This window comes from Panulirus ornatus, chromosome 68, assembly GCF_036320965.1.
Source record: "Panulirus ornatus isolate Po-2019 chromosome 68, ASM3632096v1, whole genome shotgun sequence".
In the NCBI taxonomy this organism is placed as follows: Eukaryota; Metazoa; Arthropoda; class Malacostraca; order Decapoda; family Palinuridae; genus Panulirus; species Panulirus ornatus.
This window is the reverse complement of record NC_092291.1, coordinates 26,581,432-26,711,122: the sequence shown is the minus strand read 5'-3', so window position 1 is coordinate 26,711,122 and position 129,691 is coordinate 26,581,432. Positions and strand designations below refer to the sequence as shown.

The following is a 129,691-nucleotide window of genomic DNA, read 5'->3' as shown; positions in this document are numbered from 1 at the left end:
CACACACGGAAATATACATACCTATACATCTTAATTTACACATATATATACACACACAGACACATACATATATACCCATGCACACAATTCACACTGTCTGCCTTTATTCATTCCATCGCCACCTCGCCACACATGGAAGACCATCCCCCTCCCCACTCATGTGTGCGAGGTTGCACTAGGAAAAGACAACAAAGGCCCCATTCATTCACACTCAGTCTCTAGTTGTCATGCAATAATGCCCGAAACCACAGCTCCCTTTCCACATCCAGGCCCCACACAACTCTCCATGGTTTACCCCAGACGCTTCACATGCCCTGATTCAATCCACTGACAGCACGTCAACCCCGGTATACCACATCGATCCAATTCCCTCTATTCCTTGCCCACCTTTCACCCTCCTGCATGTTCAGGCCCCGATCACACAAAATCTTTTTCACTCCATCTTTCCACCTCCAATTTGGTCTCCCACTTCTCCTCGTTCCCTCCACCTCCGACACATATATCCTCTTGGTCAATCTTTTCTCACTCATTCTGTCCATGTGCCCAAACCATTTCAAAACACCCTCCTCTGCTCTCTCAACCACGCTCTTTTTATTTCCACACATCTCTCTTACCCTTACATTACTTACTGGATCAAACCACCTCACACCACACATTGTCCTCAAATATCTCATTTCCAGAACATCTACCCTCCTGCGCACAACTCTATCCATAGCCCACGCCTCGCAACCATACAACATACCCAGTTTTGCTTTCCGAGATAATGTTCTCGACTTCCACACATTCTTCAAGGCTCCCAGGATTTTCGCCCCCTCCCCCACCCTATGATTCACTTCCGCTTCCATGGTTCCATCCGCTGCCAGATCCACTCCCAGATATCTAAAACACTTTACATCCTCCAGTTTTTCTCCATTCAAACTCACCTCCCAATTGACTTGACCCTCAACCCTACTATACCTAATAACCTTGCTCTTATTCACATTTACTCTTAACTTTCTTCTTTCACACACTTTTTCAAACTCAGTCGCCAGCTTCTGCAGTTTCTCACATGAATCAGCCACCAGCGCTGTATCATCAGCGAACAACTGACTCACTTCCCAAGCTCTCTCATCCCCAACAGACTGCATACTTGCCTCTCTTTCCAAAAGTCTTGCATTCACTTCCCTAACAACCCATCCATAAACATATTAAACAACACATCACACAACACACACCCCTGCCGCAAACCTACATTCACTGAGAACCAATCACTTTCCTCTCTTCCTACACGTACACATGCCTTACATCCTCGATAAAAACTTTTCACTGCTTCTAACAACTTGCCTCCCACACCATATATTCTTAATACCTTCCACAGAGCATCTCTATCAACTCTATTATATGCCTTCTCCAGATCCATAAATGCTACATACAAATCCATTTGCTTTTCTAAGTATTTCTCACATACATTCCTCAAAGCAAACACCTGATCCACACATCCTCTACCACTTCTGAGACCACACTGCTCTTCCCCAATCTGATGCTCTGTACATGCCTTCACCCTCTCAATCAATACCCTCTCATATAATTTACCAGAATACTCAACAAACTTATACATCTGTAATTTGAGCACTCACTCTTATCCCCTTTGCCTTTGTACAATAGCACTATGCACGCATTCCGCCAATCCTCAGGCACCTCACCATGAGTCATACATACATTAAATAACCTTACCAACCAGTCAACAATACAGTCACTCCCTTTTTTAATAGATTCCACTGCAATACCATCCAAACCTGCTGCCTTGCCGGCTTTCATCTTCCGCAAAGCTTTTACTACCTCTTCTCTGTTTACCAAATCATTTTCCCTAACCCTCTCACTTTGCACACCACCTCGACCAAAAGACCGTATATCTGCCACTCTATTATCAGAGACATTCAAAAAACCTTCAAAATACTCACTCCATCTCCTTCTCACATCACCACTACTTGTTATCTCCTCCCCATTAGCGCCCTTCACTGAAGTTCCCATTTGCTCCCTTGTCTTACGCACTTTATTTACCTCCTTCCAGAACATCTTTTTATTCTCCCTAAAATTTAATTATCCTCTCTCACCCCAACTCTCATTTGCCCTCTTTTTCACCTCTTGCACCTTTCTCTTGACTTCCTGTCTCTTTCTTTTATACATCTCCCACTCAATTGCATGTTTTCCCTGCAAAAATCGTCCAAATGCCTCTCTCTTCTCTTTCACTGATACTCTCACTTCTTCATCCCACCACTCACTACCTTTTCTAATCAACCCACCTCCCACGCTTCTCATGCCACAAACATCTTTTGCGCAATCCATCACTGATTCCCTAAATACATTCCATTCCTCCCCCACTCTCCTTGCTTCCATTGTTTTCACCTTTTTCCATTGGCCAATTCGATCTGTCCCGTCCAAGCCCAAGGACACGGTAAACATGTCAGTCCTAAGAGCGTGTTTGAGTAAAGAGTGGAAGGTTAATTAGTGAGTGTGGTATTATTTGAAATTAAGAAAGACACCAATGACATTGCTCGTATGACATGGCTCATATTTTGGAAATTGAGGCAGTGTGTCGTTATATCACGAGCATATGATTCTGCGTGATTATTCTTTAACGAAAACATTAAATTTGATGAAAAATAGTTTCGGAACAATTTAGACGCATCCGATGAGATAGAAAGTGATATATTTCTGACAAGAAAAGTTATTATTTCTGTGATAATACTCATACTGGGTTGGTGGACATTAATTCTGAATGTAACAGCCACTTTTGTACGGGTCATTGTTGAACAAGTTAGTGGAAATATTAATTTACCATTACTGATATAGGGCCTTTTGTAATAATTACATATAAAACTCAACAATTAGTGATTTGTTAAAAATTGGTAAGATATTGCTATATATATGTTAGTGATAAATTGTTTTAGTACAATACAATTTTCAAAAAAATATATATAGAACCGGAATATATTGTGATCACTTGGAAAATTTGTAAATCGAATGATTTTTCAGGGAGTCTTGTGAGGTCGTGACTAATGGTTTCCACGGCCCTACTTCTACCAACTGGCGGATGGGAAGTTACTTAATTTCCATTTATCGGTTTGTTTGGCCATAATTTTTCAGCTGATTATGTCATATCGAGTGCTATATAGTTATGTCGATGCTCTTTGTCCACGATGTTGCAACTAATTATAATTATGGGTGGTATGCTATGTGCCGTTTGACCATGTTTTACTGATTATAAGTGTTATGTTGAAAGATTATTGGCTATGATGTTTCCTTTAATTATAAGTGATATATCGAGTGTTATTTGGCCATGATGTTTCAAGTGATTGTAGGTGATATATCGAGTGTTATTTGGCCATGATGTTTCAAGTGATTGTAGGTGATATATCGAGTGTTATTTGGCCATGATGTTTCAAATGATTGTAGGTGATATATCGAGTGTTATATGGCCATGATGTTTCAAATGATTGTAGGTGATATATCGAGTGTTATTTGGCCATGATGTTTCAAGTAATAATAAGCTACATGCCAAACGATTTTTGGCGATCATGTCTGGACTGCCCATTGGGTTTATGTTTGAACCTTGTGTGACGATCATTTTTCAGCTGATAACACAGGTCATATAAGAACAAAATATTGGGGGAGACTGCACAAGGCAAGTTGGCCCATGCGAGGTTTCTCCTATGTACATTCAGCCATTACGAGTTTTCGTAGTGAAATAAACTGACATGAGACAACGCGGCGTAATCTCACAACACATACATGTTAGTACGTTTGGGTAATGTTAAGATGCTCATGCTAAAGGCTGGGCAAATTTCTTTGTGTCGTATTCATGACACAGTTTAGAAACTGATTAGAATCCCACAAATGATAAGGATTTACTACTGCTTAATTAGTGACTGTAACCTAACCTATTTGTAACTTTCCATGCAGTCACATTTATTCCTTGTCTTTGTATCCGCCGATTTTTTTTTTCCTGTAGATATGTTGATATGCTTCAGTTTCATTATTCTCCTTAGTTGATGCATAGAAATGTACCATCAGTATATATTGCTTTAGTGCATCATAACTGTCAACTAGCCTAGCACAGTTCAGTTCATCATAACACTGAACCGGTCTAGCAACAATCTACGACTAGAAAATAAAAAATCTTTAGGGAAGTGTATAACCTTGCCCTATACTGTATACTGTGCATTAGGAACCATCTTATATTGTCAGTATCACTGTCAGCCAGAAAAACCACTTGTTATGGGCTCTGCATCGCTCAGTATATGCCAGATGATATACACTTATGTTGAATGTAGTAATCTTTGTGAGTGAGTGCTGGAGAGGAAAATGATTACCAAGATCACTAAAACGGGTATTTGATTCATAAATATGATTAATAAGAAAGGCAGAAATGGTAATAAACATTTATAAAATCTGGGACTTAGACAAATAGAAATAAAAGGGATATGAATTATTCAGTGCCATATTATGACTTGAAAATCTTTAAACTGGTAATATTTGGTAGCCTCTTTAGAAAAAAGATTATTTTTCTCTTGACTTTTATTTGCTACTTTCGTCATTAAGGTAGAAATATAGATATAACAAATCTAAAAGATAAAAAAAATCTCTCTTGACTGCTGTCGCTGTCAACCACCATTATTAATACAGGTGACCGTGGCTCCGGGTAAATACAGCTTAGCACTGTGGCAGCCTTAGCAAAGTGGCTTGCTTTGGTCCACCGGTAACATCGTCTGCAGTCTTTGCTTTCTTTTTCTTTTGGTGACATCTATGAGATAATGACATTGTTCTGATTCGTCAACCCACACACATACACACACACATATATATATATATATATATATATATATATATATATATATATATATATATATATATATATATATATATATATATATATATATGTATATATATATTGTGTGAGGAAGTACCAGGAGAGACTGAGTTCAGAATGGAAAAAGGTGAGAACAAAGGAGGTAAGGGGAGTGAGGGAGGAATGGGATGTATTTAGGGAAGCAGTGATGGCTTGCGCAAAGGATGCTTGTGGCATGAGAAGCGTGGGAGGTGGGTTGATTAGAAAGGGTAGTGAGTGGTGGGATGAAGAAGTAAGGTTATTAGTGAAAGAGAAGAGAGAGGCATTTGGACGATTTTTGCAAGGAAAAAATGCAAATGAGTGGGAGATGTATAAAAGAAAGAGGCAGGAGGTCAAGAGAAAGGTGCAAGAGGTGAAAAAGAGAGCAAATTAGAGTTGGGGTGAGAGAGTATCATTAAATTTTAGGGAGAATAAAAAATGTTTTGGAAGGAGGTAGAGTGCATAAGACAAGGGAGCAAATGGGAACTTCAGTGAAGGGGGCTAATGGGGAGGTGATAAAGTAGTGGTGATGTGAGAAGGAGATGGAGTGAGTATTTTGAAGGTTTGTTGAATGTGTTTGATGATAGAATGGCAGATATAGGGTGTTTTGGTCGAGGTAGTGTGCAAAGTGAGAGGGTTAGGGAAAATTATTTGGTAAACAGAGAAGAGGTAGTAAAAGCTTTGCGGAAGATGAAAGCCAGCAAGGCAGCAGGTTTGGATGGTATTGCAGTGGAATTTATTAAAAAAGAGGGTGACTGTATTGTTGACTGGTTGGTAAGGTTATTTAATGTATGTATGACTCATGGTGAGGGGCGTGAGGATTGGCGGAATACATGCATAGTGCCATTGTACAAAGGCAAAGGGGATAAGAGTCAGTGCTCAAATTACAGAGGTATAAGTTTGTTGAGTATTCCTGGGAAATTATATGGGAGGGTATTGATTGAGAGGGTGAAGGCATGTACAGAGCATCAGATTGGGGAAGAGCAGTGTGGTTTCAGACGTGGTAGAGGATGTGTGGCTCAGGTGTTTGCTTTGAGGAATGTATGTGAGAAATACTTAGAAAAGCAAATGGATTTGTATGTAGCATTTATGGATCTGGAGAAGGCATATGATAGAGTTGATAGAGATGCTCTGTGGAAGATATTAAGAATATATAGTGTGGGAGGCAAGTTGTTAGAAGCAGTGAAAAGTTTTTATCGAGGATATAAGGCATGTGTACGTGTAGGAAGAGAGGAAAGTGATTGGTTCTCAGTGAATGTAGGTTTGCGGTAGGGGTGTGTGATGTCTCCATGGTTGTTTAATTTGTTTATGGATGGGGTTGTTAGGGAGGTGAATGCAAGAGTTTTGGAAAGAGAGGCAAGTATGAAGTCTGTTGTGGATGAGAGAGCTTGGGAAGTGAGTCAGTTGTTGTTCGCTGATGATACAGCGCTGGTGGGTGATTCATGTGAGAAACTGCAGAAGCTGGTGACTGAGTTTGGTAAAGTGTGTGAAAGAAGAAAGTTAAGAGTAAATGTGAATAAGAGCAAGGTTATTAGGTACAGTAGGGTTGAGGGTCAAGTCAATTGGGAGGTAAGTTTGAATGGAGAAAAACTGGAGGAAGTAAAGTGTTTTAGATATCTGGGAGTGGATCTGGCAGCGGATGGAACCATGGAAGCAGAAGTGAATCATAGGGTAGGGAAGGGGGCGAAAATTCTGGGAGCCTTGAAGAATGTTTGAAAGTCGAGAACATTATCTCGGAAAGCAAAACTGGGTATGTTTGAAGGAATAGTGGTTCCAACAATGATGTATGGTTGCGAGGCGTGGGCTATGGATAGAGTTGTGCGGAGGAGGGTGGATGTACTGGAAATGAGATGTTTGAGGACAATATGTGGTGTGAGGTGGTTTGATCGAGTAAGTAATGTAAGGGTAAGAGTGATGTGTGGAAATAAAAAGAGTGTGGTTGAGAGAGCAGAAGAGGGTGTTTTGAAATGGTTTGGTCACATGGAGAGAATAAATGAGGAAAGATTGACCAAGAGGATATACGTTTCAGAGGTGGAGGGAACGAGGAGAAGTGGGAGACCAAATTGGAGGTGGAAAGATGGAGTGAAAAAGATTTTGAGTGATCGGGGCCTAAACATGCAGGAGGGTGAAAGGCGTGCAAGGAATAGTGAATTGGAACGATGTGGTATACCGGGGTCGAAGTGCTGTCAATGGATTGAACCAGGGCATGTGAAGCGTCTGGGGTAAACGATGGAAAGTTATGTGGGGCCTGGATGTGGGAAAGGAGCTGTGGTTTCGGTTCATTATTACATGACAGCTAGAGACTGAGTGTGAACGAATTGGGCCTTTGTTGTCTTTTCCTAGCGTTACCTCGCACACATGAGGGGGGAGGGGGTTGTTATTCCATGTGTGGCGGGGTGGCGATGGGAATAAATAAAGGCAGACAGTATGAATTGTGTACATGTGTATATATGTATATGTCTGTGTGTGTATATATATATGTACATTGAGATGTATAGATATGTATATTTGCGTTTGTGGACGTGTATGTATATACATGTGTATGTGGGTATGTTGGGCCATTCTTTCGTCTGTTTCCTTGCGCTACCTCGCTAACGCGGGAGACAGCGACAAAGCAAAATAAATAAAAGAAATATATATTTTCTTTCAAGTAGATGCATAGTTTCCTACATTTGTTTTCTAATGTTGGGTTTCACCTTTGTGATCATCAATGAGGCTATGGTAATTATTTTCACTTTTTGCTGTATTTTCCTGAATGTTCGAACCAGTTTACACATTCGAAACCACTTCCCTATTTGTCTCTTTCGCCAATGTTACAATTTGTCCTTTTATTTTTCTTGCACTTACAACCTCCCTCCAGAACACTTTCTTATCCTCCCTGAAGTTTGTTGATATTGGTTCACTTCAAACCTACACAGATCCCTTTTCTCAAGCCCTAATACATAATGCATTTGATAGATTTGTCACTTTTGCTTTTCATCCTATAAGGCCAAATTTCATCAAGGATTTTTTTTCTTCCCATAACAACCATACTTCAGCGAGCGGTCATGAAATGCGTCAGAATCATTTTCTTTAGCATGGCCCATACAAAGCGTGTTTGAATTGTTATCATTTTTGGTTGACCCTTATGATCAGAGGTCACTATTTCACACCCTTCCCCTAATACTTGGTCGTATTCTATCCAATATTTATGAAATCTGGCACCGAGAGCTCTCTTCACATATAACATGTAATGTTCATGACAAGCTTGAGGTCTGAACATAAATTCTTCTTTCATTTTGAGTTAACCAAGATAAAAAATGTCTGTCATTAGCACATTCTCTCTCAAACATTGTTGATAACATTCAACACAAGAATACTTTTCGAGATGCCCCATACAATCAGGTTTAAGTTACTTTATATGCAGAGGCATTATGCATACGCTCATGGATGTTGGCCTCTCTAGTCCAAGTAATTTTCTGTATGTAATGTATGTCGGTGTGAACACCACTGGGTGCAGGGTAAGCTGTATAGTTCCACCAGTGCTAGCAGTCCCCCTTGTCTGGTCAGGAGGAAGTGCAGAAACATAAGGTTCACTATAACACTGTCTCGTATCTTAGGAGTTGTCGGTGATCTGTGAGAGTTCAGATTCGACGGTGATTAAAGTGTTGCAATAAACTATTCGCATTGTGTCGAGAGTGGACACAACCAGCCATTTAGCCTCATGGGCACATAATCCGAATATGTCACTATGACAGCAGACTTGTTAAACCCCGGGGTACCAGCTGCCAGCGATTTCATTCCGGAACCTATTTCCTGGAGAGGTCGACCTTCTGTGAGATTGGATAAGCCTGATAGAGAATTGGAGTGATCACTAGTTGGACTGACGACTTAGATTTCACTTATGAGGATGAGTAGGATCAGGGGGGACATACAGTCTATCTCAGTTACGGTTTAATATAATGTGAGTGGTAACAAGACCATGCTGATGGGTTCGCTGGAGGTGCGGCATCACACTCTTATTAGGACGGGTTACAATCATCAAAAACCAAGTAGCCAGGTAAGAGGTAGAACTTAAACACACGCTACAGCAAGTTTCCTCAGACAACACAGGTTCACTGGAGAGACGGTATCACAGTCGCGAGGATCCCATATACGGTGGAAATATGAAACATGTTTTTGCTGATAAACCACATGATGTACGTTGGAGTCTTTTCACAATTATTATGAACTACCATTTTTTTATGTATATTTTCACATACTTATTTATGTTTTCTTTATTGTAATACTAGCACATCCTACAACACTAGATAGAGCTGCTCTCCGACCCTTTTAAAGATTCCTTCCTGGTTCAGTGCCCCGTGAAACAGTGGGAAGTAAAACAAAGAAAACGTGTCATAAGTCAGGTGAAGCTACTTTATTTCACAATCTTCATATTCAAAATACCAGCGATTTGCACAAAGCAGAATAAGCAATTAGAATAGTATAGATAAGCAGATGAAAGCTGTATGTACATAGGAGCAGAACTTACCGGATAACTTAAGAAACAAATCAATAATAACATAGGAGATTACACCAAGTAAAACACTACAGAATTCATTATCATTACCTAGAAACAAAAAATCGTAGAACATTGAAAATCTCTCAAACGGGAAACCTTATGATTTTGTTGATACAAACAGTTTATTTCAATGATATTATCACTACTAATAAATTATCTCCCGTTCATACTGTCTTTACCCTCCGGGCCCTCGTCTGCTATCTCCTGTGGAGGGCCAGAGATTGCATCACGCCTTCGTCAAATACTCACTCGAATGCGGACACTAACCAACTGGCCATTGACCTTTGGACTCGTTATACTTAGACTCTACCACAACGTCGGGGGACGGCGGATTGACATTATTTGGGGGTAAAATCACATTCTCCTACTCCATTTTCCTCTTGAGACCTCTCATATTGTCGGTACAACCATCATGGTCTTAAATAACATTTTTGTAGCTAGGAATTTCTAATTTGTCAAGAAATTGGATGAATCATTTGGCTATCCTATCAGCGTGTCACGAGGCAGGAAACCTTTTCGTAATACAAAATTGTCATATATATTAGGTTACGAGTGCAGTGAGAAGTTGTTTGGCTATGAGACAGGCTGGACACAAGTGTAATATAAGTGAATGTTATTAAGTTAAATGTCAATCACGTTTCTCCTTTCATTCTGCGTGGATAAAGTCCGTAGCCTGTGGCTTCAGAGGCTAACACGACGTCAGGAGGCACAAACAAAACGACAGATAAAGGATTATCAATAAACGCGATTTTGATTCTTCAAATCATTGGAAGGGTAAAGTCCTCTGCGTCCTTCTGCCGTCATGGAAATTGTTTCCTGTAATATCATGTATGACAGAGTAGACAGCGAACATGTCTAATGGTCAGTAAGCTCAGATTGTTGAAATGAATGGTGAACCTTAGTAATGCGCTCTGGGATAGTGGTTTCCACCTCCTGGGATCGGTAACATCTTCCTTAACCCCAGGACTGCCTCTCCAAGGGCTCCTGCACCTTCATGGCAGCGCTACAATCAGTAGCAGGGAAAGGATGGATTCCTCTGGAGTGAGAAATTCTCCGAAAATGACTTTTCATAGGTAGCGTGACCATAGTATATAGTCTGGTATGTATAAGTTGACCGTAAAGTGGGAGATGAGAAAGTCGTCCACGTTGACAAAATTCCTCTTTCCCTGTGACCACTGCCCTGGGTGGTGACATCTGAGGGTAAAAACGAAAGATAACAGATGCAATCGACACAGTTTCTTGGAACTCGAGAACTGAAGGATTAGATACTTTTAACAGGATTACAAAGCAAATACTTGAACTCATGGATACCCTTAGGTGTCTCTGCAGATGATATATGTAGTTTATCCGTCAGAGAATAATCCAGGAGGATCAAGTAGTATTAGTTCACGTATCCTTAGGAGGGTCGGGAGGCGTTTGCTAAGTTCGGCACGCTACCCGGACCGCTTGCAGGGTATCTGGGAGTAGGACAGATGGAAGCCACGGTTCATATAGTCGGTCACCAGACTAAACTCATCCGCATCGGTCACCATCCGAACCGTGAAGGGCTTGGAGTAGCCTGTGGGGGAGGATGGTAAATTATAGTTTATTTCCAAACCTTGTCTGAAAAGGTTTTGATTAAAGTCATCACTGATTATGCTGCAGAAGGCGTTACAAGCTCAGAGAAGGCGAGTACTGTCTGTTACCACTAGGCGTTGGAGGTGCACTTACTGATGACGGTACCCCACTTCCTGGCGGTGCCAAGTTTGGTGCCACAGAAACGCTCGTAAGTATCGGAGTCGTGTTCATTCTCGGCGCCGGGGATCCACAGGTAGTCGGACATGCAGCCAGCGTCAGCCACCTGCAGCCAGCCATGGTGACACAGTCAGAAGTGATCAGGCTTCAACTGGTTTATCTCCTGTGCTTAATTAGTCATACGTACATTCACGTAACATACCCTCCAGCCCAGCCTGGTCTTTCCTGCCCAGCCCACATAACCCTCTCTTTCACATCCGCTCTTTCTCTTCCCTCCCAACCTTCTCACTTTCCCTCCTATCCCCCACCCGCACTTCTACCTTTTCCTCTCATCCCTCGTCATCTCTCGTAATCTTCATCGTCCTTTCAGTCCCTCATGTTTCTTCGAAAGATCCACTTTCCTCTATAAATCTTTATTATTCCTTCCATCCCTTACCTTCCCTCCCATCTCCTCCCCTCTCTTTCAGTTATTACCTCCTCATGCTTCGCCTTCCATTCATCCCTGATCTTCCTCCTTAACCTTAACCTTGTACACCTTTAGCCGTCATTACACCCTTTCCATCACGCCTTACCCTTCCATTATCCTCACTCACTCCCACTTCCGCCTTGGCCTGGACTGCTCACCTCGGGCAGGGTCAAGTGGCTACCCCCGTAGCTGGTAGTGTTGGTGAGGGAGAAGCCATCTGGGCCCACCTGCTGGTACTGGATGCCGCAGAACCCAGACTCCGGCTCCACGCAGATGCTGTAGTCCAGGTTGTTCAAGTGACCTGATGAAGGCAGGTCGTCGGGTCAGCCGTCAGTGAAGCACAGACGCATGAGAGCTTTTGTCTTAGGAAGTATCTCCCAGAAAAGATAGCCTTGAATGGCTCTACTATGAGGTATCTTTAGCTACTTTCAGCGGGATGTTATGAAAGAATAGTCATAGATTTTCAAGCAGAACTTCGGATAGAAATGTGACAAGGGTGGTAGTGACGAGGACCCACCTGTGTAACCCACGCGAACGTCGCAGTCAGACACATGCTGGATGGTGGTGAAGTCGCACCAGCGGTCCTCCGAGTAGCAGCTCACACCGTCGAAGTTGAAGCTCTTGAACTCTCCCGTGAGACCCTGGTAGTACTGGAGGCAGCCCACGGGTGCTGGCCAGGACGGACAATAAGGGAGAAATGAGGAGCGGATTAGGAAGACCTGTTACATCACAGGTGTTGGTGAGGTGAGACGCTGCTGCACTAGAGTTGAAGGGTGGGGTGGGGTGGGGGGGGGGGGGGGGGGGTCCTGCTGGCAGGTGAGGTATTGTGAGGAGGGTGCCAGGTGGGGCGAGGGACAGTGAGGGGCTGCTATAGGGTAAGTAAAGGCCATCGCAGGAAAGCGGTTGGTCGGGAGGGTTGTAGCATTTCTACATTCGGGTTCAGGTACAGCAGTAGATACTCTTATATATGTTATATAAACGATTCACATCCTTAAGGACTTATTATTCATCACGTATGATGTGACACATTCACAGTCACCTATACGTACGTTTCCAGAAGTAAATGACCGAATTGAATTGACCAACAGGGATCACCCCTGGCAGGAGTTTCCCTATGGCTTGGCTAACTTTCGTGTGACCCAGCTTTTGGAGTGACCCACCTCGAGGGACCAGGATCAAGAGGGGTTCATCTTGGGAAAAGTTATTCTTTAAGATTCTACATAGAGACGGTTTACCAACGGGATCTCCCAGAAGTGACGTAGCCCAAGGGATGACTTAACCCCTCGTAACAACGGACATTTCACCCTTACGGATGCTTTATCCTTTAGGTCTACCGACCTTTAGAAATGACAGCTTCACTAAGTACTCACCTTTGGGGACGCGGGAGTTGGGACAGTGGCAGGGGATCTGGGTGACGCGGATGCTCCACGCTCGCCGTGTGGGGAAGTTGACTATTTCAGCATCTCTGGAAGTACGGTACATACACATGAGTTGGTCCCTGGATGTGTCCTGCTGGTATATGACTTTTTTCTTCGTATGACTGTATTCTGTAGATATAAGTTCTTAGAAATACGATCGTTTCTATACTAAATCAGTGACATTATATCTATATGGAAAAAAAATCCCCGTTGATTTATGTAGGTCTTTGCAAAGCTGTTGAGGCTGTTCTGTTGCCTTCTTGTTGAACATTTGAAGAACTCTTATATCGCGCTCCAGTACTCGCAAGTACGTTGTGACAAATCTTGACAGACGTAGAGAAGAATGTAAGGGAACAAGATTTAAAGTCATTGGTCTGCCTCATCATTCAGGAACCGTATAATTTAGACAGAAACCGTTTTACATCAAGTCAGTTCTGGTGGTGTGCGTGATGATAATGACCATCGGACAGCTAGTCAGTAATACGGATGGTAGTAAGGGAAGTGTGGCTGCTTCCTGATGGGAGACCTCAGAGCTATGGTAACCAGGGGAAGACTCTGACGAAGGCGGTGGTACACCCAGACAATCCTCAGGGTTATGTTAACCAGGGATGACTCTGACGAAGACGGTGGTACACCCAGACAATCCTCAGGGTTATGTTGATTATGGACGACCCTGACAAAGGCGGTGGTACACCCACACAATGTCTACTTCAAAAATCATCGCATGTGATTCCCTTCTACCAACTCAGAGAGACGCTGACTGTGATTTTTCGGATTCTGACGAAACCCCGGATATTGAAGTCGCCTCCTAGCTTCTAACTCTGACCCTGTATTATAAGAATGATACTTGTGGATGACGGTAGAGTTACTAAGTATATATCCCAGCCTGAGTCAGGATTCCATTTTAGCGACTAACCCTTAAAGATGGATGAACAACTGGGTTGACTGTGGACCGATTGCCACAACCAGGATTCTCACCTACGCGATCGACCCCAGGGCGTCCCGTGAATGCGTCACGGTCAGGAACGTTAACTGCTTTATAACGGAGGTTGACATCAGTTTCGGTAGGTTTATTTACATCAGCAGAGCAAGAACATACAACTTCTTATTTTGTCTGGCCAAAGCGAAGGTGTGAGGATGTTCGTGTGAGCGGCAGCTGTTGTGAAGAGCGCCTGGTGGCCAGGGCTGCGTTAGGGTGAAACGATTTCAGAGAAGATTCACAACATGATGACCAGTCAGAACCAGTTCGTTTTCAACGAAAAAGGGGCGAGTCTGCAGATGAGTCTTGTACCGTGGTACATGACCATACGCGAATGGCGTATGCAAAATTAACGTACATTCATACCGACATTTTGATACCGATGTTTCTATCGGCGTAAAAATCATTTTTTTTTTTTTGTTTAATTGAGGTTGATTGGTTGACATTCTGGCTTTAGACCCATCAACTTCCCGGGTTATTAAGGCCGTCATCGCCAAGCTGCTACCCCCACCTACCGAAAAGACTCTAACGTTCAGGTGTTAAGAATAATTCTGAGACAACAGACGCTCTCACAACGTGTGTGGGTTATACTAAAGTATCTTCCGTAAACATGATGATCCTGGTTAACTGAAGACTTGACCACACCTGTTCTCACCATATCACCTCATCCTCTACTGTGGATTTCATCAGCTGTTTGGTTGAACGCATTAAGGACTTACTTTTCCATTGTCAACTTCTAGAGCAGTACAGACGTATTTTGTATTTTCCACAGATTCAGTGATTAGTACCTCACATTATTACACACCATCCATCACAACAGGGCATACCACCCATCACAACAAGACATACCCCCCATCACAACAGGACATACCATCCATCACAACAGGACATACCAACCATCACAACAGGACATACCACCCATCACAACAGGACATACCACCCATCACAACAGGACATACCACCCATCACAACAAGACATACCCCCCATCACAACAGGACATACCATCCATCACAACAGGACATACCAACCATCACAACAGGACATACCACCCATCACAACAGGACATACAATCCATCACAACAGGACATACCACCCATCACAACAGGACATACCACCCATCACAACAAGACATACCCCCATCACAACAGGACATACCATCCATCACAACAGGACATACCAACCATCACAACAGGACATACCACCCATCACAACAGGACATACCACCCATCACAACAAGACATACCACCCATCACAACAGGACATACCATCCATCACAACAGGACATACCACCCATCACAACAGGACATACCACCCATCACAACAGGACATACCACCCATCACAACAGGACATACCACCCATCACAACAGGACATACCACCACCACAACAGGACATACCCCCCATCACAACAGGACATACCACCCATCACGACAGGACATACCATCCATCACAACAGGACATACCACCCATCACAACAGGACATACCACCCATCACAACAGGACATACCACCCATCACGACAGGACATACTCCCCATCACAACAGGACATAGCCCCCATCACAACAGGGCATACCACCCATCACAACAGGACATACCCCCATCACAACAGGACATACCCCCCATCACAACAGGGCATACCACCCATCACAACAGGACATACCCCATCACATCAGGACATACCCCCCACCACAACAGGACATACCATCCATCACAAAAGGACATACCCCCATCACAACAGGGCATACCACCCATCACAACAGGACATACCCCCACCACAACAGGACATACCACCCATCACAACAGGACATACTACCCATCACAACAGGGCATACCACCCATCACAACAAGACATACCCCCCATCACAACAGGACATACCATCCATCACAACAGGATATACCACCCATCACAACAGGACATACCACCCATCACATCAGGACATACCACCCATCATAAGAGGACATACCACCCATCACAACAGGACATACCCCCATCACAACAGGACATACCCCCATCACAACAGGACATACCACCCATCACGACAGGACATACCATCCATCACAACAGGACATACCCCCATCACAACAGGACATACCCCCATCACAACAGGACATACCACCCATCACATCAGGACATACTCCCCATCACAACAGGACATAACCCCCATCACAACAGGGCATACTCCCATCACAACAGGACATACCCCATCACAACAGGACATACCCCCCATCACAACAGGACATACCATCCATCACAACAGGACATACCCCCATCACAACAGGACATACCACCCATCACAACAGGACATACCACCCATCACATCAGGACATACTCCCCATCACAACAGGACATACCCCCATCACAACAGGGCATACCACCCATCACAACAGGACATACCCCCATCACAACAGGACATACCCCCATCACAACAGGACATACCATCCATCACAACAGGACATACCACCCATCACGACAGGACATACCATCCATCACGACAGGACATACTCCCCATCACAACAGGACATAGCCCCCATCACAACAGGGCATACCACCCATCACAACAGGAACATACCCCCATCACAACAGGACATACCCCCCATCACAACAGGGCATACCACCCATCACAACAGGACATACCCCATCACATCAGGACATACCCCCCACCACAACAGGACATACCATCCATCACAACAGGACATACCCCCATCACAACAGGGCATACCACCCATCACAACAGGACATACCCCCACCACAACAGGACATACCACCCATCACAACAGGACATACTACCCATCACAACAGGGCATACCACCCATCACAACAAGACATACCCCCCATCACAACAGGACATACCATCCATCACAACAGGACATACCACCCATCACAACAGGACATACCACCCATCACAACAGGACATACCACCCATCATAACAGGACATACCACCCATCACAACAGGACATACCCCCACCACAACAGGACATACCCCCCATCACAACAGGACATACCACCCATCACGACAGGACATACCATCCATCACAACAGGACATACCACCCATCACAACAGGACATACCACCCATCACAACAAGACATACCACCCATCACATCAGGACATACTCCCCATCACAACAGGACATAACCCCCATCACAACAGGGCATACCACCCATCACAACAGGACATACCCCCATCACAACAGGACATACCCCCATCACAACAGGACATACCATCCATCACAACAGGACATACCCCCCATCACAACAGGACATACCACCCATCACAACAGGACATACCACCCATCACAACAGGACATACCACCCATCACAACAGGACATACCACCCATCACAACAGGACATACCACCCATCACAACAGGACATACCCCCATCACAACAGGACATACCCCCCATCACAACAGGACATACCACCCATCACAACAGGACATACCACCCATCACAACAGGACATACCACCCATCACAACAGGACATACCACCCATCACAACAGGACATACCACCCATCACAACAGGACATAACCACCATCACAACAGGACATACCACCCATCACAACAGGACATACCCCCATCACAACAGGACATACCCCCATCACAACAGGACATACCACCCATCACAACAGGACATACCACCCATCACAACAGGACATACCACCCATCACAACAGGACATACCACCCATCACAACAGGACATACCACCCATCACAACAGGACATACCACCCATCACAACAGGACATACCCCCATCACAACAGGACATACCACCCATCACAACAGGACATACCCCCATCACAACAGGACATACCCCCATCACAACAGGACATACCCCCATCACAACAGGACATACCACCCATCACAACAGGACATACCACCATCACAACAGGACATACCACCCATCACAACAGGACATACCCCCATCACAACAGGACATACACCCATCACAACAGGACATACCACCCATCACAACAGGACATACCCCCATCACAACAGGACATACCCCCATCACAACAGGACATACCACCCATCACAACAGGACATACCCCCATCACAACAGGACATACCACCCATCACAACAGGACATACCACCATCACAACAGGACATACCACCCATCACAACAGGACATACCACCCATCACAACAGGACATACCCCCATCACAACAGGACATACCACCCATCACAACAGGACATACCACCCATCACAACAGGACATACCACCCATCACAACAGGACATACCACCCATCACAACAGGACATACCACCCATCACAACAGGACATACCACCCATCACAACAGGACATACCCCCATCACAACAGGACATACCCCCATCACAACAGGGCATACCACCCATCACAACAGGACATACCCCCATCACAACAGGACATACCCCCATCACAACAGGACATACCACCCATCACAACAGGACATACCCCCCATCACAACAGGACATACCACCCATCACAACAGGACATACCACCCATCACATCAGGACATACTCCCCATCACAACAGGACATACCCCCATCACAACAGGGCATACCACCCATCACAACAGGACATACCCCCATCACAACAGGACATACCCCCCATCACAACAGGACATACCACCATCACAACAGGACATACCACCCATCACAACAGGACATACCACCCATCACAACAGGACATACCACCCATCACAACAGGACATACCACCCATCACAACAGGACATACCACCCATCACAACAGGACATACCCCCATCACAACAGGACATACCACCCATCACAACAGGACATACCACCCATCACAACAGGACATACCACCCATCACAACAGGACATACCACCCATCACAACAGGACATACCACCCATCACAACAGGACATACCACCCATCACAACAGGACATACCACCCATCACAACAGGACATACCACCCATCACAACAGGACATACCACCCATCACAACAGGACATACCACCCATCACAACAGGACATACCCCCACCACAACAGGACATACCACCATCACAACAGGACATACCACCCATCACAACAGGACATACCACCCATCACAACAGGACATACCACCCATCACAACAGGACATACCCCCATCACAACAGGACATACCACCCATCACAACAGGACATACCACCCATCACAACAGGACATACCCCCATCACAACAGGACATACCACCCATCACAACAGGACATACCACCCATCACAACAGGACATACCCCCATCACAACAGGACATACCACCCATCACAACAGGACATACCACCCATCACAACAGGACATACCCCCACCACAACAGGACATACCACCCATCACAACAGGACATACCACCCATCACAACAGGACATACCACCCATCACAACAGGACATACCACCCATCACAACAGGACATACCACCCATCACAACAGGACATACCACCCATCACAACAGGGACATACCACCCATCACAACAGGACATACCCCCATCACAACAGGACATACCCCCATCACAACAGGACATACCACCCATCACAACAGGACATACCACCCATCACAACAGGACATACCACCCATCACAACAGGACATACCACCCATCACAACAGGACATACCACCCATCACATCAGGACATACCTCCCATCACAACAGGACATACCCCCATCACAACAGGGACATACCACCCATCACAACAGGACATACCACCCATCACAACAGGACATACCCCCATCACAACAGGCCATACCATCCATCACAACAGGACATACCCCCATCACAACAGGACATACCCCCATCACAACAGGACATACCACCCATCACAACAGGACATACCACCCATCACAACAGGACATACTCCCCATCACAACAGGACATAACCCCCATCACAACAGGGCATACCACCCATCACAACAGGACATACCACCCATCACAACAGGACATACCCCCCATCACAACAGGACATACCATCCATCACAACAGGACATACCACCCATCACAACAGGACATACCACCCATCACAACAGGACATACCACCCATCACAACAGGACATACCACCCATCACAACAGGACATACCACCCATCACATCAGGACATACTCCCCATCACAACAGGACATACCCCCATCACAACAGGGCATACCACCCATCACAACAGGACATACCCCCATCACAACAGGACATACCCCCATCACAACAGGGCATACCACCCATCACAACAGGACATACCACCCATCACAACAGGACATACCACCCATCATAACAGGACATACCACCCATCACAACAGGACATACCACCCATCACAACAGGACATACCCCCATCACAACAGGACATACCACCCATCACAACAGGACATACCACCCATCACAACAGGACATACCACCCATCACAACAGGACATACCACCCATCACAACAGGACATACCACCCATCACAACAGGACATACCACCCATCACAACAGGACATACACCCCATCACAACAGGACATACCACCCATCACAACAGGACATACCACCCATCACAACAGGACATACCCCCACCACAACAGGACATACCACCATCACAACAGGACATACCACCCATCACAACAGGACATACCACCCATCACAACAGGACATACCACCCATCACAACAGGACATACCACCCATCACAACAGGACATACCACCCATCACAACAGGACATACCACCCATCACAACAGGACATACCCCCCATCACAACAGGACATACCACCCATCACAACAGGACATACCCCCATCACAACAGGACATACCACCCATCACAACAGGACATACCACCCATCACAACAGGACATACCCCCATCACAACAGGACATACCACCCATCACAACAGGACATACCACCCATCACAACAGGACATACCACCCATCACAACAGGACATACCACCCATCACAACAGGACATACCACCATCACAACAGGACATACCCCCATCACAACAGGACATACCACCCATCACAACAGGACATACCACCCATCACAACAGGACATACCCCCCATCACAACAGGACATACCACCCATCACAACAGGACATACCCCCATCACAACAGGACATACCACCCATCACAACAGGACATACCACCCATCACAACAGGACATACCACCCATCACAACAGGACATACCCCCATCACAACAGGACATACCACCCATCACAACAGGACATACCCCCATCACAACAGGACATACCCCCATCACAACAGGACATACCACCCATCACAACAGGACATACCACCATCACAACAGGACATACCTCCATCACAACAGGACATACCACCCATCACAACAGGACATACCACCATCACAACAGGACATACCACCCATCACAACAGGACATACTCCCCATCACAACAGGACTTACCCCCATCACAACAGGACATACCACCCATCACAACAGGACATACCCCCATCACAACAGACATACACCCATCACAACAGGACATACCACCCATCACAACAGGACATACCCCATCACAACAGGACATACCACCCATCACATCAGGACATACCCCATCACAACAGGACATACTCCCCATCACAACAGGGCCATACCACCCATCACAACAGGGCATACCACCCATCACAACAGGACATACCACCACCACAACAGGACATACCACCCATCACAACAGGACATACCACCCATCACAACAGGACATACCACCCATCACACAGGACATACCACCATCACAACAGGACATACCACCCATCACAACAGGACATACCACCCATCACAACAGGACATACCACCCATCACAACAGGACATACTCCCCATCACAACAGGACATAACCCCCATCACAACAGGGCATACCACCCATCACAACAGGACATACCCCCATCACAACAGGACATACCCCCATCACAACAGGACATACCACCCATCACAACAGGACATACCCCCATCACAACAGGACATACCACCCATCACAACAGGACATACCACCCATCACATCAGGACATACTCCCCATCACAACAGGACATAACCCCCATCACAACAGGGCATACCACCCATCACAACAGGACATACCCCCATCACAACAGGACATACCCCCCATCACAACAGGACATACCATCCATCACAACAGGACATACCACCCATCACGACAGGACATACCATCCATCACAACAGGACATACCACCCATCACAACAGGACATACCACCCATCACAACAGGACATACCACCCATCACAACAGGACATACCACCCATCACAACAGGACATAGCCCCCATCACAACAGGGCATACCACCCATCACAACAGGACATACCCCATCACAACAGGACATACCCCCCATCACAACAGGGCATACCACCCATCACAACAGGACATACCCCATCACATCAGGACATACCCCCCACCACAACAGGACATACCATCCATCACAACAGGACATACCCCCATCACAACAGGGCATACCACCCATCACAACAGGACATACCCCCATCACAACAGGACATACCACCCATCACAACAGGACATACTACCCATCACAACAGGGCATACCACCCATCACAACAAGACATACCCCCATCACAACAGGACATACCATCCATCACAACAGGACATACCACCCATCACAACAGGACATACCACCCATCACAACAGGACATACCACCCATCACAACAGGACATACCACCCATCACAACAGGACATACCCCCACCACAACAGGACATACCCCCATCACAACAGGACATACCACCCATCACGACAGGACATACCACCATCACAACAGGACATACCACCCATCACAACAGGACATACCACCCATCACAACAAGACATACCCCCCAACACAACAGGACATAACCAGGCACCATCACAACAGGACATACCACCCATCACAACAGGACATACCTCCCATCACAACAGGACATACCCCCATCACAACAGGGCATACCACCCATCACAACAGGACATACCCCCACCACAACAGGACATACCACCCATCACAACAGGACATACCTACCATCACAACAGGGCATACCAACCATCACAACATGACATACCCCCATCACAACAGGACATACCATCCATCACAACAGGACATACCCCCATCACAACAGGACATACCACCCATCACAACAGGACATACCACCCATCATCAACAGGGCATACCACCCATCACAACAGGGACATACCCCCCACCACAACAGGACATACCCCATCACAACAGGACATACCAACCTACACGACAGGACATACCATCCATCACAACAGGACATACCACCCATCACAACAGGGACATACCACCCATCACAACAAGATCATACCACCCATCACATCAGGACATACTCCCCATCACAACAGGACATACACCCATCACAACAGGACATACCACCATCACAACAGGACATACCCCCATCACAACAGGACATACCTCCCATCACAACAGGACATACCATCCATCACAACAGGACATACCCCCCATCACAACAGGACATACCACCCATCACAACAGGACATACCCCCATCACAACAGGGCATACCACCCATCACAACAGGACATACCCCCATCACAACAGGACATACCACCCATCACAACAGGACATACCACCCATCACAACAGGACATACCACCCATCACAACAGGACATACCATCCATCACAACAGGACATACCACCCATCACAACAGGACATACCACCCATCACAACAGGACATACCACCCATCATAACAGGACATACCACCCATCACAACAGGACATACCACCCATCACAACAGGACATAACCCCCATCACAACAGGACATACCCCCCATCACAACAGGACATACCACCCATCACAACAGGACATACCACCATCACAACAGGACATACCCCCCATCACAACAGGACATACCACCCATCACAACTAGGACAAACCCCCATCACAACAGGACATACCCTCCATCACAACAGGACATACCACCCATCACAACAGGACATACCACCCATCACGACAGGACATACCCCCATCAACAGACAGGAGCATACCACCCATCACGAACAGGGACATACCACCCATCACAACAGGACATACCACCCATCACATCTGGACAATACCTCCCATCACAACAGGACATAACCCCCCATCACAACAGGGACATACCACCCATCACAACAGGACATACCACCCATCACATCAGGACATATTCCCCATCACAACAGGACATACCACCCATCACAACAGGACATACCATCCATCACAACAGGACATACCACCCATCACAACAGGACATACCACCCATCACAACAGGACATACCCCCCATCACAACAGGACATACCACCCATCACAACATGACATACCACCCATCACAACAGGACATACCACCCATCACAACAGGACATACCACCCATCACGACAGGACATACCCCTATCACAACAGGACATACTACCCATCACGACAGTGCATACCATCCATCACAACAGGGCATACCACCCATCACAACAAGACATACCCCCTATCACAACAGGACATACCATCCATCACAACAGGACATACCACCCATCACAACAGGACATACCACCCATCACAACAGGACATACCACCCATCACAACAGGACATACCACCCATCACAACAGGACATACCACCCATCACAACAGGACATACCACCCATCACAACAGGACATACCACCCATCACAACAGGACATACCACCCATCACAACAGGACATACCACCCATCACAACAGGACATACCACCCATCACAACAGGACATACCACCCATCACAACAGGACATACCACCCATCACAACAGGACATACCACCCATCACAACAGGACATACCATCCATCACAACAGGACATACCACCCATCACAACAGGACATACCACCCATCACAACAGGACATACCACCATCACAACAGGACATACACCCCATCACAACAGGACATACCACCCATCACAACAGGACATACCACCCATCACAACAGACATACCCCCATCACAACAGGACATACCACCCATCACAACAGGACATACCACCCATCACAACAGGACATACCCCCACCACAACAGTACATACCCCCCATCACAACAGGACATACCACCCATCACAACAAGACATACCACCCATCACATCAGGACATACTCCCCATCACAACAGGACATAACCCCCATCAGAACAGGGCATACCACCCATCACAACAGGACATACCACCCATCACATCAGGACATACTCCCCATCACAACCGGACATAACCCCCATCACAACAGGACATACCATCCATCACAACAAGACATACCACCCATCACAGCAGGACATACCACCCATCACAACAGGACATACGATCCATCACAACAGGACATACCACCCATCACAACAGGACATACCACCCATCACAACAGGACATACCACCCATCACAACAAGACATACCACTCATCACATCAGGACATACTCCCCATCACAACAGGACATACCACCCATCACGACAGGACATACCACCCATCACAACAGGACATACCACCCATCACAACAGGACATACTCCCCATCACAACAAGACATACCACCCATCACATCAGGACATACTCCCCATCACAACAGGACATACCACCCATCACAACAGGACATACCACCCATCACAACAGGACATACCACCCATCACAACAGGACATACCACCCATCACAACAGGACATACCACCCATCACAACAGGACATACTCCCCATCACAACAAGACATACCACCCATCACATCAGGACATACTCCCCATCACAACAAGACATACCACCCATCACAACAGGACATACCACCCATCACAACAGGACATACCACCCATCACAACAGGACATACTCCCCATCACAACAGGACATACCACCCATCACAACAGGACATACCACCCATCACAACAGGACATACCACCCATCACAACAGTACACACTACAGAAATTGTCATTACCACCACCACCACCACTTAAGAACTTATCATCTGCCGCGCCAGAATGGACGACTAACTTGTAGTTGTAGAGGGCAACGGTGACGTCCCCTTCGGTGGTGGTGGGAGCAGTGGTGGGGCCGGTGTTGGTGCTGGTGGTGGTGGGGCCGGTGGTGGTGCTGGTGGTGGGGCCAGTGGTGGTGCTGGTGGTGGGGCCAGTGGTAGGGGTATTGGTCGTCGTTTGGGCCGTCGTGCTGGTCGTGGCCTGGGAAAAAGACACCACAAGATTCTCATATTAGTGTTCTGTTGTGTGTGTATGTGTCTGTGAGTGGCAGGGTGGGGCACGGAGGTACGCTAGGGACACTGGAGGAGGAGGAGGAGGAGGAGGAGGTAGGGATAGGGAAGATGTTCATGAGGACTTCTATCACGTACATTCTTCTTCACAATACAGAAGGTCTGGAGGACGGCTTGTAACTAACATTGTTAAACCTGGCTGATTCATCTTGTAACTAACACTGTTAACCTGGCTAATTCATCTTGTTACTAACACTGTTAACCTGGCTGATTCATCTTGTTACTAATACTGTTAACCTGGCTGATTCATCTTGTTACTAACACTGTTAACCTGGCTGATTCATCTTGTTACTAACACTGTTAACCTGGCTGATTCATCTTGTTACTAACACTGTTAACCTGGTCGTTCATCTTATAACTAACACTGTTAACCTGGCTGATTCACCTTGTTACTAATGCTGTTAACCTGGGTGATTTATCTTATGACTAACACTGTTAACCTGGCTGATTCATCTTGTAACTAACATTGTTGACCGGGCTGATTCATCTTATAACTAACACTGTTAACCTTGTTGATTCATCTTGTGACTAGCTCTGTAAACCTGGTTGATTCATGTTGTAACTAACACTGTTAACCGGGCTGATTCATCTTGTTACTAATACTGTTAACCTGGCTGATTCATCTTGTTACTAATACTGTTAACCTGGCTGATTCATCTTGTAACTAACGTTAAACCTGTCTGATTCATCTTGTTACTAACACTGTTAACCTGGCTGATTCATCTCATAACTAACATTGTTAACCTGGCTGATTCATCTTGTAACTAACATTGTTGACCGGGCTGATTCATCTTATAACTAACACTGTTAACCTTGTTGATTCATCTTGTGACTAGCTCTGTAAACCTGGTTGATTCATGTTGTAACTAACACTGTTAACCTGGCTGACTCATCTTGTAACTAACACTGTTAACCTGGCTGATTCATCTTGTTACTAATACTGTTAACCTGGCTGATTCATCTTGTTACTAATACTGTTAACCTGGCTGATTCATCTTGTTACTAACACTGTTAACCTGCTGATTCATCTTGTTACTAACACTGTAACCTGTCGTTCTTAACTGGTCGTTCATCTTTACCTGGTCGTTCATTATATACACTGTTAGTAACTAACATTGTTAACCTGGCTGATTCATCTAGTTACTAACACTGTTAACCTGGCTGATTCATCTTATAACTAACATTGTTAACCTGGCTGATTCATCTAGTTACTAACACTGTTAACCTGGCTGATTCATCTTGTAACTAACACTGTTAACCTGGCTGATTCATCTTATAACTAACATTGTTAACCTGGCTGATTCATCTAGTTACTAACACTGTTAACCTGGCTGATTCATCTTATAACTAACACTGTTAACCTGGCTGATTCATCTTGTTACTAATATTGTTAACCTGGCTGATTCATCTTGTAACTAACACTGTTAACCTGGCTGATTCATCTTGTTACTAATATTGTTAACCTGGCTGATTCATCTTGTAACTAACACTGTTAACCTGGCTGATTCATCTTATAACTAACACTGTTAACCTGGCTGATTCATCTCATAACTAACATTGTTAACCTGGCTGATTCATCTAGTTACTGACACTGTTAACCTGGCTGATTCATCTTGTAACTAACACTGTTAACCTGGCTGATTCATCTTATAACTAAAATTGTTAACCTGGCTGATTCATCTAGTTACTAACACTGTTAACCTGGCTGATTCATCTTATAACTAACACTGTTAACCTGGCTGATTCATCTCATAACTAACATTGTTAACCTGGCTGATTCATCTAGTTACTGACACTGTTAACCTGGCTGATTCATCTTGTAACTAACACTGTTAACCTGGCTGATTCATCTTATAACTAAAATTGTTAACCTGGCTGATTCATCTAGTTACTAACACTGTTAACCTGGCTGATTCATCTTATAACTAACACTGTTAACCTGGCTGATTCATCTCATAACTAACATTGTTAACCTGGCTGATTCATCTAGTTACTGACACTGTTAACCTGGCTGATTCATCTTGTAACTAACACTGTTAACCTGGCTGAATCATCTTATAACTAAAATTGTTAACCTGGCTGATTCATCTTGTTACTAATACTGTTAACCTGGCTGATTCATCTAGTTACTAACACTGTTAACCTGGCTGATTCATTTAGTTACTAACACTGTTAACCTGGCTGATTCATCTTGTAACTAACACTGTTAACCTGGCTGATTCATCTTATAACTAAAATTGTTAACCTGGCTGATTCATCTAGTTACTAACACTGTTAACCTGGCTGATTCATCTAGTTACTAACACTGTTAACCTGGCTGATTCATTTAGTTACTAACACTGTTAACCTGGCTGATTCATCTTGTAACTAACACTGTTAACCTGGCTGATTCATCTTATAACTAAAATTGTTAACCTGGCTGATTCATCTAGTTACTAACACTGTTAACCTGGCTGATTCATCTAGTTACTAACACTGTTAACCTGGCTGATTCATCTTATAACTAACACTGTTAACCTGGCTCCATCCCCCTCAAGTACACTCCAAACGGCCTTCGTGATTGGACCATCGTCATTCACGTCACCATCAAGCAAAGCAAGATCGCATTCACGCTCATTAGGATTGTTTCAAAACATGTCTCTTCCCGTCTTGTCCTGCTTAGGCCCCATCTCCCTCCAGGTTGTTCAGTTCACCAAGCTTCGCGGCGTCACTTAGGATGTAAAATCAAGCTGGAAGGAACACGTCAGTACTATAATCAAACCATTTAGCATTCCTGTATACATTCTTCACTGATTAAAGACATCTTAGTTGAAGAACATATATATACAACTTTCATTCTGAGCAAACTCACTTATGCCTTCCTCCCCCATCTGGTGTTCATCCCTGTTCACCACACAAGGGATACTAGAGAAGGTTTAGAACAGGGTATGTAAGATCATTCATGGCTCCTCCTACACTATCTGTCAAAGGCCGGTAACGCACTACCCCCCCACTAACTCCCTCCAACCATCACCTGGATATCATCCGACAATATGGGGTGAAGCACCATTCCTGCTACCGTCACCCTCTACCACCTAATACCCCTTGTTCCCGAGAAGTTCGGATCACAACCACATCGAGTCCGTTCGAGCTTGTGGAAACTACTAGAAGTACAACCCCCAAACCCAGCTATTGTGAACTTCAGTAGTCAGTACACCGCCACCTCAGTGCATGAGACGGTTTCTTCTGCCCATCTTTCTTTCATGACTCCACTGTCTACATTGTGCATACTTTCTTTGTAAGTTTGCAACCTTTGGCTGCAGATGATTCAGTAAACTGTTTCCTATTGATTATTATCATTATTATTATCATTATTATTATTATTATTATTATTATTATTATTATTATTATTATTATTATTATTACTATTATTAATATTATTATCATTATCATTATTATTATTATTATTAAAGGTACAACTGTCCCGACAGTGTTTATTCGGGTGGGTGTGCGAGGTGAGAAGGTCAAACCAAGTGGTTTGGTGAGGAGAGGTAGTGGGGAAAGCTTTGCTCAAGATGAAATGTTGCAAGTCAGTTGAAGTAGATCAGACTGCAGTAGAATTGGTCAAAGAGGAGATGAATGTGTTGTTGCTTGGTTAGTTAGTTAGTTCTGTTCTGTGGTTGTTCTATCCCTACATCTCTCGGAGAACTGTTCAGTGTCCAAGTTCGATATCATTCTGTTCTAAACACTTGCAGGTTGTGATCAGGGCACCCCTCACTCTTCTTTCTTCTGAGGTGGGCAGATTTAAATCCTTTAGTCTTTCCCTGTAACTCAGGACTCATAATTCTGGTGCCATCTATGTTATCCTTCTCTGGACCTTCTCTATTAACTCCTCGTGCTTTTTTTTTTTTTTGGGTACGTTGACCAAACTTGAGAATCATATTCTAGTTTTGGCACACACTCTACGCCTACGTCCTCTTATTTGACAGTTCACGTCTGCATTAAGGCCTGACCTGAATGTACATGGCAAGTTGTCTTGTGAATAAGGTAAGGCAGTTGGCCCAGACCTCACCTGCCTAGGGAGCCTCACTCCCGCCTCCTGCGGGTTAGGGAGATGCGTGGGGGACCTGCGCTCCCTCATCCGGTGATGTATAGACTCGTGATGCAGGGCTTCCCCGTCTCCCTTGGTGTTTGAGGCTCCAGTGCCGTAGATGTCGTAGCAGTTGTAGAGGTAGTACTCCAGCTGCCTCAGCAGGAACGTAAGCTGAGTCTTGCTCCGACCCTCCACATTGACGTACACTGTAAACATAGCACCTTCATGTGCACTGGGAACCTTAAACAGAGTGTTATCAAAATCTGTATCATTAGAATTATACTAATCCTTCTGCTATTACTTCTACTACTACTATTGCTACTGCTGCTGTTGCTGCTGCTGTTTCTACTACTACTACTACTACTACTACTACTACTACTACTGTACTATTGATAATTATGATAATGATAATAATAATGATTATAATACCAATAATAAGTAGTAGTAATAATGATACAATTCCTGTGCAGTGCTATATTATCTGTACACTAAACAAATACAGCGTCATTGGGGGCATATATATTATGTGCATCAGATTAAATGTTCAGACTGACTTTGTGCACAATGTCATATGCTCAGGAGATACAATACTGAGCACCAGGGAGACAGGTATGAAAGTTTCCGAAATGATTGCCTCCCCAGCATGATGGACAGGGGAGGAGCAACTGCTTAAGAATCAGTGTGGTGTTAAGGTTAGTATGGCCAGAGGCTAGTGCGTATGTGCTGCTGACTACATACTGTGGGAGCCGTTGTTGGCGCCGCAGAGGAAGGGCAGCGGCGTGGCGCTCTCGGCGTAGAAGCGGTCGTACTTACACTCACCCCAGTACGGCGGCTGCAGCTGGAACTCGTCGAAGTCCAGCCTGGGGAGGGAGGTCCTGTGTTAGGTTCCGCTGGGAAGCAAAGCTCAGCTCTCTATCTCCTATATTCCCAGTACAAGCCATCGACTCTGGTGGTATAATTAAGTGACATCGAGGCAAATCTTGACTCGAACTCCAGGAATCCAGAGTTTTCTTATCTATTTGTGTGATCACTGGATACTGTAATGTGAGTCAAGTACATTGCAGTCGAAAGGCCATTATACCAGAGCAGTCATCACATCTCTACATCATGACCTAAGCATGTCCTGCCTCACTGGGGACATAACCTGGAATCCAGGCTTTTCTTTGCAGTAGCGAAAATAATGTTACAAAGGCAGCGGACAAAGTGAAGTTACAGGACATGACCCAGGTATTCGCTCTCTACCTTGAGAACCTGACACGAGATAAGGAAGGTTCTAATTTTCACACGGAAATTGTCATACATTTTTTACTTTCTGTTGGACGATACTAATATTTTTTCCATGGAGGTTGCACTTGTTATCAAGGTGGACTATGGTTAGTTAATGAAATAGTGACATGGAAAAACTGAAAAAATTGCATTTCACAGGGTGGTTAAGAATGTTCCCAATTTACGTGTCAGATTTTTACCCATTAGCGTGGTGCAACCTATATGAATTCCCTTTCTCGCGACAGTGTCACGTATGACTATTTTATAAACATGATTTACATCCGTGTCATAGACTCGGACGCTAAGCATGCCAGTAGCGCGCCCGTGCCTCATGTGTCTGTACCCAGGATTCTCTTTGCACACCGTAAGAGTCAGTCTGACCTGAGCTGGCAGATCGGGGACTCGCAGCCGTGGTCGATGGTAACAGAGCACTCGAGGGAGTCGTTACCCACACCCTCGGGATAGGACGGGGACACGAAGGTAAACTCCTGTGCCTTCGTGGTCTCTCCGCAAGACAACGATTCTGTCACAGAAGAAAAGAGTTGGTGTGATAAGAGACTAGAAATGTCCTAAATATTGTAATTGTGTACAAGATCCTGGCACTTAAATGGGTGCAGCCGTACTGTTATGGCCTCGGGTTTATACATACGAACACTTCACACACACAACCCTATTCTAACTTACCTTCCCTGACGTGGTAGGTAGCGTTGAATCCTCTACAGGAGCCTTTGGCATTGGAGGAGAAGGTGAGGATAAGTGTGTCTTGCTCCGAAGTGATCACGCCAGGGACTTGGGACCCACAGAACCGTTGTTCGTCCCTAGTGTTGCTGGCGACGATGCTTACGTAGTCTCCAGAGCAGCTGGCAGACCCCGTGACATCGAAGTCCCAGAACTTGAGCTCGATCTTCTCGTTATGTGGAGCCTTGGAAGAGAAGTGTTGGTAAGAGACAATTTCCCTAGGACATCTGTCTAGGTCCGAGAGGCAAACCTAAATTATGGAGCGAGACAGAAGACTGTGCAATCACCGTCTCTATGTATCATATCTTGCAACTGAGACAGAGAGTCATAGGACAGGCACTTCTGATTTACTGATGGCCTTCCAAATGGCCTCCATTTTTATGTGAGAGTGAGGCAAGATGACCCTTGAAGGCTTGACTGCTGGACACTCCGTGAGGGAAGGAAGGGCGTAGGGTGAGGCAGGGGTCGACGCCACACAGAGGAATGACATGGAATGGTACAGTGAGGACAGTCTGGCAGACGGAGGGTGTAAGATAAAGTTGAAGGATGAATGCACGCCATGTGGAGGGAACATACAGCCTGGGATGGAGAATACATGGTGGGAAACACAGGGCTTAGGGTAAGGTTCGTTTTGAAGGATATACAGACCTTGTTACGAAGAGGCTAGAGTGAGGCCAAAGTTGAGGGTGCTTAGTGCAAGGTACATGAGAACAGGCGACAGAGCACATGATAAGGTCATCTGCCAAGGGACAGTAATCTGTTTAAATGTAGACAAGATCATAAATCATAGGACTCCTCTCCACCTACTACATCCTTCGTGGAAATTCCCGTAGAAAAGGACAAGTGGAAAACACATCTTGCTATTATTGCAGCTAGTGAATACACTGGAGAAGGACATTAGTCACTGTTCTGTGTAGAAATAAGAGGTATAAGTAAGTGCATATTGTATCGCCATTCTTAAACTGGCTTAATCTCTGATAAATGATCTGATTAGAACATTAATTTAGCCGTGATCTGAATGTGGTGGTAAGTTTTGATTTGACGGGATTTTGTGGCAGCTCATTCCAGTGTACTGGAACTCTGCTCCAGAAGAAACCTTTGTCCATTGTTGCATTACAAACCTTTCCCCTAAAATTCTTGTCATGGTTTCTAGTTAGATACAGAGAAAGTAGGGCGAGGCTAGGGTTGAGGATACATAGGCTAGGGTACAGAGGAAGTAGTGTGTGGCTAGGGCTGAAGATACATACATAGGCTGGGGTATAGAGGAAGTAGGGTGAAGCTAGGGTTAAGGCTACATAGGATGGGGTAAAGAGGAAGCAGGTTTGGTGTATGAGTACAGGAAGTAGTCACACGTCAGCAGTAATACATACAGTTGTGCATCTTTTCAGACACAAAAGATATCAGTCGAGACTTCAGTCTGATGTAAACAGGTTTCAGTAATCATCGGCAGGAATTGGTCATTGTATGCTACATCAGGAGAGCCATAGCAAATCTGTGAACTATCATCAGCAACTCATGTTTTGTGTGTGATAGAAGAAGAAAAAATACTGAGTTTTTCTTGGAGATAAGGGAAGAAAAAGTGCATCCCACCTACACTCATGCTTGTCGTAAAAGGCGCTGGGAACGAGGGAGTGGGATAGGGGATAGGGCTGGAAATCCTCTTATCTTGTATTATTACTATCGTAAAGAAGGAACTGAGGAAGGTCCAAGGAAGGATATTTTCCTCAGAGGATCGAGTCATCTGGTCCTGACGCTGCCTCATCAAGGCAGGAAACAGGGAACAGGTATGAAGGAAAGACGTCTCGTGTTACTGGTACTGAGATATACTTCAACACTCAGGTGGATCTGGTGAGTCATTCTGACGTATCAGGAAGGTGGAATTGATGATGCTATTTGCAGGGAGAGGTGACTGTCCTAATGTAAACAAAACTCCAATTTAACCAACTCAAGTCCTGTCCACACAACTTGACCATCTGCCACACGCCAGGCTGGGTTAACAGTGGCAGATAGGCTCGGCGCCCCTGGTGTGGGCCGCCATGATTAAATTCTACACATCATACATACTCCCTCCTACTGAAGACAGCATAAATAATATTTTATTGGATTCAGGTCAACAATATCTTACATATTAGACCATTTTTTTTAAGGATGATGTCGGGCGTCGCAGGGATCATTATACACTGTAAAAATGAATGGTCATAACAAAGCCAGTAGGGGCGCTGCGTTGGTGGAACGTCTCAAAGGTCTGTCAACCAGCAGGGCAGACAAACGTGTTCTATTTTGAGGACACGAAGGTTATTATAGTTGCTCACATTTGCAGGTACTGCATGAGCAAGTCCCTTCTCGCTTCACGCACAGTCACTGATCTAGTTATGACACGGGAGACATTTTACCATGTGTTTTTCGTCGTTACTTATCTTATTTACGAAGGCGAACAAACAGAACTACATCTTAGATATAATCACCAACCTGTCCGTCATTCTTCTGCTACATCAATACACCGCTATTTCCTCTCCTGTATCATCTGGAAGGATAATATTATTAACTAGATGTTACTGGTGAGTGCCTCGGTGAACATAAGGAAGTTAAAGATAAAAACGTAACGGGCGGTCCGGTTGAAAAGTTGGCATGAAGGCTCATGGCTGAGGAGGGACGATGTTGATGGACCGCAGGAGGCTATTCGAGTGGCCATAGCTGAGATCCTCGTGTGATCCATCTAGGAGAGGAGCCTGGCTCGGCCTTGTGGAGACGTTGTCATCGCTATCTTGGTGATGGGTGGCCAGTCATGGTACCCTGATCCTGTGGACCGAGTGGGACCGAAAAATAGTACGTCCGTCTTGGTGAAGGACGGGGAGGGATATGTTACACCTCAGTGATGGTGACATGCTGTCCAGATTGTGTTGTACCAATGTTGGTGGGGTGCTGGACCAGTGACGGGAATGTGTTGTACCAGTGTTGGTGGAATGCTGGACCAGTGACGGGAATGTGTTGTACCAGTGTTGGTGGGATGCTGGACCAGTGACGGGAATGTGTTGTACCAGTGTTGGTGGAATGCTGCACCAGTGACGTGATGTGTTGTACCAATGTTGGTGGGGTGCTGGACCAGTGACGGGAATGTGTTGTACCAGTGTTGGTGAGGCGCTGTACTACTGTTGTTGACGTGCTGTACCAGTGTTGGTGGTCATGAGGCAGGAGTGTTAGTGACGTGCTGTACCAGAGTGGACGGCGTGCTGTATTAGTATTGACCACGTGTGCCAATTTCGGTGAGGTGATGTACTAGTGTGGGTGGAATGCAGTAACAGTATTGGTGACGTGCTGTAGCATTATCGGTGACGTTCTGTACCAGTGTTGGTGACGTGCTGTCCCATTGTCTGTGATATGCTGTGGCAGTATTGGAGCAGCGTTGTTGACGTGCTGTAACAGTGTTTGTAATGTGTTGTAGCAGTTGTAGATGTGATGTAGCAGTCCTGGTGATGTATTGTAGCAGTGTTGATGATGTGTTGTAGCAGTGTTGGTGATGTGTTGTAGCAGTGCTGGTGATGTATTGTTGCAGTGTTGGTGGTGTGTTGCAACAGAGTTGGTGATGTGTTGTAGCAGTGCTGGTGATGTATTGTTGCAGTGTTGGTGATGTGTTGCAACAGAGTTGGTGATGTGTTGTAGCAGTGCTGGTGATGTATTGTTGCGGTGTTGGTGATGTGTGGCAGCAGTGTTGGTGATGTGTTGTAGCAGTGTTGTTGATGTGTTGTAGCAGTGTTGGTGATGTGTTGTAGCAGTGTTGTTGATGTGTTGTAGCAATGTTGGTGATGTGTTGTAGCAGTCCTGGTGATGTATTGTTGCAGTGTTGGTGATGTGTTGCAACAGAGTTGGTGATGTGTTGTAGCAGTCCTGGTGATGTATTGTTGCAGTGTTGGTGATGTATTGCAGCAGTGTTGGTGATGTATTGTAGCAGTGTTGTTGATGTGTTGTAGCAGTGTTGGTGATGTGTTGTAGCAGTCCTGGTGATGTATTGTTGCAGTGTTGGTGATGTATTGCAGCAGTGCTGGTGATGTGTTGTAGCAGTCCTGGTGATGTATTGTTGCAGTGTTGGTGATGTATTGCAGCAGTGCTGGTGATGTGTTGTAGCAGTCCTGGTGATGTATTGTTGCAGTGTTGGTGATGTATTGCAGCAGTGCTGGTGATGTGTTGTAGCAGTCCTGGTGATACATTGTTGCAGTGTTGATGATGTATTGCAGCAGTGCTGGTGATGTGTTGTAGCAGTCCTGGTGATGTGTTGTTGCAGTGTTGGTGATGTATTGCAGCAGTGCTGGTGATGTGTTGTAGCAGTCCTGGTGATGTATTGTTGCAGTGTTGGTGATGTATTGCAGCAGTGCTGGTGATGTGTTGTAGCAGTCCTGGTGATGTATTGTTGCAGTGTTGGTGATGTGTTGCAGCAGTGCTGGTGATGTGTTGTAGCAGTCCTGGTGATGTATTGTTGCAGTGCTGGTGATGTGTTGTAGCAGTGCTGGTGATGTGTTGTAGCAGTCCTGGTGATGTATTGTTGCAGTGTTGGTGATGTATTGCAGCAGTGCTGGTGATGTGTTGTAGCAGTCCTGGTGATGTATTGTTGCAGTGTTGGTGATGTATTGCAGCAGTGCTGGTGATGTATTGAAGCAGTGTTGGTGAGGTGCTGCACCGGTGTAGAACACCAGTAGATCACCACAGTTCCTTCTTCCCGTCATACCCACAGATCTTTCCTCCTCATTCATCTCCACATCTCCCTTCTCCACAGTCATTACCACTTTTTCTCCCCAATCACCACATTTACTTCTTGTCCAGTCATCGACACGCTACGTGCTCCCCAGTTATCACCTTATTTCTTTTTTCCCCAGTCATTACCACCCTTCCTGCTTAGTCATCACCACACCTTTTCCCTCCCCAGTCAACACCACAATTCTCTCCTCCCCATTCCTCACTATACTTCCTCTATAGTCATCAGAACGCCTTCCCAATGATCACCACACCTCTTCCCTCCCCACTCATCACCACACTTCCTTCCTCCCCAGTCATCACCACACTTCCTTTTCCCTATTTCCTCGCCACACATCTAAACTCCATTATCATCACCGCACTCCCTTCCTTCCCAGTGAATACTTCATGTTCTTACTCCCATCACCGCCCTCCCAAGTCATCGCCATACTTCTAGTCATTACCACAATTCCGTCCCTCGTCGTCACTATACGTCTTTCCTCTCCAGTCATCACTACACGTCTCCAATTCCTTGTCATCATCATACTTTCTTTCTCCCCAACCATCACTACACATGCTTCCTCCCCAGTCATCACCACACATCCTTCCCCTCAGTCACCATCTCACTTCCTCCCTTCCATCACCCCACCTCCTCCTCGCCTAGTCTTCACCACACCTTCCTTCCCGCCCAGTCGTCATCATTCTTCCTTCCTGCTCAGTCATCACCTCACTTCCTCCCTCAGTCATCACGCAGCAAAGGGAGACGCCGAGTAGTCAGTCGTTTTCTTCAGTTGGGGAAGAGAGGCCCTGGGGATGTGTGAGGCCCACCTGAAGTTTCTGGGGATGGAGGGGCGCACTGGGGAGGCTGGGGATGGAGGAACGTAATGGGGGACGTACTGGGGAAGAGGAAGGCGGAGAGGAACCAAGGGAGTAAAACTGGGGCCATAAAATGGAGATGGAGAAGGAGTGAGGGGGAGCCGTCGAGTTATACCGGGGAGATGGATGGCTGGTGTGTATTAATTGATGAGGGGACGTGAGGCAGGAAGGGAGGGGACGTGAGGCAGGAGGGGAGGGGACGTGAGACAGGAGGGGAGGGGCTGTGAGGCAGGAGGGTAGGGGACTTGAGGCAGAAGAGGAGAGGACGTGATGTAAGGCAGTAAGGAAGGGGGACATGAAGCAGGAACGGAGGGGATGTGCGGCAGGGGAGAGGTGACGTGATGCAGAAGGAACAGGTACATGAGGCAAGAGGGAAGGGGGACCTGAAATAGGAGGGTAGAGGATGTAAGGCAGGAGGGAGGGGTACGTGAGGCAGGGGGGTGGAGGGACGTTGTCAGGAGGGAGGTTGGACGGTAAAGGTGTCCAGTGCCAGGACATCATACGTAGATGATGATTGTTTTAATTCAGTGTGAAGCCTTCACAGTCACTATGGTTGTTTGTAAAAAAAAAAATCACACTTGCTTCATACGACTACTTGTCTTCTTGATTATGAAATACGTTTTAGAATCTTTAAAGAAAACTTCTTGAAATATGTAGTGTTGGGAGGGCAAGGGAGTTGGTGTTTGAATGCAATACTTCATTATCCCGTATGTGCACATAATGGTGGATGTCTATAGTATTATTACTATAAAAAAACTTTCAAATTATTCCTAATTTTGTTCTTGCGCAGTTCCCTCGAGAGAGCACTTTATCATTGCCTGTCGTTTGCTTGTTCACCAGTTACGAATGATTTTGATAACAGGTGTACCGTGGACACACAGGGTGCTGGTTACTAGTCCGCCACTAGGTAGCCGGGTAGCGCTCCCACAGCCCAGCTGGGCCTCTTGAGACAAAGAAACACAAAGGAAACTCACGACGACAAATACTGACAAATATACTCTTAATTGGCGTTTGGGTTAGGGTTGTAACATTTGATAATACTCTCAGACGTGTCCTCTAAATGTCATAAGATTTTTCATCATGAAAGTATTGCATTGTTTTATCATCTAATTCAGTACTTATTAAAAGACATTTTTCTGCTTGCGGGGTACAAGCACCAGTGCGGCGACTTCTGGCACTTCGCCAACCGTTGCCGCTTTCTCAGGCGGGCCACAAAGGATCATCCTTTACCTCAAATTCTCCTGTACAGTTCATGGGGCTAGACCATATATAAGGCGAACACCGGCAACAGTCAATGACACTCAGAGCCACGGTGTGTGTACCGAACTAGTGAATTGACAATACTGTGGTCAGTAACCTGCCCTGATGGAAACTTCGTACGTCAGTTTATGAACTACGAAGAGCGCGTGTGTTGACTACCATGCTCAAATGTGCATTATTATCTCGTCGTCTGGATAAAGCTTAGTCTCTGTAAGTCACTTGTGTGTGACTCGGCCTCGGAATGCTGAAACCGACTTCCGGACATTCTTTTTATACTCCAGCAACAGGAAACCACAACCCAGGGAGGGGAAGGACAACGTAACATTATAAGTTTTGTGGCGTTTCTGAGCAGGGAAAAGGAACTGCAGTGAACTTTTTAGTTTGTCTAAATTTCCTGCACAATGTCACTTGAGTTAAGAGAAAAAAACAGAAAATAAGAAAAAAGTATTGCAAAGTGTTTTGGTAAACAAGAGGGAAAAATTTAAAATCTGTAAGCCATGAGACGTGGGAGACGAGTCTGGTGGATTTAGGAGAGTGAATGGATAGAAAAGCATATTAAGAGTAAATAAAGGGATAGAAAAGACTTAAATTCAAAAATAACAGAATACAATTAAAAAGCAACAGAAAGAAGAAAAATGGGGAGATGAGGTAAAGAAGAATGTGGGATCAAGGACGGCCATCTTACCCTAAATACATGATTTATCCTAAGAAGGCGAGGCGTGCATTTTTAGGCGATAACAGCATTTCATGAAACCTAACTAAACCTATTTTTTTCATGGATGCAGTTGAAATTTATATTGTTGTGGGAAGATGTCGTCAAGTGGTGACTATTAGTTTTCAAAATTGCCATCAACCTAACCAGCCACCATAACTCAGTTTGGTAGCTTACATTTGGGAAGATTTGTTTAATGGCTCCGAACAGCTGTGGTCTTCCTCGTTTCAGAAAGATTAATACGGGAGCAGCTTATGCGATTATCCCATGTGATAAAGTAGTATTTTCAGTGTATGATTGCCGATTAGTGTTCGGCTTTGCAATGATTTAATCTAACCACACCTAAGAGAACTTCCCCCAGACTTTGGCACGTTTCTCACATTTCCTGAAAATAAACCGTTCTAAAAACTGGAATTGCTTAGTGTTTTCAAACTAGATTTGCACGTTAAGTTTGATTCAAAACCCTAAAAACGTTAAACAGACAGAGCCAGACCCACACAAATGGAGTTCATCCTTTACTAAGAAGTTTAGTTTTAATGTCTGGATATGCAGTCATTGGTATTAGTAAACTGAGAGTACATGGGAAGCACAGATAACAGGAGACTTGATGCTTCAAGACGAGGTTATTGTTGTGGTGACCTAAAGCACGGTGGAAGAAACAGGGTGGCAGAGCAGATGGCAGATCGTCTCTCTTCTTCCGTGGGTGGACATCGTGAGCGTGGGTCGAGGTTCGTTCTCGATGGTCTGTGGTGCTTCAGAGTAATGGCTAGCTCCCAGGGGCTTTACGTTACAACCGGATTCCAGAACGGTAGTCAAGCCCTAAAGGCGTCACGTTACTGCCAGGCCCCAGGGGCGTAACGTTATTACAGCCAGACCTTAGAGAGGGAGACAGGAATCCCAGGGGCATCACGTTGAAGCCAGACCTTAGAGCGGCAGTCAGGCCACAGAGGCATCATATTATTGCCAGACGCCCGAGTGACGAAGTCAAGTGTTACTGATGAGCCCCGGTAGCTCCCGGATGAGAGTAAGGGGGGGGGGGGGTTTAGACATAGGGCGAGCGAGGAAATGATGATTCTGGATTTGGGTATATCAAAAGAAAGTTTTTGTCTTGTATCATGGGGGATAAAGGTAAGATCTTGTACTGTTTAAGGAAGTGGTCAAATCCGATAAAGGAGTTGAGATACTGTATCACGGCGGCTTCATGTACATACGTTGGTAGGGTTTTGTGACGAAGAAATTTCTAATTTCTCAATCAAAGTCCTGAGCAAGAAATTTCGTAGGTAAAGGTCTCAAGTCTGTGATGGTATATTGATACGCGAAGGATATATAGCTTATATAGTCTCTAAGTTAAAGACTGTATTAAGTAACATAAAACGTTAACGTGACACTGAAAAACCATATCGTCAACATTATTCGTTCCACCCGCAATGAGGACGCGGCTGGGCCCTAGAGAGATACATCTTCAACAGCAGCCTCCAGGAGCCAGTCGTCTATATTGATGACTGCACCTAACGTAGTGGGCAAATATTACCCACCCGCCCAACAGGTGACGCAGGTGGTCGATCCGTGGCGCACCAGTTGGCGAGTGATCGCCATCTGCTTCACTCTGAGCTAGGTTGCTTGGAGGGGAAGGGACTGGCGTCATTGTAGAGAGCAAGGAAGCTTTATGAAAAAAAAGGAAAAGAAATGGTGATTATACAGTGAAGGTAGTGGCTGAGAAGGATAAGGATCACTGATTAAGTTTCAGTTGTTGGTTCTGTGAGGGAGAGAGAGAGAGATTGCGAAAGCTGATAGCAGATAGTAGCGTCATACAACCGCAAGAAGTGGTAGCGGTCAGGACTGTGCAGTGATGAGGTCGAATGTGGGCGATAAGTGTTGTGGGTGACATACCTTGATAAGCCAGGAGCAGGTGGCGTCCTCCGGGTAGTGGTCGGGGTAGCCGGGCGAGGTGATGATGCCGGTGGAGCGGAGGCCTGTGTTCACCACGCCTCCACACCCTGCAACACAGAGGAAGGCACTACACACAGAAAAGGTACACTACTCTGTGAGAAGATCATAACCTCCTGGCAATAAGCGAGATCTATCACGGTCCTGTTTCCTTGGTTCCTCACGCATTTCGACTCCTCTCCTGCACATCCCTACCGTAGGAGGCCATTCGCTCAGCCTCCACTCTCTACGCCAGACCCTCATCTCACGACCCTCCATCAAGGGCGCCTGAGTCCCAGCCGCAATCTTTCAGTGTTGTTTTTCTTTATGGATATTGTCAACAGGTGAGGTTAAAGGTCACATCTCAGGAAACGGTGGGAAAGAGGGTACGGTTCATATCATAAAAACGTCAGTAGTTTATGCATACATGTGGTACATTCTTAGAAACGATAATTGAACTAGAATCATTAGACAGGCAATTCCGACACAGCAAAGGGCCAAAGGAATATATGCATATATTTTTAGTAATCTCAAGGCTGCAGACACCAGGATGGTCCTGAGGGGCGACGACCCGGCTCCAGCGTCCCACTGGGAGGAGGAACAATCCATCCTGAGCATCATAAATGTTTACGAGGGTTTTGTACCATCCCCGGCCGCTGTACCCCCCGCCATATCGAGATCCTTGTATCACTCGTCGTTCCCAACTCATCAATATTTGTCAGAAATATTACAATTGGAAATGAACTCAAGGAAAAAAAAGTTACGTCGACAGAATATATTGTTCATAACTCCTAGTATTTCAAGTGTCGGCTCTGCTCTGCACTTAACAGACACACACTTGAGTACTGTTAAGTGCACCAGTACCAGTGGTTTCAGGCCTCGGGGCATGAAGTACAGATCACGTCACTGATGCTGCTGCTCCTGAGGATAGCCTCCTACTTTCGTCGTAATTGGTTATGTCTTGAGCGATACATTGCTTCCTATAACTTGCCTCATGAAAATTGTCAGTGTCGCTGTATATTCTGTACTTTATACACCTTGTATATCTACATGTACTTTTACCCTCTCCCGTACTGTAGCCATTACCAAAACGTTCTGTATATCATGCGCTTTGTATGTGGTAAACTTTGACCACCTTTTGTATTGGCGAGGAGTGCTCACCCTCCTCGAAGGCTTAGGTTGGGTCGTGTGAATGTGTGTGGTTGTAACCAAGGTGAGAAGGGAGAAATAGGTGATTTGTTTGAGAAAAGAAACCAGGATGTTCCAAATCTGAATTAAAAACAGGTTGAGGGAAAGGGAGAAGGATGGTTTGGAAATGACTGAAAGAGAAAGTTAGGGGGTTGGTGTGAAGGCGAGAACTCAGGAAGGGGTAGCTCTTTTGCTGAAAGTTAAGTTGTGGGATTATGTGAAAGAATGTAAGGAAGTGAGTCCCAGACTGGTGTGGAAAGTGGATGGTGGGAAGTGGATGATTATCATTGCTTATGCACCCGGCCAATATAAGGATGACGTAGAGAGATGAGTGTTCGGGAAGCAGTTGAGTAAGTGTTTCAGCAGATTTGATGCCTGGGAGTAGATATAGCAACGAATGGAACCATGAGAACTGAGGTGAGCTACAACGAGGGTGAGGTCTTGGCCACATCAAGGAATGTCTGGAAAGAGGAGTCGTTGTCTTCAACGGTAAAAATAGGTGTTTGAAGGTATAGCAGTTCTGTCGGTGATGTATGGATACGAGGGGTGAGCCTTATTGAAAAATGTAAAGCACAGGGTAAATGTGTTGGTACATGAGTCGTGTATGAGTCAAGACCTTCCAGTATTTTGCAGATATCTCAAACCCTTGTGTCTACTTCAGCTCACTTGTGTTCAGGCTATAATGTCTTCCTCTGTGAAAACACTTCTTAACTTATTCATTTCCTCATATATCCTTACATCATCCTTTACAACTCTTCCCTCTAAATCCCCTAGCCTGATTAGCTGCTCTTCAGTTGACAATTCATTTCTGATGAATATATAGAAAAGTGTTAGATTTTTTCCTGCTTTGTCCACTACGTTCTTTTCAATGTTTCTTTGTTCCTCTTTTCCAATCCTGCTAGACTCGTCCCTTGCTCTCTCTTACCTTGCATAAGCTGGCTGGCTGGAGCGTTACCTGTATCTCTGCCAATGCAGATCTCGAAGTTCCTTTGCTTTTAACGTTTTTTTTTTTTTTATCAATTCATTCTTCCCTCTTTCTTTACCTTCCCTCTGTATTTCAGGCCAGAGGTACCCATGTTTCCACTCCTTCATTTTAGATTTCACATAACCTCTCACCACAAAGCCCTGGTCCTTGGCCACTGAACTTCATCCATGTTACTATAGAAATTGTTAAGGTCTGTGTACATTCCACGATCAAGTCTTCTCTCTAGGTCTTGTCTCATCCCTGCTCTTTTAACTTCCTCATTCACCTTGTCGTCATACTTGAGCAGTGCATGGTCACTTGGTGTACCATATCATCAGTATCAATGCTAGAATGCGTGAAGATAAGATCCCGTAATGATAGTGTAACATTCCCTCTCACCCCAGTATTTTCGGTGACATTTTGGTATGGGAATTATATATATATATATATATATATATATATATATATATATATATATATATATATATATATATATATATATATATATATATATATATATATATATATATATATATATAATCTTTCATACAATTCGCCATTTCCCGCATTAGTGAGGTAGCGTTAAGAACAGAGGACTGGGCTTTAGAGGGAATATCCTCACCTGACCCCCTTCTCTGTTCCTTCTTTTGGAAAACTAAAAAAAAAAAAAAAAACGAGAGGGAAGGATTTCCAGCCCCCCGCTCCCTTCCCGTTTAGTCGCCTTCTACGACACGCAGGGAATACGTGGGAAGTATTCTTTCTCCCCTATCCCTAGGGATGATATGTATATATATATATATATATATATATATATATATATATATATATATATATATATATATATATATATATATATATATATATATATATATATATATATATATATATATATATATATATATATATATATATATATATATATATATATATATATATAATGTTGTTCACAGTGTTGCACAGTAAAAAAAAAAAGTGTATTAGCGTCACCATTTATGACGACTGGAGTTTAAGTATCAAAGCTATTACCATCTGTCTAGGCAGCCACTAGCCCAGTGACCACGGCGACCTGAATGATAGCTATGTGGGTTGGGTAGTCTGGTTGTGGGTGTGTCCCAGTCTCTCATGTAAACAGGCTGGTTGGCAGATCCTCGAGATGCTTCAGCTCTATTATCTGCAGATGAACCAAAAACACCACCTCCAGTCTCATGAGTAGCTGATGAACCAGGCAAGTGTTGCAATTGTGACATCGAGACCCTCTGAGTCACCAAGGGAGTGTCTGGGATGGGCCATCTCACTCCCACTGCTGGTATAAAGTGCCCTCTCCCTCTCTGATGAACAGATACCAACACAGGAGGGGGAGGAAGCCTTATGATTGCAACATTACCTGGATAAACGTTGCCCCCTTGCCCTCTTCTGCCCTGATACCCTCGTTTTCCTCTTCTTCCTCTGTGTGCTGCTTCTGCTGCTGCTTGAGCCTGTGCCAAAGCAGCAGCTCCCATTTCAGCTTTTCTCTCTGTAACAATTTCTGCTCTTCTCTTCTTCATTTCATCAGATAAAGTAGGTATAAGTGGGTATATATATATATATATATATATATATATATATATATATATATATATATATATATATATATATATATATATATATATATATATATATATATATATATATATATATATATATATATATATATATATATATATATACATAATATATATACATGTATATATATACATATATATATACATATATATTTTTTTTTTTTTTTTATACTTTGTCGCTGTCTCCCGCGTTTGCGAGGTAGCGCAAGGAAACAGACGAAAGAAATGGCCCAACCCCCCCCATACACATGTATATACATACGTCCACACACGCAAATATACACACCTACACAGCTTTCCATGGTTTACCCCAGCCGCTTCACATGCCTTGATTCAATCCACTGACAGCACGTCAACCCCGGTATACCACATCGCTCCAATTCACTCTATTCCTTGCCCTCCTTTCACCCTCCTGCATGTTCAGGCCCCGATCACACAAAATCTTTTTCACTCCATCCTTCCACCTCCAATTTGGTCTCCCTCTTCTTCTTGCTCCCTCCACCTCCGACACATATATCCTCTTGGTCAATCTTTCCTCACTCATCCTCTCCATGTGCCCAAACCACTTCAAAACACCCTCTTCTGCTCTCTCAACCACGCTCTTTTTATTTCCACACATCTCTCTTACCCTTACGTTACTCACTCGATCAAACCACCTCACACCACACATTGTCCTCAAACATCTCATTTCCAGCACATCCATCCTCCTGCGCACAACTCTATCCATAGTCCACGCCTCACAACCATACAACATTGTTGGAACCACTATTCCTTCAAACATACCCAGTTTTGCTTTCCGAGATAATGTTCTAGACTTCCACACATTCTTCAAGGCCCCCAGAATTTTCGCCCCCTCCCCCACCCTATGATCCACTTCCGCTTCCATGGTTCCATCCGCTGCCAGATCCACTCCCAGATATCTAAAACACTTCACTTCCTCCAGTTTTTCTCCATTCAAACTCACCTCCCAATTGACTTGACCCTCAACCCTACTGTACCTAATAATCTTGCTCTTATTCACATTCACTCTCAACTTTCTTCTTCCACACACTTTACCAAACTCAGTCACCAGCTTCTGCAGTTTCTCACATGAATCAGCCACCAGCGCTGTATCATCAGCGAACAACAACTGACTCACTTCCCAAGCTCTCTCATCCCCAACAGACTTCATACTTGCCCCTCTTTCCAAAACTCTTGCATTCACCTCCCTAACAACCCCATCCATAAACAAATTAAACAACCATGGAGACATCACACACCCCTGTCGCAAACCTACATTCACTGAGAACCAATCACTTTCCTCTCTTCCTACACGTACACATGCCTTACATCCTCGATAAAAACTTTTCACTGCTTCTAACAACTTTCCTCCCACACCATATATTCTTAATACCTTCCACAGAGCATCTCTATCAACTCTATCATATGCCTTCTCCAGATCCATAAATGCTACATACAAATCCATTTGCTTTTCTAAGTATTTCTCACATACATTCTTCAAAGCAAACACCTGATCCACACATCCTCTACCACTTCTGAAACCACACTGCTCTTCCCCAATCTGATGCTCTGTACATGCCTTCACCCTCTCAATCAATACCCTCCCATATAATTTAACAGGAATACTCAACAAACTTATACCTCTGTAAGTTGAGCACTCACTCTTATCCCCTTTGCCTTTGTACAATGGCACTATGCACGCATTCCGCCAATCCTCAGGCACCTCACCATGCGTCATACATACATTAAATAACCTTACCAACCAGTCAACAATACAGTCACCCCCTTTTTTAATAAATTCCACTGCAATACCATCCAAACCTGCTGCCTTGCCGGCTTTCATCTTCCGCAAAGCTTTCACTACCTCTTCTCTGTTTACCAAATCATTTTCCCTAACCCTCTCACTTTGCACACCACCTCGACCAAAACACCCTATATCTGCCACTCTATCATCAAACACATTCAACAAACCTTCAAAATACTCACTCCATCTCCTTCTCACATCACCACTACTTGTTATCACCTCCCCATTTGCGCCCTTCACTGAAGTTCCCATTTGCTCCCTTGTCTTACGCACTTTATTTACCTCCTTCCAGAACATCTTTTTATTCTCCCTAAAATTTAATGATACTCTCTCACCCCAACTCTCATTTGCCCTTTTTTTTCACCTCTTGCACCTTTCTCTTGACTTCCTGTCTCTTTCTTTTATACTTCTCCCACTCAATTGCATTTTTTCCCTGCAAAAATCGTCCAAATGCCTCTCTCTTCTCTTTCACTAATACTCTTACTTCTTCATCCCACCACTCACTCCCCTTTCTAATCAACCCACCTCCCACTCTTCTCATGCCACAAGCATCTTTTGCGCAATCCATCACTGATTCCCTAAATACATCCCATTCCTCCCCCACTCCCCTTGCTTCCATTGTTCTCACCTTTTTCCATTCTGTACTCAGGTGAGTAATGTGGCAGTTGAGGGAATAATTGGTATACATGGGGTGTTCAGTGTTGTAAATGGAAATGGTGAAGAGCTTGTAGATTTATGTGCTGAAAAAGGACTGATGATTGGGAATACCTGGTTTAAAAAGCGAGATATACATAAGTATACTTATATAAGTAGGAGAGATGGCCAGAGAGCGTTATTGGATTACGTGTTAATTGACAGGCGTGCGAAAGAGAGACTTTTGGATGTTAATGTGCTGAGAGGTGCAACTGGAGGGATGTCTGATCATTATCTTGTGGAGGCTAAGGTGAAGATTTTTATGGGTTTTCAGTAAAGAAGAGTGAATGTTGGGGTGAAGAGGGTGGTGAGAGTAAGTGAGCTTGAGAAGGAGACCTGTGTGAGAAAGTACCAGGAGAGACTGAGTACAGAATGGAAATATATATATATATATATATATATATATATATATATATATATATATATATATATATATATATATATATATATATATATATATATATATATATATATATATATATATATATATATATATATATATGCCTATGAGTCCACGGGGAAAATGAAACACGATAAGTTCCCAAGTGCACTTTCGTGTGATAATCACATCATCAGGGGAGACACAAGAGAGAAATATAAGTCAGTTGATATACATCGAAGAGACGAAGCTAGGACGCCATTTGGTATAATGCACCGAAACCACAGCTTCCTTTCCACATCCAGGCCCCATGAAACTTTCCATGGTTTACCCCAGACGCTTCACATACCCTGAGTCAATCCATTGACAGCACGTCGACCCCGGTATACCACATCGTTCCAATTCACTCTATTCCTTGCACGCCACTCACCCTCCTGCATGTTCAGGCCCCGATCACTCAAAATCTTTTTCACTCAATCTTTCCACCTCCAATTTGGTCTCCCACTTCTCTTTCGTTCCTTCCACCTCTGACACATATATCCTCTTTGTCAATCTTTCCTCACTCATTCTCTCCATGTGACCAAACCATTTCAAAACAACCTCTTTTGCTCTCTCAACCACACTCTTTTTATTACCACACATCTCTCTTACCCTTTCATTGCTTACTCGATCAAACCACCTCACACCACATATTGTCCTCAAACATCTCATTTCCAGCACATCCACCCTCCTCCGCACAACTCTATCTATAGCCCATGCCTCGCAACCATATAACATTGTTGGAACCACTATTCCTTAAAACATACCCATTTTTGCTTTCCAAGATAACGTTTTCGACTTCCACACATTTTTCAAAGCTCCCAGAATTTTCGCCCCTCCCCCACCCTATGATTCACTTCCTCTTCCATGGTTCCATCCGCTGCCAAATCCACTCCCAGATATCTAAAACACTTTACTTCCTCCAGTTTTTCTCCATTCAAACTTACCTCCCAATTGACTTGTCCCTCAACCCTACTGTACCTAATAACCTTGCTCTTATTCACATTTGCTCTCAGCTTCCTTCTTTCACACACTTTACCAAACTCAGTCACCAGCTTCTGCACTTTATCACCCGAATCAGCCACGAGCGCTGAATCATCAGCAAACAACAACTGACTCACTTCCCAAGCTCTCTCATCCACAACAGACTGCATACTTGCCCCTCTTTCCAAAACTCTTGCATTCACCTCCCTAACAACCCCATCCATAAACAAATTAAACAACCATGGAGACATCACGCACCCCTGCCGCAAACCTTCATTCACTGAGAACCAATTACTTTCCCCTCTTCATACACGTAAACATGCCTTACATCCTCGATAGAATCTTTTCACTGCTTCTAACAACTTGCCTCCCACACCATATATTCTTAATACCTTCCACAGAGCATCTCTATCAACTCTATCATATGCCTTTTCCAGATCCATAAATGCTACATACAGATCCATTTGCTTTTCTAAGTTTTTCTCACATACATTTTTCAGAGCAAACTTCTGATCCACACATTCTCTACCACTTCAGAAACCACATTGCTCTTCCCCAATCTGATGCTCTGTACATGCCTTCACCCTCTCAATCAATACCCTCCGATATAATTTCCCAGGAATACTCAACAAACTTATACCTCTGTAATTTGAGCACTCACTCTTATCCCCTTTGCCTTTGTACAGTGGCACTATGCAAGCATTCCGCCAATCCTTAGGCACCTCACCCCGCTGCCTTGCCGGCTGTCATCTTCCGCAAAGCTTTTACTACCTCTTCTCTGTTTACCAAATCATTCTCCCTAACCCTCTCACTTTGTACACACTTTGCACACCACCTCGACCAAAACATCCTATATCTGCCACTGTATTATCAAACACGTTCAACAAGCCTTCAAAATACTCTATCTTCTCACATCACCACTACTTGTTATCACCTCCTATTAGTCCCCCTTCACTGATGTCCCCATTTGTTTCCTTGTCCTACTCACTTTATTTACTTCCATCCAAAACATCTTTTATTCTCCCTAAAATTCAATGATACTCTCTCACCCCAACTTTCATTTGCCCTCTTTTTCACCTCTTGTACCTTTCTCTTGACCTCCTGCCTCTTTCTTTTATACATCTCCCACTCATTTGCATTATTTCCCTGCAAAAATCGTCCAAATGCCTCTCTCTTCTCTTTCACTAATAATCTTACTTCTTCATCCCACCACTCACTACCCTTTCTAATCAACCCACCTCCCACGCTTCTCATGCCACAAGCATCTTTTGCGCAAGACATCACTGCTTCCCTAAATACATCCCATTCCTCTCCCACTCCCCTTACCTCCTTTGTTCTCACCTTTTTCCATTTTGTACTCAGTCTCTCCTGGTAGTTCCTCACGCAGGTCTCCTTCCCAAGCTCACTTACTCTCACCACTCTCTTCACCCCAACATTGTCTCTTCTTTTCTGAAAACCTCTACAAATCTTCACCTTCGCCTCCACAAGATAATGATCAGTTGCACCTCTCAGCACATTAACATCCAAAAATCTCTCTTTCGCGCGCCTATCAACTAACACATAATCCAATAACGCTCTCTGGCCATCTCTTCCACTTACATACGTATACTTATGTATATCTCTTTTTAAACCAGGTATTCCCAGTCACCAGGTGATATGTGGGCAGTAGTCTTCCTCCCCTATCCCCAGGGAGGGAGTTTTACACTAGTTGGGCCCCATTTCTTGAAGCTACTCCGCTACCATTCAACATCTTAATCTGTGTATGCTGTCTGTCTTGCGCACGCGCGCGCGTGCGTGTGTGTGTGTGTGTGTGTGTGTGTGTGTGTGTGTGTGTATGTATGTGTGTGTGTGTGTGTGTGTGTGTGTGTGTGTGTGTGTGTGTGTGTGTGTGTGTGTGGTGTGTGCACTTACCCATTTCTTATGTACGGGGAGGGAGATCTACTTTCGTGGACCGTGTTTGTATGTGTTTCCTGTAATGTGTGGATAAATGTGTTGTATGTGTTTAATGTATGCGTGTATATACATTTCTGTATTTGTGTATGTGACCATATGTGTATTAACATTTATTTGCTCCAAATGCGTATTGTTTGCCTTCATCACAGTCCTGCTTGATTGTTGCCCTGGTGACAAAGTTCGACGTGATGTTCCCTTCAAAGCACGACTTTTGAAGCTTCTGTCGCCCAGTAGGGTGCTCACAGTCTGATACCCATCCCATCCCTGTGATATTACATTTTCCAGTGCTATATTTTCATTAGCCTTGTGTTGTGCCTCTTTTACGTTTTGTCTAGGTCTCCTTGCGTTACTTCGCACTTCCTTCACAATCACTGAATCATCAGCAAACAAACAGATTCAAGCGTAACTGTCTCGTTTCTCGAATCAGGAACAGTAGTGACCCCAGCACTGAGCCCCGAGCGGCTCCACATGTGTTTTCTGCACTCTCATAGTGAGACAGTCGGTAGTCCATCTTTGTAGTCCTCCCATGCGTAGATATGTATGTCTGTATGTGCATATGTTTTGATAGATATGTACGTGTGTGTGTGTGTATGTGTGTGTGTATGTGTGTGTATGTGTGTGTGTGTGTGTGTGTGTGTGTGTGTGTGTGTGTGTGTTTGTGTGTGTGTGTGTGTGTCGCCCCATTTGTCCATGAGGAGAGGAGACATTTGGCGTCCGCGGGACTACATCTCGTAACCTCATAATTCTAAGTGACACCTGTACGCCTTTGTGTTTGTCTGCTTATTTGTGTATTTGTGCTTTGCTTACGAGTGTATGGTGAGTGACTTTCTGCTTTCACGGTGTATCAACGAGTCCCGTATCACACCCTATACCTATGAACAGGAGTATAGGTGACTGATGAGTGAAAGCCTGCCAGATGGTGGTACTACCTACTGCCAGAGTAGTTGAAAAATAAGTTTTTACGGTGTTGCACAATATAGCGGTGTTCCCGGCTGCGTCTCTCTCTGTATCTCGATGCAACTGGACGTTAGATCTGCTTCATCAAAGTGGAAATCTTAAACACATAAGGAGCAGCTGATATTAACCTTTGTCGTGAACTTTAAGATGTTTACGTACGAAGCCATATATACATGAGGCCGCAGAGGTGGTGCCTGAGGGCGGCCAGGGAGCGAGAGGGCAGTGACCTGGTCCCGTGTAGGATAGTGGGAGCTGGGCAGGAGGTGAGGGGCAGGAGATGAGGGTCAGGAGGAGCCGGGCAGGATAGTGGGAGCTGGGCAGGAGGTGAGGAGGAGGAGGATGTGAGGGGCATGATGTGAGGGAGGGGAGTGAGAAGTAGGTATGATACAGTAGAGCACATCATAGCCAGCCACCTGTTGTGAACCACAACCTTAAGTGTACTTCTTACATCCCTGCCCACAACCTGCAGGCTTCCCACTGCTTTCCCTGACAACCAGATGTTCCTCTGCTTTCTGCACCCAGCCAGTATCACAACTCCTCAACTACAACCCGGCATTTGTGACCTTCCTCACAAACATCATACAACCTTATAACCATCATCACCCATCCTGTATAACCACACTGCCTCTTATTACCTCCCCCACACACCACTTCAACCAGTCATCAACCCCAAAATTCCACAACCAGTCATCTCCCTCCCATACGACTCCATCAGCAACGTGTTCACAGCCAGCATTCCCTTCTTCACGTCTCACAGCAAATCACTTTCCCTTTACAACCGCAGAACCCACGGTCACCATTCCAAAATAACGTCACAAAAAATTCATATCACAAACATCAACCTTCTTATACAACCCTGCAATCAGTTATATAGCCTCACAGGCAAACATTAGAAAATAATCTCTATCAATAAATTCATTCTATTTCTGTGGCGTCTGTTTATTAATATATATATATATATATATATATATATATATATATATATATATATATATATATATATATATATATATATATATATATATATATATATATATATATATACATATATATATATATTTTTTTTTTTTATACTTTGTCGCTGTCTCCCGCGTTTGCGAGGTAGCGCAAGGAAACAGACGAAAGAAATGGCCCAACCCCCCCCCGCCATACACATGTATATACATACGTCCACACACGCAAATATACATACCTACACAGCTTTCCATGGTTTACCCCAGACGCTTCACATGCCTTGATTCAATCCACTGACAGCACGTCAACCCCGGTATACCACATCGCTCCAATTCACTCTATTCTTTGCCCTCCTTTCTCCCTCCTGCATGTTCAGGCCCCGATCACACAAAATCTTTTTCACTCCATCTTTCCACCTCCAATTTGGTCTCCCTCTTCTCCTCGTTCCCTCCACCTCCGACACATATATCCTCTTGGTCAATCTTTCCTCACTCATTCTCTCCATGTGCCCAAACCACTTCAAAACACCCTCTTCTGCTCTCTCAACCACGCTCTTTTTATTTCCACACATCTCTCTTACCCTTACGTTACTCACTCGATCAAACCACCTCACACCACACATTGTCCTCAAACATCTCATTTCCAGCACATCCATCCTCCTGCGCACAACTCTATCCATAGCCTACGCCTCGTAACCATACAACATTGTTGGAACCACTATTCCTTCAAACATACCCATTTTTGCTTTCCAAGATAATGTTCTCGACTTCCACACATTCTTCAAGGCCCCCAGAATTTTCGCCCCCTCCCCCACCCTATGATCCACTTCCGCTTCCATGGTTCCATCCGCTGCCAGATCCACTCCCAGATATCTAAAACACTTCACTTCCTTCAGTTTTTCTCCATTCAAACTCACCTCCCAATTGACTTGACCCTCAACCCTACTGAACCTAATAACCTTGCTCTTATTCACATTTACTCTTAACTTTCTTCTTCCACACACTTTACCAAACTCAGTCACCAGCTTCTGCAGTTTCTCACATGAATCAGCCACCAGCGCTGTATCATCAGCGAACAACAACTGACTCACTTCCCAAGCTCTCTCATCCCCAACAGACTTCATACTTGCCCCTCTTTCCAAAACTCTTGCATTTACCTCCCTAACAACCCCATCCATAAACAAATTAAACAACCATGGAGACATCACACACCCCTGCCGCAAACCTACATTTACTGAGAACCAATCACTTTCCTCTCTTCCTACACGTACACATGCCTTACATCCTCGATAAAAACTTTTCACTGCTTCTAACAACTTTCCTCCCACACCATATATTCTTAATACCTTCCACAGAGCATCTCTATCAACTCTATCATATGCCTTCTCCAGATCCATAAATGCTACATACAAATCCATTTGCTTTTCTAAGTATTTCTCACATACATTCCTCAAAGCAAACACCTGATCCACACATCCTCTACCACTTCTGAAACCACACTGCTCTTCCCCAATCTGATGCTCTGTACATGCCTTCACCCTCTCAATCAATACCCTCCCATATAATTTACCAGGAATACTCAACAAACTTATACCTCTGTAATTTGAGCACTCACTCTTATCCCCTTTGCCTTTGTACAATGGCACTATGCACGCATTCCGCCAATCCTCAGGCACCTCACCATGAGTCATACATACATTAAATAACCTTACCAACCAGTCAACAATACAGTCACCCCCTTTTTTAATAAATTCCACTGCAATACCATCCAAACCTGCTGCCTTGCCGGCTTTCATCTTCCGCAAAGCTTTCACTACCTCTTCTCTGTTTACCAAATCATTTTCCCTAACCCTCTCACTTTGCACACCACCTCGACCAAAACACCCTATATCTGCCACTCTATCATCAAACACATTCAACAAACCTTCAAAATACTCACTCCATCTCCTTCTCACATCACCACTACTTGTTATCACCTCCCCATTTGCGCCCTTCACTGAAGTTCCCATTTGCTCCCTTGTCTTACGCACTTTATTTACCTCCTTCCAGAACATCTTTTTATTCTCCCTAAAATTTAATGATACTCTCTCACCCTAACTCTCATTTGCCCTTTTTTTTTCACCTCTTGCACCTTTCTCTTGACCTCCTGTCTCTTTCTTTTATACATCTCCCACTCAATTGCATTTTTTCCCTGCAAAAATCGTCCAAATGCCTCTCTCTTCTCTTTCACTAATACTCTTACTTCTTCATCCCACCACTCACTACCCTTTCTAATCAACCCACCTCCCACTCTTCTCATGCCACAAACATCTTTTGCGCAATCCATCACTGATTCCCTAAATACATCCCATTCCTCCCCCACTCCCCTTGCTTCCATTGTTCTCACCTTCTTCCATTCTGTACTCAGTCTCTCCTGGTACTTCCTCACACAGGTCTCCTTCTCAAGCTCACTTACTCTCACCACCCTCTTCACCCCAACATTCACTCTTCTTTTCTGAAAACCCATACAAATCTTCACCTTAGCCTCCACAAGATAATGATCAGACATCCCTCCAGTTGCACCTCTCAGCACATTAACATCCAAAAGTCTCTCTTTCGCACGCCTGTCAATTAACACGTAATCCAATAACGCTCTCTGGCCATCTCTCCTACTTACATAAGTATACTTATGTATATCTCGCTTTTTAAACCAGGTATTCCCATATCTATATATATATATATATATATATATATATATATATATATATATATATATATATATATATATATATATATATATATATATATTTATATATATATATATTGGGGAAGAGCAGTGTGGTTTCAGAAGTGGTAGAGGATGTGTGGATCAGGTGTTTGCTCTGAAGAATGTATGTGAGAAATACTTAGAAAAGCAAATGGATTTGTATGTAGCATTTATGGATCTGGAGAAGGCATATGATAGAGTTGATAGAGATGCTCTGTGGAAGGTATTAAGAATATATGGTGTGGGAGGCAAGTTGTTAGAAGCAGTGAAAAGTTTTTATCGAGGATGTAAGGCATGTGTACGTGTAGGAAGAGAGGAAAGTGATTGGTTCTCAGTGAATGTAGGTTTGCGGCAGGGGTGTGTGATGTCTCCATGGTTGTTTAATTTGTTTATGGATGGGGTTGTTAGGGAGGTGAATGCAAGAGTTTTGGAAAGAGGGGCAAGTATGAAGTCTGTTGGGGATGAGAGAGCTTGCGAAGTGAGTCAGTTGTTGTTCGCTGATGATACAGCGCTGGTGGCTGATTCATGTGAGAAACTGCAGAAGCTGGTGACTGAGTTTGGTAAAGTGTGTGAAAGAAGAAAGTTAAGAGTAAATGTGAATAAGAGCAAGGTTATTAGGTACAGTAGGGTTGAGGGTCAATTCAATTGGGAGGTGAGTTTGAATGGAGAAAAACTGGAGGAAGTGAAGTGTTTTAGATATCTGGGAGTGGATCTGGCAGCGGATGGAACCATGGAAGCGGAAGTGGATCATAGGGTGGGGGAGGGGGCGAAAATTCTGGGAGCCTTGAAGAATGTGTGGAAGTCGAGAACATTATCTCGGAAAGCAAAAATGGGTATGTTTGAAGGAATAGTGGTTCCAACAATGTTGTATGGTTGCGAGGCGTGGACTATGGATAAAGTTGTGCGCAGGAGGATGGATGTGCTGGAAATGAGATGTTTGAGGACAATGTGTGGTGTGAGGTGGTTTGATCGAGTGAGTAACGTAAGGGTAAGAGAGATGTGTGGAAATAAAAAGAGCGTGGTTGAGAGAGCAGAAGAGGGTGTTTTGAAATGGTTTGGTCACATGGAGAGAATGAGTGAGGAAAGCTTGACCAAGAGGATATATGTGTCGGAGGTGGAGGGAACGAGGAGAAGAGGGAGACCAAATTGGAGGTGGAAAGATGGAGTGAAAAAGATTTTGTGTGATCGGGGCCTGAACATGCAGGAGGGTGAAAGGAGGGCAAAGAATAGAGTGAAATGGAGCGATGTGGTATACCGGGGTTTACGTGCGGACAGTGGATTGAATCAGCATGTGTATGGTGTCGGGGGGTCGGGCATTTCCTTTCGTCTGTTTCCTTACGATACCTCGCAAACGCGGGAGTAGCGACAAAGAAAAAAATAAAAAAAAAAAAAAAAAAAAATATATATAATATATTATATATATTATATATATATATATATATATATGATATATATATATTATATATATAATATATATAGACAGAGGTTGACCATTATGTGGACATTCATTTTCTATTTCATTTCAAGCTTAGAAGTTTCAGTTTCTAAAATTATTTCTTACTTTTTTTCATATGTATCATATGGTATATGTGGTGTGTGTGTGTGTATGTGCGTGTGCTGGTGTATGTATAATATATTAGTGTATTATATATGTATATATATTTAAATATATATATATATATATATACTATATATATATATATATATATATTATTATATATTAATATTTATATATTTATATTTTTACTATATTTTATCGATATATAGATTGGGGAAGAGCATAGTGTGGTTTCAGAAGTGGTAGAGGATGGGTGGATCAGGTGTTTGCTTTGAAGAATGTATGTGAGAAATACTTAGAAAAGCAGATGGATTTTGTATGTCGCATTTATGGATCTGGAGAAGGCATATGCTAGAGTTGATAGAGATGCTCTGTGGAAAGTATTAAGGAATATTATGGTGTGGGAGGCACGTTGTTAGAAGCAGTGAAAAGTTTTTATCGAGAATGTAAGGCATGTTGTACATGTAGGATGAGAGGAAAGTGATTGGGGTTCTCAGTGAATGTAGTTTGCGGCGGGGTGTGTGATGTCTCCATGGTTGTTTGATATGTGTATGGTTGGGGTTGTTAGGGAGGTGAATGCAAGAGTTTTGATAAGAGGGGCAGAGTATAAAGTCTGTTGGGGATGAGAGGCTTGGGAATGCGAGTCAGTTGTTGTTCGTGATGATACAGCGCTGGTGGCTGATTCATGTGTGAAACTGTCAGAAGCTGGTGACTGAGTTTGGTAAAGTGTGTGAAAGAAGAAAGTTAAGGAGTAAATGTGAATAAGAGCAAGGTTATTAGGTACAGTAGGGTTGAGGGTCAATTCAATTGGGAGGTGAGTTTGAATGGAGGAAAAACTGGAGGAAGTGAAGTGTTTTTAGATATCGGGTGAGTGGATCTGGCAGCCGGATGGAACCATGGAAGCGGAAGTGGATCATTAGGGGGTGTTGAGGCAGTGGGCGAAAACTTAAATTCTGGGAGCCTTGAGAATGTGTGGAAGTCGAGAACATTATTCGGAAAAAGTGCAAAAATGGGGTATGTTTGGAAGGAATAGTGGTTTCCAACAATGTTGTAGGGTTGCGAGGCTCGTGTGGACTATGGATTAAGGGTTGTCGCAGGAGGATGGATGTGCTTGGAAATGAGATGTTTGAGGACAATTGTGTGGTGCTGAAGGTGGTTTGATCGGTGAGTAAGTAAGGGTAAGAGAGAGTTGTGGAAAAATAAATAGAGTCGTGGTTGAGAGAGCGAAGAGGGTTGTTTTGAAATGTTTGGTCACATGAGAGAGAAGATGTGAGGAAAGATTGACCAAGAGGTATATTTTGGGTCGGACTGGTGGAGGGAACGAGGAGAAGAGGGAGACCAAAATGGGAGGTTGGAAAGATGGAGTGAAAAAGATTTTTCGTGTTCGGGGCATGAATGAACATGCAGGAGGGTGAAGGAGGGCAAAGGAATAGAGTGAAATGGAGCGATGTGGTATACCGGGGTTTACGTGCGGACAGTGGATTGAATCAGCATGTGTATGGTGTCGGGGGGTCGGGCATTTCCTTTCGTCTGTTTCCTTACGATACCTCGCAAACGCGGGAGTAGCGACAAAGAAAAAAATAAAAAAAAAAAAAAAAAAAAATATATATAATATATTATATATATTATATATATATATATATATATATGATATATATATATTATATATATAATATATATAGACAGAGGTTGACCATTATGTGGACATTCATTTTCTATTTCATTTCAAGCTTAGAAGTTTCAGTTTCTAAAATTATTTCTTACTTTTTTTCATATGTATCATATGGTATATGTGGTGTGTGTGTGTGTATGTGCGTGTGCTGGTGTATGTATAATATATTAGTGTATTATATATGTATATATATTTAAATATATATATATATATATATACTATATATATATATATATATATATTATTATATATAGTATATATATATATTATATATATATATATATTATAATATATACTGATTATATATATACTATATATATATATATATATATATATATATATATATATATATATATTATTTTTTCCTGGGGATAGGAGTGAAAGAATACTTCCCCACGAATCTCGCGTGTCCGTAGAGGGCGACTAAACGGGACGGGCAAGCGGCTAGGCCAGAATACCTCCCCTCCTTGTATTTATCTTTCTAAAAGGGGAAGAGGGAGGGGGAGAGAGAAGAAGAAGAGAGGGGACGGGGGAGAGAGGGGAGGAGGGGAAAGAGGGGGAGAGGGGTAGATGGGGAAAGAGGGGAAGGAGAGAGAGTTGGGGGTGCCTAAAGTGTGTGGATGTAAACCAAGTTGGAAAAAAAGGAGAGTAGGTAGTATGTTTGAGGAAAGGAAAACCTGGGTTTTGGTCGGTGAAAACAAAAAGCTAAAGGGGTAAAGGGGGAAAGGGGGTTTGGGGGAATGTTGGGGGTAAGTCGGGGGTTAGTGAGAGGAAAAGAGAAAGGGGAAAGGGTAGCATACCCTGAAACGGGATTTTGGGGGATATGTGATGAAGTAAAAAGTAAATTTCGATTAATAGGGGTAAAATAAAAATTTGATGGAAGAGGGGGTTGTTTTTTGGTGCATATGCCCTGGGCATGGAAGAAAGATCATGAGAGGCAATGTTTTGGGGGACTGAATGGTGTTTTGGGGGTTTTTTTTTTTGCACGGACCGGGTTATAGGTGGGTGTTAAAGGGGGAAAGGGATTTAAAAGTGGCGTTGGGGAATAATTGGTATCATGGGGTGTTCAGTGTTGTAAATGGAAATGGTGAAGGTTGTGATTTATGTGCTAAAAAGGGGATGTGATTGGGAAACCTGGTTTAAAAAGCGAGATATAAATAAGTATACTTTGTAATTTGGGAAGGGCCAGAGAGCTTATTGGATCGTGTTAATTGCAGGCGGCGAAAGAGAGATTTTTGGGTTTTTAAATGGCTGAGAGGTGCAACTGGGAGGGATGTTGATCTTTCTTGTGGGGCAAAGGGTGAAGTTATAGGGGGTTTTAGAAAAGAAGATGAAGTTGGGGTTGAAGAGGTGGTGAGAGTAAGTAGTTGGGGAAAGGAGTTTTGTGTGAAAAGTACAGGAGAGATGGTACGAATGGAAAAAAGGTGAGAACAAGGGAAGTAAGGGGAGTGGGGGGAGAAGGGGGAGTATTTAGGGAATCAGGATGGATTGCGCAAAAGGTTGGGGGATGAGAAGGTGGGAGGGGGGTTGTTAAAAGGGTTTTTAGTGAGGGGGGGATGAAGAAGTAAATATTAGTGAAAGAGAAGAGAGAGGCATTTGGGATTTTTGCAGGGAAAAAATGCAATGAGTGGGGAAATATAAAGAAAGAGACGGGAGGTCAAGGAAAGGTGCAAGAGGTGAAAAAAGGGCAAATGAGGTTGGGGTGAGAGATATCAAAAATTTTTTGGGAGAATAAAAAGTTTTGTTCTGGAAGGAGGTAAATGTGGAAAGAAAGGGGCAAAAGGGGAAACTTCAGTAAGGGGAAATTTGGGGGGGGGGATAAAAAGTGTGGTGATGTGAGAAGGAGAGGGAAATAGTTTTTTGAAGGTTTGTTGAATGTGTTTGATAAAGGGGCGATAAGGGTTTTTTGGGTCGAGGTGGTGTGCAAAGGAGGGGTTGGGAAAAAATTTTGGGAAAAAAGAGAAAGGTAGTAAAAAAACTTTGCGGAAGATAAAGCCGGGAAGGCAGAGGTTTGGGTGGTATTGCAGTGGAATTTATTAAAAAAAGGGGGGGACGTATTTTGGGCTGGGTTTGGGAAGGTTATTTAATTATGTATGATCATGGGAGGTGCCTGAGGATTGGGGGAATGCGTGTTTGTTTCCATTGTAAAAGGCAAAGGGGTAAGAGTGAGGCTCAAATTTCGAGGTTAAGTTTGTTGGTATTCCCGGTAAATTTATAGGAGGGTATTGATTTAAAGGGGGGAAAGGGTGTACAGGCATCAGTTTTGGGGAAAAAGGGGTGTGGGTTTTAGATGTGGTAGGGATGTGTGGATCGGTGTTTGCTTTGAAAAATGTTGTGGAAATATTAGAAAAAAATATTTTGTTGTGCATTTATGGTCTGGAGAAGGCATATGTAGAGTTTATAGGTGCTCTGTGGAAGGGATTAAGAATTATGGTGTGGGAGGCAAGTTGTTAGAAACAGTGAAAAGGGTTTTTTTGAGGATGTAAGGCATGGTACTGTAGGAAGAGAGGAAAGTGATTGGTTCTCAGTGAATGTAGGTTTGCGGCAGGGGTGTGTGATGTCTCCATGGTTGTTTAATTTGTTTATGGATGGGGTTGTTAGGGAGGTGAATGCAAGAGTTTTGGAAAGAGGGGCAAGTATGAAGTCTGTTGGGGATGAGAGAGCTTGGGAAGTGAGTCAGTTGTTGTTCGCTGATGATACAGCGCTCGTGGCTGATTCATGTGAGAAACTGCAGAAGCTGGTGACTGAGTTTGATAAAGTGTGTGAAAGAAGAAAGTTAAGAGTAAATGTGAATAAGAGCAAGGTTATTAGGTACAGTAGGGTTGAGGGTCAATTCAATTGGGAGGTGAGTTTGAATGGAGAAAAACTGGAGGAAGTGAAGTGTTTTAGATATCTGGGAGTGGATCTGGCAGCGGATGGAACCATGGAAGCGGAAGTGGATCATAGGGTGGGGGAGGGGGCGAAAATTCTGGGAGCCTTGAAGAATGTGTGGAAGTCGAGAACATTATCTCGGAAAGCAAAAATGGGTATGTTTGAAGGAATAGTGGTTCCAACAATGTTGTATGGTTGCGAGGCGTGGACTATGGATAGAGTTGTGCGCAGGAGGATGGATGTGCTGGAAATGAGATGTTTGAGGACAATGTGTGGTGTGAGGTGGTTTGATCGAGTAAGTAACGTAAGGGTAAGAGAGATGTGTGGAAATAAAAAGAGCGTGGTTGAGAGAGCAGAAGAGGGTGTTTTGAATTGGTTTGGTCACATGGAGAGAATGAGTGAGGAAAGATTGACCAAGAGGATATATGTGTCGGAGGTGGAGGGAACGAGGAGAAGAGGGAGACCAAATTGGAGGTGGAAAGATGGAGTGAAAAAGATTTTGTGTGATCGGGGCCTGAACATGCAGGAGGGTGAAAGGAGGGCAAAGAATAGAGTGAATTGGAGCGATGTGGTATACCGGGGTTGACGTGCGGTCAGTGGATTGAATCAAGGCATGTGTATGGGGGTGGGTTGGGCCATTTCTTTCGTCTGTTTCCTTGCGCTACCTCGCAAACGCGGGAGACAGCGACAAAGCAAAAAAAAAAAAAAAAAAAAAAAAAATATATATATATATATATATATATATATATATATATATATATATATATATATATATATATATATATATATGTATATATATAGCCAGAGGTTGAACCATTATGTGACATTCATTTTCTCATTTCATTTCAAGCTAGAAGTTTCAGTTTTCTAAATTATTTCTTACTTTTTTCATATGTATACATATGTATATGTGTGTGTGTGTGTGTATGTGCGTGTGCATGTGTATGTATATATATATATATAAATATATATATATATTATCCCTGGGGATAGGGGTGAAAGAATACTTCCCACGCATTCCTCGCGTGTCGTAGAGGGCGACTAAACGGGACGGGAGCGGCTGGCCAGAAACCCTCCCCTCCTTGTATTTATCTTTCTAAAAGGGGAAACAGAAAAAGGAGTCACGCGGGGAGTGCTCATCCTCCTCGAAGGCTCAGATTCGGGTGTCTAAAAGTGTGTGGATGTAACCAAGATGAGAAAAAAAGGAGAGAGAGGTAGTATGTTTGAGGAAAGGAACCTGGATGTTTTGGCTGTGAGTGAAACGAAGCTCAAGGGTAAAGGGGAAGAGTGGTTTGGGAATGTGCTGGGAGTAAAGTCAGGGGTTAGTGAGAGGACAAGAGCAAGGGAAGGAGTAGCAGTACTCCTGAAACAGGAGTTGTGGGAGTATGTGATAGAATGTAAGAAAGTAAATTCTCGATTAATATGGGTAAAACTGAAAGTTGATGGAGAGAGATGGGTGATTTTTGGTGCATATGCACCTGGGCATGAGAAGAAAGATCATGAGAGGCAAGTGTTTTGGGAGCAGCTGAATGAGTGTGTTAGTGATTTTGATGCACGAGACCGGGTTATAGTGATGGGTGATTTGAATGCAAAGGCGAGTAATGTGGCAGTTGAGGGAATAATTGGTATACATGGGGTGTTCAGTGTTGTAAATGGAAATGGTGAAGAGCTTGTAGATTTATGTGCTGAAAAAGGACTGGTGATTGGGAATACCTGGTTTAAAAAGCGAGATATACATAAGTATACGTATGTAAGTAGGAGAGATGGCCAGAGAGCGTTATTGGATTACGTGTTAATTGACAGGCGCGCGAAAGAGAGACTTTTGGATGTTAATGTGCTGAGAGGTGCAACTGGAGGGATGTCTGATCATTATCTTGTGGAGGCTAAGGTGAAGATTTGTATGGGGTTTTCAGAAAAGAAGAGTGAATGTTGGGGTGAAGAGGGTGGTGAGAGTAAGTGAGCTTGGGAAGGAGACTTGTGTGAGGAAGTACCAGGAGAGACTGAGTACAGAATGGAAAAAGGTGAGAACAATGGAAGTAAGGGGAGTGGGAGAGGAATGGGATGTATTTAGGGAATCAGTTATGGATTGCGCAAAAGATGCTTGTGGCATGAGAAGAGTGGGAGGTGGGTTGATTAGAAAGGGTAGTGAGTGATGGGATGAAGAAGTAATATTATTAGTGAAAGAGAAGAGAGAGGCATTTGGATGATTTTTGCAGGGAAAAAATGCAATTGAGTGGGAGATGTATAAAAGAAAGAGACAGGAGGTCAAGAGAAAGGTGCAAGAGGTGAAAAAGAGGGCAAATGAGAGTTGGGGTGAGAGAGTATCATTAAATTTTAGGGAGAATAAAAAGATGTTCTGGAAGGAGGTAAATAAATTGCGTAAGACAAGGGAGCAAATGGGAACTTCAGTAAAGGGCGCAAATGGGGAGGTGATAACAAGTAGTGGTGATGTGAGAAGGAGATGGAGTGAGTATTTTGAAGGTTTGTTGAATGTGTTTGATGATAGAGTGGCAGATATAGGGTGTTTTGGTCGAGGTGGTGTGCAAAGTGAGAGGGTTAGGGAAAATGATTTGGTAAACAGAGAAGAGGCAGTAAAAGCTTTGCGGAAGATGAAAGCCGGCAAGGCAGCAGGTTTGGATGGTATTGCAGTGGAATTTATTAAAAAAGTGGGTGACTGTATTATTGACTGGTTGGTAAGGTTATTTAATGTATGTATGACTCATGGTGAGGTGCCTGAGGATTGGCGGAATGCGTGTATAGTGCCATCGTACAAAGGCAAAGGGGATAAGAGTGAGTGCTCAAATTACAGAGGTATAAGTTTGTTGAGTATTCCTGGTAAATCATATGGGAGGGTATTGATTGAGAGGGTGATGGCATGTACAGATCATCAGATTGGGGAAGAGCAGTGTGGTTTCAGAAGTGGTAGAGGATGTGTGGATCAGGTGTTTGCTTTGAAGAATGTATGTGAGAAATACTTAGAAAAGCAAATGGATTTGTATGTAGCATTTATGGATCTGGAGAAGGCATATGATAGAGTTGATAGAGATGCTCTGTGGAAAGTATTAAGAATATATGGTGTGGGAGGCAAGTTGTTAGAAGCAGTGAAAAGTTTTTATCGAGAATGTAAGGCATGTGTACATGTAGGAAGAGAGGAAAGTGATTGGTTCTCAGTGAATGTAGGTTTGCGGCAGGGGTGTGTGATGTCTCCATGGTTGTTTGATTTGTTTATGGATGGGGTTGTTAGGGAGGTGAATGCAAGAGTTTTGGAAAGAGGGGCAAGTATGAAGTCTGTTGGGGATGAGAGAGCTTGCGAAGTGAGTCAGTTGTTGTTCGCTGATGATACAGCGCTCGTGGCTGATTCATGTGAGAAACTGCAGAAGCTGGTGACTGAGTTTGGTAAAGTGTGTGGAAGAAGAAAGTTAAGAGTAAATGTGAATAAGAGCAAGGTAATTAGGTACAGTAGGGTTGAGGGTCAAGTCAATTGGGAGGTAAGTTTGAATGGAGAAAAACTGGAGGAAGTAAAGTGTTTTAGATATCTGGGAGTGGATCTGGCAGCGGATGGAACCATGGAAGCGGAAGTGGATCATAGGGTGGGGGAGGGGGCGAAAATCCTGGGAGCCTTGAAGAATGTGTGGAAGTCGAGAACATTATCTCGGAAAGCAAAACTGGGTATGTTTGAAGGAATCGTGGTTCCAACAATGTTGTATGGTTGCGAGGCGTGGGCTATGGATAGAGTTGTGCGCAGGAGGATGGATGTGCTGGAAATGAGATGTTTGAGGACAATGTGTGGTGTGAGGTGGTTTGATCGAGTAAGTTACGTAAGGGTAAGAGAGATGTGTGGAAATAAAAAGAGCGTGGTTGAGAGAGCAGAAGAGGGTGTTTTGAAATGGTTTGGGCACATGGAGAGAATGAGTGAAGAAAGATTGACCAAGAGGATATATGTGTCGGAGGTGGAGGGAACGAGGAGAAGTGGGAGACCAAATTGGAGGTGGAAAGATGGAGTGAAAAAGATTTTGTGTGATCGGGGCCTGAACATGCAGGAGGGTGAAAGGAGGGCAAGAATAGAGTGAATTGGAGTCATGTGGTATACCGGGGTTGACGTGCTGTCAGTGGATTGAATCAGGGCATGTGAAGCGTCACCAGCTTCTGCAGTTTCTCATGTGAATCAGCCACCAGCGCTGTATCATCAGCGAACAACAACTGACTCACTTCCCAAGCTCTCTCATCCACAACAGACTTCATACTTGCCCCTCTTTCCAAAACTCTTGCATTTACCTCCCCAACAACTCCATCCATAAACAAATTAAACATCCATGGAGACATCACACACCCCTGCCGCAAACCTACATTCACTGAGAAGCAATCACTTTCCTCTCTTCCTACACGTACACATGCCTTACATCCTCGATAAAAACTTTTCACTGCTTCTAACAACTTGCCTCCCACATCATATATTCTTAATACCTTCCACAGAGCATCTCTATCAACTCTATCATATGCCCTCTCCAGATCCATAAATGCTACATACAAATCCATTTGCTTTTCTAAGTATTTCTCACATACATTCCTCAAAGCAAACACCTGATCCACACATACTCTACCACTTCTGAAACCACACTGCTCTTCCCCAGTCTGATGCTCTGTACATGCCATCACCCTCTCAATCAATACCCTCCCATATAATTTACCAGGAATACTCAACAAACTTATACCTCTGTAATTTGAGCACTCACTCTTATCCCCTTTGCCTTTGTACAATGGAACTATACACGCATTCCGCCAATCCTCAGTCACCTCACCATGAGTCATACATACATTAAATAACCTTACCAACCAGTCAGTAATACAGTCACCCCCTTCTTTAATTAATTCCACTGCAATACCATCCAAACCTGCTGCCTTGCCGGCTTTCATCTTCCGCAAAGCTTTTACTACCTCTTCTCTGTTTACCAAATCATTTTCCCTAACCCTCTTACTTTGCACACCACCTCGACCAAAACACCCTATATCTGCCACTCTATCATCAAACACATTCAACAAACCTTCAAAATACTCACTCCATCTCCTTCTCACATCACCACTACTTGTTATCACCTCCCCATTTGCGCCCTTCACTGAAGTTCCCATTTGCTCCCTTGTCTTACGCACTTTATTTACCTCCTTCCAGAACATCTTTTTATTCTCCCTAAAATTTAATGATACTCTCTCACCCCAACTCTCATTTGCCCTCTTTTTCACCTCATGCACCTTTCTCTTGACCTCCTGTCTCTTTCTTTTATACATCTCCCACTCAATATCATTTTTTCCCTGCAAAAATCGTCCAAATGCCTCTTTCTTCTCTTTCACTAATAATCTTACTTCTTCACCCCACCACTCACTACCCTTTCTAATCAACCCACCTCCCACTCTTCTCATGCCACAAGCATCTTTTGCGCAATCCATAACTGATTTCCTAAATACATCCCATTCCTCCCCCACTCCCCTTACTTCCATTGTTCTCACCTTTTTCCATTCTGTACTCAGTCTCTCCTGGTACTTCCTCACACAAGTCTCCTTCCCAAGCTCACTCTCACCACCCTCTTCACCACAACATTCACTTTTCTTTTCTGAAATCCCATACAAATCTTCACCTTAGCCTCCACAAGATAATGATCAGACATCCCTCCAGTTGCACCTCTCAGCACATTAACATCCAAAAGTCTCTCTTTCGCGCGCCTGTCAATTAACACGTAATCCAATAACGCTCTCTGGCCATCTCTCCTACTTACATACGTATACTTATGTATATCTCGCATTTTAAACCATGTATTCCCAATCACCAGTCCTTTTTCAGCACATAAATCTACAAGCTCTTCACCATTTCCATTTACAACACTGAACACCCCATGTATACCAATTATTCCCTCAACTGCCACATTACTCGCCTTTGCATTCAAATCACCCATCACTATAACCCGGTCTCGTGCATGAAAACCACTAACACACTCATTCAGCTGCTCCCAAAACACTTGCCTCTCATGATCTTTCTTCTCATGCCCAGGTGCATATGCACCAATAATCACCCATCTCTCTCCATCAACTTTCAGTTTTACCCATATTAATCGAGAATTTACTTTCTTACATTCTATCACATACTCCCACAACTCCTGTTTCAGGAGTACTGCTACTCCTTCCCTTGCTCTTGTCCTCTCAATAACCCCTGACTTTACTCCCAAGACATTCCCAAACAACAGTGATTAATGATGAATTTCCCGGAAGTCACGACGCGTTACTGATGCCCTCCACACACCCAGCCCAGCCCTACACCTGCCGCCAGACCAGCAGCCCCATCTATTCCAAGCAAGCGTTGAAGAGGAGAATGATGAACGTCGCGTCATGAGAAGAACCATCATAATGGAGTTGCACGGACTGTGATCCTTGCTGTGGTTACAAGAATGTTCTTCCGCCCACCAGTGATGCTACTACGTTTGTGAATCAAGAACCATTGCAACACAAACCTCGCCAGGTGGTAGAGTGTCCCGCAGTGTATCGAGACAGACTTCCCCAGAACTTTTTTAAAGGGGAAGTAAATGTTTATAGTTGTGTTACTGGAGTGATAGTTTTCATACATGGTGCTTTGACAAGAAAATAGTAAAATTGGAAAAAATGTAGCTTAGACATTGAAGCTTATTGATACAGTGGTTAAATTGATGAGAACTGCTATTGACGTTTGTGTAAATAAATTATACATTTCCCTTTTCCATAGCCAGAGGTTGAACCATTATGTGACATTCATTTCTTCATTTCATTTCAAGCTAGAAGTTTCAGTTTTCTAAATTGTTTCTTACATTTTTCATATGTATATATATGTATATGTGTGTGTGTGTGTATATGTGCGTGTGTATGTGTAGTATGTGTATATGTATATATATATGTATTATCCTTGGGGATAGGAGTGAAAGAATACTTCCCACGCATTCCTCGCGTGTCGTAGAAGGCGACTAGAGGGGACGGGAGCGGGGGGCCAGAAATCCTCCCCTCCTTGTATTTTTTTAACTTTCTAAAATGGGAAACAGAAGAAGGAGTCACGCGGGGAGTGCTCATCCTCCTCGAAGGCTCAGACTGGGGTGTCTAAATGTGTGTGGATGTAACCAAGATGTGAAAAAAGGAGAGATAGGTAGTATGTTTGAGGAAAGGAACCTGGATGTTTTGGCTGTGAGTGAAACGAAGCTCAAGGGTAAAGGGGAAGATATATATATATATATATATATATATATATATATATATATATATATATATATATATATATATATATATATATATATATATATATATATATATATATATATATATATTTATATTATTTTATTATTATACTTTGTCGCTGTCTCCCGCGTTTGCGAGGTAGCGCAAGGAAACAGACGAAAGAAATGGCCCAACCCCCCCTCCATACACATGTATATACATACGTCCACACACGCAAATATACATACCTACACAGCTTTCCATGGTTTACCCCAGACGCTTCACATGCCTTGATTCAATCCACTGACAGCACGTCAACCCCGGTATACCACATCGCTCCAATTCACTCTATTCCTTGCCCTCCTTTCACCCTCCTGCATGTTCAGGCCCCGATCACACAAAATCTTTTTCACTCCATCTTTCCACCTCCAATTTGGTCTCCCTCTTCTCCTCGTTCCCTCCACCTCCGACACATATATCCTCTTGGTCAATCTCTCCTCACTCATTCTCTCCATGTGCCCAAACCACTTCAAAACACCCTCTTCTGCTCTCTCAACCACGCTCTTTTTATTTCCACACATCTCTCTTACCCTTACGTTACTCACTCGATCAAACCACCTCACACCACACATTGTCCTCAAACATCTCATTTCCAGCACATCCATCCTCCTGCGCACAACTCTATCCATAGCCCACGCCTCGCAACCATACAACATTGTTGGAACCACTATTCCTTCAAACATACCCATTTTTGCTTTCCGAGATAATGTTCTCGACTTCCACACATTCTTCAAGGCCCCCAGAATTTTCGCCCCCTCCCCCACCCTATGATCCACTTCCGCTTCCATGGTTCCATCCGCTGCCAGATCCACTCCCAGATATCTAAAACACTTCACTTCCTCCAGTTTTTCTCCATTCAAACTCACCTCCCAATTGACTTGACCCTCAACCCTACTGTACCTAATAACCTTGCTCTTATTCACATTTACTCTTAACTTTCTTCTTCCACACACTTTACCAAACTCAGTCACCAGCTTCTGCAGTTTCTCACATGAATCAGCCACCAGCGCTGTATCATCAGCGAACAACAACTGACTCACTTCCCAAGCTCTCTCATCCACAACAGACTTCATACTTGCCCCTCTTTCCAAGACTCTTGCATTTACCTCCCTAACAACCCCATCCATAAACAAATTAAACAACCATGGAGACATCACACACCCCTGCCGCAAACCTACATTCACTGAGAACCAATCACTTTCCTCCCTTCCTACACGTACACATGCCTTACATCCTCGATAAAAACTTTTCACTGCTTCTAACAACTTTCCTCCCACATCATATATTCTTAATACCTTCCACAGAGTATCTCTATCAACTCTATCATATGCCTTCTCCAGATCCATAAATGCTACATACAAATCCATTTGCTTTTCTAAGTATTTCTCACATACATTCTTCAAAGCAAACACCTGATCCACACATCCTCTACCACTTCTGATACCACACTGCTCTTCCCCAATCTGATGCTTTGTACATGCCTTCACCCTCTCAATCAATACCCTCCCATATAATTTACCAGGAATACTCAACAAACTTATACCTCTGTAATTTGAGCACTCACTCTTATCCCCTTTGCCTTTGTACAATGGCACTATGCACGCATTCCGCCAATCCTCAGGCACCTCACCATGAGTCATACATACATTAAATAACCTTACCATCCAGTCAACAATACAGTCACCCCCTTTTTTAATAAATTCCACTGCAATACCATCCAAACCTGCTGCCTTGCCGGCTTTCATCTTCCGCAAAGCTTTCACTACCTCTTCTCTGTTTACCAAATCATTTTCCCTAACCCTCTCACTTTGCACACCACCTCGACCAAAACACCCTATACCTGCCACTCTATCATCAAACACATTCAACAAACCTTCAAAATACTCACTCCATCTCCTTCTCACATCACCACTACTTGTTATCACCTCCCCATTTGCGCCCTTCACTGAAGTTCCCATTTGCTCCCTTGTCTTACGCACTTTATTTACCTCCTTCCAGAACATCTTTTTATTCTCCCTAAAATTTAATGATACTCTCTCACCCCAACTCTCATTTGCCCTTTTTTTCACCTCTTTCACCTTTCTCTTGACCTCCTGTCTCTTTCTTTTATACATCTCCCACTCAATTGCATTTTTTCCCTGCAAAAATCGTCCAAATGCCTCTCTCTTCTCTTTCACTAATACTCTTACTTCTTCATCCCACCACTCACTACCCTTTCTAATCAACCCACCTCCCACTCTTCTCATGCCACAAGCATCTTTTGCGCAATCCATCACTGATTCCCTAAATACATCCCATTCCTCCCCCACTCCCCTTACTTCCATTGTTCTCACATCATTCGTATATATTCTCATTCTCATTCGTATATATATATATATATATATATATATATATATATATATATATATATATATATATATATATATATATATATATATATATACGAATAAAGTGTATATGAACGCGCACCTTCATAGAACATACAAAGCTCCAACAGCCAGGATCGAACCTGGAACCCCTTGTGCAAGAGGCAGGCATGCTAACCGCTAGGCTAAGGGACTGTATAATAGGAAACAACTATTCGAAATACTAAGTACTCGAATACCCTTCGTCTCACAATGGTGAGCAACGGGGTCTATAATTTTGCTCTCCGTTCATTAGAGACAAGATGGTATTGAGGTTTGCTGATACAAATTCGAATTTCCCCCTTTTCAACGTTTCAGAGCCAACCATAGGTTACACTGTGGTTATATAGTAAACCAAACATGCTTCACGTCGGGAGACAGGCGAGTGATATGGTCGGTATGACGCGTAGCCGATATGCCTTGGGCCCCTTAGTCCATAATGAGTTGGTCCCCGTTCCCCGCTGCGTAGGTGAAGGAGGTCTCGCACGACCAAGCTGGGAAGGAGCTGGGGTCGGACCGGTGATATGAATGTCTTACAAAAACTCGAAGTAGAGAATGAGAAATATTCTGCTGGTGGTATGAATATATCCAGTCCTATTGTACAGTTGTAACTTAGTGTCCGCTAACCCACACTCACTATACGCAAGTGGGAGGAGAAATTAGACATGCTTTTACTTAGCATTTACGACGTATTTGTCCGTTGATTAATTAGCCTGTAATAAGCAATTATATCTGTATCTATTTACTAAGGTGGGATCTGACTAAGACCCTTTATGGCCCTTGTAAATCTTTTGAGCTACCGCTCACAGGGTGAGCATAGGGTGCACAATAAACTGGCCGGGGTTCCCGGCACAAATCCATCAGGGACCACTGTTGGATCAGAACTCACATCCATGTGTCATAATGGAGCAGTGAAGCCCAGACAGGAGAAGGGACACAGATCGTGACGCGGCAAGAACAGATTATGTTACACTGGTATGTCACCTGCCGCAGGGAACGGTTTGGAAGCCTGGAGCTGGGTCTTGGCTTTTATTTTGTACGTTGACGGCTCCAGTCACGGACAAAAGTCCACATCAAGGCCGGGCCTTAATTGAAATATGGAGAGTTTAATGAAAAACAAAAAGCTGAATAAAAAAGGCAAGGAAAGTATTTAAGATTTAGGAGGAGGAGAGAAACCTGTCTTTTAAAATTTAAAATGTCTAGTGAGTAAAAGCGTGTGTGGTGATGATGGTGAAGGATGGTAGGATGTAAGGAGGTAGCGTGTACATGGGAAGGACAGATAACAGAACTAATGGTCCATTTCGAGGCAGTCTGTAAAAAATAAGGGTGATTATATATAAACGGTGCTGAGTGTACTTAAGATAAAGAGTGTAAGGGGAGTAAGGAGAGGGTGTAGAGTAGTAATATCCAGGGGATGTGGGAATGAGCGAGTAGGGCGATGCAGCTGAGCGGAGAGAGGATGTGTTGTGGTAAAGGAGGGCAGGTTGGTGGTGGTGGTGAGGACGGCCAGGGCCGGGAGTGGCTCCCCCGCGGGCACTGTTTACATCGCCTCTCCCGGATGTGGCTCCTCCTCCCGTCACAAGACTCGGCGACCGTCTGCACTCGGCTGCTCTGTGTCTGCCTCAAAAGTCTACTGAACTGAGCGAAGCGCTGCGGAAAATTACATGGCGACATCATTCATCATCGAGACGCTATTTACATTGGTTTATGATTGTGTGTTTAAGGAACACAAGCTTTGCTGACTTGGAGAAGGTATCCGAGGCCATTGTCACTCGAATGGCTAGGTTGAGAGGATGGACCTTAACTGCTCCTCACAGAACGTCGGAATGCTTCCTCTTGTCATGTCTTGCCTCTTTTCGTCTCCCCGATAGGTAGTAGGTGGTAGGCAGCCACCGACTTCGAAGGTATATTACCGGTACTACCTGCCTGGGGTATCGGGAAAGGTTACTGAGGGCTGGTTGGTGAGCCAGCACTTTAGTAGCCATCAAGTTTCACCCTTAGCTGTCTTTTCTTCCTTCTCCACCCACACACGGGCTGCTGGCTCTCAAGACTGCAGACGCACAATCTCTCCATCTCACACCTGGACAACACATGACTCACACGACGCGTTCTTCTTAACCTTAGATTATTCTGCAGTGAGTGCTACGTGCTAGCATCTTTTTTTGTTCTGACAAAATCTATTCATCATTACTAGTAAGTAATTCTCTGTTTCTGTCTCTGTCTGTCTGTCTGTCTGTCTGTCTGTCTGTCTCTCTCTCTCTCTCTCTCTCTCTCTCTCTCTCTCTCTCTCTCTCTCTCTCTCTCTCTCTCTCTCTCTCTCTCTCTCTCTGTCTGTCTCTCTCTCTCTCTCTCTCTCTCTCTCTCTCTCTCTCTCTCTCTCTCTCTCTCTCTCTCTCTCTCTCTCTCTCTCTCTCTTCAGTATTCAGGTTGCATTCTTCAGCCATTCTATTACCCAGCAGATGTTGATAACAAATGGAGATATACCGATATCTGAGTCACTTTCACAAGTGTCAGATACAAGTTGAATACGCTGGCAGCGAGTGAGAGGTAGCCCGACCACCTTCCTCTCATTATGATACCAAGATGATGTTTACGACTGTTCTGCACCCCAGGTGTAGACCAGCAGACTGTGGTGGCTTCAGTCTTATCATTACTGTGAAGATTGTGTTTTACTCATAGATCTGTTGAAGTCTTTTGGTGTTAGTTGAGTATGTCGTGCAGCGCTATTTGAGTCTTCGTGTGACGCTGTCAACCACGACGTAAATAACTTGGAGTCTTCGTGTGACGCTGTCGACCACGCCGTAAATAACTTGGAGTCTACGTGTAGCGCTGTCGACCACGACATAAATGACTTGGAGTCTTCGTGTGACGCTGTCGACCACGACGTAAATAACTTGAGTCTTCGTGTAGCGCTGTCGACCACGACATAAATGACTTGGAGTCTTCGTGTGACGCTGTCGACCACGACGTAAATAACTTGAGTCTTCGTGTAGCGCTGTCGACTACGACGTAAATGAACTGGAGTCTTCGTTAAGCGCCATAGACTGCGGTGTAAATGACTAGGAGTCCTCGTGTATCGCCATAGACCTCGATGTAAATAACTTTGAGTCTTCCCTCATACTTTATAATTGCTGGGATGCCCGCATACTGAATGCACGGGATCCCTGAGCTCACCTCTGTAACTTGCACGTTTCCCTATTGTCCGTATATATTTATACATGGGACCGGAACCGACTTCTATCGTACGACAAGTGGTAGATCGTGGTGTAAACACCTTTACGATTGACTAAAGGTCTCCTTGTATCATGACTATGTAAGTACTTTACTGACTGGGACGTACTTTGTATTCGTGACCTTAATTGCTGTACCCATCCGTTACCACAACATGTACACCTGCATTGGCCCTATACCGTCAAGGACGTCGAGTGCTTGTAGCATCTTACCCACGTTCACAGCAAGCGCGATGGTAAATGCAGTAATGAAAATGAAGTGGATAGAGCCATGATATCCTCACTCAGGTAATCTCAGCCATGATGTGATCTACAACGTGTAATTTGTTACAAGAATCGCTAAGGGCTAATTCTTCTGAGGCCAGTCCCGCTCCCTGGGCTGGTGTGTTACTTTCTCACAAATACTAAACGTTCATGAGTTACTGATCATGAGTAACTGATGGCGAGACTGCAGGGGTAAAGGAGAAAGGAGAGTTACTGGAGCGAGGGTCAGAGGGGGTTAAGTGTGTTTAACTGACAAAGTTACACACGAGAAGGATCAAAGTTAATGTGTGTGGAGGAAAACGGGGAGTAAGAGGTGAAGTACATAAGAAAGATTTCATGTTCTTTCTCGACATATTTGCTTTTTCTAGTATGTTGAAGACTCCAGCCACGGACAGATGTCCACATTAAGACTGGATCTTAATTGAAATAAAGCGAGGTCAATGAAAGGGAGAAAGACGAGAAGAGGAAAAACGATCCACCCTTGAGTTGCCATCGTGTAATAATTCTCGATATTTGATAATATTTTGAAGCGTCTTGAAAAGGAGAATATGGACTTTATGACCTACGAGTCTCATGGAACACCACACCAAATGAAAATCCATCTCCCTCACGAACAAGATTTGTTGGCACGGACTTGGGGAACAAGGAATGGACAACTGAGATTATGTGCAGTAAGACGGAAACACAGTATCCTGGGTACCAGCGGCTGCTGTGGCACTGAAGACGGCCAGCGGGGCAACACAAGTGCGGTTAAACACTCGTTGTTATGACAGAGAGGAATCACATGATCCACATGGACCCAAGTGTAGGTCAGGCCTGGCATAACTGATCTCCTCTCTCTCTCTCTCTCTCTCTCTCTCTCTCTCTCTCTCTCTCTCTCTCTCTCTCTCTCTCTCTCTCTCTCTCTCTCTCTCTCTCTCTCTTTGTTTGTGACTTCTGCAGTCCTTTTGCGTTACCGCTTCACACGATGAGCATGGGGTGCACAATCAATTTGCTTGGGTTACCGGCACAAAACAAACCAATCTCTCTCTGTAATACGACTGTCTGTTTAGTCATTCGGTTCTCGAGCTACAGCATATCTTTATATCCGAATGAAGCACTCGTTCTTAAAAGCATAACGAGGACTGCGTGGTATACGTGGTGGGGACATGGGCTATGAAAACTACCCTAGGGCGAGCTGGTCCAAGGATGCTGGAGATACTCTTGCAGCCGGCACCACGGGATGAAGAACTTAGAACCTACAGCTTGATACTCCCTTGCACGCCATGTAATACTGCCAGCGTGCGGATCTCTAGCAGTAATTCACGCTGACAATATATTGCATCTCATCAAGCTGGTGCGCCGGTGTCTGCCCAAGGGACAGCTGCCACTCCTGAGGGATGGCTCAGCCATATAGATCTTCCTTGTTGAATGATGGCATAACATCCAGTACAACAAGGCCTGGAGTCCCGCCCCGCCAGACACCTCGTCCCTGCACGAGGCACATGTGCGATGACCCCGTGCACGACAACGTGCAGCACGGCCACCTTGGGCTCAGCCTCTCTTGAACCACGGATAACATATCCGTGGTTCCGTCCCAGCCACGTGTCCATTGCTCGGCTGCAGCCGCTGATGGTGTTCATGGTGTTAGTCTGGACAATGCCCTGAGGGGTGGGGGTGGAGGTCGTTAGGTAAGATGGCTCCGCTGCTCTGCAATAGACGCGCCGCCCTGCACTGGTAAATCCTACGACCACATCTGAGAAATTTATAGCAACATAAATGCCAATGCAATACTAGAGGCCGTGTGCTCAACTGCCCTGTGGTATTACTCCTGGTAACTTGTGTTAGCCTCCCTAACTAGCAGGTGTGTGAGGGGCCCTTAGTCTGGCTCCTAGGGCAGGCCCAAGTGCCGGTCCCTCCCTCCCCGCCCGTGGTCGGCACAACATCAAACTTCAAAAATATATCAAAAGAAAAACAACTCAGCTTACAAACAGTGAACTCAAACTTTACCCAGCGTCCGCAAGGGAGCGGCTGTTGATTTAAGGAACCTTCCAGTTTACAGTGGAACATGCTTGGCTGGCTCGGGCGTGACGGCTGTGGGATACTGGGAGCGGTGGTCGGGCTGGGAGGGGAACAAGAAAAAAAGGGCCAGTTTATTGCAGTTCACTTTGGTTGGACGTGAGAGATACTGAAGCTACAGTTCGAGGAGACCGCTTTCAGTTACCAGTCATTTCTGGTAAAGAGCCGGACCTTCAGCCGTGCCTTAGGACAGTCAGTTTAGCAGTCTGTTGGGGGGTAACAGAGGAAGTCATGGAGTGGACGGTTCAACAACCCAACTCTCGGTGCTGCCGCGTCACGCCCCAGAGCACCAGTCGAACTAGTTCTTACGGAGCTTCACACCTGGTAATTACAAACTCCCTGATCATACGTATATCTCTCCATAATGAAAACATTTATATTCATGTTCCTTTAACTCCCTGAGCAGGTCAGGTCGATTCTTGAACACGACGGCATGACCCTTGAGCACGAAGGTGCAGCCCTTGGGTATGATGACCTGTTCTTTGACCTGACCTTGATATGGTCAGGTCAAAGGCCAGACCAGCATAACCAAGGGTCGTACCGTCGTATTCAAGGGTCGCACGGTTAAACTGCAAAGCCGTAGTCCGTGCTTGAGGTCCATAGCGACGTCTTCAGTGGCAGATCTGTCGTGCTCAAGGGTTACACCACCGTGCTTAAGGGCCGTACCATCTCACTCAAGAGACATGCCATCGCGAACCATACGTATAAGTTTGGAGGTCTCCTACCCCAATAGCAGGGTCTGGGGCCTTACTTTACGTGGACCTAAAGATGGTTTCAGAGGGCTTCTAACCCCACACAACTTGGTTTGGGACCTTATTTTAGCTTACGTGTATCTGTCGGTGGCTTCAGAGGTCTCTTACTCCCACCCAGGTCTGAGACCATACTTTACCTAACGTATTCCTTACATTGTTTTCGGAGGGCTACACCCCCGACGCAGCTTGGTCTGAGACTTTACCTTACTTTAGTCTACCTTACAATGGTTTCGGAAGTCTTCTACCCCCACAGCTTGGTTTAGGACGTTACCGAACCTTGTGGATACCTTACGATAGTTCCGGAGGCCTTCTACCTCCCACAGCTCATTCTGGGACCGTACTTTACCGTACGTATAATTTATAATGATCCTGGAGGCCTTCTACCGCCCACAGTTCGTTCTGGGGCATTACTTTACTGTACGCATACTCTTAAATGATTCTGGAGGTCTTCTACCTCTAGAACTTAATCTATGACCAAGTTGGCCAAGAGGAAACAAGACTAAAAACAGTCTTGTAATTTTCCGGCTGCCGTGTAGCCCGTGCAAGCACAGCGGACAAGCAACACTCGAGCGGGAAAATTAGGAGAGTCGACAGAACACGAGAACCTCGAGTTGGGGGCCGTAAACACCGCCTCATAACCACCACATAAATTGTTGACGACATGAAGCGCTGGCGGAATAACCAGGTGTCTCGGGATATTTACGACTTGTGAAATAATCGATAAAGAGGCTGCAGGAGATAACCGGTGACCCCTCACTAGCGGAGGCGACAACATCTCTTGCCTTCTTCATCCTCCTACGAGGGGTTATCGACCCGCTACGAATCGACCCGCTACCTATAAACTACAACACTTGCCCTTATGAAGGGATGTACTTCAGCCACTAGCTATCCCTGCGCACCAAGCTATGACCAATTCAAATTGCCGCCCATGTTGTGACTACAGACAGGGTACAATCGCCTGATGGATTACTTAGCCGTTTAGTGAACTTTACCATGACCACGACTAACTCCTGTATGATCTACCACGACCATCAGCTCTCCGAGGGTGACACATTTTACCTATAAACTTTCTAACAAACTGTGACTATTGACTCTACCTGTATAACAAACAATGACCATTAACTCTACCTGTGGAACAAACTGTGACTATTGACTCTACCTGTATAACAAACAATGACCATTAACTCTACCTGTGGAACAAACTGTGACTATTGATTCTACCTGTATAACAAACAATGACCATTAACTCTACCTGTGGAACAAACTATGACTATTGACTCTACCTGTATAACAAATCGGGACCATTAACTCTACCTGTGGAACATCCTGTGACTATTGACTCTACCTTTATAACAAACCGTGACCATTAACTCTACCTGTTTAACAAACTGTGACCAATGACTTTACCTGTATAACAAACAATGACCATTAACTCTACCTTTGGAACAAACTGTGACTGTTGACTCTACCTGTATAACAAACAATGACCTTTAACTCTACCTGTGGAACAAACTGTGACTATTGACTCTACCTGTATAACAAACAATGACCATTAACTCTACCTGTGGAACAAACTGTGACTATTGACTCTACCTGTATAACAAACAATGACCATTAACTCTACCTGTGGAACAAACTGTGACTATTGACTCTACCTGTATAACAAATCGGGACCATTAACTCTACCTGTGGAACATCCTGTGACTATTGACTCTACCTTTATAACAAACCGTGACCATTAACTCTACCTGTTTAACAAACCGTGACCAATGACTCTACCTGTATAACAAACAATGACCATTAACTCTACCTGTGGAACAACCTGTGACTATTGACTCTACTTGTATAACAAACCGTGACCATTAACTCTACCTGTTTAACAAACTGTGACCAATGACTTTACCTGTATAACAAACAATGACCATTAACTCTGCCTGTGGAACAAACTGTGACTGTTGACTCTACCTGTATAACAAACAATGACCATTAACTCTACCTGTGGAACAACCTGTGACTATTGACTCTACCTGTATAACAAACAATGACCATTAACTCTACCTGTGGAACAACCTGTGACTATTGACTCTACCTGTATAACAAATCGGGACCATTTACTCTACCTGTTTAACAAACTGTGACCAATGACTCTACCTGTATAACAAACAATGACCATTAACTCTACCTGTGGAACAACGTGTGACTATTGACTCTACTTGTATAACAAACCGTGACCGTTAACTCTACCTGTGGAACAAACTGTGACTAATGACTCTACCTGTATAACAAACCGTGACCATTAACTCTGCCTGTGGAACAAACTGTGACTATTGACTCTACCTGTATAACAAATCGGGACCATTAACTCTACCTGTTGAACAAACTGTGACTATTGATTCTACCTGTATAACAAACCGTGACCATTAACTCTACCTGTGGTACAAACTGTTACAATTAACTCTACCTGTGTAAGATACTGTGAGCATTAGTTCTGCATGTGTAACAGACTGTGACCATTAACTCTACCTGTATTAGAAACTGTGACCATTAACTCTCCTTGTAGAATAGACCGTGACCATTGACTCTCCTTTGTAACATAAGCATTGACTCTGTGTAACATACTGTGACCATTAGCTCTCCTTATGTAGTATTCTGTGCCCATTAAATCCTCTTATGTAGTACACTGTGACAGTCAGCTCTCCTACGTAGTATACTGTAATCCAAGACTCTGTTTATGCAGTAAACTGTGGCCATAAACTCGCGTTATTTAATGTACTCTGACCTTTGACTCTCCTTATAATGCCTCTAATTTCTAACGACGCTTTGAATTCCGCTCGATTAGATGATTCAGCTAGAGTGTCAGACACCTTTCCTGAGTTACGAAGAGAATCAAAACCTTCGTGTTAGGCTGTTTTGAAGGCGCTAGTAATCTTCTTTGGCTCTTGACTTGCAGGTCATGTGAAAACAGACAGAGCCTGAGTGCTGCTGTCGATGACGTCAATGCTTTACCTCAACAGATGGACGGTCTCCAAGAGTTCATTGAAACATGCTTGCCCGGGTGTGTCAGGGAGTAGCGCTGCATGTGATGAAGCACCCCAAGTCTTTCTCCTCCTCCTCAAGGTACACCGACCATTTGAAGTGGTGCGGCGAAGTTCAGAGCCTTCAGACGTATACTCTTGCCTCTATTAAGAACAGAAAATCGTCAGCAGACTTCAAATGATGCAGAGAACAAGGGGTACGACGGGGTCAGGCTGGCGAAAGCCTCAATCACCCGAGGTCATTTTGGTCTGGGAAGCTTTCCCGTCGTAAACGATATTGCGCTTCCCAAGTGCTCGGGTCAACGATGTAGCTCCCGTGGTAGAGGATGTCTCTGACGACGTGGGTAGGTACACCTTTGTTCTTAGTTCTGGCAACGAGTGAGGATCGATCTCGTTTGTAATGTTGTGACTGGAGGATAGTTTGGCAAGTGTAATCATCAACAGATCACTTTCCGAGGTAGTTTTCAACATTGCTGGTAATGCTGGAAAACAGACAGATGTGACGAAATACTCGATTTTAGATTTACATCAAGATATTAAGAGCAATAGAGGGGAGATGTGGTAATGTGGAGCAGAGAGTCATTTTTCATAACCAAGCCAAAATGGTGAAACACTGAGATAAAGAACTGCCTGTTGTCTTAAAACAGCAACAGCACGTGAGGAACACACGGAGATCAGAACAAATATGCTAAAATAAGCTTCGTATTTAGCTTAGCAGAGCTAAAAACTTACATATTACTGTAAACTTTCTTATGAAACACATATTGCTGAAAATAGTGAAAGATGCCTTATATAGATTTATACAGTGGTTGTGCTAAAATCAAGATCCATAATTCATAAAAAAGAATGGTGACTTTGTCCATGCAAATGAAGGCATAGCAAACATCTTGAATGATTTCCTTATTCCATCTGTATTTCCCGTTAAAGACAAGGCTCATTTTCCGGATTTAGAAACACGTTCAAGATATGGGGTCAGCATCATTATATGGGATAAAGTAAATAAAAACGGCTCTTTCTGATAATTGTTATCTGACAACAATGGAGGAGGCTGGAAATGAAATCAAGCTCTCAAATGTTGTTCTGAGTGTCATTTGCTACAAGGAAAGTTCCAGAGGATCGTAAGTTTGCCAGTGTAACACCAACATTTAAAAAAGACGTTAAGTCTTGGCCCGGAAATTATCGCCCTGTTGCCTTGAAGTCTGTAGTTCGTAAACTTAAGTCAAACCATAATTCAAGACAAGACTGTAAATCACTTAAAGGATCACCGTTTCATAGATGATACCCAACATGGTTTTCGGCGGAAATTGGTCATGTCTGACAAACGTTCTTACATCAGTCTATCAAATCCTACATCAAACATCACTAGCAAAATTGTCACATGGTGGAAATGGATTATAAGTAGGTGGTTAGAAAATTGGTTGACTGGTCATCAGCAAAGAGTAATAAATGACTGACAGTCGCTGCTTCAGAATGGTTGGCGTTCTATCGTATGAAACAAAATTCACAAGAGAAATAAGGGAAATAACGTGCAGAAACTGAGCGTCTATCGCTGCCAAGTGACAGACAAACATCGGTGGAGTTCGAACAACGGTAAATGCAAAGCTTTATGTGACGGTGGTGGAAACGAACTGGCAAGATACAGAGTGTCTGTTGAGCTACAGACGGTAAAAAGGGAAAGAGAGACAGAAGGTCTTCCATGACCTACAAAGTGAGCCGTAGGTCGAAACGGTAATAAAGGCGAATAGAATTCTAGGCTTCATGGGCGGGGCATTCGAATTCAGTTCGAAGAGAATAACCCTCTATTTTTAGAATTTTTTCAGGCATCTACATCTTAAATGTTGTGTCAGTTTTAGTCATCTACTCGGAAAAAAATGACAGGCATGACAGAGAGAGGACTACAGCGAGTAGCCAGAATTATTCTTGGATTGAAACACATATTTCATGAGAATTACCCAGACGATTTAAACTTATTGAGCCTAGAAAAGAGAAGGTTCAAAGCTGATGTGATAGTTCTGTTTGTAGCTAGATTTGTCTGGTTCCACTTGAAGTCATGAATACCTCGTGGACAAAAGTTTCCCATCAACTGGGGCTAAGTCTTTAACAGGATCGTTAACATGTGGAATGATTCACCAATCAGAGTAGTTAAAACATCAGCATAGATACGTTTAAGAGTACATTTGCCTGACACTTCGCATCAGGTTCATGATTAACATTATTTTCGCCTCCGAAGTTACAGATAAGATCTGCAGGTACTTCTCCGCAAGTCATCTCTTCGTCTCTGTACTCTTATCACACTACTCTCCATATTCCCCATGTCTTACGCTATCATGAAGATTCTCGAAAGGACTCAGTGGAGTGCGATTATCTACTACTTTCCTCCGTATACACTTGACTATCTCTTTATGGTCTATTCGTAATGCCAAATACGCATTTAGAACTTTGTTGCGATTTTTTTTTGCCATATTTTGCTTTAATTTATCACTTCTGTTATTCTTGCAATAGTTATGATCCGTTCCTGACGAACTCTCGCAAAAAAAGAAAGAAAGAAAAAAAGATACGTCAACCTTCATATAGGGAATGTGGTTGTAAGACATTCTCGTGAAGCTGTTGGTGACCTTTAAGTCATGGGTTTGGGTCTTCCTTAATCATTGAGAAAAAGTAAAAGTCTGAGAAAATAAACTAATCTAAACTAGACTAAACTAAACTAAACCTACGAGGTTTGCCTCTGCTACCAGAAAACCGTTGCTACCATAGATGATCTTGCTGATGTAAGAGAGACTTTACGAGATGACTTGTATTAAGTTTCTTCAGGGGATCTGCCTCTTAATGTCAGTTTATCTGAGAAACCTTTGCCTTGGTAAAGTTTACTTAAAGTCTATATATCTTACTCTAATTCTACTGAGGGGCGACCTATATCTGACCGTAGTAAGAGCTACGCTGTTCTCTGGACTTAGTGAGGACGCCTCTGTCTCACTCTGTGTCCACTCTAGTGGCCTCCACCTTGCCGTGAGTTTACACAAGGGTTATAAAGGCATTTTATCGGACTCTTACTGAGGGGATCGACGCGTTGATGGTGATTTGATCAAAGGACTTCCTTCTCAATGCACGTATACTCAGGTGACCTCCGGCCAGCTGTTAGTTTACTGTGGGGATTCGAACATCAGTTCTGGTTTACCCAGGATTATTACACTCTACCCGATGACGAACCCGAGGATATACACTCTATATAATGAGGAAAACGTTGTCGCTGCTGTAGGATTATTTTGAGAACGTATTCCCCACGTCTGGTAGCCTTTAGTTCCACTGCATCATACTCAGGTAGCCTGTAGTCTCACTGTAGCTTAATCTAAATGTCTGTAGTCGCACTGTAGTTTAATCTGGTAACCTGTAGTCCCACTGTAGCTTATCTGGTGGCCTGCAGTCCCACTGTAGCTTAATCTGGTAGCCTGTAGCTTACCCTGGTAGCTTGTAGAATATGCCTGTAGCTTACTCTGGTAGCCTGTAGAGTAAGCCTGTATCGTACTCTGATAGCCTGCAGAGTAAGCCTGTAGCTTACTCTGATAGCCCGCAGAATAAGCCTGTATCGTACTCTGATAGCCTGCAGAGTAAGCCTGTAGCTTACTCTGGTAGCCTGTAGCCCCGCTGAAACTTACTTTGGTCATATTTGGCCCCATACTAGCTTATTCTGATTCCCTATATTCCCACAGTAGCTTACTCTGAACCCCTATATTCGCACAGTAGCTTCCTCTAGTTATCTTGATCCCTACTCTTTATAGCAGCTAACTCTCGCCACTAAGTAATACCACAGTCGCTTAATTCAGCTGCTGTTAGTACCACTGTAGCTAATCTTAGCTTCCGTTAGTACAGCAGCTGCCTGCTTCGTCTGCCGTCACTCATAACATGATTTGCGCTGTGCACTGTTTTCTCTCGTCGGTAGCTTACTGTAGCTACCGTGAGTACCCAGATGGATTACGCTGACCATCAGTACTAACTTGTATCATTGCTGTCACGACAGTTTACTCCTAGTGGTCACGGGGCGCTACTCTAACAGTGCTGTTACGCTCGTTATCTCCACTCGTACCTTCATAGTTGTTTTCTCTGTTGGTACCGTCCCGGTAGCTAATTCTACTAGTGTCGTCAGGGTAGCTTACTCTGAGCACGGGCCCCGGAGAGGAGGCCGAGGAGGAGGAGGAGGAGGAGGTGGACGAGGGTGGAGAGGTTCCTGGTAGTGTTCATGGTGTGGCTGGTGGAGAGGCTGGCAGGTAGGTCCGGGGTGTGCCAACCCTCACATCCAGTTTATATACACCCAGCCGACCTCAACACCGTGGCGGACGTTCACAGGAGCACCTAAATACATCGAAACAGGTGGTTCTGGCCGGCTAATTATCTGCATCTGTCACCAGGGGTTACTCACCTCAATCATAAGTGTGTGGCCACAGATTTTCTAATTTCCATCAATGATAAAGGTAGTACGTGTTGGTTATAGTGATGTGATGGATGGAGGTATTCCTATACTTTGGGTGATGTTGGTTGTCCTGGGCTGGTGGACACCTGCGACCTCCACACACACACACACACACACACACACACAAATTGCGGAAGAGCTGGGGGTAATTACAGCACACGCCGGGGTACCAGAGTGCTGGGCGGAAGTCGTTAACGCGTCGCTCGGACGGCACTGCTGGTCACCACGACCACAGAGCGTCAGACGACTGTCCACTGAAGATGATGATGTATGGAGGGTGTGAGCGGCGGTGGTGGGCGACGGTGTGTGTGTCTGAAGCAAGAGGGAGGCTACGCCTGTGTTGCCCCTCACCACACATCACTCGCCTGTATCATGGTCAGTATGTGATCACCAGAGGACGCTGCTCACGGGCCGGTACGTGTGAAAGACTCTGAAAATGGAAGATGTTTCTAGTCTCATGGATTATTTCCATGAAGTCACCACAGGGACAGTAAAGAATGACACAGCGAGCCAACCATGAACGTCAGACAGACCACTACAGTATCTGGACCTAAGTAACGTTTGTTATGTGTCCAGCGCGACGGTTTGCCGATGACGTCAACACCTGTACCCCAGCCCAGGTCATCTGCCATCCTCACTGTCATCAAGTCACCCACCTGGCCCAACCTTCCCACCTCCCGGCGGTTCCTCATATCCCTAACGCATCTCCCTAATCATACCTTTACCTCTCCTGACTGTCTCACCTCACGACCTCTGGCGACATCTGCCACCTACCCAGCCACCCACCCACCCACACACACACACACACACACACACCACACAAACACACACACACCACACACACACACACACACACACACACACACACCACACACACACACACACACACACACACATATGCAAGACGATCATCAAGTGTAATGGGTAAAAACATTGAAGATTTATCATAGCTCGATGATTAGAACTTATTGTCGCAGAGAGAGAGAGAGAGAGAGAGAGAGAGAGAGAGAGAGAGAGAGAGAGTACTTATAACTACGTATGATGAGGTTTCGCCATGGGGCAGAGCTAGCTCGCAGCGACTCATTGCACAGCGTAGAGCTAATGGAACTCTCACAGGCCTATGACGAAGTTACCTACCACTCTGTATCTTGACACTTAACTAGTTATGTTCGGACGGCCAGATGGCTCTCTCTCTCTCTCTCTCTCTCTCTCTCTCTCTCTCTCTCTCTCTCTCTCTCTCTCTTAACCCCGTGGCAAAAACAGCCGCAAAGGAGAACTGGTGAAATAAAAAGTGCAGAATTCTACAGTAAAGGTTCTCATTTCTTTTCATATGCTGGGGACTCCATTCATGCACGAAAGGCCGCATCAAGGCCGGGTCTTGATTGAAATGTAGAGAAGATTATGAACGGGAAAATGGAGAGACAAGCGAAAGTGTTTACGAATTTTGGAGGTAGAGGAAAGCCTGTCTTCTGAAATGTGTCAGGTCATAGTTACTGGGAAAGACATGAGAGAGGGAGGGAGTTCTAAAGCTTTGAGGTGTATGGAAAGAAACAGCTATCAAAACGGCCCACCCTTAAGTTGCCGACGATCACACAGTAATCATGTGACGCAGCAGCTTGCAGAGTGCTGTGTGGTCTAGCTAGTGGTGGGGGCACACGAGCAGCCAGCTTACTGACTACTATCAGAAATGATCTATACGACCCAACAAACGTATTTTGACAAAAGCGAGGGCCTCTCTATATCTTGGACAAAGAAAACGTGTTAATATATCTATCTTTACATTCTTGTCAGAAATTTAGCAAATACCTATCCTGATGAATTATTTGTCCAACTGGTTTTTAAAACTATTAATAGTTTGCATTAACAGTGTTTCACTAGGGACGAAACGTTTCGTTTCCCACGTTAATATTCTCTTATGTTGTTTCTATGTTTTATTGACAGTGACTGTGGGAGTAGCGTCGCTGCTCCTTCAGAGTTTACCATGGGCACCAGACCCTTCTAAACAGTTTACACACCAGCAGGTATGTCAGTGTGGCGGGGTGTGGGAGGGAAGGCAGGATCAGTTGTTCGGTGGAGGACCTTCCAGGTATCGTCCTGTTGCCCTGACTTTTACTTTCTCTAAAGTCTTCATAATTTCTCTTCAACTGCCGTAAGCATCTTGAATCTCACAGTCTTCTCTGTGAGCATCAATATGGCCTCTGCAAAGCGAATTTCACCTATAATATTCTTTCCCATCCTCGATGTAGAACCTTTAGGCAATCATACGCTCCAGCTTTGGTATCTTGGAAGCTTTTGACAGGGTATGGCATCGGGGTGTGGTCTCCCAGCTTCCCCCTCATGACTTTCTTTCCTCACTTTGATCTCTTACGTTTAGCTTCCCCTCTGGCCGTTTTATGTCTCTATCAATACCGATTGTCCCTTTTGTACTGTCCTGTCCCCTACGTTCTTTCTTCTTTTCATCATCGTTATCCATTCTCTAACAGATAGCCAAATGGACTCATACATATGCTGACGTCTCAACACTACATTCTTCCAATTCTTTCAAATCCATTCCATCTTCCATTTGCTCGATCTGCCTCTCGTCTCGTCAAACTGGCTGTACAGAATCGGATGTGGACAGGCTTTCCCACTGGGGAAATGTAACCTTGTCAACTTTGTTGCAACTTAAAAACCCATCATCATCCAATTTTCCTTTCTGCCACCTTTTACGATTTTCGTAGCCCTTTTGATGGCTCTGTAGTTCAGCCACTCAGCACAATAAACATACCTGGTATCATCGTGACATCAGCTCTGCCTTGGAAACCCCACATCATACACGTAGCTGAGTTCAGATGGGAAGATTCTTATCTAATGAACATTTGATTATTTCAAACAAAGGATTGGTCCGTCCCTGTAGGGAATACTGCTCTCACATCTTAGGAGGTCCTAACTCTAAATACTTCCTTGACAGTGTTGAGGCCAAAGGAGTCCGACTTACCAAGTTTCCCAATCTGACTTCGAAACATGACCAATTTTCCTAACGACGCAGAGTTGGTTCTCTTTCCCTATTCGTTGGATATTACTTTGTCCTCTGCCTCGCAGAACTAGCCAGTATCTAAAACTAGCTAGTAGCTAGAACTAGAATAATTTGGAAACCGCTATATCACATGATCTATGTGGTTATTGGCATTACAGAGATGAACCATTATGATATCTGTTTCTAACCCTACACTATCAAATTTTGATGACTATTTCTTATAGCTACTTTTACTAATATACCCGATTTTTTAAATGTATATATTTTGTTTCCTCCATTGTTCTTAGTCTGTATACCGTTTTTTTTTCTCTTCTAAACGTTTATATACTTCATCTGTATCCTGACCTCGAGGAGGACTTAGGTCCACGACAGGAGCAAACGAAAACAGAAGAAATGAAGGTACGCTGATGAGTGATAGCCAGAAGATGAAAGACGAGAAGACAGACCGAACATTCGTGGGGAGGCTCCTCATCTTACTCATTTCCATTATTTCTTATACTGAGAAAAGAAACATCAGTAACAACTCTCAGAATACAGCCTACCCATCAAGACCAGGGCGTTCTCAAGATTATAGTATAAGACCAGCCAGAGACTCGGTCTTCACAAGACAAAGGTACTGTAGGACCAGCCTGAGACCCGGCCTTCGTGAGACAAAGGTACTGTAGGACCAGCCAGAGTCCCGGCCTTCGTGAGACAAGAGCATTGTGGGATCAACCAGAGCCCTGGTCTTCATGAGGCAAAGGCTCATCTCAGGCACAGACTTGGCGAGTCTGACAACATACATCTATGCCATATCAAGTCCCGCGGCGAGTCTTCTCTGAAGTGGCGGGCGTCCGTGTACAGCCGTGATATTATATTGATTTTTCCACTTAACGCCTCAGACGCTGGCTCCCAACCAGGGGCGAGGTGATGCTGGTCACCTTCCGGGAAGCAGCCATTATTCATATGCCAAAATCTGGTGGGCGAATGGAATGAGAAAAAAAAAAAAATCAAATGTCACAATGAGAATATTACACCAACAGTCATGTCACAGAAAACGTGACGTTCCAGACAAAAACTTGGAGAATCAGGAAGTAGAAGAAGACAACAACAGCAAACGTTTCTTTCTTGCGTCATTTCCATACACATTACATCTGTTGCTTTACTGTGGTGAAGGTTACCACAGTCTGGCCCTGGCACCGCTGCCAACCACAGACCCTGGCAACAGACCACGCTCACGGCTCCTGCTGGAACATTCTGGTACAAGCGAGAGTAATCTTGGCTAATCATCTGTATGATGACTTGGTTGAATGAACCACGTTAATTCTAAGATGACTCCAGGTTGATGATCACTTCAGGTCTATGGTAACTCCATGTCTATTGCGATTCCAGGTCTATGGTGACTCCGGTCTATTATGACTCCATGTCTACGGTAACCCCAGTCTGTAGTGACTCCAGCCTATGGTGGCTTCACTGTATAGTGACTCGTCTGTGGTGGCTCTAGGTCTGTGATGATTCCAGGTCTACAGTGACTCCAGGTGTACGGTGACTCCAGGTCTCGAGCAAGTAAACCTGGTCGTTGGGTGGCGTCCACTGACGAGGGAAGCACTGCCTCCCACCCGGTGATCGGGATAGTCAGTGAGAACCTCACAGTGCATGAGGACTGCGCTCTCCGTTACGTGCTCCTTCTTAGCTACATCTACACAGACAGGGTTGCTGGGTCAAGTCTACAAATCACACTTCTCTTCCTCGACCACAACACCTGATAACACATGCATCACACATCTCTCTCCTCTCCACTCAATTTATTTATCTACTTTTTTCGTAGAAATCATGTCCGTTCACTTTCGTTCAGATCCCTAATGCCGAACCGAATCAAGACGGCGCCCATGGGTCGGGGAGGCCTGGATGGTTCCGACCAGGCCAGCTCATGGATCTGCTATTAATTCTGCCGAGACCAAAATTTCTCATGAAATCAATTGCTCAGATTTTTTTTTTTAATTTGGAAACTGAGGGCTGAGGAAGTTGATCATTCGTCCATCATGATCAGCTCTGTTTCCTTTGAAAACTGTTGTTCAAACGTTTTGTGTATCAGGACACCAGTCGGAATTTTACGAAAAAAATTTAAAAGAAAAAATATATCAAGGGTACATATGCCTGAGTGCTGCGTATGTTTCATTTACGAGTAAATTTAGAGTTGGGGTAAATATTTATTTTGATTTCGCCACTTTTCATGAAAAGTCCAGCGAGGGTAAAAAATGTGTCTAGTCTTTTAAAGAGTGCATCGGTTATATTCCTCACAACACTTCTTTATATACCCGAAGAATGCGTAAACTACTATTTATAAAGGAAAGAAACAAAGTTACTTAGCTCATACGCTGTTTCATATGCGGTGATTCAAGTGTGTTGCTTGAATCTATGGGTGAAAAATTTGTGACTTTTTTTTTGTAGTTTATCGTTCTTCCTCGCCGCTGGAAACTGACAGGTTAGGTTTATTTCTGGCTCCTGTGTACACCCGTGTCTTCCCTGCACTCGAAAACCCTTGCCACGTTGGTCGAGTTGATTGATACTGTTGGCTGGAGGGTTGTAGTGCAATAAATGGATGTCACAACCATCCTCCCGTAACACAGTCAACATTTTATAATTTTTGTTTGCCAAAGAGACAGACATAAAAACGAGCAATTGCTGAACCGTTGAACATTGTGATGAGACACGGTAAAATGGGCGTTTAACATGGTAGGGATGGGTTAGCTTACGAGATAGAATTAAAATGGCGCGCTTCCTTCATCTGACACGAACATCCACTCTTCATGGACGCTTTCTTAATTATTCTTATCACACAGGAAATCAGGCCGTTTATCAGAGCAGCTAAAACCAGTCATCGTTGGTGCATTGTGATGACCTGCGTATGGCAGTGAACACGACGTGGGGAATAGGAAATGTGTTGGCTGCAAGGAAGACAAGATCTGCTGCTTATACAGGGATACGAACAAAGGCTTGATCGTATGGTAGAAAGCTGTAAGCTTTTCTTTGTTTCTCTGCTCTGGCGACGCCAATCCATGAGTTTCTACTCTCTTACACTATTGCAAACAGCCTCGTTAAGACCAAGTAGTCTGTTGCAATTTGAAGTCGTTTCTGAAAAGGTTTACCACCGATCCAAGTGATTTTTGGTCATCAGTCAGTTTGAGGTTAGGCGTATAACGTATAGGGTGACGGTAGATTGCTGTATTTTGAGAGAGGCATAGATTGCAGGGGTCTGTAGCGTGTAATAGCTAGAGAAAATTATGAGCAATAGAATACCGGAAGCAAGTGAAACAGTAGTGTTTAGTTCGTGAACAGCTGCCGCTAGTCATTAAAACAAATAAGGTAAAAGTTGATTCGTAGCCGAAAATCAATATTTGATATATAAAAATGAAATATGCCATTGAAGATTACCTGATATATATATATATATATATATATATATATATATATATATATATATATATATATATATATATATATATATATATATATATATATATTTTTTTTTTTTTTTTTTTTTTTGCTTTGTCGCTGTCTCCCGCGTTTGCGAGGTAGCGCAAGGAAACAGACGAAAGAAATGGCCCAACCCACCCCCATACACATGTATATACATACGTCCACACACGCAAATATTAAATTGATGAGAACTACTATTGACGTTTGTGTAAATAAATTAAACATTTTCCTTTTTCCATAGCCAGAGGTTGAACCATTATGTGACATTCATTTTTTCATTTCATTTCAAGCTAGAGGTTTCAGTTTTCTAAATTGTTTCTTACATTTTTCACATGTATATATATGTATGTGTGTGTGTGTGTGTATATGTGCGTGTGTGTGTGTATGTGTGTGTATGTGTATATATATATATATGTATATTATCCCTGGGGATAGGGGTGAAAGAATACTTCCCACGCATATATATATATATATATATATATATATATATATATATATATATATATATATTCCCTGGGGATAGGGGAGAAAGAATACTTCCCACGTATTCCCTGCGTGTCGTAGAAGGCGACTAAAAGGGAAGGGAGCGGGGGGCTGGAAATCCTCCCCTCTCGTTTTTTTTTTTTTTTTTCCAAAAGAAGGAACAGAGGAGAGGTCCAGGTGAGGATATTCCCTCAAAGGCCCAGTCCTCTGTTCTTAACGCTACCTCGCTATTGCGGGAAATAGCGAATAGTATGAAAAAAAAAAAAAAAAAAAAAAAAATATATATATATATATATATATATATATATATATATATATATATATATATATATATATATATATATATACATATATATATATATTTTTTTTTTTCTTTGTCGCTGTCTCCCGCGTTTGCGAGGTAGCGCAAGGAAACAGACGAAAGAAATGGCCCAACCCACCCCCATACACATGCCTTGATTCAATCCACTGACAGCACTTCAACCCCGGTATACCACATCGCTCCAATTCACTCTATTCCTTGCCCTCCTTTCACCCTCCTGCATGTTCAGGCCCCGATCACACAAAATCTTTTTCACTCCATCTTTCCACCTCCAATTTGGTCTCCCTCTTCTCCTCGTTCCCTCCACCTCCGACACATATATCCTCTTGGTCAATCTTTCCTCACTCATTCTCTCCATGTGACCAAACCACTTCAAAACACCCTCTTCTGCTCTCTCAACCACGCTCTTTTTATTTCCACCCATCTCTCTTACCCTTACGTTACTTACTCGATCAAACCACCTCACACCACACATTCGTCCTCAAACATCTCATTTCCAGCACATCCATCCTCCTGCGCACAACTCTATCCATAGTCCACGCCTCGCAACCATACAACATTGTTGGAACCACTATTCCTTCAAACATACCCATTTTTGCTTTCCGAGATAATGTTCTCGACTTCCACACATTCTTCAAGGCTCCCAGAATTTTCGCCCCCTCCCCCACCCTATGATCCACTTCCGCTTCCATGGTTCCATCCGCTGCCAGATCCACTCCCAGATATCTAAAACACTTCACTTCCTCCAGTTTTTCTCCATTCAAACTCACCTCCCAATTGACTTGACCCTCAACCCTACTGTACCTAATAACCTTGCTCTTATTCACATTTACTCTTAACTTTCTTCTTCACACACTTTACCAAACTCAGTCACCAGCTTCTGCAGTTTCTCACATGAATCAGCCACCAGCGCTGTATCATCAGCGAACAACAACTGACTCACTTCCCAAGCTCTCTCATCCCCAACAGACTTCATACCTGCCCCTCTTTCCAAAACTCTTGCATTTACCTCCCTAACAACCCCATCCATAAACAAATTAAACAACCATGGAGACATTACAGACCCCTGCCGCAAACCTACATTCACTGAGAACCAATCACTTTCCTCTCTTCCTACACGTACACATGCCTTACATCCTCGATAAAAACTTTTCACTGCTTCTAACAACTTTCCTCCCACACCATATATTCTTAATACCTTCCACAGAGCATCTCTATCAACTCTATCATATGCCTTCTCCAGATCCATAAATGCTACATACAAATCCATTTGCTTTTCTAAGTATTTCTCACATACATTCTTCAAAGCAAACACCTGATCCACACATATAGATATATATATATATATATATATATATATATATATATATATATATATATATATATATATATATATATATATATATATATTTTTTTTTTTTTTTCTTTTTTTTTTCATACTATTCGCCATTTCCCGCGATAGCGAGGTAGCGTTAAGAACAGAGGACTGGGCCTTTGAGGGAATACCCTCACCTGGCCCCCTTCTCTGTTCCTTCTTTTGGAAAAAAAAAAAAAAAAAAAAAAACGAGAGGGGAGGATTTCCAGCCCCCCGCTCCCTTCCCTTTTAGTCGCCTCCTACGACACGCAGGGAATACGTGGGAAGTATTCTTTCTCCCCTATCCCCAGGGATAATATATATATATATATATATATATATATATATATATATATACATATATATATATATATATATATATATATATATATATATATATATATATATATATATATATATATATATATGTATACGATATCAGTCATTTAAGTCAAAACATGATATTCCATTTTTGAATAATGGTGGAAGAATTTCTCGGGCATCACTGCTAATGGGGTAAATTTTACGCCCGTTTGAACAAACTGTTAATTAATATTAACAAATACAACATTGTGATATATCAACGGTTATCTGTTTGGCTATATTGGTTAATGAGATTTTTTGCCTATAGAACAAACTATAGTATCATTATTATGAATTTAGCCCTAATATGATATATTAAATACTCCATATCATTCATTTACTTAAACGAAAAGTTAGTTATTTGAAATAGATTTAGAGCTTATTCATCACCATCTAAAGTTGAAATGACATCTTTTGGAAACCAAACAGTTTCCAACAGTAATCTCTTTAGCATTCAGAATAATCATTTTATCGGAAAATGTTGATCGAAACAGTTGAAATCACTGACGAGAACATGATTGATGTATCTCTGACAAATGGATGTGGATACGAAATGCACCATTGCTGTTCCAGTAAACGTGTTCCAACGCTTTTATGTCCTTGTGTTGCCCCTGGAATATGAGCGGGGAAGCCCATTATAGGGTACAACACACTCATATATCCCCCTGCCCATAAACTTATTGTTTAACCAGTTGTAAGGAAGGGGAAGGGCGTGTGAGACTACGAGAGCTGTTGGTAGTATACATAAAGTGATGGAAAAACACAGTTTTATTAGTATAGATGAAAAGGAAGATGTTTGCTACGCTATTAATGGCGAGCTTTGGTAACATTATATAACAGAGCTTTATGACAACCGTTAAATGTGCGTCGTATCTTCATATCCACCTCTAGTGTGTAGACACAGGGACTTGTGTGACATACATATTGAGATTATATGTAGTGTTAGTGTTACTCTTAATATCATATGGTCTAGGTGGATGTAGCTTAAGGTTGACGGCTTTAATGATCCTGGTAGTTGATAGGCCTAAAGGCCAAACAACCAGTAGAACCAATCATAGACCAGAGAGACAGCGTCTGTTTTTTGTTTATGATTATTTTGGACACATGAAGGTGTTAAAATCTTTTTCAACTGATTGTGACAATATGGCGTTGACGGTCTGAATGTCCTTGGCAGCCAATAGGCCCGAAGCCATTCCAAGTAGCCAGTCCACTATACGTGAGATCCTCGAAACGACAGTGTGACCTTTGTCCACGTTGATGTGATCACAGGGTTCGATAGGCTTGCTTTTGGCCATGATTCTGAAGGGAGGCCAGACCATCCTACCCATAGGTCATACCGTCGTGTTAAAGGCTTCGTCCATCGTGCTTAAGGGACTAACGGGTCACAGACAGTTAGACATCGCTGAGGTTTCCATTCATCACAAACACTGTATGACGAACAATGTTACCCCAGCTGTGGTCTGCACCAGACGTTGGTAACGTCGCGGTGTGCCACGTCCTGCCTCAACACCCTCATGGCTGGGTGTGCGTCACATCTGAGTACACAGGGCCGGGCTACAGTGTACACCCTCATGGCTGGGTGTGCGTCACATCTGAGTACACAGGGCCGGGCTACAGTGTACACCCTCATGGCTGGGTGTGCGTCACATCTGAGTACACAGGGCCGGGCTACAGTGTACACCCTCATGGCTGGGTGTGCGTCACATCTGAGTACACAGGGCCGGGCTACAGTGTACACCCTCATGGCTGGGTGTGCGTCACATCTGAGTACACAGGGCCGGGCTACAGTGTACACCCTCATGGCTGGGTGTGCGTCACATCTGAGTACACAGGGCCGGGCTACAGTGTACACCCTCATGGCTGGGTGTGCGTCACATCTGAGTACACAGGGCCGGGCTACAGTGTACACCCTCATGGCTGGGTGTGCGTCACATCTGAGTACACAGGGCCGGGCTACAGTGTACACCCTCATGGCTGGGTGTGCGTCACATCTGAGTACACAGGGCCGGGCTACAGTGTACACCCTCATGGCTGGGTGTGCGTCACATCTGAGTACACAGGGCCGGGCTACAGTGTACACCCTCATGGCTGGGTGTGCGTCATATCTGAGTACACAGGGCCGGGCTAGAGTACAGTGTACTCCATCCTGCCGGCTCGCCTTTCCCCAAATATTCATAACACCAAACTCAGGCTAGCCATGGTGTGGTGAATAATGGTCGGCAAACACAATAACCTGGTTAAAATCTCAGATGGTTTTATTCATACACGTCAATAAGGTGGTACATAGGTGACCTGGGAATTGGGTTAGTGTGTGGGGAACGCGCATGTCTACGCTAATATAAACCTTTGGAGGAGGCGATTAGGGTGTGGAAAGGGTATAGTGAGAAGTATAAGAAACAAAAGATAAGAAGATTACTAATTAAGACATGAATTAGGTTTTCATGAGTAAGGTTTAATGGATGATACATAATTCAGATGGGAATACTCAAGACTAATAGTAAGACCAACCCACCGACTCCAGGCTGTGTGGGTATGACGGGAAAACTCTCGCCGTTCCATCTTGCAAGCAAGTGTGTCTGATGAACTTGCACATTACTCGTCCCTGTTGACAACAGCTGGTGCTGCTCACGTTCGTAGCGACGCGAGTGTTGCTACTTGATTTGGATCCGGAATCAAACTTGAACTGAAGATCGATAATCTCTAGTTAAACTCAATTGATTTCTAACATAGCAGTGAGTGGAGTCCGATTTTCTTCCTGAACGTACCGCCGGCAGGGGTGCTCAGATCACCTCCAATATTCAGACCTGAGCAAAGGTCTGTGGGATCGACCGTTCCACCAAACTGGATCAAAATTTAGGTTTCGTCAGCAGAGCCAGTGAGAGAGATGGACATGTTGCTTTCATGGATGATATGTCGTCAGTTTCCCGTCATCCTTTGACTAAGGATCGATCCAGTTAACAGAATTACCAAGACTTAGTAAAATGTGGCAACGAGTTGGTATCACTGATGTCTGTCTATTGTTATTATGACTCAAGAAGAGCTGCTCAAAGACGGACGTGTGGACAGTATGGGTCATCTCTACACATAGGTACAGATGGAATGTACTTTTCCCATGACGAAAATCCATCAGGACTTAACAAAACGAGTGATCAGATCAAGTTTGGGATATACGTCTCCCTTTTTGGTCTCTGGCTGATGAAATCAATGAATGGAAAGATACCACTAAATCTGATGGCGATCCAACGTGATGAAAGATTGATCGCGATGGGAACCGATTGTGGGAGGGAGGCACAGACTGAGCTGGCTGTACCCTGAACCTCGGGCTGAGGGTGGCTGGTTGAGGCTGAGGGTGGCTGGTTGAGGCTGAGGGTGGCTGGTTGAGGCTGAGGGTGGCTGGTTGAGGCTGAGGGTGGCTGGTTGGACCCATCTCGCAGAGTCTGCAAAGAAATCAAAAAAATCTATCAATACTTGTGATCAGAAGCTAGGGACTTGGGCATAGTGGTTCTTCATCCGAATAAATCATTTAATCAGAACAAAGCGAATTATATCAGATTTGATGTATATCAAATTCAGCCACTTATTTTAGAGGCTGTTTGCACATAACTGGTCATATGTTAATAAGATTGAAATTAAATGTCCGGGGTAACACATATAGAGTTGCTATATCTTAAAGTCTAGCGCATATGTTAACGTCTGTATGGTGGTGTTGGTTCCGCTGTCAGGCCAGAGCTGAAGGTCCTGGTTAAAGACAGTCTTATAGAATAATAATATACGATTTAACGATATTTCTGGCAGGAAAGTAAAGTAAATTGGGATGTCATGAACGGACTAACAAGAGTACAGTTCGACCCTGTCTCCGACCGTAGATGAGAATCGATAAAATTAGGATTAAGACAACAAATCACAAGTGTGTGTTTCAAAGTCGGAAACTCGGATTTGTGAGTCTTTGAAATCAAGGAGAAGACTCAGGATATGAGCAATGCCGTCGGTTTGAACGACGATCAAAGATTACTCTGAGCTCTTAAGAAAAATGTCAAGTCTGGATGTTATGGTTTACGGGTGTGTGATGGAACTGCATAGTGATACGTGTTTTAGGTCTTGCTTCGAGAATCGTCTGTAAGAGATTCAAGAACGGTGTGATTTTCTGGTCGAGAGGGACAGAGGCACAGACTATGTTCCAGGATAGACAGACGGTTGGTGTGAGTAAGGATATCCCCGTATTGTGATAGTTGGGAGAATGATGACCTGGCCTAATGGTAGGGACTTGTGACGTGTGATGGCAAGTGGTGGGGATCTGGTAGATGGTGGGGGCCTGTGGCGTGGCTGGCAGATGATGGGGATCTGTGATGTGAGTTGGCAGCTGCTAAGGGACCGGTGACGTGACGTAGCAGGTGGTTGGGACGTATTACATGACGTGGTAGATAGTATGGAGCTATCACGTGACGTAACAGATGGTTGGGACCTTTGACGTGACCTGGTAGATGATGGGGACCTGTAACATAGATGGTAGGGACCCCATGTCAAGACCTAGCTGATGGTGGGGACCTGTAACACCGTTATGTGACCACATACAACAGATCCATGATGGAGGAAAGTAATTGGCTGGATTGCAGGGTATTCCACCCTGTGAATATTGAACAGCCTGTATTCCTGTTGTGTGACTGTGTAACTGTGTTAGGTGACGGCGCGACTACAGATAATTTTGCTTTTTTCCTTGTTAACTGCGACGACACGGGCAACTTTAATGATCTAATTAAGACCATCTTATCATTTCTCTCTCTCTCTCTCTCTCTCTCTCTCTCTCTCTCTCTCTCTCTCTCTCTCTCTCTCTCTCTCTCTAGCCCAAATTTGGTCCCTACTTTATCCGCGAACCTCGAGGGGAAGGGAAAGGGGGATGAACAGCTGTGTGAACTGTAGGACAACTGCCGCGCCCTGGATACGAACTCAGTGTGGGGGCCTGCCCGGCGTGCGTCATGGTCGGTATTAGTAACCACTACTCCACGGAGGCCCATAATTGTGAAAAAAGAAGAGGAATAAAAAGGGTAACTGACTGTGAAGGGAGCTGCGTGAAGACACGGTGACTTTGAGAGGGAGAATGTGATGAGAAAATGATATGAGCCAGCAGAGGGGGATGGTGTGTGGATGGAAGGGAATATGTAGATAGATGGTAATACCGAGAGAATGATTGAATTGAAGAGAGAACGATGAGGATTTATGTGACGGTTGTAGGGGGACGTGGAGATGCATGGGGGGCAGTGTGCGAGGCAGTGGGAGAGGGAAAGACCCGGGGGTAAATGATGGGGAGGTTGGGAGTGGGTAACTCTACGTGGATGATAGTGGTTATTGATAGCAGGTGAGGAGGAGGGAGAGGGGACGGTGGCCAGTGAGGGTGATGGTGGGGAGAGGTGGCCAGTGAGGGTGATGGTGGGGAGAGGTGGCCAGTGAGGGTGATGGTGGGGAGAGGTGGCCAGTGATGGTGGTGGTGGGGAGAGGTGGCCAGTGATGGTGGTTGTGGGGAGAGGTGGCCAGTGATGGTGGTGGTGGGGAGAGGTGGCCAGTGATGGTGGTGGTGGGGAGAGGTGGCCAGTGATGGTGGTGGTGGGGAGAGGTGGTCAGTGAGGGTGGTGGTGGGGAGAGGTGACCAGTGAGGGTGGTGGTGGGGAGAGGTGACCAGTGAGGGTGGTGGTGGGGAGAGGTGACCAGTGAGGGTGGTGGTGGGGAGAGGTGACCAGTGAGGGTGGTGGTGGGGAGAGGTGGCCAGTGATGGTGATGGTGGGGAGAGGTAGTCAGTGAGGGTGGTGGTGGGGAGAGGTAGTCAGTGATGGTGGTGGTGGGGAGAGGTGGTCAGTGATGGTGGTGGTGGGGAGAGATGGCCAGTGATGGTGATGGTGGGGAGAGGTGGCTAGTGATGGTGGTGGTGGGGAGAGGTGGTTAGTGATGGTGGTGGTGGGGAGAGGTGGTCAGTGAGGGTGGTGGTGGGGAGAGGTAGTCAGTGATGGTGGTGGTGGGGAGAGGTAGTCAGTGAGGGTGGTGGTGGGGAGAGGTAGTCAGTGATGGTGGTGGTGGGGAGAGGTAGTCAGTGATGGTGGTGGTGGGGAGAGGTAGTCAGTGAGGGTGGTGGTGGGGAGAGGTGGTCAGTGAGGGTGGTGGTGGGGAGAGGTGGTCAGTGAGGGTGGTGGTGGGGAGAGATGGTCAGTGAGGGTGGTGGTGGGGAGAGGTGGTCAGTGATGGTGGTGGTGGGGAGAGGTGGTCAGTGAGGGTGGTGGTGGGGAGAGATGGTCAGTGAGGGTGGTGGTGGGGAGAGGTGGTCAGTGAGGGTGGTGGTGGGGAGAGGTGGTCAGTGAGGGTGGTGGTGGGGAGAGATGGTCAGTGAGGGTGGTGGTGGGGAGAGGTGGTCAGTGAGGGTGGTGGTGGGGAGAGGTGGTCAGTGAGGGTGGTGGTGGGGAGAGGTGGTCAGTGAGGGTGGTGGTGGGGAGAGGTGGTCAGTGAGGGTGGTGGTGGGGAGAGGTGGTCAGTGAGGGTGGTGGTGGGGAGAGGTAGTCAGTGAGGGTGGTGGTGGGGAGAGGTGGTCAGTGAGGGTGGTGGTGGGGAGAGGTGGTCAGTGAGGGAAATGATTGGATGGTAGCCAGTAAGAGAGTTGGTAGGATAGTACCAGTAAAGGAGGTTGTAGGATGGTGGCTCCTGAGGGAGGTGGTGGGATGGTGGCCAGTAAGGCGGGTGATGGGAAGCAAAGGATCGTAGAGTGAGACATGAGAGGTGCTCCAGCCTCCTGTGGCATCCTCCTCCAGGACTGTGTATTGGCAGCATCGAATCCCGTGAGAATCTCTCAGAACAAACGGCTTTCTGAGACACTTCATCACACTGTGAAGGGAGGTGAACATCTGGCTTGGACACCTCGAGGGAAAACATCAATAGAATTATGCAGATGATGCTTTTCGTGAAATGTAAGACCAGATGAGTGGAACAAAATAAAGTTTGAGGAGGAGTGTATAGGGTAGTAATAAAACTTGAGAGGTGTGCTTGGGTAGCAGTGGCGATGAAAAATGTGAACGGCATTTTTGTCCATCGAACGAGAGGGACACATATGAAAGCCTGTTTCAGAACAGGTGGCGCTCCAGGAGCTTGGTCCACAGCAGGTGATGGCCCAGTAGCCTGGTCTACGGCAGGTAGCGGTTCAGTAGCTTGGTCCACAACTGGTGGCCGTCCAGTAGCCTTGTCCATAGCAGGTGGTGGCCCAGTATTTGGCCCACAGCAGATGGCGGTCCAGTAGCTAGGTCCACAGGCTGTTTAGTTGCCTGGTCCACAGTAGGTGGTGGTCAAACAGCCTGTTCCATGGTAAGTAGCGTCTCAGGAGCCTGGTCCACAGCAGATGGTGGTAAAGATACCTGTCTCACAGCAGATGGCTTCCCAGAAGTCTTGTTCACGGCAGATGGCGGCCCAGTAGCCTAGCCCAGAAGACTGGTTCATAGTAATGGGTTGCCCGGTAGCCTGGACCACAACAGGTGGCGATTCAGTTGGATGGTGGCCCAGTAGCCTGACACTCATGAGGTGGTGGCCCAGTATCTTGGCCCACAGTTAGTGGCGACCCAGAATAGCCTGGTCCACATCAGATGGCACCTCATTAAAGTAGTCAGCAATTGATGGCATAGTGGCCTGGTTCATAGGTGATGGCCTATTCACTTGGTCCACAGCATTTGGTGACCCAGTGGCCCATCCACAGCAGGTAGCAGCCCACTAGCCTGGTTTACAGCAGTATAGCTTGGTCGATTGTAGGTGGCATCCTAGTGTGCTGGTCCATAGCAGATGGTGGTCAAGTGGCCTGTGCCACAGCAGGTGGTAGTTCAAGAGCCTTGTCCATGACAGATGACCCAACTAGTGCAGCCTGGTCCATTGTAGATGGCACTCCAGTAGCCTGGTCCACAGCAGGTGGTGGCGGTAGCCTCGTCCACACATTGTGTTCGTCCACACAGATGGCCTGGCCCACCGTACTTGATGGTCTAGTAGTCTAGTCCACAGCAGATGGCCTGGTCCACAGCAGATGGCCTGGTCCACAGCAGATGGCCTGGTCCACAGCAGATGGCCTGGTTCACAGCAGATGGCTCCTCGCAGCCTTAGCTCTTCCAACCAAAAGCAGGCCACGAAAGTCTCCGGCCGACCGTCCCCCATTTTCATTTAGCTCTCTCTTTGACGTGCCATAAATATTATACACCTGAAGTGCTCACATTAAAGAACCACAGATTAACGTTCAGAGCCCGTCAGGTCCACTTCTGGAACTCTGATAATGTCGTTTTATTCATAAGCTTCAAGAAGACACTTTATGAATCATCTCAGGTACGATTTTCGAGGTCAGTGATTGGCAAAGAAGAACTTTACCTAATGATTTTTGATGCCTCCCAGAGAAAGGAAAGTAATCGAAGTTTTCTGGAATACATTCGGAGGGTTGGGAGGGTTGATGGCGAATTGTGGCGTCGTGTTGGGGTCTAGGGGGCGATGAAGGTTACAGGTTACAGTGGTACTCGTTTATTACCCTCTGTATCTCTCCAGATTTTATGTACGAAGTGTTCGTTACTGTGTTGATATCCGCTTCACCCTCCTGTAGAATCTGTACGTCCCTGAATTTGATACCTGGCATTATAAAATTTATCGTATTCAAGGGAGGATGAACCATCAATGTAACCCTTGAGAACGACGGAATGACCCTTGAGCGCGTCGGTATTGCCCTTGAGCACTGCAGTATGACCCTTGAGTGCGTCAGTATTGCCCTTGAGCACTGCAGTATGACCCTTGAGTGCGTCAGTATTGCCCTTGAGCACTACGGTGCAACCCTTGGGTATAACGACCTGACAAGGACCTGATCCTAAAGGGTCAGTCCAAACAACAAGCCATCATACCAAAGGTACGTACCGTTATGCTCATGGTACGTTCCGTTGTGTTCGAGAGTCGTACCATCGCGCTCCAGGTACATACATGCCGTCTTGCCCAAGATCCCACGGACGTTTAGTCATACACGACCACAAATCAGTTGGTGGGCGAGGCGAGGGTGTCAGCTCCCTCTCCCCCGCCGCCCGACGCACAACCATTCATTATCGGTGGACACCAGATATTGCTGGGGAAATTCCTCACACCCTGGAAGGGGAAGTAGAGGGTGGCGGAGGGGTAATGTGTTGGGGGGAGGAGGCGTTTGGAGGAAACAAGAGGAGTCGTTTGGAGGATAAGGGGAGGAGGTTGGAGAGTGTTGTGTTAAGCGCGTAATGCAAGACGTCAGGAACCATATATATAATATAACTTTCAGTACGTCGTTCTGTATAAATGATATTTCACAGGCATTGTCCGCACTCATATTACTTTACGTTTCTGGTACATTGGCTCTGACAAAACCGATATTTATTTAGTTCTCCAGGTTGTGTCCGGAAAGCGTTCATGAAACGTTTAATACAAAATGATACAGGTTCAGTGACTGGTAACTAATTTGGTTATAAAGAATTGTATGGGCTTTCCTGGTGAAGGGGTTAGCGCTGCTGACTATGAGTCACACACGAGCCCGCTCGGATTGGAATCCTGGGCACCATAATCGACCCAAGGCCAGTGTGGGTGCTTTATGGAAGGTTTTGAGAATATATGGTGTGGGAGGTAGCTGCTAGAAGCAGTAAGTTTTAATCAAAGGTGTAGGGCGTGTGTACGAGTAAGAAGAGAGGAGAATGACTGGTTCCCAGTGAAGGTCGGTCTGCGACATGAGTGTGATATCACCAAGGTTGCTTAATCTGTTCATGGATGGGGAAGGAAGGTAAATGCACGAGTTTTGTAGAAATGGATGATTATGCAGTCTGTTAGGGATGAGAGGGCTTGGGAGGTGAGTCAGTTGTTGTTCGCCGATGATGCAGCTCTGGTGGCTGATTCGAGTGAGAAAGTGTAGAAGTTGGTGACTGAGTTTAGAGTATGAAAGAAAGTTGAGAGTCAGTGTGAATAAAAGCAAGGTTATTATGTTCAGCAGGGTTGAGGGACAAATTGATTGTGATGCGGTTATGAATGGAGAAATATTGGAGGCAGTGAAGTGTTTCAGATATCTCTGAGTGGGCTTGGCAACGAATGAAACCATGGAAGCCGAAGTGTCTAGGGTGGGGGAGAGGGCGAAGGTTTTAGAAACGATGAAGAATGTGTGGAAAGGGAGAATGTTATCACGGGGGGGCAAAAATGGGTATGATTGAAGGAATAGTAGTTCCAACAATATCATATGGTTGAGAGGCATGGGCTATAGATATGGTTGTGCAGACGAGGGCGGATGTATTGGAAATAAGGTGTTTTAGGACAATATGAGGTGCTAGGTATTTTGATAGAGTAAGTTATGAAAGGGCAAGAGAGATATGTGGAAATAGAAAGAGTGTGGTTGAGAGCAGAAGAGGGTGTGTTGAATAGGTTTTAAGATATGGAGAGAATGAGTGAGGATAGGCTGACAAAGAGGATATATTATGTCAGAGGTGGAAGGAACAAGAAGCGGGAGACCAAACTGATGGTGGGAGGATGGAGTGAAGCAAATTTTGAACGATCATGGCCTGGACATGTGGGAGGGTGAAAGTCGTGCACGGAGTAAATTGGAACGGTGTGGTATACTTGGGTCGACGTGCTGTCAATGGACTGAACCAGGGTATGTGAAAAGTCCGGGGCAAACCATAGAAAGGTTTGTGGGGCCTGGATGTGGATAGGGAGCTGCAGTTTCGGTGTATTACACATGACAAGTCGTGTACGGTTGTGAGCGGATGTGGTCTGTCTTCATATGTTTCCTGACGCTAATTTGTTAATGCTGGAAACGGCGATCAAATATAAAAAAGAAAAAATGTGTGATAACGAAAATACAGACTGTGTATTGCATATATACGCGAAACTAGAGGAGCTTTGAAATGAAAATTTGCTAGATCTTTCGTATATTACATACTCAGGCGAAAGACTGCAAGAAGACTACAGCAGACCGAGTGCATAAGAAACATACATTGTGGTCGGATGACGTGGAAAAGACTAGGCCCATATTACTGTGCATAAGACAATATGGGATAGGAGAGGTACCTTCCAAGATCCAGTCCAGAGACCAACATATCACACATTATACTTCCACACCTCGCATTGATATATACTGTCGAATGCACCTGATATTCAACACGGATCCACAATATTTCTCTCCAGAACACATTTTTATTTGCATACTTATAGACAGATTTGCTCGAGTGGACACACCAGACAACACATACAGAGGAACACACAATGAGGCCATGGTAAGGAACCCGGAGCGAGAGGGTTGACCTCAAAGGGTATGTCGACAAATTTCTTTCGCAGATCAATTCCATCATTCGCCTATCCCATCGAAAAAGCTCATAACTAAATTATCCTTTTCCTTTTAAAGGAACCTAAGATGGAAAAAGATCCCACAGCTTTTCTTTCTAGAACACAGATATCTTTCCCTAGTCAGTATCGTGGTCAAAATAGGCTTTATATTGGAATAGTGCACAGCTGTGTTGGCTACTTCTGACACTGTATTTGTGTTGGCTAAATCGTGTCCTCCAATTCTCTTCCCGTCTGACTAAAAAAACAGTCTATCACAGTCTTTACAAGGAATTCTTTACATGTTACCAATTACACCATCAGAGCCGTGCTGGATAAGTTTGCGTTAAGTCGTTTTTGTCGAGTGTAAAAGCCAGGTGGACATCAGGCTTTCTGAAATTTGGCATAATGTCAGTAACATCGTCCGTGGCATTCCATTCCTCATACCCGTTTGTGCAGTTTTTGTTGATTTAGGGCTGATGTTCGTAACTGCAGCGTCTTAGATGATGTAAAAGACATTGTAATGAAAATAAGGAGCCAGGTGGGACCCGCATTCTCTGTCCTCTTTTTTTTCACATTGATTCTCTTCTAGTCATCTTCCATCCTTTCGAACATTAAATACCATATTTCTGGTAGTGTTGAGTAGGATGGAAAAAGAACAACATGGAGGAGGGTGGAACTGGGAGCAAGCTTCGGCCTGCACACCCAGGAGGAAAACATACCCAAAGGTTGTTCCTCTAGGCCTTGTCTCGGGGCTGCAACAGTTTCTGTTCTTGTCGGATGGATGGTTCAAGATGTCTAAGATCAACTCAACTCAATGTATCAGTGTTCAGGAATTATTCCTTCTTTATAACTGGGTTGGTTCATGTCACTACTTCAAGAGGTGTTCACAGTCTAATGCAACGGACAGCCAGTAGAATGAGGGTTATCTGACTGTTTGTGCAGACTACCACTTTGTCTTCTCCTTCTTACTCGTTTCCTTCCTGGCCAGAAATGACAATATTGACGAGTCCTTCCAACATTTAAATGTGAAACATTACGATTAGAATGTCATATCTTTATGTGTATATCTTTAGCTCTAGCCTATCCTTATCTAAAGAAAGAAAATAATATGGCGGACACTCATTAAACCAGCTACGGTAAGTTAGTAAAATTATGAAGGTCCAGAAAATGTATGTTAAGGATTTTTAACACGCCCCTGATTTTGCCTTTTAGTTTTACCTCATTGAAAATTATCATCGTTACCGAAGCTTCACACTATAGAAGATATCCACTTGAAATCTTCGTCTCTGTACTTTCGAATTTATTGGTTAAATTCCCGTGAAGACATATATTTTTTACTTGGACCGTTTCTATTCCCTTGCCATATAACTTTGGTTCCATTTTCATGTCCCCATATATCATCACAGAGGATCGTAGACACACGAAGTCAATAGACGGGGAGTTCCTGTAAGATTTATGCTGTACCATCTCCTCGTCCTGGTTTTCCTTATATGATCTGTACTGTACCACGCAATATATATATATATATATATATATATATATATATATATATATATATATAATATATATATATATATATATATATATATATATATATATATATATATATAATATATATATATAATATATATAATATATATATATATATATATATAATTATAATATATATGTATATTATCCCTGGGGACAGGGGTGAAAGAATACTTCCCACGTATTCCTCGCGTGTCGTAGAAAGCGACTAGAGGGGACGGGAGCGGGGGGCCGGAAATCCTCCCCTCCTTGTATTAACTTTCTAAAATGGGAAACAGAAGAAGGAGTCACGCGGGGAGTGCTCATCCTCCTCGAAGGCTCAGAGTGGGGTGCCTAAATGTGTGTGGATGTAACCAAGATGTGAAAAAAGGAGAGATAGGTAGTATGTCTGAGGAAAGGAACCTGGATGTTTTGGCTCTGAGTGAAACGAAGCTCAAGGGTAAAGGGGAAGAGTGGTTTGGAAATGTCTGGGGAGTGAAGTCAGGGGTTAGTGAGAGGACAAGAGCAAAGGAAGGAGTAGCAATACTCCTGAAACAGGATTTGTGGGAGTATGTGATAGAATGTAAGAAAGTAAATTCTCGATTAATATGGGTAAAATTGAAAGATGATGGAGAGAGGTGGGTGATTATTAGTGCATATGCACCTGGGCATGAGAAGAAAGATCATGAGAGGCAAGTGTTTTGGGAGCAGCTAAATGAGTGTGTTAGCGGTTTTGATGCACGAGACCGGGTTATAGTGATGGGTGATTTGAATGCAAAGGTGAGTAATGTGGCAGTTGAGGGAATAATTGGTATGCATGGGGTGTTCAGTGTTGTAAAAGGAAATGGTGAGGAGCTTGTAGATTTATGTGCTGAAAAAGGACTGATGATTGGGAATACCTGGTTTAAAAAGCGAGATATACATAAGTATACTTATGTAAGTAGGAGAGATGGCCAGAGAGCGTTATTGGATTACGTGTTAATTGACAGGCGTGCGAAAGAGAGACTTTTGGATGTCAATGTGCTGAGAGGTGCAACTGGAGGGATGTCTGATCATTATCTTGTGGAGGCTAAGGTGAAGATTAGTATGGGTTTTCAGAAAAGAAGAGTGAATGTTGGGGTGAAGAAGGTGGTGAGAGTAAGTGAGCTTGGGAAGGAGACCTGTGTGAGGAAGTATCAGGAGAGACTGTGTACAGAATGGAAAAAGGTGAGAACAATGGAAGTAAGGGGAGTGGGGGAGGAATGGGATGTATTTAGGGAATCAGTGATGGATTGCGCAAAAGATGCTTGTGGCATGAGAAGAGTGGGAGGTGGGCTGTTTAGAAAGGGTAGTGAGTGGTGGGATGAAGAAGTAAGAGTATTAGTGAAAGAGAAGAGAGAGGCATTTGGACGATTTTTGCAGGGAAAAAATGCAATTGAGTGGGAGAAGTATAAAAGAAAGAGACAGGAGGTCAAGAGAAAGGTGCAAGAGGTGAAAAAAAGGGCAAATGAGAGTTGGGGTGAGAGACTATCAGTAAATTTTAGGGAGAATAAAAAGATGTTCTGGAAGGAGGTAAATAGGGTGCGTAAGACAAGGGAGCAAATGGGAACTTCAGTGAAGAGCGTAAATGGGGAGGTGATAACATGTAGTGGTGATGTGAAAAGGAGATGGAATGAGTATTTTGAAGGTTTGGTAAATGTGTCTGATGACAGAGTGGCAGATATAGGGTGTTTGGGTCGAGGTGGTGTGCAAAGGGAGAGGGTTAGGGAAAATGATTTGGTAAACAGAGAAGAGGTAGTAAAAGCTTTGCGGAAGATGAAAGCCGGCAAGGCAGCAGGTTTGGATGGTATTGCAGTGGAATTTATATATATATATATATATATATATATATATATATATATATATATATATATATATATATATATATATATATATATATATATATATATATATATATATATGAAGAATGCGTGGAAGTCGAGAACATTATCTCGGAAAGCAAAAATGGGTATGTTTTAAAGGAATAGTGGTTCCAACAATGTTGTATGGTTGCGAGGCGTGGGCTATGGATAGAGTTGTGCGCAGGAGGATGGATGTGCTGGAAATGAGATGTTTGAGGACAATGTGTGGTGTGAGGTGGTTTGATCGAGTAAGTAACGTAAGGGTAAGAGAGATGTGTGGAAATAAAAAGAGCGTGGTTGAGAGAGCAAAAGAGGGTGTTTTGAAATGGTTTGGGCACATGGAGAGAATGAGTGAGGAAAGATTGACCAAGAGGATATATGTGTCGGAGGTGGAGGGAACGAGGAGAAGTGGGAGACCAAATTGGAGGTGGAAAGATGGAGTGAAAAAGATTTTGTGTGATCGGGGCCTGAACATGCAGGAGGGTGGAAGGAGGGCAAGGAATAGAGTGAATTGGATCGATGTGGTATACCGGGGTTGACGTGCTGTCAGTGTTTTGAATCAGGGTATGTGAAGCGTCTGGGGTAAACCATGGAAAGCTGTGTAGGTATGTATATTTGAGTGTGTGGACGTATGTATATACATGTGTATGGGGGTGGGTTGGGCCATTTCTTTCGTCTGTTTCCTTGCGCTACCTAGCAAACGCGGGAGACAGCGACAAAGCAAAAAAAGAAATATATATATATATATATATATATATATATATATATATATATATATATATATATATATATATATATATATATATATATATATATATATCAACATATACATGCACATTGACAGATATATACACTTATACACATACACATATTCATACTTGCTTGCCTTCATCCTTTCTGTCGCAACCTCGTCACACAGGATGTAGCGTCATTAATCCCCGCTTCAGCGAGGTAGTGCTACGGAAACAGACAAAAAAGGCCACATTCGTTCACACTGTCTCTAGCTGTCATGTGTAATGCACCGAACCCGAAACCACAGCTTCTATCCACATCCATGCCCCACAGACTTTTCCATGGTTCACTCCAGATGCTTCACATGCCCTTGTTCAGTCCATTGACAGCACGTCGACCCCGGTATACCACATCGTTCCAGGAACGATGTGGTATACTCTATCATGACAATTGATCTAGCGCTAGGAAGACCGACAAAAAGGCCACATTCTTTCACACCCAGTCTCTAGCTGTCATGTATAATGCATGGAAACCAAATGTCTCCATCCACATCCAATCCCCACAGACCTTTCCATTGTTTAGCCCAGACGTTTCACATGCTCTGGTTCAGTCCATTCGCAGCACTTCGACCCCGGTATACCACATCGTTCCATTTCACTCTATTCCTTGCATGCCTCTCACCCTCCTGTATGTTCAGGCCACGATGGCTCAAAATCCTTTTCACTCCATCCTTCCACCTTCAGTTTGGTCCTCCACTTCTTGTTCCCTCCACCTCTGACGTATATTCCTCATTGTCAACCTTTTCTCACTCATTCTCTCCATATATCCAAACAAATTTCAACACACTGTTTTCTGCTCTCTCAACCACACTCTTTTTATTTCCACTCATCTCTCTTACCCTTTCATTACTTACTCAATCAAACCACCTCACACCACATATTGTCCTCAAACATTTCATTTCTAACACATCCACCCTCCTCCGGTATTTGGAGCGTTCCCGCAAACTTGCACCCGTGTTTGCTCGTCTATGTCAGTTTTGCCTCAAGGTAAAGCGTTCTTCTCATACATACATTGATGGAGCCAATCCCAGCCTATCCCAACGTAGGATGATCGCTCTAGTCCAGCCCCCCCCCCCCCCCAGCTGTCGTCCTAGTGCTTTAACATCTACCATTTCCAAACTCTTTGAATCTCTCCTGTTCTCCCATATCATGAACCTAAGTCGTGTACGATATGACTAACCCTTAGTCATTCTATCTGTGTGAGTTTAGCCACTGCTAAACTTGCAGCTCTTAATAGATAAGTTGTCATGATAGGGTAGGGCATCAGGCTTTGATCTCCAAACGCTCCACCTTGGTTCTCTCTTCCCCAAGTCTCTCGTCAAACATCCATCCTTTCTTCGATCCGTTTCCTTCTGTGACTTTTGATGAGTCATCTTCTTTAATGGATATATCATTGACACCTGAATTCTTTACGAAAGTCATACATTTTTCTGTTATGGTCGGTTGGTATAGACATATCTGTTGCCACCATGTTCTTCTTCCTTGTCATTCATCACTGTTCATTCCTTCATTGATTTTTTCCATGTCCGACCGATCTATAGATTTTCTATCTCTATTCTGATAATTTTGAGGACGTACTTCACTTTTTATGCGGTAAAAATTTCATTGTGATTTTAATTGCATTTTCAACATGCTCATATCATTGAAGAGTAGGATTCAGACGGTATTTGTATTACTTTAAATGATCATAGATTTATGAATACCATTATCATTATTTTCTCAGATCGAAAACCTGACCTCCAACATAATCTTACAACAGATGCAAACAGACTACACGTTCTTGAGAATTGAGGTCAGTATACCTGAAGGCTGAGATATTAATGTGATATCTGTGACAGTTGGAGTGGACAACACACGATACGTGTTTTAGCTCACAAAGAAAAGTAATGTTTTCTTATCTGGTACTTCTCAGCTGGCCTGCCCGGTCCCTGGAGCTGTTGCAACGGTATCATAACTTCAATGTAGGAAGGATCTTCGTTATTTCCGAAGCCCAGCTTGTTGATGTAAGGCTTTTGGTAGATATACAAGTTGATACGTAAAGTGAGGAAAGATGAATCATTATTAATCAAACGTCATGGCACAGAACGCCCCCGATATGAATAGTATAATTAGCTTTTGTGAAAACAAAGTGCTGATATTAACGAAGGTTTGTATCTTTCAGATATCAAGAGTCATCTCCATGTATGTATTCCTTCCTCACCAGTTTCGGCCCAGTGAGGTGAACACCTCAATCCCACAGACCACATCCACATCCTGACCCGCCCTTAGTGTCAGACTATCTGGACATCGCAGATAATTATTATCTTCATTCTCCATGGACTAGGTAGCGAGTGCTCCTGCGTTCCCCCCTGGTGTTCAAGAACCAGTCCCTGAGGTGGTGTTGCTGGTGAGTGGACGGCTGTCCGGGCCCCAGGCTGGACGTCCACCTGCTCTGTTAACACTAGTGTGATTCACGCCCGTCCCGCCAAGTTCTGCCGCTCACATAAATGATTTATGTAAAGCGTATTCATCATACACGTCAGGTTGACAAATGACCCGATTATTAGAGCAAGTTAATGCTGTAGTTTACCAAAGGTATCTGAAATTCCTGTAACTAGAAGAATGTAGATTTCTGATGGTTTTAAGCTGAATTTCTGTTTTCTCTTTTTTTTTTTTTTTCCTGGACAAGTTGAAGACCCAGTTGCTGTAGTTGCCATCCAGAGCTAGAATCTATGATTCTGATATTTTTTGAAGACGAGGGATCAACCTTAAGACATAGCAGAGGGCCACTTGGTGGTGGATGGCAGCGGCGGGGGTGGGCAGCCACTTGGTGGTGGATGGCAGCGGCGGGGGTGGGCAGCCACTTGGTGGTGGATGGCAGCGGCGGGGGTGGGCAGCCACTTGGTGGTGGATGGCAGCGGCGGGGGTGGGCAGCCACTTGGTGGTGGATGGCAGCGGCGGGGGTGGGCAGCCACTTGGTGGTGGATGGCAGCGGCGGGGGTGGGCAGCCACTTGGTGGTGGATGGCAGCGGCGGGGGTGGGCAGCCACTTGGTGGTGGATGGCAGCGGCGGGGGTGGGCAGCCACTTGGTGGTGGATGGCAGCGGCGGGGGTGGGCAGCCACTTGGTGGTGGATGGCAGCGGCGGGGGTGGGCAGCCACTTGGTGGTGGATGGCAGCGGCGGGGGTGGGCAGCCACTTGGTGGTGGATGGCAGCGGCGGGGGTGGGCAGGGTTTAGTAGTTCGAGAGCCTCAAGGTTGACGGGCGCTGGCAGACGTCAACACTGCGCCGCGCCTAGTGTCTTCATTCCTGCTGATCGAGGCTCCGAGGGCAATTTTTTCAGTCATGCTCTTTGAACGTTTACATGTCAACTTCTTTGGTCGAATCTTTGGTAGTTAACTTTATGTTCAGTGTGGCGGGGTCTTTGTTGCTGACGAACGAATAAAAAAGAAAATGATAACATTAATGTCCACAAGTATTTTATCAGATTTGATTCACCGTTTTCTTAGAGTTTCTGGGTCTAATTATATTGTACTTGGAAACATCTTGTAAATGGTATTTTCTATATATTGTGTTCACAGATATGTGCCATTACATGCATAGTAATAGTTGTTTAGGCGTGGCGAGAGTCAGATAAAGTTGGTTAGAAAAACACAATTATGGAAATTACTCTTGTATTGCGTTAGTCATGTCGTCTCCATCAGGCTAACGCCAGCACGACAAGAGGCAACGTAGCAGGAGGAACACATGATCAGTTTCCAGATGCTTTTGTCAGGAAATGATTAGTGGCGGCTGGCGGTAGATTGGCCGCGGTCTCAATCCCATTTGTACAGAGACTCCCCTCAACTCCTCTAACATTAGGAATCATCGAGAATTCTTTACCAGTCAACCTTTTTCTTAGATATTATATCAAAATCGTGAATGTTTCTTGCTTAAAGAAGGATTCACTTTCTCCCACTCTTGTCTAATAATGCTACCACAAGATAATGTATACAAGGCTGAAATGCATAGCTTATATGTTTACGAAGCCACTGATTCAGCTACTGTGTGTTTTCTGAGATTCTCAGGACAAACAAGATCTCACCCAGAGGCTGTCGAGACCAACTGTACGAAATTGGCTGATGTCTCTAACCTCAGTATAAAGCAGAACTGCAGCTTATTCTTTGTCTTGCCTCCGCTTCATTGTGTGGCGTGGTGACACAGCCCAGGTCCCCGGGAAGGCATCGAGAGATTTACCAGGTTACAGGAGTGGAACACACAAGGTTAAATATACGTGTCTGAGGATGATGGTTACTATTAACGGAATTGCCTTAGCCTGCAGTAACTGTGTTCCGTATATGATGATATCGTCATAATTGATAATTTATTGACTTAATTGTTGATTATATGGTCGAATGTATGTGAGGCAGAATCCAATTTCATTTTTAATGATGAAGATAGACAATTATCTCTTGGTACATTTGAAAGTCCTTAATTAATACATCTTTCTTGTATAAGTTAATCATTATTCAATTTAGGTGTCACATATAATTTTGATATACGTAACATTTCATATTTAATCACATGCCTGGCTCAGGTGAGACCTTCCTCTCCTGGACCTGACGTGTGAGTGATAAGTTTTAATGTCACTGTTTTACCTTCACTACTGTATGTAACGACCAGGTCCTTGGCTGGTTGAACTGCCTGGTAGGGAGCTATGCTTCCAATTTCATGGCCGGAAATTAATTACAAAACCAGCAAGATATAAAAAGAATTGTCTGTGTTCATCTCTTTATATCATTAATTATAGATTATAGATTAATATGTAATGATATGGAATACATATATAATGAATATAGTCACGAGTATGATAGAGCCATATATTCAAAGCTAGTGTTATGGATTTATCTATAATACCTGAGGAAGGTGCTGTAGATATGAACGACTGATGGCAATAACTTGATGTTGACGATCTTACTGACCCTGACAGGTTGATGTGCCTAACTCACAAATAGCCATCTAACCAAGCGATACATTAGGGCTGACTTATTTAGTACAATAAGTAAGATTTAATTTGTAATATATCTGTTAAAACAATATGGATGTTTCGTATGAAATATTGTGAAATATATATGAAATATATATGAAATATATATATATATATATGAAATATATATATATATATATATATATATATATATATATATATATATATATATATATATATATATATATATATATATATATATATATATATATATATATATATATATATTTATTTTATATCTATTTATTTATTTATATCTATTTATATCTATTTATTTTGCCTTGTCGCTGTCTCCCGCGTTTGCGAGGTAGCGCAAGGAAACAGACGAAAGGAATAGCACAACCCACCCCCATACACATGTATATACATACACGTCCACACACGCAAATATACATACCTATACATCTCAATGTACACATATATATACACACACAGACACATACATATATACCCATGCACACAATTCACACTGTCTGCCTTTATTCATTCCCATCGCCACCTCGCCACACATGGAATACCATCCCCCTCCCCCCTCATGTGTGCGAAGAAGCACTAGGAAAAGACAACAAAGGACCCATTCGTTCACACTCAGTCTCTAGCTGTCATGCAATAATGCCCAAAACCACAGCTCCCTTTGCACATCCTGGCCCCACACAACTTTCCATGGTTTACCCCAGACGCTTCACATGCCCTGATTCAATCCACTGACAGCACGTCAACCCCGGTATACCACATCGATCCAATTCACTTTATTCCTTGCCCGCCTTTCACCCTCCTGCATGTTCAGGCCCCGATCACACAAAATCTTTTTCACTCCATCTTTCCACCTCCAATTTGGTCTCCCACTTCTCCTCGTTCCCTCCACCTCCGACACATATATCCTCTTGGTCAATCTTTCCTCACTCATTCTCTCCATGTGCCCAAACCATTTCAAAACACCCTCTTCTACTCTCTCAACCACGCTCTTTTTTTTTTGCATAGCCAGAGGTTGAACAATTATGTGACATTCATTTTTTCATTTCATTTCAAGCTAGAAGTTTCAGTTTTCTAAATTATTTCTTACATTTTTCATATGTATATATATGTATATGCGTGTGTGTGTGTATATGTGCGTATGTATGTGTATATATATATATACATATATATATATATATATATATATATATATATATATCTTCTAAAACTTCTAAACTATTCGCCATTTCCCGCGTTAGCGAGGTAGCGTTAAGAACAGAGGACTGGGCCTTTTTTGGAATATCCTCACCTGGCCCCCTCTGTTCCTTCTTTTGGAAAATTAAAAGAAAAAAAAAAAAAGACGAGAGGGGAGGATTTCCAGCCCCCCGCCCCCTCCCCTTTTAGTCGCCTTCTACGACACGCAGGGAATACGTGGGAAGTATTCTTAATCCCCTATCCCCAGGGATAATATATATATATATATATATATATATATATATATATATATATATATATATATATATATATATATATATATATATATATATATTATCCCTGGGGATAGGGGTGAAAGAATATGTATATATATATATATATATATATATATATATATATATATATATATATATATATATATATTTTCTTTTTCTTCTTTCGTACTATTCGCCATTTCCCGCATTAGCGAGGTAGCGTTTAGAACAGAGGACTGGGCCTTTGAGGAAATATCCTCACCTGGCCCCCTTCTCTGTTTCTTCTTTTGGAAAATTAGTACGCGAATAAAGTGCATATGAACGCGCACCTTCATAGAATATACAAACCTTCAACTGCCAGGATTGAACCCGGCACCCCTGTGCCATAGGCGGGAATGCCTAGCGGTAGCATTCCCGCCTGTGGCACAGGGGTCCCGGATTCGATCCTGGATGTTGGAAGTTTGTAAGATATATATATATATATATATATATATATATATATATATATATATATATATATATATATATATATATATATATATATATATATATATATATATATATTCCTATGAGTCCACGGGGAAAATGAAACACGAAAAGTTCCCAAGTGCACTTTCGTGTAATAATCACATCATCAGGGGAGACACAAGAGAGAAATATAACAGTCAGTTGATATACATCGAAGAGACGAAGCTAGGACGCCATTTGGTAAACATGTGATTGTCCAATAGTACGCGAATAAAGTGCATATGAACGCGCACCTTCATAGAATATACAAACCTTCAACTGCCAGGATTGAACCCGGCACCTCTGTGCCATAGGCGGGAATGCCTAGCGGTAGCATTCCCGCCTGTGGCACAGGGGTCCCGGGTTCGATCCTGGATGTTGGAAGTTTGTAAGATATATATATATATATATATATATATTTATATATATATATATATATATATATATATATATATATATATATATATATATATATATATATATATATATATATATATATATATATATATATATATATATATATATATATATATATATATATATATATATATATATATATATATATATATATATATATATATATATATATCCTCCCTGGGGATAGGGGAGAAAGAATACTTCCCACGTATTCCCTGCGTGTCGTAGAAGGCGACTAAAAGGGGAGGGAGCGGGGGGGCTGGAAATCCTCCCCTCTATTTTTTTTTTTTTTTTTTTTTTCCAAAAGAAGGAACAGAGAAGGGGGCCAGGTGAGGATATTCCCTCAAAGGCCCAGTTCTCTGTTCTTAACGCTACCTCGCTAACGCGGGAAATGGCGAATAGTTTGAAAGAAGAAAGAATATATATATATATATATATATATATATATATATATATATATATATATATATATATATATATATATATATATATATATATATATATATGATGTAAACCATTTACCATTATACCCCAAGAATCGAACCCAGGACCATCTGTGTGGTAGCCAGGTAACCTGGCCTCCCAGACCACGATGAGCTTAAAACAGGATCACTCTTCCATAACCAATCGCTGATTTTCAGATATCGCTGATGCGTCACGCACCCATTACGAGGAGGAAACGGAGTCCATTGTCCTCCTTGTCTACAGACGGAGTACACTATCCTCCATGTCTGGAGACGGAGTACACTATCCTCCATGTCTGGAGACGGAGAACACTATCCTCCATGTCTGGAGACGGAGTACACTATCCTCCATGTCTGGAGACGGAGTACACTATCCTCCATGTCTGGAGACGGAGTCTATTCGGCTCCTTCTCTGGAAACGGATTGAACTGACCTCCATGTCAGGAGATGGAGTCCGTTAGACTCAGTGTATGGAGACGGAAATTATTTGCCTCCATGTCAGGGGACGGACTTTATTGTCTCTATTTAGAAGACGGAGTCTATTGGCTTACATGTGTGCAAACTTAGTCCACTGGTCTCAACGTCAAGACACGGAGTCTATCATCCTCCATGTCTAGAGATGCAGTGTATTGGACTCCATGTTTGGACACCGAGTTCATTGGCCTTAGTGTCTGGAGACGAAATCTATTGGCCTCCATGTCTTTAGACGGAGACTATTGGCCTCCATGTCTGGAGACAGAGTCCATTAGCGTCTATCTCCTGTGACGGAGCCCATTGGCCTCCATGTCTTTAGACTAAGTTTAATAGCTTCCATGTCTGGAGAGGAAGTCAACTGGCCCTCATGTCCGGAGACATAACCTATTGGCCTCCATGTCTGGAGACGGAGTCCATTGGCTTCCATGTCAGGGCACGGACTCCATTTGCCTCTATATCAGAGCACGGAGTCCATTGACCTCCATATCTGGAGAGAGTCCATTGGCCTCCTTATCTGGAAACGGAGTCCACTGGCCTCCATGTTTTTAGACGGAGTTTATTGGCCTCCATGTCTGGAGACGAACTTAGTTGGACTCCCTGTCAAGAGACGGAGTCCATTGGTCTCCCTGTTTGGAGACGGAGTTCACAGGAATCTAGGTAAAGACACGGAGTCCATTGGCCTCCACGTCTGGAGACGGAGCCCATTGGCCCTAGGACGGTCAGCATCTATCATACTCTTGGAATGCACCGTTGACGAAGATGGTTGTACCAAATGTCACATTAAATGTTTGACAGTCTGGTCTGTTAACATTATCCCGTCCATCCAGTGTCTACTTTTCATGACACATTAAGCAAGTATACAGGAAACCTTCGACGTCATCCCATTTTCTATGGTGGAGCATGGCTATGGCCGTCCTCGGAGATGTTAAGCTAGATCGTCATCTACTGAGAATATATTTGTAATTGCGCCTCAAGGACGGAATGTGTTGTCATGATCACATTTTGTCTCAGTTTTGGTTTACCAGAAAAAGATATTTGGCTTCATATTTGATTTACCATATAAAATATTTGTTTTACCATAGACAAATATTTGGTTTACCATAGAAATATATTTGGTTTATAATAGAAAAATAGTTGGTTTACCATAGGAAAATATTTGGTATACTGTAGAATGATATTTGGTTTACCATTGAAAAACATTTGGTTTACCATAGAAAAACATTTGGTTTACCATGGAAAAATACTGTTTACCATAGAATAATATTTGGTTTACCAAAGAAAACTATTTGGTTTACCATGGAAAAATATTTGGTTTACCATGGAAATATATTTAGTTTACCATATGAATATATTTGGTTTATCATAGAGAAATATTTGGTTTACCGTAGAAAAATATTTGGCTTACAATAAGATAAAATTTGCTTTGCCATAGAAAAATATTTGGTTTAACATAGAAATATATTTGGTTTACCATAAAAAAATATTTGGTTTAACATAGAAATATATTTGGTTTACCATAGAAAAGTATTTACTTACCATGGGAAAAAAATTTGGTTTACCATAGAAATATATTTGGTTTACCATAGAAAAATATTTCATTTACCATAGAAAATATTTGGTTTATCATAGAATAATACTTGGTCTGCAGAAGAATATTCGGTTTACCATAGAAAATATTTGGTTTACCATAGAAAAATATCTAGTTTACCATAGAATAATATTTGGTTTATCATAGGAAAAATATTTGGTTTACCATAGAAAAACATTTGGTGAGCCATAGAAATATATTTGGTTTACCATACAAAAGTATTTGGTTACCATAGAAAAATATTTGGTTTACCATAGAAGAATATTTGGTTTACCATAGAAAAATATTTGGTTTACCATAGAAAAATATTTGGTTTACCATGGAAAAATATTTGGTTTATCATGGAAAGATGTTTGGTTTACCATGGAAAAATATTTGGTTTATCATGGAAAGATATTTGGTATACCATGAAAAAATATTTGGTTTATCATGGAAAGATATTTGGTTTATCATGGAAAGATATTTGGTTTATCATGGAAAAATATACGAGTAAAGCAGTATTTAGAAGCTGACTGACGTCAGAAGGATAAGAATGATTTTGAAACATTGACGAATTATGACTCCGAATTGTTACTTTGGCTGTGACGTGGGCTACTTCACCTTATCATCTACGAAAAGTAATTTTCTTGCATATGATTCTTAGTAACATATGCATGTAGCAAAAATACATGTAACATTACATGATGTGTATGTAGTCCAAAACGAATGTAACAAAAAAAAGGTATGTAAAGCATTTCACTGGATTGAGACAACGCTTTGCGAGACAGTGAACCCCAAGCTTCTGCTTCGAGATGGCTGACGAGCGGGTTCATTACGGAGTTCGGAACCGATAGTGGCTGTGTTGTGTTTTTTAGCTGGGTTGTGTTGGTGAGTGACAGTGCCGCAAGAAGGGTTCCAGGAAGTGTAGTGGTGGAGGCTTCGTGGAACTAGAGACGAGGTAAGATCCTAGTTACTGAGACACTCCCGGTAAAGCTCACGTTACTTAGAAACACAAGTGAGGGTCGTAAGGTTACGAGGTGGCACCACTCGGTGACAAACTGCCAGGTATGTTAGCCCAGTAGGTATGCTGCTGTCTGCCGGTGAGGTAGCTACCAGCCAGGTAGGTGGCTGTCAGCCGGCTAGGTAGCTACCACCTAGGGAGGTAGCTGTCATTCGGCTAGGCAGCTACCAGCCAGCTATTTAGCTGCCATCCGGCTATGTAGTTGTCATCTGGTTAGATAGCAACGAGCTAACGAGGTAGCTACCAACCAGGTCAAAATATTTTTGTTTATAGTAGCAATGTCCAGTCATGTAAGATACAGCAAGACTGAGCATGTATTATGTCGAGTATTTCATGTATTTCTTTATGCCGAATCAGCGAAGCGTTTCTTACATTGCTAGTAACTGCAGGAATCATCTAACAGGCCTTTCATTCATTTACCAATAAGCTATTTACGGATCGTTTTCCTTAGATTATCCGACCAATGTTTTATTCCTCTCTGTATGATCATCATCACTATGTCGAGCAACACAACTTGCTGTATTTCTTGGCTGTATTGCAATGTTATATTTGTTTCTTGCCATTTTTTCCTTTCAGGAGCATCACATGGATTTGCTGTTCAGTATCTTTATCACCTCTGTAATTTAACACAAATTACCTCTATACATTTGAAACCATTAGTCTTCATGTTCAGTAGTTTCTATCACCTGTTGGTGTGCAACACAACCTTTTCACTGAGCAACTGGAATTCTCGCACAGTGCATCGATGGATTACTGTAAGCTTCCCTTCCTCCCACCATGTACAGGATGAACATGGGATGCACATTGAACTACCCGCTGACAGCGGCACAAATCAAATCCGCGTGTCGGTGATCGAGTTACGTTTTGTTTTCCAGGAAGTGAACAGCTGTGGGTGGAGTCGTGGAGTTAACCAACCCACTCGTGGCGGTGAGTGAGTGGGCCGCCCTCCTGTGTCATGATGGAGTGAGGGACTCTACTGTGTCAAGGTAAGACCCGCTGTTGTGTTTGGGATTGTGGCGCTGTGGTACAGTGTCGGGCATCCTGCAGTCCATCATGGAGTGAGGGACTATTCTGTGATGTGTCAAGGTATGATGTGATATGTGATATGTGAATGAATCTTCGAATACTTCGCAGTAGATAGTCTGTCAACTCTGCCATCCCGTAGCTGTGAAGATCTGGCGACAGCGTAAAAATGATTTTTAACTCCCGCTTCCGTCTCAGCCACACACACGTATATATTCCAGCAGTTTAGTTCTTGCGAGGTAACATTTACACTGAAGCCGACTTTTAATGTCTCATCCTCATTATTTTACACTAGCTTGGGCTCACTAATGTTAGTCCTTCATCAGAAAAACTTTAAATTTGTCTAGGGCTATTTTTTTTAAGTATGCACTTCGGATCTTTTTTATTTTGTTTGGTCTGTGTTTATTTTTCGTGTTTTACGAAGAGACAATATAACACTTGTATGTGGTGCCTCTTAATGTCTGTGTTTGAAATCATCTACACCTAACAATACAGTATGGGAAAGAGTTATGCATCCGTACAGTGCCATCTCTTAAGCTTTCTTCACCTATGCAGAGGTTTCGTCATTAAGCAGGGTAAGGTTTACGTCCCTGGTCATTGGCATACAAGCAGGCGGACTAATGTTGCTCTGCTCATTCGTTGTGGTGTCTTCTTTCTTGGTCGTGTGCTGATGCAGTCGTGTCCTAGATGTTGTATTTAGATTATATATTCATCTAAGTAAAATGCTTCTATTTTTGTATGAAGAAAAAATTGAAATACTGCTTATAGTCTCCCACCATCCAAGACCATGTCACCCTCAGCTGCCCGCTGATGTCACGTGAGGCAAGACTACCACATGAGTGTTAGGGGGTGAGGCGCTGTCATGTGTCAGGGGCCTCACCCCCTAACACTCATGTGGTAGTCTTGCCTCACGTAACATCAGAGGGCAGCTGAGGGTGACATGGTCTTGGATGGTGGGAGACTATAAGCAGTATTTCAATTTTTTCTTCATACAAAAATAGAAGCATTTTACTTAGATGAATATATAATCTAAATACAACATCTAGGACACGACTGCATCAGCACACGACCAAGAAAGAGACACCACAACGAATGAGCAGAGCAAGGGCGTGACCCTTCGTGGTGCAAGTTTGGTAGGGAGTAAACCTTGGACGAGTCAAGGTGTGAATCGCCGACTTAGGTGAGGGATTGAGGTGACGGCATGTGTCAGGCAGTGAGCCTGCGACTTGTATCTGGTTACTGAACGTGTGATCTTAGGGAAGTTACATGCTGAGAGGTAGTAGCCAGGATGCTAGAGACCGTGTCTCAGGGAATGAGTTACCGTAGTCTCCCAGAGAGAAAGCTATTGCCAAGATTCAGGCAGTAAACCAGCGACGCATGGCAGAGACGCCATTGTCTGTCGGAGAACAAGTCGCCGGTACGAGTCAAGGTCTTCGTCAGTTTTGGCGTGAGGTGATGTCGTGCGTCAGGAAGATTATACTCAACATGACAAGATACGAGATGCAGGCAGGAAGCCGCTGTTGTGCATTGGGGAGATAGGTAGTCGAAGTAGTGCTTCGTGGAGTGAGGTAGTGAGGTACCGACCTGTGTTAGAGGCTACGCCACCGAAGTCTGTAGTGTGTCAGGCAAGAGGCCGTCGTTGTGTCTTTGGGAGTTACCTGAAGTAGTGTGTCTTAGAATGAGCTACCGAAGTGTATGAGAGACGATGCCACTGAGTTTGTCAGGCAGTAAGCAGCGTTTTTTCTTTTCTTTTCTTTTTTACCATTCTAACGTGCCAACAGTCATCACGGAGGTAGTCGAAATAGTGTGTCATGGAGTGAGGTTCCGACGTGCGCTCGAGACAGAGCCACCGAAGACTGTCTAGAAGTGAACAACGTTTTTACCTTTCTACAGTGGTGTGTCAGAGAGGAAATCGCCTTTATATGTTAAGGGGTTTGTCAATGTATTGTGTCTGGAGTGACCTCGCAATGTGTGTTGAAGAGGCGAGATCTCCAACGTTTGTCGTGTGTCATACTGGTAGCCGCCATTGTGTGTCATGCAGGACGCCGCCATTTGTGTGTCATGCTGGACGCCGCCGTTGTGTGTCATGCAGGACGCCGCCATTGTGTGTCATGCAGGACGCCGCCATTGTGTGTCATGCAGGACGCCGCCATTGTGTGTCATGCAGGACGCCGCCATTGTGTGTCATGCAGGACGCCGCCATTGTGTGTCATGCAGGACGCCGCCATTGTGTGTCATGCAGGACGCCGCCGTTGTATGTCTTGCAGGGCACCGCCGTTGTGTGTCATGCAGAACGCCGCCGTTGCATGTCATGCAGGACGCCACCTTTAAGTGTCAGGCAGGATGCCAACGTCAGGGAGCTAGTCGAAGTAGTGTGGTGAGCTACCAACGTGTGTTAGAGGCTCCACTCACGCTCTGGACAATGAGGGAAGGCTTTTTCAGTGTGCTCCCAAAGCACTACCTTACAATATATGCCCTTGTTCAGTCCCCTGGAGAGACGTCGCCCACTGTAAACATCGCTCCAATTTTCTTTATCCCGTGCACGCCTCGCACCCTCCTGTACGTGCAAGTACCGATATCTCAAAAAGTCTTTCAGTCCATCCTTCTACTCGAAAGTTTTCCCCTTTCCTTTCTCCCTTCATTTTCAGCATGTGTAACCTCTTAGTCATCACTCATCAGATATCTTAGTCTTGTACCATTTCCATTTGATTTCCCTTTCCTTTCCAAAAGGTACTTCTCGGAGATGAAATTTTCTCAGCGCTTTTCATTCTTCCTTGTTTTCTGATATAACGTTCTACTTCTGCTTTGCGTCTATTCGGTATTTCCCCCAACTCATGTTTATTCGTGCTTTCTTGAGACAAGGCATAGTGCAGTATAATCAGCCTTCCAGCTCCCTTTGTATCAGTAGATTATATATATATATATATATATATATATATATATATATATATATATATATATATATATATATATATATTCACTGCTTCTAACAACTTGCCTCCCACACCATATATTCTTAAAACCTTCCACAGAGCATCTCTATCAACTCTATCATATGCCTTCTCCAGATCCATAAATGCTACATACAAATCCATTTGTTTTTCTAAGTATTTCTCACATACATTCTTCAAAGCAAACACCTGATCCACACATACTCTACCACTTCTGAAACCACACTGCTCTTCCCCAATCTGGTGCTCTGTACATGCCTTCACCCTCTCAATCAATACCCTCCCATATAATTTACCAGGAATACTCAACAAACTTATACCTCTGTAATTTTGTGTTTGTGTTTGATGATAGAGTGGCAGATATAGGGAGTTTTGGTCGAGGTGGTGTGCAAAGTGAGAGGGTTAGGGAAAATAATTTGGTAAACAGAGAAGAGGTGGTAAAACCTTTGCGGAAGATGAAAGCCGGCAAGGCAGCAGGTTTGGATGGTATTGCAGTGGAATTTATTAAAAAACGGGGTGACTGTATTGTTGACTGGTCGGTAAGGTTATTTAATGTATGTATGACTCATGGTGAGGTGCCTGAGGATTGGCGGAATGCTTGCATAGTGCCATTGTACAAAGGCAAAGGGGATAAGAGTGAGTGCTCAAATTACAGAGGTATAAGTTTGTTGAGTATTCCTGGTAAATTATATGGGAGGGTATTGATTGAGAGGGTGAAGGCATGTACAGAGCATCAGATTGGGGAAGAGCAGTGCGGTTTCAGAAGTGGTAGAGGATGTGTGGATCAGGTGTTTGCTTTGAAGAATGTATGTGAGAAATACTTAGAAAAGCAAATGGATTTGTATGTAGCATTTATGGATCTGGAGAAGGCATATGATAGAGTTGATAGAGATGCTCTGTGGAAGGTATTAAGAATATATGGTGTGGGAGGCAAGTTGTTAGAAGCAGTGAAAAGTTTTTATCGAGGATGTAAGGCATGTGTACTTAGTGTATGCAGACGCGCGTTGATTGTCTTGCAGGCACCGCCGTTGTGTTATGCAGAACGCCGCCGTGATGTTGCAGTACCCACTTAGGTGTCAGTAATGTTTAGGTGGGTAGTTAGTGCAGGAAATGCAAGTGAGTCCGGGATAGGGCTCATGAATCAGTCTGGCGATGAAGGTGGGATTGAGTCAGTGTGTCTCCCGCACTACTAACATATATGCCCTTGTTCAGTCTGGAGAGGACGCCCTGTAAAGCTGCTCCAATTTTTTTACATGTGTGCAGCAAGAACTCAGAAAGTGAAGTACGAACAAGTTATTGTACGGGTCCTATCCGGTCTCGAAAGTTTGACCTATCTTTTTGAATTCGAGAAAAACTGGAACACTTTAATGTCATAGATATCTTGTGGACCATTTCCATTGGATTTCCATGTCCAAAAGGTCATCTAGGTGGAAAGTTGGTCAGACATTTTGGGTCCTTGAAAATGTTGTGAAGTTCACTTCTCTCGCGTAATGCGAAAAATGGGTAATTAAGTTTATGTGGTTCCGAACAAGGCATAGTTGGCAGTGATCGAGCCTTGAGTTCCCTTGGCAGTAGATTATATTGAAATGAATTTTAGTAAATGTATAGAATGTAAGATATATTATATAGTAAGTAACTGGCTTAAAACATTGCTCTGAAATAATAAGATCTTTAAGATCCACAAGAGGATTCTATTAACTTATATGGCTCCAATCAAAATGAGTATAAAAAATCCATTTGATGTTTAAGTATTCTCACGATGCATGGTACAAAGAGAACACTGAGCAACCAAACTTGACGTAAACTGAGCTGAAACAACTTTTGTCTAATCGGGCCTGACATGGGTTCAAGACGTCAAATAGAGTGATAACCTCATAGTAATAACCTCGGTTTGAGCACTCACTCTTACCCTTGCTTTGACAATGGATATGAACTCAATCAGGCAACCTCACCATGAGGTCAAATACATTAATACCGTGTAGTCCGACCATTCGAACAATACAGTCCGCGCTTTTAATAAGTGTCATGGCATACGTCCAACTGCTTCTTCCGCTTTCATCTTGCGCAAAGGTTAACCGACCTCTTCTGTACCAAATTATATCCAAACCAAAAACACTATCAACACACACAAACCCAAAACTCCCTATATCACCACTCTATCATCAACACCACATTCAACAACCTCCCATTAGCCCTCACTGAAGTTCCCTTTTCCTTCTCACTGACTTTTATCTACCTCCTTCCAAACACTTTTCATTCTCCCAGTTTAATGACTCCTTTCTACGCACTTTATTATTCTCCTTTCCTTTTTCACCTCTTGCACCTTCTCTTGATCCTCCTGTCTCTTTCTTTTATATGTCTCCCACTCAATTGCATTTTTTCCCTGCATATATATATATATATATATATAATATATATATATATATAATATATATATATATATATATATATTATAAAATGTATTGTTTCTTCCAGCATGTCACTTGATGTTATATTCGCTTGTTTACCCTGACTTGTGTTTTCCCTGAAAGTGCATTGAACTCGAAGTTTCACTTGGGACTTTCATGTTTCATTTTCATAGATATATATAGAATATATAATATATATATAATATATATATATATAATATATATATAATATATATATAATATATATATATATATATATATATATATAATTAATGTAGCTGAGACGGTACGGGCATCTTCGAACCTTGGCGGCCCGTGAATACAAGATCAGGAACGCTAACCGCTACACCGCATTTCGTAACATACATTTGCAACTCGTATTATTGTATGTTCTCTTCTATATTAGTGTCTATATGTGCCATTATATCACAAAAGTGGCATATATCATATTTTTCAACAACATTCGTAACGCCAGACAATAATTGATTTTCAAGGCCTGTTTTTACGTTCCATAAGCAAGGAACACATATACTGTTTAGGCTCCTGTCTCGTCGTCTTCCTCAATGTACTTCCACGGCATGGGTCATAGACCTTGTTATTGAGTTAAGGGCCGTCTTTAGGTCTATGACTTCAATATTCCATCAGACAGCCATGCCATTTCTATTATATAACTTAAAAAGATTAAAGCAAGTGTTTCTACGTGGTTTTTGACAGTTACATTTAGCAAACTTGATCTCTTCATATATTTGAGCTTCAGTATAGTTTAGCTGTGTGGTCTAGAAAGGAGATTCCACAGCTCTACGTAATTTCTGTCTTCATGTTGGGTTTATCAGGTTTAGAATGTATTCCTTCATGAGCTCTCAGACTTCTTGGATAAGTTTGGTATATTGTCATGTGCAGAGGATTTCCTATTTCTGATTTTCTTCACTGTCCCCTTTACCTCTTACCTACGTCTGTAGTATCTTTTCCATTGTCATTTTCTACAATGAATAATCCATAAAAAGTACTCCTCTCGTCGTCTTTATATTCTCTCAGGTGATACCACCATCATCTTTAATGTTGTAAAGTTCTGAATTATCCTCATATGATTGTAATTGACCATAGAGTTGTGTATCATTGTTTCTTGGATCCAGGAACGCCCTAAATCTCTCTACGTTTTCTTCAACTTTTTGCTTATCACTCGTTCCACCCACTCCCTCCCATGACATACATGGTCCAGTGTAACCTCTGGTGCTCTACGTCTTAGTCATAATCTTTGATTATCGTGTTATTCTTAACATCCACACTTCACTAAGAAGACTGTTTCTTCCTGCTAAGTAGCCAATATCTACTTTGCTACTTCACAGAGGATACGTTCTTTTAGGGTTTTCTTTATAAATATTCCATGACCTGATTTTCTTTGAGTATCCCAGTTATGATGCATATGTCTGATGAACGTGATATTTATATATATATATATATATATATATATATATATATATATATATATATATATATATATATATATATATATATATATCTTTTTCTTTTCTTTCGCACTATTCGCCATTTCCCGCGTTAGCGAGGTAGCGTTAAGAACAGAGGACTGGGCCTTTGAGGAAATATCCTCACCTGGCCTCTTTCTCTGTTCCTTCTTTTGGAAAATTAAAAAAAAAACGAGAGGGGAGGATTTCCAGCCCCCCGCTCCCTCCCCTTTTAGTCGCCTTCTACGACACGCAGGGAAGACGTGGGAAGTATTCTTTCTCCCCTATCCCCAGGGATAATATAAATATATATATATATATATATATATATATATATATATATATATATATATATATATATATATATATTAGAGTTTATCAATAATTCATTTATTAATTACATCTTGCGTATATGGTCAAGTCCTGCACTAACTTTCTTCCCTCACCTCCATCATACAGTGTCACGAAGCTGCCTCCCACTTACCCTCCCTCGTTCGCTTCACCTGTCTGTCATCTCCGCCGAGCTCAGGATTGTTCGTCTTCCTCTCCTACCGTTTACACTAGACTGTTCTTTTCCTTGTCTCAGTAGAATAGCGCCACTGGCTAGGACGAGAAATAGTGGATTCAAATTGGATAAAAATAGATTCAGGTCGGATGTGGGTAAATATGGATTCGGGAATAGAGTAGTAGATTTACGGAACAAGTTGCCATGTGCAGTAGTGGAAGCAAGGTCTTTAGGTAGCTTTAAACGAGGGTTGGAAGTGTTTATGGGTTCAGGCGGTTGGTTGTAGGGTGGACAAACTCAGGAGGACCTGCCTAGCATGGACCAATAGGCCTC

General features: G+C 43.7%; 2 protein-coding genes across 2 annotated transcripts in view; one reads left to right on the top strand and one right to left on the bottom strand.

Moving 5' to 3' along the window:
• Positions 1–9,250: 9,250 nt before the first annotated feature.
• LOC139747478 (uncharacterized) lies at positions 9,251–85,529 on the bottom strand. Its single transcript, XM_071659846.1, has 12 exons — positions 85,327–85,529; positions 41,750–41,856; positions 32,233–32,470; positions 31,930–32,071; positions 31,021–31,142; positions 30,262–30,488; positions 25,937–26,121; positions 12,978–13,072; positions 12,125–12,277; positions 11,766–11,908; positions 11,118–11,247; positions 9,251–10,965 (listed from the first exon to the last, which is right to left on the bottom strand). The coding sequence occupies exons 1-12, from the start codon at positions 85,409–85,411 to the stop codon at positions 10,841–10,843; spliced, it is 1,752 nt and encodes a 583-aa protein (XP_071515947.1). The 5' UTR covers positions 85,412–85,529; the 3' UTR covers positions 9,251–10,840.
• Positions 85,530–120,836: 35,307 nt separating this feature from the next.
• The window catches only part of Vang (Strabismus domain-containing protein Vang), a 679,794-nt gene continuing 670,939 nt past the window's right edge, over positions 120,837–129,691 (top strand). The window contains exons 1-2 of the mRNA XM_071659775.1: positions 120,837–120,945; positions 121,884–121,994. The gene's annotated coding sequence lies outside the window, so the exon portion shown is untranslated. The remainder of the gene's footprint in view (positions 120,946–121,883; positions 121,995–129,691) is intronic.

Coding starts and splice junctions, on each gene's coding strand:
- LOC139747478 (XM_071659846.1), bottom strand. CDS start 85,411: ATGAACACTACCAGGAACCTCTCCACCCTCGTCCACCTCCTCCTCCTC. Junction 31,143..31,929: donor TCCCCGATCTGCCAGCTCAG/GTCAGACTGACT, acceptor CTCCCTCCCCAG/GCTGGACTTCGACGAGTTCC. Junction 11,248..11,765: donor GCCACTTGACCCTGCCCGAG/GTGAGCAGTCCA, acceptor GGCTGGCTGCAG/GTGGCTGACGCTGGCTGCAT.